This window comes from Gobio gobio (genome assembly GCF_949357685.1).
Source record: "Gobio gobio genome assembly, chromosome: 4".
Lineage (NCBI taxonomy): Eukaryota > Metazoa > Chordata > Actinopteri > Cypriniformes > Gobionidae > Gobio > Gobio gobio.
In genome coordinates, this window is record NC_137100.1 from 57506711 (window position 1) to 57609576 (window position 102866).

At 37.6% G+C, this 102866-nt stretch overlaps 5 protein-coding genes across 5 annotated transcripts; 3 read left to right on the forward strand and 2 right to left on the reverse strand.

Moving 5' to 3' along the window:
• Window positions 1–2774: 2774 nt before the first annotated feature.
• aifm3 (AIF family member 3) lies at window positions 2775–43172 on the forward strand (the record flags this gene model as incomplete). The annotated part of the gene is made up of 19 exons (XM_079815169.1): window positions 2775–2805; window positions 7736–7946; window positions 10482–10591; window positions 10779–10888; window positions 12295–12339; window positions 12438–12534; window positions 14404–14516; window positions 14673–14759; window positions 16771–16862; window positions 16945–17075; window positions 28714–28829; window positions 33312–33383; window positions 33818–33881; window positions 35952–36028; window positions 36275–36392; window positions 36496–36594; window positions 36725–36800; window positions 38608–38712; window positions 42358–43172. The coding sequence occupies 19 exons, from the start codon at window positions 2775–2777 to the stop codon at window positions 42398–42400; spliced, it is 1797 nt and encodes a 598-aa protein (XP_079671295.1). The 3' UTR covers window positions 42401–43172.
• A 1563-nt stretch (window positions 43173–44735) lies between these two features.
• Window positions 44736–69728, reverse strand: LOC307125352 (uncharacterized protein). Its single transcript, XM_079815174.1, has 12 exons — window positions 69591–69728; window positions 68808–68919; window positions 68082–68175; window positions 60435–60489; window positions 56970–57110; window positions 55937–56097; window positions 55044–55142; window positions 53819–53964; window positions 53556–53727; window positions 48608–48720; window positions 47960–48047; window positions 44736–46058 (listed from the first exon to the last, which is right to left on the reverse strand). The coding sequence occupies exons 1-12, from the start codon at window positions 69703–69705 to the stop codon at window positions 46005–46007; spliced, it is 1350 nt and encodes a 449-aa protein (XP_079671300.1). The 5' UTR covers window positions 69706–69728; the 3' UTR covers window positions 44736–46004.
• Window positions 69729–70692: 964 nt separating this feature from the next.
• vsig10 (V-set and immunoglobulin domain containing 10) lies at window positions 70693–85828 on the forward strand. Its single transcript, XM_079814010.1, has 9 exons — window positions 70693–70998; window positions 71327–71623; window positions 72523–72828; window positions 73008–73292; window positions 76179–76457; window positions 79316–79429; window positions 79516–79528; window positions 79681–79826; window positions 85184–85828. Exons 1-9 carry the CDS (start codon window positions 70923–70925, stop codon window positions 85273–85275), a joined length of 1608 nt encoding a protein of 535 aa, XP_079670136.1. The 5' UTR covers window positions 70693–70922; the 3' UTR covers window positions 85276–85828.
• Window positions 85829–87451: 1623 nt separating this feature from the next.
• On the forward strand, window positions 87452–93026 carry wsb2 (WD repeat and SOCS box containing 2). Its single transcript, XM_079813933.1, has 9 exons — window positions 87452–87583; window positions 87728–87896; window positions 89167–89351; window positions 89472–89603; window positions 90031–90131; window positions 90901–91091; window positions 92194–92286; window positions 92404–92517; window positions 92638–93026. Exons 1-9 carry the CDS (start codon window positions 87550–87552, stop codon window positions 92837–92839), a joined length of 1221 nt encoding a protein of 406 aa, XP_079670059.1. The 5' UTR covers window positions 87452–87549; the 3' UTR covers window positions 92840–93026.
• Window positions 92925–102530, reverse strand: rfc5 (replication factor C (activator 1) 5). Its single transcript, XM_079813934.1, has 11 exons — window positions 102394–102530; window positions 101820–101884; window positions 101383–101519; window positions 100895–100974; window positions 100612–100685; window positions 98671–98830; window positions 98126–98207; window positions 97890–98019; window positions 96687–96764; window positions 96256–96310; window positions 92925–93238 (listed from the first exon to the last, which is right to left on the reverse strand). The coding sequence occupies exons 1-11, from the start codon at window positions 102438–102440 to the stop codon at window positions 93142–93144; spliced, it is 1005 nt and encodes a 334-aa protein (XP_079670060.1). The 5' UTR covers window positions 102441–102530; the 3' UTR covers window positions 92925–93141.
• Between the last annotated feature and the right edge of the window lie 336 nt (window positions 102531–102866).

Sequence of the window (102866 nt, forward strand, 5' to 3'; positions counted from 1 at the left end):
ATTCACGGCTCCATTGTTGCAGTAAACTTTTATTGAGTGAATAATTTATAGATGCACGCCAGTCTTTTATTGTAGTGACCATAGACTGTAAAAATATATGGACGACGCATCTTCACTACCTTCCACTGAAGAAAAGTGAAGCCACCAACGTCCGAATATGGTGGTGACATCTTGCGCAGATTTGGGACCGAGTCTGTGGAGTAGTAAACGTGGAACCAGAGTCTGCAAACAAGTAGAGAGCAGGAAGTAGAGCCGCGATATAATGTAGAAATTAAAGCTAAAGCTCCAATCTCCCGAAAATCCCGAAAAAAGTCAGTTAGTGTCTCAGTGACAATGGGGGTTATAAGCTATTCTGGAACCAACCACCTGGGGGCGCTTTGGCTTCAGTTTACAACACGAGTGCGGCAGGCTTGGTAGGGACATCGACTTTACATTTTCACGCCACCTAAACATGACGCGGACATGCGGGTCCTTGACCAATGAAAGCTGCGATAGAGTCCAAACCTTCCGCCGCCAGTCTGAAGGTCTGGCTACGTGAGATTTAGCCTCACATAGCCAGATCTATATAGTCTATAGTCTCAAACTTTATAATCAATCTACCATAACAGTGTAATTAATGACCTCATCTGTCAACGCTATGCGGGTGTGGATCCTCAAATGTATCCACATTACTATGATCAGATGCTTTCTTACCTGCTGTTTTCTCACTGCTGTCATTTTTGATGTGTGTTTATTTTGTTATTGAGAGGAAAGCACGTAGCACATATCCATCTAAACGGCGTTCTCAGCAGCGTGGACTGCATTGGGATGTTCGTTAAAAGTATATCACTTCAAAGGTATTACCAACTTCTTTTTACTTCTGAGCGAAGAACGGGAAAAGAACTTTGCTGTGAGTATTTTGGGGCATTGAATCACGTTCAGGCTCTTGTACGTTACGTGAGCACAAGTGTGCGAGCACGAGCAATAAATTGCTAGCTGCAGTTCACTTAATTGCCACCGGTGTCACTAAAACTAAGGCCCTGTTTACACCTGGTATTAAGATGTGTTTTGGTCAATCAGATCACAAGTGGACGCTGCTAAATACATGTGTAAACGTGGTCTAAAACGTTTTGAGCTTGTTCATTTTCGACCACTTCCAGAGGTAGTTTAAAAAACGCATTCGACCAGATTGCTTTCGTTGTTTAAATGCTCATGTGGTCGAATGTGTTGAAACAGCCGCAAAAACCACCTACTCCCTGCCTACTGACCATAAACATTATGGGAAGCACGCTAGCCAGATGGGATACTTTGTCAGCTGGAGACCCAAGTTTGGTTTAAAGATGAAAAATATACCAAGCACAGTTTTCTTTCACCATTCCTGACATTCTTGCGGCTTTCAGAGTAGAAAGCTGATGCTCTCTGTGTTTTTGTCCGTCATCTCTGGGTGCATTCATTATAAATTGCGCAAGCAATTCCAATAGATCGAAATATCTGAACCCCTCACCCTTACGTTTACCTGCCCATAGTCCATCCCCTCAAAGAAGTCAGGACAGAAGTGGTTGAAAGTGGACAAAAGAGACAGATTCAAATACCAGGTTTAAACAGGTATTTCTCCCTCGTCCACTTGTGATCTGATCGACCAAAACGCAGGTGTAAACAGGGCCTAAGGGTTTCGGAATTCTACATATAGCCATTTTAACTACATTTGGGTCTTATGACCTTCAGGCCATGCTGCACAAAAATAACCAAATGGGTTTTTGCTATTCAAAACTTTGTAACATGCCAGTAGAAAATGAAAGGTAAAGACAGCAAACAGATGTGGAATTTTAACTTGTGCAAAGTGGTCCAGGCCTGAATTTTTTAAAAATGTACCCAAACTTACGAAACTCTAAACTCATTGTTCTGATGTCTGAATGGAGTCATGCTTGGTGCAGTGCTCCTGAATTTGTGTCTGTCAGCTGTATTCATTGATATTGACGCTGCTGGGGTAGAAAATGGTCAGTTTGAGTGTTGATCCAGGCTGGAGGCAGGTTAATGTTAGTCTGGTAGGGTGGATTTGTAGACTGGGTAAACCCAGCCTGATCTGCCGGCGATTTGATTTCGCCCTGCAACTCAGTCTGGAAACCTATACATTCACTTCTACTGCTTCTGTTACACTTTTGCGGGAGCCAATCACAGACTGGCTTATCCACCTGGCACGCTATTGGCGGGTTTAACACAATGACGGATAGAGAAGGGATGGGTCGTTGCCCGTTGATCTCGCTTCTTGTGGTCTGATTTGTTGAAGGACTATCCAATTGCGTACAGAGTCATTTAATTTATGCTCGTTTATCACGCCTCTTGTGCAGTAGAAAATACTGAGCAGACTCCCCAGACCAATGTTCAATCTTAAATTTAGCTTGGCTGGTGATAGCCAGACAAGTGGATTTGCTGTTCACCAACAAAACTAACCTGATGAAGCTGTTTGGCCGAGAGCATATCAGCCTCCAAAGCACAATAAATACTGGTCGTGCTGATTTAATAGCAAAGCAATGGTGTATAAGAGGAAACTGTAAATTAGATGCTCACAACCAAACAATTATATGTTGTCTTTTCCCAGGCTGTGTATCATGTACAATCGCTGATCTCTGAGATGGCCGTGTGGGCCCGACGGGCCAGAATTTTCCCCCTGCAGTGCTGCCTACACCTCCTCCAGGGCCAGCGGTCCACCCTGTGTGTCTGATCCGCCCAGCCCTGATAACACCCATCCTGGGCTTCCCTCTCATCGGGCCACCTGGCTTCACTCCGGGCCCATCATGGGAGGATGCCTCTCCAAACCCAAACCAGGTGATGAGCATATAGAAAACCCTTAGTCTTTGTAGAGTTCCCCGTTGATTAAATCCTGTAATAATTGAGACTTGTGTCTCCAGTCTCTCCACCTATATATAGGTCAGTTAATGTGGCCCCTGACTGCTGTTGTGATGTGGCTTTCCTTTAGTGCAGGAGGAATTTTAATGCTCTTAATTGCTGTGTTCAAGAGGATTAGACAGTGGAATATGAGTTGTGTTTCGAATGTTTCACAATGTATCGCTGTTTCTGTTCTATGGCAGCTGGGGGAGGGGGTACTACCAAGGGGCAGCAAAACGACTTTCATCTGTCCAAAGACTCCAATTGTGAAAGTGTGATTGTGGGTGTTGGATTTCAGAGGGCGCAGAGAGAGGCAGAACAGTCCAAGCCAGTCAGTCACTTTGCTTTGAAAATTACCTAAGAAATGACTATGACTTTCTATTCTGTTTTTAGCATACAGTATGTCAGAGCACTGGGATCCCTAGGGAGTTGTTTCACTCATTGATTTGATCACAAACTTGCAAAATGTTAATCTGTTAAGGTTCCTGTCATCTCAAGAACAGTGAGTGTGGGCCATTCTCAATAAATGGTGCCATTTGGGCCTGAAAAGTTCAGGATTTTATCCAGCAAGCATTGTTCATTTTGACAGCAAATTTTGATTTCGTTTTTAGTCATGTTTTAGTAGGGATGCACCGAATGTTCGGCAGCCAAAATTATTCACCTGAAAATAGTAAAAAATTCACTTTCGGTGTTCGGCCGAATAAGTGAAAAGACTGAATACATTTTACCGAACAATGAGGTTTTTGATGACGCGATCAAATATAGCAACCAGCGTGTGTGAGAGAGGCGCGCACGCTTCTAAATGCAGCAATGCAGCACATGTCGGAAGTGTGGAAGCATTAAGCCTTGTTTATACTTTCATCTGGCTCCGCAGCGTTAGCCTCCGCTGACTGCGCATGTGCCTCGTCCGCTTGGCACTCTGCGATGGCGTAATTTTTGCTGCGTGCACCCTCGTGCTCGTGCGGACGTGTCGAGGGAGAAATACCTGTTTAAACCTGGTCTCTTTTGTCCACTTTCAACCACTTCTGTCGTGATTTCTACGAGGGGAGGGTCTATGGGCAGGTAAATGTATGGGGGGGGGGGGGATATTTCAGATATTTCGTAACAAGGGGTGCATCTCAATCAGCTCCCTGGTTCAGTAGTCAGGGCACTGATCAGGACATAAGTCAATGTGCTGACTCCCTGATCAGTGCCCTGACTACTGAACTAGGGAGCTGATTGAGATGCACCCCTTGTTTCGAAATATCTGAAATATCCCCCCCAAACCCCTGGGGGCTGTTTGCAGACACTGTTCTGCTGAATTGTCTAAGCACCCTCAAATGCAAGTTTTTATTCAGTGCTGAGTTATACAGGCTTGCAAAACCTCTCATGAACAAACAAACAAAATTTGATTATGATTTGATTATGATACCTGTAGGCATAATAGGCCAAATATAAGATAAGATGGCCAAATATAAATATTTAAATAAAAATATATATATATATATTTTAAGTTATATTGTACTTTGTTTGTATAATGTCTGCTGGAATTCTAAAAATGTTCAGTGTTAAATAAATATTTTTAAATTGTAGTTTTGTTAAATTTTTTTTATTTTATTTTAAAAGCAAGACAAAATAGTAAAAAAGCAAATTTATGCAATGGTGAAAAAATTGGCAAAATACATAGAAAAACCGCGTTCGGTATTTGGCTTCGGCCTTCGGCCAAGTGTTTTATTATTATTCGGCTTTGGCCAAGAATTTTAATTTCAGTGCATCCCTATATTTTAGTCATTTGAAGTTATATTAAAGTTTGAACATTCAATACAGACATAGATTTAACTGCTTTGACATATACCATGTCTTGATTTATCTTAAAATTATTATTATTAGGCTGCTGTATTTGTGTAAATGTAACCCCTCCTGTTCGAACCGCCCCGCTCTAAGCGGGACTCGAACCCTGGTCCGCCGGCATGAGAGTCAGACGCTCTAATAAGGAGGCTAAAGGCTGCAACCTCTAGTGTCAGTCGCTAGAGCATCTCTTGAGATCAGAGGAGTGAGGTTTACTCGTACAGCAACTACTAGCTGGCCTCCGTTACACTCACCTCCCTTAAACCTCACTCCCATCTGGGTCACTGTACCAATGTAACCCCTCCTGATTGAACCGCCCCGCTCTAAGCAGGACTCGAACCCGGGTCCGCCGGCATGAGAGTCGGACTCTCAAACAAGGAGGCTAAAGGCTGCAACCTCTAGCGTCAGTCGCTAGAGCATCTCTTGAGATCAGAGGAGTGAGGTTTACTCCCACAGCAACTACTAGCTGGCCTCTGTTACATAAATACTCTCCAAAACGGACATTTTGACATAATGTTTTGTATATTTGTCCATTCAGACACGAAAGAGAGCTCAATTCAGTACTCGCACGCTGTAAGAGGTAGCTTTCTGTGTACGGCTGCGTGCTTCAGAGTGTATGCGCACAGAAAACTGCACTGAATACAGTTCTCTTCTGTGACGTCAGGCTTATTCAGATCTGTCCAAGTGTCTACTCTTCTTTTTCTCCCAGACGTTTACATTTTTGAACGTTTTATGAGACACGCATCAAGCGCATGCCAACTCATGTCCCACGGGTAGATCAGCACATTACAATTCAAATGTGCGCATCTACCACACACGCAGGACATCAGTTCTGAACGGATCTCATTCTCTTCCCAAATCATCCCACCCTAACATTTTCGTCCAGTTTTTATTCATTGTCGAAAATGTCAACATTGAGTTTCTGTCTTTTAGAAACTAGTTTTTATTTAGTTATCGTCTCAGTGTTTCCCCTAGAATTTTTTCCAGCAGCGGTGCTGTTACGTGCCGGAGGTTGTTACCAAGCCGCGCGTCGGGGGGCCCGGGGGCATGCACCTCCGAAAAAAAAAAAAAAAAAAAAAACCTTAAACCATGACTTCTGGCAAGTTTTGTGGATAGAAATAGACATTTTGAACATTAAAATCCAAATTTAGCTTTTCATTAGTTTAAAAGGTGACTAGCTTATAGCCTATTTTACTTCAATAACCTGCAGGGACGTTCAAAAAGTTCCTAAGGGGCAAGGGCTTGAATGTAAGAAAGGGGCAAAAATATATGTAAATGTGAATAAATGTAAAAATTTAAATTAAAAAAAGTGTTTGGATACTATTTTATGTTTTTGCAAAAAGTCTCATGCTTATCAAGCCTGCATTTATTTAATCAAAAATACCGAAAAAAAAAACAGTAGCCTAATATTGTGAAATATTATTACATGATGTTTTTTTTACCTTTTTATTAATCAAATATATATATATATATATATATATATATATATATATATATATATATATATATATATATATATATATATACATACATACATACATACATACATACATACATACATACATATATATATATATATATATATATATATATATATATATATATATATATATATATATATATATATATATATATATATATATATATATATATATGAGCATCTCTTTTTCTTTTTTTTAGAGCATCACATATCATACAAGAGCTGCAAGTAATTGCCTTTTGTTGTTTGATTCACATTAATGGCTCAATCGTCACCAGGTTTATTAGATGCTGCCCCTTTAAGACGCAGATCTAATATCATTCTCCCTTTAATTTCTCCCAACTATTTACGCCCATTTAAGCTAAACTGTGTTTAAGTGAATACTCTCCAAGCCTGTCATTTTGAGATATAGGCGCTGCGCCGCTGTGAATACATTGTAGGGGAAACACTGCCGTCTCGTTTTCATCTGTGACAAAATGTTGTTGACGAAAATAATGACGATTTGGATTTGGAAACACACATTTTATGATTGTTGTAATTTTAGATATATAGATCATTATAGATAATTATATCTGAGATTTTGAGTGTGGTTTCTTCCACTAAATGAGCCCTTAGATGAGTATGTTCACTGAATGATCTGTCAGATGTTATTTTCTCTGTTCTGACACTGAAAACAAAGCGTCTGGAGCCAGCTCTGTGATGGCGAGTTTTCTTTTCTTTCCTTTCCTCCGCCGGCTCAGTCATCTTGCATGATTTTCCATTGATTTTAATTAAGCTTCACTCAGCAGGTGTGAATTCCTGTGTGATTAAAGCATAAGAAGCAGGCCCTCAGCACATTTTTCCGGCCAGAGAGAAAGCCAGCAAGATTGGACTGTAATGGAAGCACATTGCACAATCACCTTATATAAAGACTATACATTAAATAGTGCTTCACTTTCCAGTGTTCTTCTCCCAGCTGCGTCCAAACGTATGATGCTATTTCTACAGACTACAGAGAAATAAGCACTGTACTTGTACACTCTTAAATAAATAAAGGTTCTTTATTGGCATTTATGGTTCCATAAAGAACCTTTAACATCCATGGAACCTTTCCACTGCACAAGTTTCTTTAGATTATTAAAATGTTCTTCTCACTAAGACAAAATGTTTTTTTAAGAGCTGCTCACTAAAAAGTTCTTTGGGGAACCAGAAAGGGTTCTTCTATGGCCCTGCTGTGAAACCCCCCTTTATTATACCTTTATTTTGAAGAGTGTATATTAGGTTAAATTTCACTTGACTTTGCTATGAAACATCAAACATGACAAGTCTGTCTGAAGCCAGTTTCTTAATGAGGTACCTACATATTAAAAATGCTATCTATTTTGTCATTGCACATCATTTGCCATGGAGTTCAATATAGAGCTTACATTTGAAATAAATCCTAATGCATTGTATAGTTAATTGCTCCAATTAAAGGTGACGGGATTACATTTGAATTTAGCAAACAAATCGATTAGCTATCTGAAGAACAGAATCTTGTCTTATTCTCTTTTGTACTTATATCATGCAATTTTTTTGCAGTAGAGGTCAAAGTTGAGCTCAATCTTTTGGCCAAAGAGAAGGAGGTGGACCTGATGTCTCCTAACGGAAAGGCCAGTCCATTTTCAGAATGCAGACCCAACGGATCTCTGGGACACTGTTCCGACGAGGACAGCATGACGCTGCGACCGCAGCGGAAACACAGAGATTTCATAGAGGCGTCTGTCTGCCACGTAAAAGACCTCGAGAATGGACAGTAAGTTTTTCCATTTATTACTCCTATAGGGATTTTTAAAGCATTATAAGCCATGATCCAAGCCAACCAGCTACAACATTACAAACTTTGATTTGAAGCAAAAAAGTATTTGAAATAATGTTTACAAAAGGGGGTTTTCTCAGCGATGTCATAGAACAGTGGTTCCCAAATTTTTTAAAGTGGCTTTTAAAAAAGGCAAAGCTTTTCTGACCCTATTAAATGTATGTGTCATGTTCTGAAAATTCCATTAATTTCATTCAAAAATGAAATCAGTATCAACAAAAGCCATCAGCTGCATCTATATGTATTTATACACTGTTTATTAATGCTGCTTAGAGGTGGCAAGAATGTAATTACAATGGCATATAAATGTTGAGAGATCCGAAAATCTTAAAAATGGTGCATTTGGAAAACACATTTCAAGGTAGGAAGGCATCAAGGCACGTCCGAATCTAATGTTAGCTTCACTTCCTGTCTCCTGAGATACCTTCACCTTCATTTTTGAAGGCAGCATATGTATCCTTCGCTGCCTTTGATATCCCACAATCCTGTGCGTTCCGTTCTGTGACAGTTGAGCTGGAAAAAAAGATGGTGTCCGAAAGTTGCGTTTGCTGGTCCGTTTGTGTGTAAATGTAAATTTTTTACCAACATTTTCCCACTTCTGATGTCATGTCTTGCGAGAAATGACTAATGTTGTAATTAAATAATTTGTTTAGTTCTCACCAAAGCTCTCTCTATTTTGCTGTAGATCATTAAACTGTTACGCTGCCTCAGTAGTCTGTCCGAAACTAGTTTCGTGAGGTGCCTTCATGCGCAAACGCTACCTTATAAGTCATTGTCTGATAAGGCAGCGAGGCAACGAGTCAGCTGCCTAGGTTTTCGGACGGAGCCAATGTTTCGCATAAAAATGTTCAATAGAGAAATATGAAAGAAACAAAGTGTTGCTCTTAAATATTAAACTAAAACCACCAGTAGGTGTCTTAAAGGATTAGTTCACTTTTAAATAAACTTTTGCTGATAATTTACTCACCCCCATGTCATCCAAGATGTCCATGTCTTTCTTTCTGCTGTCGAAAAGAAATTAAGGTTTTGGATGAAAACATTCCAGGGGTTTCCTCCATATAATGGACTTCAATAGGCTCCAAACGCTTCAAGGTCCAAATGACAGTTTCAGTGCAGCTTCAAAGGGCTTTAAATGATACCAGACGATGAATAATGGTCTTATCTAGCGAAACGATCAGTTTCTGCGAGAAACCGAGCAGTATTTATGCTATTATTTTACCTCTTTTCAGATGACCGTGTCATCTCTGAGCTCAGCCATAACTTCCGCCAAGTGAGGTCAAATACGATCATGGTCATAGATGTATACGTAGATGCAGTAGAATGAGGCATCTACGATCGATATATCTTTGACCACGATCGTATTTGACCTCACTTTGCGGAAGTTATGGCTGAGCTCAGAGATGATCACACTCGTCTGAAAAGAGGTAAAATAATAGCATAAATACTGCTCGGTTTCTCGCAGAAACTGATCGTTTTGAAACTGAGGAATTTGAAAAAAGAAAAAAAAAAGTTAATTTAATTCATACAAATTATATGTTTCAACTTGGTGGGTTTGGCAGACGTTCCCTTAGCGCCGTGGCAGCGGGTCAAAGTGTTCTCGAGTATAAATATGCAGCTATTATGCACGTAGGTGATTTTGAATTGATATTTCATGTCGATACACAATTGCACACTTAAAACTGATTTGAACTAGTGTTTAAATATTTGTAAGGCTGGTGAATCTATAGAACAATGCAAGGAAAACGAACTTTACCGCACTCCGAGAGTCCCCTAGTGGTCGGGAGCATTTCCGTTGTGTTGTGGCTATTTCGTTGGTTTGTGGCTTTTTCGTTGTGTTGAGGCTTGATTTCGTTGTGTTGTGGCTTGATTTTGTTGTGTTGTGGCTTTATTTTGTTGTGTTGTGGCTTTATTTCGTTGTGTTGTGGCTTTATTTCTTTGAGTTGCGGCTTTTTCGTTGTGTTGTGGCTTTATTTTGTTGTGTTGTGGCTTTATTTTGATGTGTTGTGGCTTGATTTCGTTATGTTGTGGCTTGATTTCGTTGTGTTGTGGCTTGATTTCGTTGTGTTGTGGCTTAATTTCGTTGTGTTGTGGCTTTATTTCGTTGTGTTGTGGCTTTATTTCGTTGTGTTGTGGCTTAATTCCGTTGTGTTGTGGTTTTATTTCTTTGAGTTGCGGCTTTTTCGTTGTGTTGTGGCTTGATTTCGTTGTGTTGTGGATTTATTCTGTTGTGTTGTGAACTTATGTATGCTTTTTAAATGTCGTTGTATTGTGCACTACTGGGCCACCGTACCTATCCCCAGGGGTACACTAAAAAAATATTTAAGGTTTTTTAATACTGAAGAGTCTGTTTTCCCCCCGGTTGGTGGTGCATAAGTGACATACTTCAGTTGTAACCTTTGATGAATGCATCAGTATTGGGTTGTGTTTTGGACATTCAAGCTGTGATCATATGTGTTCTGTTGTGTTTGGCAGAATGCGGGAGGTGGATTTGGGGGCAGGTCGTGCTCTGCTCATTAAGGAACATGGAGAATTCTTTGCAATGGGACACAAGTGCCCACATTATGGGGCTCCACTGGTCAAAGGTGAGGGGCGTCCTGTGGAGCTCTCCTGGTCCTCTACATTCCATAGCTTGGGATACCAATAGCTCAACTATTTGGACTGAATGTTGTCTATTTACTTAAATATTTGGCTGTATTTTATAACATGCTGCTATTAAACATGTTAAACGTGCTTTTAAACATTACTGTGCATACAATTCTCCTCTACTAGGTGTGCTTTCAAAAGGACATGTGCGATGTCCATGGCATGGGGCATGTTTTAACATCGCTACGGGTGATATTGAGGATTTTCCTGGCCTAGACAGCTTGCCTACCTTTCAGGTAACACACGTTCCTCTTCAACCTTAAACTTCCACTGGGCCATTAAAGGGTTAGTTCATCCAAAAATGGTTGCAAAAATGATCCCATAATTTACTCACCCTCAAGCCATCCTAGGTGTATATGACTTTCTTTTTTCAGCCAAAACACAAAGAAGCAATGCGTTTTTGTAAGAAAAATATCCATATTTATCACTTTGTAAACTATAATCACTGGCTTCCGGTAACGGCCATACGCAAGTCTAGTTCTGGCGGAAGAGTGACCTCTGACCCGATGCATGTCGTAGGAGTAGCGTAAGCTTAGGTGAGAGTAGACGTCTCTCGCGGTTCAAACAAATAGTGCTGGGAAACAAATTTAAGCCCCTCTTCTCTTATATCTGAATCCTCCAATATTTCTCTTTAAAAATTCTCGTTTTAGACTTCTAATTTGTGACCGGTGTTTTGTTTTGCTCTATCCTCTGCTCTGTCAATATGTTCTGCGTCGGGTCAGAGGTCACTAGACTTGCGGACACCCGTTACCGGAAGCCAGTGATTATAGTTTACAATGTTTTCTTACAATATGCATCGCTTCGCTTCAGAAAGCCTTTGGCGTTTGGATTACTTTTATGATGGATGGATTTTCTCGGCTTCAAAATCTGGTATGGTACCATTCATTCCCATTATAAAGCTAGGAAGAGCAAGGATATTTTTTTAATATAACTCTGATTGTGTTTGGCTGAAAGAAGAAAGTCAGCTACACCTAGGATGGCTTGAGGGTGAGTAAATTATGGGATAATTTTCACTTTTGGGTGAACTATGCCTTTAAGGAATCTATGTTGTTCTGTTGTATGATGATCTTAAGGACTCTACATTTTACATTCATGGGAAAACACACACACAGTACATTTTTAATTGTATATTTATTTATTTTTATTTAAATAAATAAATGTATAATATTATTATTAATAATACATCAATACATTTATATAAAAAATCATTATATACATACACATATATATATATACACAGTAAATATATTTTATATATAATTTTCAAAAATATATGAAAAGTACATTTTTATGTAATATTTATTTATTAGTATTAAAATGAATTTGACTTACTCCTCAGAGATGAATGAGTCAAAGCGATTTCTGTAAGGAAGTAATATACAGCTATAAGATAATATAAGAATCATGACTTTAGTGCGAAAATGTTCACAAGTTGAAGCACAAATAGTGAATGAGATCTGTTGATTTGAAAAAAATGCATATTACCAAATCCCAACAAGACATAGAGAGGGAGTACATGCTGCTGATCAGAGCAGAGAAAATGATCCTCAGCATGTGTCATCACTAAACAGTGGGGGTGTTTTCATAATCCCACTGTTATGTAATAATCTGTCGTGTCAACTTTTTCCCCTCACTTTTTCAGGTCAGAGTCGAAAAGGAGAAGGTGATAATAAGAGCAAACAAGCAGGTAAACAGTCTCTCTGCGTCTGCAGTATGTGTGTAAAGAGAGTTAAATTTAACAACAGTTGTAAATGATGATGTGGGGAATCGTTTGTTTCCTGACAGGCCCTTCAGACTCAGCGGCGGTCAAAGGCCATGTCAAAATGTTCTGCTGTCATCAATTCCAGCACTGGATTCAGCCACGTTCTCATTATTGGATCAGGTTGCAGCCATAATGTTATAAAATGCACTAACATAGGGGTGAATTCCCAGGGTTAACTATTTCATGTGTGATAAGCTCTTGTGTCTGGTTAAACTGGATTTCAGGTAATATGACAGCATTTTTTGCACTGAAATACCGTGTGCACTCTTTAGTGGATTCACCCTTTGATGTTTTGAGTAGTAAACCTATATAAAGCTCACGTGTCGCTTAATTCTGTAGCTTTACAACCTTGTCAACTGGGTTATATACATTATTTTTTAAATAGTAAAACTGAAATTGCTTCTTGCTCATATTATATTTGGATGTGGGTGACGTAACTTGATGATGTACCATAAAGGGGACTTTAACATGCCATGACAAAAGAAAAGACTCACACTGAGCCATTTCTTTACATAATTTCCTGTCCCAAACAGATTTTAATTTGATTTCTTATACATGTTTTATGGCAGCCTAGATAAGAAGCTGAATTTCTACATTTGGTACAGACTAGACAGATTCAAATGTTAGATTCTATCTTTAAACATAAGACAATGCAATTACTGATTGTTAAGTTAAAATAAAGATAACATGTAAGAGATAACATCAAAAGCATTGGCTAAAACCATGCATTTATACACTCTCAGAAAAAAAAGGTACAGTGGAGGTACAATTTTGTTCCTTGGGGAACAAAAGGTATAACTGTACATGTAAAGGTACATAATTGGTCCTTAGGGTACAATTATACCATTGTTTTGCTCTACTTAGAGCAGGGGTAGGTAAGTTTGGTTCTAGTGAGTTGTTGTCCTGCAGAGTTTGGCTCCAACCCTGAAAGACATCTATAGAAGCTCTTATTGAGAATGAACAGAGGTTTAGATGTTGATGTTTTATTGAAAATGTTTGGTCATCATTATGGTGATCGGTGTTTCATTTAGTTGGGCAGTTTGATTCTTGGCTTTTTATGTGAGTTTGTGGTTTTTGTTACAGTGTTAACAAAACACATAAATATGTTCAAATCAAAAGAAGCCATAAATGAAAATAGTCTTGAAGAAAAATGTTTGACTAAACTGATCACTTATTAAAATATATTAACAAAGAATATTCACCAACAATACTTTCTTGCCACAGATCAGACATTCTGAATTTTGATTTTTAAATACATTCCAGGGTAAAAAAAAAGTTTAGACACACACATATAACAAGAATCAGCATATGAATCTCAACAATGGTGACATACTTAATGCTGCAATGCATGCTGGGAGCCATGAGTTTTATACTGTGGTGGCTTAGTAGGGTTGGAGCTAAACTCTGCAGGACATCAGCTCTCTAGGAACTTGCCTACTCCTGACTTAGAGGTACAAAAACGTACCCTTAAGGGTACCACCCCAGTGACGGTCACTTGTATCTTAAAAGGCACAATTTTGCACTCTTTTTTGTGTATTCAGAGTGTATTAAGATTACAGTTCAAGATCACAAAAAAACCTGACATTTCAGTCAGCTCAATAAACTACACCTGAATAAAAAGATACATCACAGTTTCCACAAAAAAATGTTAAGCAGCAAAACAGATTTCTGAAGGAGCATGTGACACTGAGAACTGTAGTAATGATGCTGAAAATTATGAACAATAATGAATAAAATATATTAAAATAGTTCATAGTTAAAACATTTTTTTAATACTATTTCACAATATTACTGTTTTAACTGTATTTTTGATCAAATAAATGCAGCCATAAGAGACCTATAAAAACCTTACTGCCCTGAGTGGTAATGTCACATTTTGATATTGAAAGTACTGTCAAACTGATATTAGTAAACCAAATGGTCTCCAAAAGGTTGTGTCAGAGGGAATACCAAGCACCTGCTCTGACCTCTGTTGATGTTCTCACTCAGGTCCTGCTGCTCTGGTGTGCGCTGAGACTCTGAGGCAGGAGGGCTTCACTGACCGTATAGTGATGTGCACCATGGACAAACATCTGCCTTACGACAGGCCTAAACTGAGTAAGGTTTGTACACAGAACAGTCCATAGAACAGTGTGGGATCTCAGGTTTACAAAATAAAATGAACATAAGACTGCTTGTCCAATACAACGTTTTATTTTGACCACATGTGTGCTAAACTGCAGCAGGTGCAATAATATTGATTTGATGCTTTTCTTCAGTCTTTAGACAGCACAGCTGAGCAGCTGCAGTTGCGCTCCTCTGACTTCCTTCAAGTGCACGATATAGAGATACTATTAGAGAAAGAGGTGAGTCCTTTACTTCATTTAATGAGGGAAAACAGACTCATTGGAAAAACGTACCTGTGGCAACATTTCTGCCCAGTAAGTGACGATAAAAGCATGTTTAGGTTTATCTAAAATGGATAAACGTGAATCTGGCAACATTTTATTACATTGGGTGGACATATCGTGGGAGTTCCGAATTTAAATGTCAGGTAAATGCCACTAAAAGTGTTAAAGGGGTCATGAACTGCGTTGTTTTATTGTTTTATGATGTTTCCTGGGCTGCACTTATAATGTTAGAATGCTTTTTACATCAAAAAGGGTCATCATTTATAAATTAAAGGCATTTTTCCTACCCTGATTTTAGCCCTCTGATTTGAAGGGGCGTGTCTGCTGTGAGACTTCAGTGTAAACACCCACTGCTGTGATTGGCTAACGTATTTTCATTTTAAAATCTCTTTTTTTACTCTCGCAGCTCTCACAACTAATCGTGAAAACTGTTGCATTACACGTAGATCTATGGCATTATATTAAGATCGTGGCATGAAAGGTTGCAGTGATGATCATTGTAGCCGATCACACACTTGTGTTGAGCGCATGAAAGCAGTGATCTCATCATTGCAGGTTTTGAATCAATGAATCGTTACATTTCAGATGAGGCATTAGGATTAACACAGTTACTTACATGTTGCTTTACTGTTGAACCCAGTCACTGCACAATATTTTGTAATCCTCAACGGCTTGATCTGGTTTAACACTAGGCCTATGTTACATGTGTGAATTGATGGGCGGGGCTAAACAGGCAGTGATGAAGTAGGCGTTGATTTTCTTCTGCAGAGGCGGTGCTTGCCTCCCTTTGACGTCATAGATCCCCACTTTGAAAAACCTAGGGTGACCATATTTTGATTACCGAAAACCAGGACACTCGGCCCGGCAATGAGATACTCAAATGATACTTGAAGTTTACTCAAAGATTCCTTATTCATTTCAATACATTAAAGTATGCCCCCTCTGTATGGATAGAAAATTGTTATATTAGGGCCAGGACAGGACTTGAAAACAGGACATGTCCTGGGAAAACAGGATGTTTGGTCACCCTAGAAAAACCTGTCGTTTGCTGGGCCTAGTGTCAATAAAAGCTTTTATTGGACTAACAAGGAAGTTTTCAGTTCTGAAACTCACAGGATACTCTTATAGTATGAGGACCTCTTATATGTCAAAAGCTCAAGGAAAATTTTATTTCTCAGTTCATGACCCCCTTTAACAAACGAGAGATAACCATGCGATTTTAACTTGCTTCTGCAATCGTGTAAAAGTGTTTGAGGTCAGAACATAGTATTGTACATAGTAAGGAACTGCACGAAAACCAGTTTAATAATCGATAATCAGCCCCTGTCATTATAGTTTGTTTTAAAAGGAACATATCATTTTTTTTAAAAAGGAATAAAAGTTGTTGGTGTTTTACTGCCTCTAGTGTTCATTTCAGCTGGAAACGGCAGTGATATGTATCGGCATATTTGTTGAGTTTTGCAAAAATGAGGCACGTTTTTTCACTGAGCATATGTTGGGGGAAAACAAATTATAAGTGTGATTCTAATCTCTTTCAGCCCATTACAAAAAAAGTACTGTGGTGGTACAATGGTACAATGATGGTATCAGATGGTAATGCTTTGGTATTTTGAAATAGTACACTCTTAAAAATAAAGGGTCTATGGAATTGATAGTTCCATGAAGAACCTTTAACATCCATGGGACCTTTCCAAATCTTCTTTATAGTGGAAAAAGTTCAACATTTTATTTTAAGAACTGTTTACTGAAAGGTTCTTTGGGGAACCCAACATGGTTCTTCAATGGCATCACTGAGAAAACCCTATAATTACTTTATTTCTAAGAGTACCTCCAAGAATACCATGATACTTTTTGGAACCGTTTTGTTAGTGATATGACACAGTATTTCAATAATTAAGTCTAAATATGCTTAATTTTTAGAAATGTAAATGCAGAATTACATAAACTGCAATATGTTTCTTCATAGGTTATTTCTGTGGATGTAAAGACACGGACTGTGATATTTCGGGATGGTTTTAAAATGGAGTATCGAAAGCTCTTTATTGCCACAGGGAGCAGGTAAAGGCCACACATGACTACCTATATATGTATTAAAAATTGCATTTGTTGAATTAATAAGTTTCATCCTTCATCTTTACAGACCCAAACCTCTGAGCTACAAAGGCAAAGATGTGGGAAACGTGTTTCACCTCAGAACACCAGAGGATGCAAACAGCATCGCTACACTCGCCAGCAGTAAGAATGCTGTCATTGTGGGAACCTCGTTTATTGGTGAGATCTTATGGGAAATTTACATTTTTTAAATCTCTGTTTAGTTGAATATGTTCAGTTACCTGTCATTTGCACTGGCCACATTACTTGAAATGTTGTCATCATTTACTCACCCTCCAAATCTATAAGACTTTCATTCATCTTCAAAACCCAAATGAAGATATTTTTATGTAATCTAAAAGGTTTCTGTCCCTCCATTGACAGTCCACGCAATTACCACGTTGATGTTTAAAAAAGTTCATAAAGAGATCCTAAAATTAATCCATATGATTTGAGCGGTTTCGTCCAGATTTTTTGAAGAGACTGGATTGCTTTATATGGCAGTTTAAATTTAGGCATTTATTCACATATAAACATTGATCAGCGAACATAAACAGAAGCTCAACCGAACCTTATTGGTTCTTGCTAAAGCTCAAACGTGCTGCGTAACACACGAGAATGAACCTCATTGGTTCTTGCAGAAGCTCAAACGTGTTGCGTAACACACGAGAATGAACCTCATTGGTTCTTGCAGAAGCTTAAACGTGCTGCGTAACACACGAGAATGAACCTCATTGGTTCTTACAGAAGCTCAAATGTGCTGCGTAACACGAGAATGAACCTCATTGGTTCTTGCTGAAGCTCAAACGTGTTGCGTAACACACGAGAATGAACCTCATTGGTTCTTGCAGAAGCTCAAACGTGTTGCGTAACACACGAGAATGAACCTCATTGGTTCTCGCTGAAGCTCAAACGTGCTGCGTAACACGAGAATTAACCTCATTGGTTCTTGCAGAAGCTCAAACGTGCTGCGTAACACGAAAAAGAACCTCATTGGTTCTTGCAGAAGCTTAAACGTGATGCGTAACACGAGAATGAACCTCATTGGTTCTTGCAGAAGCTCAAACGTGCTGCGTAACATGAGAATGAACCTCATTGGTTCTTGCAGAAGCTCAAACGTGTTGCGTAACACACGAGAATGAACCTCATTGGTTCTTGCTGAAGCTCAAACGTGCTGCGTAACACGAGAATTAACCTCATTGGTTCTTGCAGAAGCTCAAACGTGCTGCGTAACACGAGAAAGAACCTCATTGGTTCTTGCAGAAGCTTAAACGTGATGCGTAACACGAGAATGAACCTCATTGGTTCTTGCAGAAGCTCAAACGTGCTGCGTAACACGAGAAAGAACCTCATTGGTTCTTGCAGAAGCTCAAACGTGCTGCGTAACACGAGAAAGAACCTCATTGGTTCTTGCAGAAGCTTAAACGTGATGCGTAACACGAGAATTAACCTCATTGGTTCTTGCAGAAGCTCAAACGTGCTGCGTAACACGAGAATGAACCTCATTGGTTCTTGCAGAAGCTTAAACGTGATGCGTAACACGAGAATGAACCTCATTGGTTCTTGCAGAAGCTTAAACGTGATGCGTAACACGAGAATGAACCTCATTGGTTCTTGCAGAAGCTCAAACGTGCTGCGTAACATGAGAATGAACCTCATTGGTTCTTGCAGAAGCTCAAACGTGTTGCGTAACACACGAGAATGAACCTCATTGGTTCTTGCTGAAGCTCAAACGTGCTGCGTAACACGAGAATTAACCTCATTGGTTCTTGCAGAAGCTCAAACGTGCTGCGTAACACGAGAAAGAACCTCATTGGTTCTTGCAGAAGCTTAAACGTGATGCGTAACACGAGAATGAACCTCATTGGTTCTTGCAGAAGCTCAAACGTGCTGCGTAACACGAGAAAGAACCTCATTGGTTCTTGCAGAAGCTTAAACGTGATGCGTAACACGAGAATGAACCTCATTGGTTCTTGCAGAAGCTCAAACGTGCTGCGTAACACGAGAATGAACCTCATTGGTTCTTGCAGAAGCTTAAACGTGATGCGTAACACGAGAATGAACCTCATTGGTTCTTGCAGAAGCTTAAACGTGATGCGTAACATGAGAATGAACCTCATTGGTTCTTGCTGAAGCTCAAACGTGTTGCGTAACACACGAGAATGAACCTCATTGGTTCTTGCAGAAGCTCAAACGTGTTGCGTAACACACGAGAATGAACCTCATTGGTTCTTGCTGAAGCTCAAACGTGCTGCGTAACACGAGAATTAACCTCATTGGTTCTTGCAGAAGCTCAAACGTGCTGCGTAACACGAAAAGAACCTCATTGGTTCTTGCAGAAGCTTAAACGTGATGCGTAACACGAGAATGAACCTCATTGGTTCTTGCAGAAGCTTAAACGTGATGCGTAACATGAGAATGAACCTCATTGGTTCTTGCTGAAGCTCAAACGTGTTGCGTAACACACGAGAATGAACCTCATTGGTTCTTGCAGAAGCTCAAACGTGTTGCGTAACACACGAGAATGAACCTCATTGGTTCTTGCTGAAGCTCAAACGTGCTGCGTAACACGAGAATTAACCTCATTGGTTCTTGCAGAAGCTCAAACGTGCTGCGTAACACGAAAAAGAACCTCATTGGTTCTTGCAGAAGCTCAAACGTGTTGCGTAACACACGAGAATGAACCTCATTGGTTCTTGCTGAAGCTCAAACGTGCTGCGTAACACGAGAATTAACCTCATTGGTTCTTGCAGAAGCTCAAACGTGCTGCGTAACACGAGAAAGAACCTCATTGGTTCTTGCAGAAGCTTAAACGTGATGCGTAACACGAGAATGAACCTCATTGGTTCTTGCAGAAGCTCAAACGTGCTGCGTAACACGAGAAAGAACCTCATTGGTTCTTGCAGAAGCTTAAACGTGATGCGTAACACGAGAATGAACCTCATTGGTTCTTGCAGAAGCTTAAACGTGATGCGTAACACGAGAATGAACCTCATTGGTTCTTGCAGAAGCTCAAACGTGCTGCGTAACATGAGAATGAACCTCATTGGTTCTTGCAGAAGCTCAAACGTGTTGCGTAACACACGAGAATGAACCTCATTGGTTCTTGCTGAAGCTCAAACGTGCTGCGTAACACGAGAATTAACCTCATTGGTTCTTGCAGAAGCTCAAACGTGCTGCGTAACACGAGAAAGAACCTCATTGGTTCTTGCAGAAGCTTAAACGTGATGCGTAACACGAGAATGAACCTCATTGGTTCTTGCAGAAGCTCAAACGTGCTGCGTAACACGAGAAAGAACCTCATTGGTTCTTGCAGAAGCTTAAACGTGATGCGTAACACGAGAATGAACCTCATTGGTTCTTGCAGAAGCTCAAACGTGCTGCGTAACACGAGAATGAACCTCATTGGTTCTTGCAGAAGCTTAAACGTGATGCGTAACACGAGAATGAACCTCATTGGTTCTTGCAGAAGCTTAAACGTGATGCGTAACATGAGAATGAACCTCATTGGTTCTTGCTGAAGCTCAAACGTGTTGCGTAACACACGAGAATGAACCTCATTGGTTCTTGCAGAAGCTCAAACGTGTTGCGTAACACACGAGAATGAACCTCATTGGTTCTTGCTGAAGCTCAAACGTGCTGCGTAACACGAGAATTAACCTCATTGGTTCTTGCAGAAGCTCAAACGTGCTGCGTAACACGAAAAAGAACCTCATTGGTTCTTGCAGAAGCTTAAACGTGATGCGTAACACGAGAATGAACCTCATTGGTTCTTGCAGAAGCTTAAACGTGATGCGTAACATGAGAATGAACCTCATTGGTTCTTGCTGAAGCTCAAACGTGTTGCGTAACACACGAGAATGAACCTCATTGGTTCTTGCAGAAGCTCAAACGTGTTGCGTAACACACGAGAATGAACCTCATTGGTTCTTGCTGAAGCTCAAACGTGCTGCGTAACACGAGAATTAACCTCATTGGTTCTTGCAGAAGCTCAAACGTGCTGCGTAACACGAAAAAGAACCTCATTGGTTCTTGCAGAAGCTTAAACGTGATGCGTAACACGAGAATGAACCTCATTGGTTCTTGCAGAAGCTCAAACGTGCTGCGTAACATGAGAATGAACCTCATTGGTTCTTGCAGAAGCTCAAACGTGTTGCGTAACACACGAGAATGAACCTCATTGGTTCTTGCTGAAGCTCAAACGTGCTGCGTAACACGAGAATTAACCTCATTGGTTCTTGCAGAAGCTCAAACGTGCTGCGTAACACGAGAAAGAACCTCATTGGTTCTTGCAGAAGCTTAAACGTGATGCGTAACACGAGAATGAACCTCATTGGTTCTTGCAGAAGCTCAAACGTGCTGCGTAACACGAGAAAGAACCTCATTGGTTCTTGCAGAAGCTTAAACGTGTTGCGTAACACACGAGAATGAACCTCATTGGTTCTTGCAGAAGCTCAAACGTGCTGCGTAACACGAGAATGAACCTCATTGGTTCTTGCAGAAGCTTAAACGTGATGCGTAACACGAGAATGAACCTCATTGGTTCTTGCAGAAGCTTAAACGTGATGCGTAACATGAGAATGAACCTCATTGGTTCTTGCTGAAGCTCAAACTTGTTGCGTAACACACGAGAATGAACCTCATTGGTTCTTGCAGAAGCTCAAACGTGTTGCGTAACACACGAGAATGAACCTCATTGGTTCTTGCAGAAGCTCAAACGTGTTGCGTAACACACGAGAATGAACCTCATTGGTTCTTGCAGAAGCTCAAACGTGCTGCGTAACACGAGAAAGAACCTCATTGGTTCTTGCAGAAGCTTAAACGTGATGCGTAACACGAGAATGAACCTCATTGGTTCTTGCAGAAGCTTAAACGTGATGCGTAACACGAGAATGAACCTCATTGGTTCTTGCAGAAGCTTAAACGTGATGCGTAACATGAGAATGAACCTCATTGGTTCTTGCTGAAGCTCAAACTTGTTGCGTAACACACGAGAATGAACCTCATTGGTTCTTGCAGAAGCTCAAACGTGTTGCGTAACACACGAGAATGAACCTCATTGGTTCTTGCAGAAGCTCAAACGTGTTGCGTAACACACGAGAATGAACCTCATTGGTTCTTGCTGAAGCTCAAACGTGCTGCGTAACACGAGAATTAACCTCATTGGTTCTTGCAGAAGCTCAAACGTGCTGCGTAACACGAAAAAGAACCTCATTGGTTCTTGCAGAAGCTTAAACGTGATGCGTAACACGAGAATGAACCTCATTGGTTCTTGCAGAAGCTCAAACGTGCTGCGTAACATGAGAATGAACCTCATTGGTTCTTGCAGAAGCTCAAACGTGTTGCGTAACACACGAGAATGAACCTCATTGGTTCTTGCTGAAGCTCAAACGTGCTGCGTAACACGAGAATTAACCTCATTGGTTCTTGCAGAAGCTCAAACGTGCTGCGTAACACGAGAAAGAACCTCATTGGTTCTTGCAGAAGCTTAAACGTGATGCGTAACACGAGAATGAACCTCATTGGTTCTTGCAGAAGCTCAAACGTGATGCGTAACACGAGAAAGAACCTCATTGGTTCTTGCAGAAGCTTAAACGTGTTGCGTAACACACGAGAATGAACCTCATTGGTTCTTGCAGAAGCTCAAACGTGCTGCGTAACACGAGAATGAACCTCATTGGTTCTTGCAGAAGCTTAAACGTGATGCGTAACACGAGAATGAACCTCATTGGTTCTTGCAGAAGCTTAAACGTGATGCGTAACATGAGAATGAACCTCATTGGTTCTTGCTGAAGCTCAAACTTGTTGCGTAACACACGAGAATGAACCTCATTGGTTCTTGCAGAAGCTCAAACGTGTTGCGTAACACACGAGAATGAACCTCATTGGTTCTTGCAGAAGCTCAAACGTGTTGCGTAACACACGAGAATGAACCTCATTGGTTCTTGCAGAAGCTCAAACGTGCTGCGTAACACGAGAAAGAACCTCATTGGTTCTTGCAGAAGCTTAAACGTGATGCGTAACACGAGAATGAACCTCATTGGTTCTTGCAGAAGCTTAAACGTGATGCGTAACACGAGAATGAACCTCATTGGTTCTTGCAGAAGCTTAAACGTGATGCGTAACATGAGAATGAACCTCATTGGTTCTTGCTGAAGCTCAAACTTGTTGCGTAACACACGAGAATGAACCTCATTGGTTCTTGCAGAAGCTCAAACGTGTTGCGTAACACACGAGAATGAACCTCATTGGTTCTTGCTGAAGCTCAAACGTGCTGCGTAACACGAGAATTAACCTCATTGGTTCTTGCAGAAGCTCAAACGTGCTGCGTAACACGAGAAAGAACCTCATTGGTTCTTGCAGAAGCTTAAACGTGATGCGTAACACGAGAATGAACCTCATTGGTTCTTGCAGAAGCTCAAACGTGCTGCGTAACACGAGAAAGAACCTCATTGGTTCTTGCAGAAGCTTAAACGTGATGCGTAACACGAGAATGAACCTCATTGGTTCTTGCAGAAGCTCAAACGTGCTGCGTAACATGAGAATGAACCTCATTGGTTCTTGCAGAAGCTCAAACGTGCTGCGTAACACGAGAATGAACCTCATTGGTTCTTGCAGAAGCTTAAACGTGCTGCGTAACACGAGAATGAACCTCATTGGTTCTTGCAGAAGCTTAAACGTGATGCGTAACACGAGAATGAACCTCATTGGTTCTTGCAGAAGCTTAAACGTGATGCGTAACATGAGAATGAACCTCATTGGTTCTTGCTGAAGCTCAAACTTGTTGCGTAACACACGAGAATGAACCTCATTGGTTCTTGCAGAAGCTCAAACGTGTTGCGTAACACACGAGAATGAACCTCATTGGTTCTTGCTGAAGCTCAAACGCGCTGCGTAACACGAGAATTAACCTCATTGGTTCTTGCAGAAGCTCAAACGTGCTGCGTAACACGAGAAAGAACCTCATTGGTTCTTGCTGAAGCTCAAACGTGCTGCGTAACACGAGAATGAACCTCATTGGTTCTTGCAGAAGCTCAAACGTGCTGCGTAACACGAGAATGAACCTCATTGGTTCTTGCAGAAGCTCAAACGTGCTGCGTAACACGAGAAAGAACCTCATTGGTTCTTGCAGAAGCTCAAACGTGATGCGTAACACGAGAATGAACCTCATTGGTTCTTGCAGAAGCTTAAACGTGATGCGTAACATGAGAATGAACCTCATTGGTTCTTGCTGAAGCTCAAACGTGCTGCGTAACACGAGAATTAACCTCATTGGTTCTTGCAGAAGCTTAAACGTGATGCGTAACATGAGAATGAACCTCATTGGTTCTTGCTGAAGCTCAAACGTGTTGCGTAACACACGAGAATGAACCTCATTGGTTCTTGCAGAAGCTCAAACGTGTTGCGTAACACACGAGAATGAACCTCATTGGTTCTTGCTGAAGCTCAAACGTGCTGCGTAACACGAGAATTAACCTCATTGGTTCTTGCAGAAGCTCAAACGTGCTGCGTAACACGAAAAAGAACCTCATTGGTTCTTGCAGAAGCTTAAACGTGATGCGTAACACGAGAATAAACCTCATTGGTTCTTGCAGAAGCTCAAACGTGCTGCGTAACATGAGAATGAACCTCATTGGTTCTTGCAGAAGCTCAAACGTGTTGCGTAACACACGAGAATGAACCTCATTGGTTCTTGCTGAAGCTCAAACGTGCTGCGTAACACGAGAATTAACCTCATTGGTTCTTGCAGAAGCTCAAACGTGCTGCGTAACATGAGAAAGAACCTCATTGGTTCTTGTAGAAGCTTAAACGTGATGCGTAACACGAGAATGAACCTCATTGGTTCTTGCAGAAGCTCAAACGTGCTGCGTAACACGAGAAAGAACCTCATTGGTTCTTGCAGAAGCTTAAACGTGATGCGTAACACGAGAATGAACCTCATTGGTTCTTGCAGAAGCTCAAACGTGCTGCGTAACACGAGAATGAACCTCATTGGTTCTTGCAGAAGCTTAAACGTGAAGCGTAACACGAGAATGAACCTCATTGGTTCTTGCAGAAGCTTAAACGTGATGCGTAACATGAGAATGAACCTCATTGGTTCTTGCTGAAGCTCAAACTTGTTGCGTAACACACGAGAATGAACCTCATTGGTTCTTGCAGAAGCTCAAACGTGTTGCGTAACACACGAGAATGAACCTCATTGGTTCTTGCAGAAGCTCAAACGTGTTGCGTAACACACGAGAATGAACCTCATTGGTTCTTGCAGAAGCTCAAACGTGTTGCGTAACACACGAGAATGAACCTCATTGGTTCTTGCAGAAGCTCAAACGTGTTGCGTAACACACGAGAATGAACCTCATTGGTTCTTGCAGAAGCTCAAACGTGCTGCGTAACACGAGAAAGAACCTCATTGGTTCTTGCAGAAGCTTAAACGTGATGCGTAACACGAGAATGAACCTCATTGGTTCTTGCAGAAGCTTAAACGTGATGCGTAACACGAGAATGAACCTCATTGGTTCTTGCAGAAGCTTAAACGTGATGCGTAACATGAGAATGAACCAAGATTCAAGATTCAAGAGTTTTATTTGTCACATACACAGTTATATACACAATATACAACTGGCAGTGAAATGTAAACAGGTCCGCTCCATGGACAGTGCAAATAACAGTTACAAGAAATTAAAATAGAAATAGAATAAAATTAGAATAAAAAGTATTAACATAAGTAGAATTATAAATAAATCAAGTAAAAGATAAAAATAGGAAATAAGATAAATAAAAATATAAAAAATATGTGGATATGATAAGTGAGATAAACTGTAGACTTAAAAATAAGTGGTTAACATAAAATATATATATATGTATATATAAAGAAGTATAATGTGCAAGGTTTATTACAGGTTGTTACGCAGTAACAATAGGAAAGTAAAGTGCAGTGCAATTGCAGTATGTGGATGTTAATGTTAAAAAACCGTATGTTTATGCGTGTGCGGGGTGAAGTGAAGTCACGTGACTGAGTTCAGGAGTCTGATGGCCTGGGGGAAGAAACTCCTCCTGAGTCTTTCAGTCTTTGCCATCAGGCTACGGAAGCGCTTACCAGATGGCAGCAGGGTGAAGTGAGAGTTTGCAGGGTGATTAATGTCTCTGATGATTTTGGTAGCTCTACCTCTGCAGCGTTTGGTGTAGATGTCCTGCAGAGACGGGAGAGCTGAGCCTGAGATGCGCTCGGATAAGCGCACCACTCTTTGCAGGGCTTTGCAGTCGTGACTGGTGCTGTTCCCGTACCACGCTGTGATGCACTGAGTCAGGACACTTTCTATCGCCCCTCGATAGAAAGTTTTCAGGATGGCTGGTGAAACCCTGAATTTCCTCAGCTGGCGCAGGTGGTACAGTCTTTGCCTGGCTTTTTTCACCTGTGTCTGGATGTGTGTAGTCCAGGTCAGATCCTCGGAGATGTTCACTCCCAGGTATTTGAAGCTGCTCACTCTCTCTACCGGTGTCCCGCTGATCATGAGAGGGGAGTATGACCGATGCTGTCTCTTCCTGAAGTCCACAATCAGTTCTTTGGTCTTGTTAACATTCAGAGAGAGACAGTTGTCCTGGCACCATGATGTCAGTTGCTCCACTTCGTCCAAGTATGCCGTCTCATTGTTGTTGGAGATGAGACCCAGGACAACAGTATCATCAGCAAACTTGATGATCGAGGTGGAGCTGTGTGTGGACAAACAGTCATGGGTGTAGAGAGAGTAGAGTAAGTAGTAAGTAACCTCATTGGTTCTTGCTGAAGCTCAAACTTGTTGCGTAACACACGAGAATGAACCTCATTGGTTCTTGCAGAAGCTCAAACGTGTTGCGTAACACACGAGAATGAACCTCATTGGTTCTTGCTGAAGCTCAAACGTGCTGCGTAACACGAGAATTAACCTCATTGGTTCTTGCAGAAGCTCAAACGTGCTGCGTAACACGAGAAAGAACCTCATTGGTTCTTGCAGAAGCTTAAACGTGATGCGTAACACGAGAATGAACCTCATTGGTTCTTGCAGAAGCTCAAACGTGCTGCGTAACACGAGAAAGAACCTCATTGGTTCTTGCAGAAGCTTAAACGTGATGCGTAACACGAGAATGAACCTCATTGGTTCTTGCAGAAGCTCAAACGTGCTGCGTAACATGAGAATGAACCTCATTGGTTCTTGCAGAAGCTCAAACGTGCTGCGTAACACGAGAATGAACCTCATTGGTTCTTGCAGAAGCTTAAACGTGCTGCGTAACACGAGAATGAACCTCATTGGTTCTTGCAGAAGCTTAAACGTGATGCGTAACACGAGAATGAACCTCATTGGTTCTTGCAGAAGCTTAAACGTGATGCGTAACATGAGAATGAACCTCATTGGTTCTTGCTGAAGCTCAAACTTGTTGCGTAACACACGAGAATGAACCTCATTGGTTCTTGCAGAAGCTCAAACGTGTTGCGTAACACACGAGAATGAACCTCATTGGTTCTTGCTGAAGCTCAAACGCGCTGCGTAACACGAGAATTAACCTCATTGGTTCTTGCAGAAGCTCAAACGTGCTGCGTAACACGAGAAAGAACCTCATTGGTTCTTGCTGAAGCTCAAACGTGCTGCGTAACACGAGAATGAACCTCATTGGTTCTTGCAGAAGCTCAAACGTGCTGCGTAACACGAGAATGAACCTCATTGGTTCTTGCAGAAGCTCAAACGTGCTGCGTAACACGAGAAAGAACCTCATTGGTTCTTGCAGAAGCTCAAACGTGATGCGTAACACGAGAATGAACCTCATTGGTTCTTGCAGAAGCTTAAACGTGATGCGTAACATGAGAATGAACCTCATTGGTTCTTGCTGAAGCTCAAACGTGCTGCGTAACACGAGAATTAACCTCATTGGTTCTTGCAGAAGCTTAAACGTGATGCGTAACATGAGAATGAACCTCATTGGTTCTTGCAGAAGCTTAAACGTGCTGCGTAACACACAAGAATGAACCTCATTGGTTCTTGCAGAAGCTTAAACGTGATGCGTAACACGAGAATTAACCTCATTGGTTCTTGCTGAAGCTCAAACGTGCTGCGTAACACCAGAATTAACCTCATTGGTTCTTGCAGAAGCTTAAACGTGCTGCGTAACACGAGAATGAACCTCATTGGTTCTTGCTGAAGCTCAAACGTGCTGCGTAACACGAGAATGAACCTCATTGGTTCTTGCTGAAGCTCAAACGCGCTGCGTAACACACGAGAATAAACCTCATTGGTTCTTGCTGAAGCTCAAACGTGCTGCGTAACACACGAGAATGAACCTCATTGGTTCTTGCTGAAGCTCAAACGTGCTGCGTAACACACGAGAATGAACCTCATTGGTTCTCACACATCAAGCGAACATGCTTGAGCTTCTGTTTACCACAACTGATGTGCATTGATGAATGTTTATATGTGAATAAAAGCCTAAATTCAATCTGTTCAGTATATAAAGCAATCGAGTCTCTTTGGACTAAACTGCTCAATTCATATGGATGAACAAAAGTCTTACGGGTTTGGAATGACATGAGGGTGAGTAAATGATAATGATAAACTAACTAATGATAAAATAAATGATAAACTACCGCTTTAAAGCCACACTTTAAGATGTGAACTTGAGGAAAACTGACTTCATGCATCCACTAAAATCACCTTGACGTCAGTTGAGGTTACAAAATCATTGCCAAAAACAGAATTTGTTTGCAGATGTCATTTATTTAAACAAAAGTATCCTCATACTTTCTGGGCTGCTTTATGAAGAATGGTTGTATGTGATGTCTGGTGTACAGGTATGGAGGTGGCGGCAGCTCTCACAGATAAGGCTCACTCAGTGTCAGTGATCGGCATAGACGCCGTGCCATTCCGTAAAGCTCTAGGAGAGAAAGTGGGGAAAGCTTTGATGAAGGTGAGAGAATGTATCTATTTAATCATCCATCCATCCATCCATCCATCCATCCATCCATCCATCCATCCATCCATCCATCAAAATATAAACCATGTGTGTATATATATATATATATATATATATATATATATATATATATATATATGTGTATGTGTGTATGTGTGTGTGTGTGTGTGTGTGTGTGTGTGTGTGTGTGTGTGTGTGTTTGTAACGGAGGCCAGCTAGTAGTTGCTGTGCGAGTAAACCTCACTCCTCTGATCTCAAGAGAAGCTAGGGTTCGAGTCCAGGGCAGGTTCGAACAGGCGGGGTTACATATGAGAGAGAGAGAAAAAGACTGAAATATATATATATATATATATATATTATTATTATTATTATTATTATATATTTTTTTTTGATCGGTAAGATTTTAAGATGTTTTTAGAAGAAGTCTCTTATGCTCACCAAGACAGTATTTATTTTATTAAAAAATACAAAATTTAATATTGTTGAATATTAAATTGTAAAATAACTGTTTTCTATTTGAATATATTTTTAAATGTAATTTATTCCTGTGATGCAGAGCTGAATTTTCAGCATCATTACTCCAGTCTTTAGTGTCACATGATCCTTCAGAAATCATTCTAATATGCTGATTTGCTGCTCAAGAAACATTTATGATTATTATCAATGTTGAAAACAGTTGTGTAAAACATTATTTTACATTTTCATAATATTTCACAATATTACAGTTTTTTTTTAATTTTTATAAAATACATGCAGCCTTGTGAGCATAAGAGACTTTGCCGATCAAAAACTTTTGAACGGCAGTGTGTGTGTATATATCAGAATCAGAATCAGAATCAGAATGAGCTTTATTGCCAGGTGTGCTTACACACACGAGGAATTTGTTTTGGTTACAGAAGCTTCCAGTACACAATGTAAATTGACAAGACAAGAGACAAGTAACATAAAAATAAATTTGTAAGTTAAACACACAATGGTGGAAATGCAATGTGACAGAAGCGCTTCGGATGGAATAGAATATGTACAGATGTTTTGTAAATATAGGTACTATATATAAGTTATAAGGTGCTATATGTGAAATGTCTGAGGTAAAGTATTGCACACATTTATTGCACAGTAGGGTGTATAATATGTATATACGGGTGCTATAGGATCTACAGGTGTTTTAAATATATATATATTTTAAATATTTATATATATACAGGCATAACATTATGACCACTGACAGGTGAAGTGAAGGAACAGTGGTGAACCGGCGACAGGGTCATGGCCGGCCAAGGCTCATTGATGCATGTGGGGAGCGAAGGCTGGCCCGTGTGGTCCGATCAAACAGACGAACTACTGTAGCTCAAATTGCTCAAGAAGTTAATGCTGGTTCTGATAGAAAGGTGTCAGAATACACAGGGCATCGCAGTTTGTTGCGTATGGAAATGCATAGCTGTAGACCAGTCAGGGTGACCATGCTGACCCCTGCACGTGAGCATCAGAACTGGACCACGGATCAATGGAAAAAGGTGGCCTGGTCGAATTAATCACGTTTTCTTTTACATCACGTGGATGACCGGGTGTGTGTGCGTCGCTTACCTGGGGAACACATGGCACCAGGATGCACTATGGGAAGAAGGCAAGCCGGCGGAGAAAGTGTGATGCTTTGGGCAATTTTCTGCTGGGAAACCTTGGGTCCTGCTATCCATGTGGATGTTACTTTGACACGTACAACCTACCTAAGCATTGTTGCAGACCATGTACACCCTTTCATGGAAATGGTATTCCCTGGTGGCTGTGGCTCTTTCAGCAGATAATGCACCCTGCCACAAAGCAAAAATGGTTCAGGAATGGTTTGAGGAGCACAACAACAGTTTGAGGTGTTGACTTGGCCTCCAAATTCCCCAGATCTCAATCCAATCGAGCATCTGTGGGATGTGCTGAGCAAACAAGTCCAATCCATGGAGGCCCCACCTTGCAACTTACAGGACTTAAAGGATCTGCTGCTAACATCTTGGTGCCAGATACCACCAGATAGTGGAGTCCATGCCTGGATGGGTCAGGGCTGATAATGGAAAACCGATAATGTTATGCCTGATCGATGTGTGTGTATATATATATATATATATACAGCGAGGAAAATAAGTATTTGAACTCCCTGCTATTTTGCAAGTTCTCCCACTTAGAAATCATGGAGGGGTCTGAAATTGTCATCCTAGGTGCATGTCCACTGTGAGAGACATAATCTAAAAAAAAAATCCAGAAATCACAATGTATGATTTTTTAACTATTTATTTGTATGATACACCTGCAAATAAGTATTTGAACACCTGTCTATCAGCTAGAATTCTGACCCTCAAAGACCTGTTAGTCTGCCTTTAAAATGTCCACCTCCACTCCATTTATTATCCTAAATTAGATGCACCTGTTTGAGGTTGTTAGCTGCATAAAGACTGTCCACCCCATTCAATCAGTAAGAATCCAACTACTAACATGGCCAAGACCAAAGAGCTGTCCAAAGACACTAGAGACAAAATTGTACACCTCCACAAGGCTGGAAAGGGCTACGGGGAAATTGCCAAGCAGCTTGGTGAAAAAAGGTCCACAGTTGGAGCAATCATTAGAAAATGGAAGAAGCTAAACTCTCAATCTCCCTCAGACTGGGGCTCCAGGCAAGATCTCACCTCATGGGGTCTCAATGATCCTAAGAAAGGTGAGAAATCAGCCCAGAACTACATGGGAGGAGCTGGTCAATGACCTGAAAAGAGCTGGGACCACCGTTTCCAAGGTTACTGTTGGTAATACACTAAGACGTCATGGTTTGAAATCATGCATGGCACGGAAGGTTCCCCTGCTTAAACCAGCACATGTCCAGGCCCGTCTTAAGTTTGCCAATGACCATTTGGATGATCCAGAGGAGTCATGGGAGAAAGTCATGTGGTCAGACGAGACCAAAATAGAACTTTTTGGTTATAATTCCACTAAACGTGTTTGGAGGAAGAAGAAGAATGATGAGTACCATCCCAAGAACACCATCCCTACTGTGAAGCATGGGGGTGGTAGCATCATGATTTGGGGGTGTTTTTCTGCACATGGGACAGGGCGACTGCACTGTATTAAGGAGAGGATGACCGGGGCCATGTATTGCGAGATTTTGGGGAACAACCTCCTTCCCTCAGTTAGAGCATTGAAGATGGGTCGAGGCTGGGTCTTCCAACATGACAATGACCCGAAGCACACAGCCAGGATAACCAAGGAGTGGCTCTGTAAGAAGCATATCAAGGTTCTGGCGTGACCTAGCCAGTCTCCAGACCTAAACCCAATAGAGAATCTTTGGAGGGAGCTCAAACTCTGTGTTTCTCAGCGACAGGCCAGAAACCTGACTGATCTAGAGAAGATCTGTGTGGAGGAGTGGGCCAAAATCTCTCCTGCAGTGTGTGCAAAGCAGGAAACGTTTGACCTCTGTAATTGCAAACAAAGGCTACTGTACCAAATATTAACATTGATTTTCTCAGGTGTTCAAATACTTAATTGCAGCTGTATCATACAAATAAATAGTTAGAAAATCATACATTGTGATTTCTTCCTAGGTGGACATGCACCTAGGATGATTTCCATGATTTCTAAGTAGGAGAACTTGCAAAATAGCAGGGTGTTCAAATACTTATTTTCCTCACTGTAAATATATACTGTGTATATATATATATATATTATATATATATATATATATATATATATATATATATATATAGAGAGAGAGAGAGAGAGAGAGAGAGAGAGAGAGAGAGAGAGAGAGAGAGAGAGAGAGAGAGAGAGAGAGAGAGAGAGAGAGAGAGAGAGAGAGAGAGAGAGAGAGAGAGAGAGAGAGAGAGAGAGAGAGAGAGAGAGAGAGAGAGAGAGAGAGAGAGAGAGAGAGAGAGAGAGAGAGAGAGAGATTACTTAGATGCTTAAAATTTAATAGTATTATGTATTTGAATATATAATAATATTAACATTTAAGCATTTAAAGTAATCTTCAAATGGTCAAATGCCCAAAATAATTTTGATTAATTAAATTTTAATTAATTTTAATTTAAAAAAATGTTTTAATGTGAAGTATGAACCTTTAAAGCTTAGAAAGCAAAATTATTGTTTAAGTGTTAAACAATGCAGTTTAGTTCATAGAAAAGCAATTGCATTTTCTTTGGCAATAATTGTATAATAGCAAAGTTAAGCATGTTTAAATGAAAACATTTTAAATAATTGCGTTTTCCAGTGTTTTCAGTTTGTATAATAACATTCAACTATTATAAAACTGATTGTTGTCCCACACCACCAATTTCCTACATTATAGTTTCATGCATCTCTTATCACTCAGTTGTCTTTCTCTTCTTACGTAATAAACTCTGACTCACTGACTGTATATTATTATCCCTTGCTGTTATCACATTAAACCTATTCAAGGAGTATTTCTCTCATTGCCATTTGTTTCCTTTTTGTTTCTCTACTCAGCTGTTCGAGTTGAACAGGGTGAAGTTCTACATGTTGAACGAGGTGTGGGAGATGCGAGGGCATAATGGACAGGTATCATGAAAGTGAGAGAAACAGGAGTTCAGTGAAGTGTAGGTCTCTCTCTGTCTCTCTCTGTCTGTCTCTCTCTCTCTGTCTCTCTCTGTCTCTGTCTCTCTCTCTCTCTCTCGTTCCTGTAGATTGATTAATTACGCTTGCTCTCACAGTGGCACTGCTTAGCTTTGAATATTTTCTAACGCAGCTTTTGCAATAATGGATTGGCCCTGGGATATTATACAAGAACTTATAACACGAGTAAGCACCAGTCAGTGAAGTAAATGTATAATTGAGAATAAGCTGAATTGTGATCTATTATGAAATTACACTTTTGATAAATTTGTCTTTCAAAAAAAATAACATAATGAGATTAAGTCACAGTGGTCAGAAAGTGCCAACTATAAAAACATAAATGTGAAACTGAAATATTTTTGTTTCTTTTGTTTCAATAGTTAAAAGAAGTGGTTCTAAAAAGTGGCAAAGTCTTAAGAGCTGACGTCTGTGTTATTGGCATAGGTGAGTCGATGAAATTACAGAAATTCAACCTCTCATTTTTTTCTGAGTCGATGAAATTACAGAAATTCAACCTCTCATTTTTTTCTCTTCTTTCATTTCCTGTAGCAAATCCCACTGTAGTCTTTACTATAAAAACAAATAAATAATACAAATGTTTACATTTTTCAAAAGAAGTCTCTTATGCTTACTAAAGCTTCACTTGTTTGATAAAACTGCAGTAAATACAACAGTAATATTGTGAAATATTTTTAGATTCTATTTGAATATATATTAAAATGTATTTTATTCCTGTGATCGAAGCTGGATTTTCAGCATCATTACTCCAGTCTTCAGTGTCACATGATCCTTAAGAAATCATTCTAATATGCTGATTTGCTGCTCAAGAAACATTTGTGCTGCTTAATATAATTTTTTTTCAGGATTTTTAGAACGTTCAAAAAGTCTTTTGTAACATTATATATGTCTTTACTGTATTTTTTGATAAATTGAATGCATCTTTGCTCAATAAAAGTATTAATTTATTTCGAATACATCTTTCTGACCTCAAACATTTGAGCAGTAGTAGTGTGTGTATATATATATATATATATATATATATATATATATATATATATATATATATATATATATATATTAGTGGTGTCAAATTGATGAATCGCGATTATTCGCATCTAACATGAAAGTTTTTGTTTACATACACGATCAGCCATAACATTATGACCACTGTCCAGCCCCATACGCATCAAACTGCGAAGCACTGTGTTTTCTGAACCAGCATTAAAGGTGAACTATGTAGGATTTTTGCAGTAAAATATCCAGAAACCACTAGGCCAGTGTTATATATTTTGTTCAGTTGAGTACTTAGAATATCCCAAATGTTTCCAACTATTTGTAAATCGTGAGAAATTGCTATTTTAACCAAGGAACCGGGACGTGTGAGCTATGCGTGTGAGGGAGTCGCCTGTCGATTGCGTCATATCTGCGTCACCCTCGGTTTTATTCAGTGAAACACTTTACTCTCACTGCAGTGTGAACAAGTGTCATAGCAGCCGCTGAGCGAACGTCATAACTTCCTTTTCAACACACTCAGATATATCTAATACGATAAACAGAGTTGCGTTACCTCATACTCATGACTGGAAAAGAGGAAGTGGCGCCGGCAACCGTGTCATAATAAAAGTCCCGCCGGCGACTATGCCATAATAACAGTCCCGCTCTTCAATCACTCCTGCAGCCTTGCTCAGCTCCACAACACTCGGTCCTGCTTCTGCTTCAGACTACAGTAATGTTAATAATCGCATCCATGAACATGATTTCTGCCCGAGTCCTATCCTGACTGTTTCCCACCGGCTGTGAGGTGAAGACCACATGTCCCAAGATTCTGCGCTCAAACGTGGCGTCATCAAACTACGCCTTTGTTTTGAACAGGCGACCTCTAGTGGACGGAAAAGTTACATAGTGTAGCTTTAACTTCTTGAGCAATTTGAGCTACAGTAGCTCGTCTGTTTGATCAGACCACACGGGCCAGCCTTCGCTCCCAATCATTGAGACTTGGCCGCCCATGTCCCTGTCGCCAGTTCACCACTGTTCCTTCCTTGGACCACTTTTGATAGATAGACCACTTTTGACCACTGCAGACCGGGAACACCCCACAAAGGCTGCAGTTTTGGAGATGCTCTAACCTCGTCTAGCCATCACAATCTGGCCCATATCAAACTCGCTCAAATCCTTACGCTTGCCCATTTTTTTCCTGCTTCTAACACATCAACTTTAAGGACAAAATGTTCACTTGCTGCCTAATAGATCCCACCTACTAACAGGTGCCGTGATGAAGAGATAATCATGAAGAGATAATAAATAAATATATATATGTGTGTGTGTCTATATTCTATGTCCAGGAAAACAAATACATAACACATTATATTGGGACATGTTGTCAAACTATATGGGTTACAGTAAATTGTCACAATGAATACTTGCAGTTAACCAGCTTTAAACAGATTTAAACCGTAAAACAATTATGAAATACATATTTGTGTCAGGGTCCTGATTATAAGTGTGTGTGTTTAGGCTCAGGTCCAGCCACGGCATTCCTGAAGCAGAGCGGAGTGCACATGGACTCCAAAGGATTCATCCCAGTCAATAAGGTTCAGTCACTCTGCAATACTGTTCCGTCTGTTACTGCGTGCTACTGTATGTACTGTAAATCTCTTACTGCATGTTATCACACGTTACCAAACTGTCTGTTTCTGCAAGCTCTGCTTATCTGCCCATACCTATTTCTACTGTATCAGTGATAAATTGTTGTTTTAGTGCGATGACCTAGAGTATTACATGATAATGAGTCTAAAGGACAATGTCATAATACTGTGTAAACCCTTTAACCCTTTCAGACCATGCAGACGAACATCGATGGGGTCTTCGCCGGGGGTGACGTGGTAACGTTTCCTCTAGCTCTACGCAGCAATAAGAAGGTGAACATACCCCACTGGCAGATGGCTCATGTACACGGTAAGACCCGTAGCCCTTTGGGGTGTTTTCATGTGCTTATGCCAAATAATGTTTCATTCGTTTATTCAACTAGATTTTTCCATTTTTCCATCTTCCACTGCAGGTAGAGTGGCTGCCCTTAGCATGATGGGAAAGGCCTCAGACCTTAAAACGGTGCCTTATTTCTGGACAGCCATGTTTGGGAAAAGCATACGATATGCAGGTAAGGACAAACTTCTAGCACTGAAAAATGCACTTCATGAAGAAAACGCAAGACTCAGTGAATGTTTGACGAAGTTTCACCGTCAACGCTGCTTTGAAGCATCTCAAGTGCTTTAAATCTTGTTGTCAAGGTTATGGAGATGGCTTTGATGATGTCGTCATCCAGGGAGATTTGGATGAGCTGAAATTTGTGGCATTCTACACAAAGTGAGTTTATTTGATTATTATTATTATTATTATCATTATTATTATGTACTCAAATATTATTTAATTTTTTAAGTACAATGCTATTATTTCATTAATAATACATTTCTTTATTGGTTTGTTCAATTGTATTATTTAATACAATTATTATTATTGATAATATTTGTATTTGATTAAATGATAAACAAATGATTATTTGATTAAACAAATAAAGAAGTTTTATATTTGTATATTTCTGATAAATTATTATTATTCATAATGATAATAATAATAATAATTTGTAGCATTCTACACAAAGTGAGTCTTTTTGATTTTAATTAAATCATTATATTTATTATTATCTACTTGATTTTTTATTTTATTTTAAAGTACAATGCTATTATTGCATTAATAATAATTGTTTGTTCAATTGTATTATTTAATAAAAGTATTATTATTAATATTTTATTTGATTCAATTATAAAATTAAACAAATTAATAAAGAAGTTTTATATTTGTATAGTTTTGATAAATCATTATTATTCATAATGATAATAATAATAATAATAATTTGTGAGTCTATTTGATTTTCATTAAATGTATTATTATGTACTCATTTTTTTATTTAAAGTACAATACTGTCATTGCATTGATAATACATTTCTTTATTGTTTTGTTCAATTTTATAATCTATTCTATTCTATTATTTTATTAAATTATAAAATTAAACAAAACAAATAAAGACATTTTATATTTTTGTATTTTAATGATAAATTATTATTATAATTTAAAATAAAAACGATAATAATAACATTCTACACAAAGTGAGTGTATTTGATCACATTTATCATTATTAATGACATTCATCTGGATATTCATAGATGCAACTGATCAGAAAACACTTTAATAGCTTAAACACTAGTTTTGCACAGAAAGCGTTATTGATTCGTTGATACTTGACTTATGTTTTTGCAAGTCAAGCTAAACTTTTAAAAATTTATTTAGTCTGTGATTACAGTAAAATGGGTTTCAGGGACTAAATTACAATAATATGTCATTTCCGTTATAATTTTTTGGAATGTTGCTCATTATGTTAATCAGCACAAAGTTTGAGTTTATGATTTTTCTAGACATAATCTGTACAATTTACATAATGTACAATATTAACTGCATTATTCTTATTTCCTGAAATCTGTCATAAAGGCCTGCCATGGTAATAAATCTCCAGCTCATCCACTGCTGGAGCTGCTAAAAAGAAATAAAAATCAAATAAATCAAATCGAAAGTAAAAATAAATATGTATATAATTATCTCACAGATGAAAGAAACAGATCAAAATAATTACTAGATTTATTATTTTTCTAAGGAAAATAACACTATTATACTTGCTTAACAGTATTGTACTTGCAAACACTAAGCAGCACAACTGTTTTCAACATTAATAATAATAATTCATGTTTATTGAGCAGCAGATCATTATATTAGATGATTTCTGAAGGATCATGTGACACTGAAGACTGGAGTAATGATGCTGAAAATTCAGCTTTGATCACAGGAATAAATTACATCATAAAATATATTCAATTAGAATAGTTTGTAATAATATTTCACAATATTACTGTATTTTTGATTAAATAAATGCAGCCTTAGTAAGCATAAGAGACTTCTTTCAAAAATACACATTTTTGAATGTTTCCAAACTTTTGCCATGCACTGTATTCATTTATAATCTTATACTATGCTATTGTTGTCGTAGCGATATGTGTTTTGTTATATTCAGTGTTCAGCTGATGAAGCTCAGTGTTCTGTGTTTAATCCACCGTGATTACAGGAGTGAGGAGGTGGTAGCCGTGGCCAGTATGAACTACGACCCCATTGTGTCACGGGTTGCAGAAGTCTTTCGCTCTGGAAAGACGATTAGGAAACGTGACGTGGAGTAAGTACATTTTCTAGTTTCACAGAAAACAGTGACTGTAGTAAGATGTATTAAGGTTTAAACATGTCATTGCAAAGTATAGACATGAAATCTTCCAAGTTCAAGTTTTTCATCTAATATTTAATGTTATTTTACATTTATTTAATTTACCCAAAATGTTTTTTAGTAGTATTAAAATATGATTACCCCATGATTTACTCACCCTCAAGCCATCCTAGGTGTATGACATTCTTCTTTCAGACGAATACAATCAGAGTTATATTAAAACATGTCCCGGCTCTTCCAAGCTTTATAATGGCAGCCCAAAATTTGAAGCCCAAAAAAGCAAGTAGTGCTCGCTGCAGAGCATCTGGAGCTCATTTTTCTCCGCATCACAGCCAAGGAATAGGGTCAAACCATTGGTCATTTTCAAGAAAAAAAATTGCTCATCTTGCGCTGCTCAGCGACACACCACGGATTGCGCAATCACGCCGGAAAGGTGAGTAGTGAGTAGCCTCTCCATTATAAAAGTAATCCATACGGTGTAAATAAAGACCTTCTGAAGCTAAATGATGGCTTTTTGTAAAAAAAATATCCATATTTAACACGTTATAAGGTCAGTCCTTCCAGAAAAATGCGGCTTTTTTTGTGATTGTTGCGGGCAAAAATCCTTGATTATGCGGCACGTTTCTTAAAAAATGCGATGGAAAATGCGGGATATTTATGCAATTTTATGCGATAAAATTGCGGGAACTTGCAAAAACTGCGGTTTGATGAAAAAGAGAAAAAAAAGCACTACATCACAGAAAGTGCTGGGAATATTTAAGTTCTCATCTTGTTTTATTGAAGACCTTAATAAACACATGGCTCAAATTTACAAAACATTGAGTCAAACAAGTTCTGTAGCTTTATAAAAGGAATATGCTACAACTTCTGAAAAAATGAATAAATAACTTCCTGTTTTACAGAGGTAGCTATACAAAACAGACATTTGAGTGCTTCCAATGCACAAAGTGCAATCTCTTAAAGGGTTAGTTCACCCAAAAATGAAAATTCTGTCATTAATGACTGACCCTCATGTCGTTCGACACCCGTAAGACCTCCGTTCATCTTCGGAACACAAATGAAGATATTTTAGTTGAAATCCGATGGCTCAGAAAAGCCTCTATTGGCACAATGCACTTTACACTCTCAAGACCCATAAAAGGTACTAAAGACGTCGTTACAAAGTCCATCTCACTACAGTGGTTCTACAATAACTTTATGGAGCGACGAGAATAGTTTTTGTGCGCAAAAAAACCCTAAATAACGACTTATATAGTGATGACCGATTCAAAAAACAGCATCATGAAGCTTCGAAGCGTTATGAATCAGCCAGTCGATTCAGCGGTTCGGACCGTTATGAATCAGCGAGTCGATTCATGATTCGGATCGCGTGTCAGACTGCTGAAATACGGGACTTTGGCGATCCAAACCGCTGAATCGACTCACTGATTTATAACGCTTCGAAGCTTCATGATGCTGTTTTTTGAAATCGGTCAACACACCGGGAAACTGCTTTGCGCGGTCTTTTGCTGTTATTTTTGTTGGCAAATGGGAATTTGCGTGCTTCATCATGGTTTCACCATGGGGTTTGCAGATTTTTGATGACGTTCACGTCGGGTACTTCACTTCAAAAATTTCCCATGGAAATAGGGGGAAATGGTGGCTCTACTTTTTTGCAATGAAAATGCGGGGATTATGAAATCATGCTAGCCCTGCATATTTTGCAGACTTTGGCTGATTATGCATTAAATCATGCAATCGCATAATCGTGTTTTTCTGGAGGGACTGTAAGGTACAATATCTAGCTTTCGGTGGACCGCCGTCCATATTCAACTTCTGAAGAAAGTGTAACGCCTCTCGCAGTTCAAAACGCTAACGCTACGCCCGACATCATCGTCGTGCCAGTTATGCTTTTTTCGTAAGTTGAATAGGGAAGGGTGTCCGCTGGAAGCTAGATATTTTACTTTATAATGTGTTAAAGGCCCACTGAAGTGCCTTGGAACGAACGAGCAGCATTGTTCAATGTGTTGACGTAATTTCCCCTGAAACGGCTGCAGCTGTTAGCAGCCAACAGCGTTTCGTTATTACCACAGTTTGACTAGAGCCTTTCTGTTTATCAATCTAACCGTTTATCATCATAATCTCCTCCATAACTCTTTGAAATACAGCATTCTGTGCAGCATTTAAATGAGTCCGACATGTTTGCGCCGACTCGCGCATATGATCCGCGCTGCGCTCTCGTGTCTCTAGTCAACGGCTCTGGTCTATGTGTGTGCGTTGCTGCGGTGCGCGTAAAACTATCGTGAACCCAGACTTAATTCACCTCAATTGAAAACACACTTAAACCGTCTGAATCGTTTCCTATCGCATGTAGAGTTCGCTATGCGCCGTTCACCATGTAGAAAATAGTTAATGCGTGAACAACTGACCGTTTACAGACGCAGTTCAGGGTCTATTTATAATGCAGGGGGCGGGACTTCAGATTCTAGAGCGCATTTGATTGGACAGAAGATTTGATGAGAAGGTGAAGTCTGCGATGATGTCATCAAAATCTGTGATTCGTTTTAACGGAAGTGAGAGACTGTAAATTTTGAATACTTATATCTCCTAAATGCACATTTTGTCATTGTTTTGGAACACACCAGCTTATTCATAACCTTAAGGCTAAGATAATCATACTAAAAGCTAAAATTTTTTATTTTGATTTCAGTGGGCCTTTAACATATGGATATTTTCCTTACATAAACCCATCGATTCGCTTCAGAAGGCCTTTAATAACCCCCCGGAGTCGTATGGATTACCTTTTACATGGATGGACGCACTTTTTAAATTCTTAAAGGGGTGGTTCCGTGTTTTTTTTCTAGGCTTGGTTGTGTTTATGGGGCGCAGTATAACATGTCTTAATACTTCTTTTTTTGAAAAACGCTGTATTTTTCTTATATTTTTCCACACCGCTGTCTCCACTGTCCTTTGAACGGCTCGTTTGCTTCCTGCTTCTTTGAAGCCCATCCCTCCGAAAAACGCAATGGTCTTAGATTGGTTAGATGGCCAAATGTAGTTTGTAGTTCTGCAACAGCTCTTTCTCTTTTGTAATGACTCCGACGTGGCCTCGCCCACTTTGTTGCGTATTCGCGGGGCAGTGTTTATGTTAATAGCAAGAGTTTATGATGTCACCAACCCGGGAAGAAGCTTGTTGTAGTCCAAACCGGACGTTTTTTTGTAGGCAATAAACTGCCATAACTTTAAAAGACAATATCTCCGTTTGCATTGAACTATCAGCGCTGTAACTTTGCAGATACTGTTTATGCTCAAGCTGCAACATTACACACTAACTAAAGTTAAAAAAGTGAAATCGCATGCAACCACCCCTTTAATATTTTGGGCTGCCATTATAAAGCTTGGATTAGCCAGGATATTTATTAATATAACTCCGATTGTATTCGTCTGAAAGAAGAATGTCATATACACATAGGATGGCTTGAGGGTGAGTAAAAAAATTACCCTATCCCTTTAAGCTTCGGTAACGATAGTAACCTTGACACACACCCCTTGAATTTTAACATCCTTAGCTAGAAAAGACAGTAACTTGTGTTTAAAATTCCAAATTTTTTCCCCCTGCAGGACAGGAGACATGTCATGGCTGATAGACAAAGGCTCACAGTGAGGACGTGCACATCATGCTCCATGAGTTTTCCTTGCCAAACTCGGACGCTCTCCTGTAACAGACATAGTCTTAGTGCTGCAGCTGCAGTTGGTGACGTGGGACACTAGATGGGAGACGTATGCTGTCCTAAACCGAGCACCTGGGCCGTGCCGAGGAGGACGCCGTCCCCGTGAGGTGGAACCTCTCCAGGCCTGGATTCATTCACAGCGCTAACAAATGAGCCATACCTGGTTTTTACCCTCTGTACTAGACAGGACAGCGCTCTCTCTCTCTCTCTCTCTCTCTTTCGCGGGGTTGGTCGACTCGGACCTCTCTGCTTTTGCATGAAGCATCTGCCTGTACAGTGTTCACAGGAGAGCCGTTAAGGGGAATTGTCATATTTTATTTTGTACATGCGTCTTTGTATATATATATACAGCTGTTACCTGAAGAAACGTTCAAAAAATAAGACTGCACTTTTTCTACCGAACCTCTGCTACTGATTAGCCTGGCTACGGGAACGAGAACAGATCTGATGTCTGGCTCTCATCGAAATATGCAGCTTCGCTTGCGGCAGTTTGTAGATGTAGAGAGAGCAGATGCATGATAATTCATATGCATAGGGCATTCGTTTTCATTAAGAATTTCCCAAAGGATTTTAACGTGCGATTATTATTCAGGGAAGATAACACGGTCCATATGTCAATGTCTATGAATATAAATCAAATATATGATACATTATCATACATCACAATTTACATGGTCAATGGGTGAATATCACAAAACCATAATCAAAAGAAATATATAGCTTAAAAGAAAAGGAAGTCAAATTTTAGGACCTTTATTTATTTTTTTGCATTGTGACGTTATTTTCATAATGGCATTAATATATATATATATATATATATTAGAGCTGTCAAATCGATTAAATAAAGAAATATTTGCATGTATAAACTGTATATATATTTGTATAATTTATATTATATATACAAATTTTCTTAAATATATACACGTGTGTGTGTGTATTTATGTATACATAATTATACACATAAACATATATTATGTAAACATGAACTTATTTTGAATGCGGTTAATCACGATTAATCGATTTGACAGCACTAATTATATATATGAATGCAATATTTTTATCATTAATATATAAAACATACTGTTTTACATATATTTCAGTAATGAGAATTTGGAGGGATATGTTTATGTATATACACACTTACCGTAAATTCATCATTTTGTATTATAAATTTGTGTGTGTACATATATATATATAGAGTTTTTGCCATTCAGCACATTTCCCCCCACATTCTCATTACTGCAATGTATAATTTATTACTATAATAACATTTTTTTTTTTTTTTTCAGACATTTTCTTTATATAAAATGTTATAATATGTGACCCTGGACCACAAACCCAGTCATAAGTCGCAGGGGTATATTTGTGGCAATAGCCAACAATACATTGTACGGGTCAAAATTATACATTTTTCTTTTATGCCAAAAATCATTAGGATATTAAGTAAAGATCATATTCCATGAAGATTTTTTTGTAAATTTCCTACCGTAAATATATCAAAAATGTATTATTATTAGTAATATGCATTGCTAAGGACTTCATTTGGACAAATTCAAAGGCGATTTTCTCAATATTTCGATTTTTTTTGCACCAGATTCCAATTTTCAAATAGTTACATCTCGGCCAAATATTCCTATTCTAACAAACCATACAGCAATGGAAAGCTTATTTATTCAGCTTTCATATGTGTAAATCTCAATTTTGACCCTTATGACTGGTTTTGTGGTCCAGGGTCACATATGATTTTACAGTGAACTATGATCTGGACATGTTATCGACAGTCTTCATGAATTGCTAAATCTATCTTTCATTCAATGCTCCCAGCCTTTAAGCGTTTCAAGTTCAAATTTATAGGACTATCTCCAGCGATGCTGTCATTTTGAATGTTCTCACCCCAAACGGAAGCATGAGCCTGTGCACCAGGACTGGCCTGAAACACTCGCTGACCTTTAACAATGACAATATACCTCTCGCTCATGGGAACTGTGGTTGCCCTGCTAGTTAATTGCACAAGACGACAAATATTTAAAGCTATAACTTTATCTATAGAAATGCTCGTATTATAAAAGTCGAGGCCTGTATTTTTTGACTAATCGTAAAATGATTTCTTGATGACAGACTGATTGATTGTTGATTGTATTTTTAGACTGTGCACAATAATAATGAATGCTTTTCTTGTAGCTCTGACCTCCTATAGCTTTTCTTTGGTACTAACTCAGGGATTGGAGGTTTCAGTCATATGGGACAGGTTCCGGTGGAATACAAAATGATGAATAAATTTGTTGCTATAACATTTTATTGTGCTTTTTGTTCTTTCAAATGTACTAACACAAGCAAGCTATTTATTATAGCACAAGAAGACTTTTTCTGTAAGACGGCTAAAAATCAGCATAGCTAAAAAAAACATTTTAAATGTTAAAATCATCCATTTGGAAAAGCACTGTATACACTGTGAAAACATTCTGAAAAATGACAATTATTGCAGTCCTAACAAAGGCATTTTTGCAATACTGAGGTAAAGGCATTTTCATTTAAAAGCCATGGAAGTGCTACGGTTTCTTAAAGGGATAGTTCACCCAAAATGTACTCACCCTCATGTTGTTCCAAACCTGTATGAGTTTCTGGTCCCCATAGACTTTCATAGTATTATTTTCCATACTATGGAAGTTAATGGTCAAAATATCTTCTATGTGCATGAGATGAAAGAAACTCGTACAGGTTTAGAACAACTTGAGGACATTTTTGGGTGAACCATCCGTTTAAATTGAAATCTTTCTCAATTTACATTTAAAAAGCTGAAAAATCAAACAAAATAAAGTTAAAAAATATAGCAGTGTGTGATTCCACCCAGTACATGTAACTGCTTTATATATGGACGGTTAAAAATTGGATCTCAGTCATTATCCATAATCAAAACCAGTTATTTGACTGATGCAAGTTCATAATATTCATAAAACAATGCCCTAAAAAATGGCTACAGTTTTAACATTTGTAGGCAGCATCACTTCAAATCACTACAGATCATCATTTTAAAATCCTATATAAACCACATAAAACATGCAACAGTACATTCACATATACATATGAGTGACAGGAAGACCTAAAGTCAGTTGAGTGCTTCTTCTGTGGCTGCTGGGAGAAATTCTTCTGTTACCATGTAAAAAATAGAAATGTCTCTCTCTTTATAAACACTGAGTAGAGAGAATAAGAGGTTGAATTCGGTGGGCAAGCGTACCATTGGTTTCTCCCAGAGTGCACCTGGAGATCAAAACAAGGCTGCAGAAACCAGGCTAATGTCTCCGGATAATCAGCGTTATATGGTGATAATAAACAGTTCAAGGTCTGATTATAAAAAAATGCTTCACATAGAAAAACTAGCTGGTGTAGGCGAATATTGAGGTCATGTTTGTATATCACATTTTGTTCAACACTTGACTTTTAACAAAAAGGCACCGGTTTGCAATTATCACTCATGTCACTATGAAACTACACCAGTATTTTCACACACGGATGCGACTCCCGTCACGCCGGCTTCCTTCAGAAATCATATTCTGCCGCACACTGGCGAAGATACTCCTCGTACAGTTTCCGCTAAGATAAAGATGACAAATATTACAAGATTAGAGGAAGACAAACGTCATCTGCAATCCTTCTAAAGGGTTACATTTCAAATTCAGGCTCTTTCAATTTCATCCTAAGGGGGTTAGCTGGTCTTACAGCCAAGCCAAGCTGGTTAAGCTGGTCTGGTGGTTTCAGAGGCACTTGTCAGCTGGTTATTGTAACGCAATATTTTATGGCAGCGGCTATTGTGTTAATAGCAACTAGATTCCATTTACACTAAGTGAAAATAACACATTTTCTTAGCGATAGATGATATTTACACTAAGTGCAAATAGCTGTAGATGCTATTTACTAAGGGATATGGCATACTAAGCTGATATTTTCTATCTGCACCATGTAAAAGTAGCCGTTCTTTGCATTATGTGTAAATAGTAATTAGACAGATACATACTATTTGCACCTCAGTATTGTTGTACATTAACAGGATGCAATAATAACAGAGTGTAAATTATTATATTTATTAAAATTATTAAATGGATGCCACCTTAATGGGACAATACAATCCCTCCTTACACCTACCCCTAACCCAACCCTTACCCAATAAATGCTTTTATTGTAATTAAACATTTCGTTAGGCACTTTATTTCCACATTTAGAACATTTTCTTAATTTTTATTGAAAGTAAACGCCTTTTCTGATGTGATTTGTGATAGCAAAAGAGATAAGAGCGAGCTCTGCAAAAAGGCGGATTCGAACTCGGGTCGATCGCGTCAAAACCAAGATCCATTAGCCACACGCTTTACTGATTGTGCCACTGAAGACGTTGAAATATGAGCACTTTTTAAAATCGTGTTTGGCCCAAACAGGCATTGTTAGGCGGAGCTAGTGTGAATAGCATTTGCCAACAAGGCACGCTATTTGCACTTGGTGTGAATAGACACCGATATTTTATATCCTTTTTATGTTATTTAATGTATATTTTTAGATGGTTTAAAAGAGTGATTTCTTTTTCATAGGAAAATATTTTAATGTAAAAATTAAAATACAATAAAAATCAAGTTAAAAGGCCTGTTTTGCACATGGTTTTCTCTAAATTTCAGTATAGTATAGTATAAGAAAAACCTATATAATTTTTTATACAATATTTGAATACATGAAACTGAAAAAGAGTTAATTAATAATTTTAAAAAAGAATCGCTTTCATGCCAGTTTTGCTACTGAAGTTAAAATCAGAAACACACTAATGCTGAAAAGTTTGAGCTCAGTAAGATTTCATGATGTCTTTTAAAGAAGTCTCTAAAGCTGCATTTATTTGATCAAAAATACAGTGAAAACAACATTATGAAATATTATTACAATTTAAATAACCGTTTTTGAATTTTATTTAAAAATGTCCTTTATTCCTGTGATCAAAGTTGAATGTTCGGCATCATTACTCCAGTCTTCAGTGTCACATGATCCTTCAGAAATCATTCTAATATGCTGATTTGCTGCTCAAGGAACATTTCTTATTGTTATCAATGTTAAAAACAGTCGTGCTGATTAATATTTTTGTGTAAAAAGTGATGCATTTTTTCTCAAGATTATTTGAGGAGTAAAAATATTTGAAATAGAAATTTGTAACATTATACATGCCTTTACCGTCACTTTTGATCAATTTAATGCGTCCTTGCTGAATAAAAATATTTATTTCAAAAAATAAATAAATCCTACTGATCCCAAACTTTTGACAGTAAGTAATTGTCAACACAAGGAATGATTATTACTACTAATACTACTACTGTATATCTTGTATGGCTAAATAAATAGTGTGATTATGTTATTCACAGTGGTGAATACTGAATAAATCACCTAGCCCTACTGGAAACCACATTAGGTTGGATTAAGCTGATTTGTTCAAACATCGATAGCAATGCTAATGTATGTCGTACCTTCTTGGATTTGACAACATCCTGGATGTAATCACTGCACTCCGCCAGTTTCTTCTTCTCTCTCTTAGTAAGCGTTTTGTTGCCCTGACTGAAGGAGATCAGAGCATTAATTCAACTCATGAAGTCACCATTAAAATAACTCCTGCATACGTCATCAGAGAGAAGTCGGTGTCGTTTTCACCAAAAGATCCAGTTATGACATTTTGACTAAACATTATGAGGCCAAAAAAGTTTTTAAAAATGAAACTGGCATAGATGAATTGTTCACAATAAGACCTATAATATGCATGTAGCTGACTTTAATTTTGCAAGTGTTGTCAAGTTGAAAACAAATGCATTTTTGCATTATGAAAGTGAAAAAAAAGGATGTTAAACATGTATTTTGTTGTGAAGTTGCATGCATTGTATTGTGGGATAAGTTATTTCCATGCCATATGCTCTGTTGTATAATAAAGTATCTGGCTATTCTATATCTACAGAACAATTGCATATGGTTGCATTGTGCAAGTTGAATAAACAGTTATGTTAGTATGCTATCCCAAACATAGCCAGAGGATAAAGTACTAAATAAATCCATATAAATGATATCAGAGTTACGCTGCCCCCTTGTGACAACAAAAGGAAACGATTAGAGACGGGTTTGCTCACCGTGCAAAATACTTGGCCAGAAAGAGCATAAAGTAGGACAGAGCACCGAAGGTGATCACAAACAATATCTGCCAGTCTTCAGGAATACAGTCCCACAGATACACCACTATTCCCTATTAAAACACAAACACATAAACAGAAGAAAAATAAAACACTGATTCACATGCGATGGAAACAAACCCTAAAGGGATAGTTCACCCGAAAAGGAAAATTCTCTCATCATTTACTCACCCTCATGCCATCCCTCATGCATATGACTTTCTTCAGATACACAAAAAAGATTTTTATGAAAATAATCAATCTCTAGGTGAATGGGCGGCGCTCGGTTCACGTTTGATGAATCAATGTCTTCTGAAGCGAAACGATAGGTGTATGCAAAAAAAACGACTAATATTTAACTATAAATCAGTGTTTTCAGTCTACTGTCATATGAGCGTGCATGAGACGGATGTTGTGACTCGTGATGCAAGTACATTGTGAAGCTCGCATGAAGTGGCGGTCCTCTGCGCTTCCGCATTACTTCTTGCGTAAACTTCACAGTTAACTCTTTCCTAGCCTCGTGTAGCCAGACCGGCAGAAGGTCTGGACTCTATCGCAGCTTTCATTGGCCAAAGACCGCCCAAGAACACGTTTGACTGACATGTAACACAACCAATCACAGTTTGTTTTGTTCCGCGTCATGTTTATGGGTGTGACAATGTCGATGTCCCTGCAATAACAGACTTCTGAAAGAGTACTCAATCGCCTGATCAAAACACAGACGAAGAAGAAGCAGAGACAAGCAATATCATACGTAATCATATGCATATGTAAAATAACATGATCATCAAACATTAAACGCCATATAAATCAAAACTGCCCAATGTTACTGAATGAAATGTCGACCCAGAACGAGCTACAAGACTGTGAAGCTTCGGGGGTGTTGATCAGTGTTGCTAAGTCCACGGCTTTCCGCAGAATTGGGCTACTTTAACACTGTTGCCAGACTTGCTACTGGCTGTTTTTCATGTCCGCGGGTTGAAGCAACCCCAAGTATGTCATATTTAGCCACATGAATGCGATTTTTACCAGGGAACTCCACCTGAAACACGACTGGGCTTGTTTTCAGTAGCAATTGGACGGGTTTTGTTGTGAAAACCTTGTTTTGATGGACTCGATCTACTCCATCTCTGTTTTGATCATCGTTATGAATCCGATCCGGATGTAAACTTTGATAAAAACAATTTGTTTTGTTTAAAAGCAGATGCTCTGTTCTTTATTTTGATATATTGCATATTTATATATTTACAGTGAGGAAAATAAGTATTTGAACACCCTGCTATTTTGCAAGTTCTCCCACTTAGAAATCATAGAGGGGTCTGAAATTGTCATCGTAGGTGCATGTCCACTGTGAGAGACATAATCTAAAAAAAAAAAAATCCAGAAATTACAATGTATGATTTTTTAACTATTTATTTGTATGATACAGCTGCAAATAAGTATTTGAACACCTGTCTATCAGCTAGAATTCTGACCCTCAAAGACCTGTTAGCCTGCCTTTAAAATGTCCACCTCCACTCCATTTATTATCCTAAATTAGATGCACCTGTTTGAGGTCGTTAGCTGCATAAAGACTGTCCACCCCATTCAATCAGTAAGAATCCAACTACTAACATGGCCAAGACCAAAGAGCTGTCCAAAGACACTACAGGGTATCTGCAGGTTTCACCAAGTCAAATTTAAGACTTTTTAAGACCTTTTTAAGACTAAATTAAAAAATTAAAATTTAATTTAATTAATTTAAAGGTCCTGTTCTTCGTGATCCCATTTTTCAAACTTTAGTTAGTGTGTAATGTTGCTGTTAAAGCATAAATAATGCCTGTAAAATTATAAAGCTCAAAGTTCAATGCCAAGCGAGATATTTTATTTAACAGAAGTTCCCTTTCAAAGCCTACAGCGAACGGCCGGTTTGGACTACATCCCTGTACATCCTGCTTTAATGACGTCAGTAGAACAGTTTGTTGACTAACCTCCGCCCACAAGAATACGCGAGGGGGGCGTGGTCTTGTTGCTCTCCCTCGTGGAGAAGAGGTAGTGTTGCGTTCGGTTGCGTTTGTCGAAGGATAATCTGAAGGATTATGTGACTCTAAAGTCTGGAGTAATGATGCGGAAAATTCAGCTTTAAATTACAGAAATAAATTGCATTTTAAAATATATTCAAATATAAAAAAAGTTATTTTAAATTGTAAAATGGATCAAAATAAATGCAGACTTGGTGAGCAGAAGAGACTTCTTTAAAAACATTTGAAAAATCTTACCGTTCTCAAACTTTTGACCGGTTGAGTGTGTGTGTGTGTGTGTGTGTGTTCATATATATATATATGATTTTGTGGTGGTGGTCATTTTCAGAAATGTGCATGTTTTTTGTTCTTTCATAATTAGGATGCCTAATTTACCATATCATTATGTTAGATGCAGAATACAGGTCACACGGCAATAAAACAAACAAATTGCATGAATCTTGTCTGACAATAGGACAAATAAATACAACTTAAATATACAGATACAAACAGTGCTTTAAGTTTAGGTCGGCTACTGTTTGTTTTTCCCCGTTGTTGTTGTTTGATTAATATTAATGACACAGACAGGAGTGGGAATAGGCTAGGCTATATTGGGTTGCTTTCACTTTAAGACCTACAGTAATGTGCCTAGAAATGGTGTCTAGAAATAGAACACATTCGGTACACTCGCGCGAGTGGCGACAGGCGGCAAACGTGTGCACAGAATCCGCAGCCAGTCTGACATCTGTCCGTGTGTCAGTAGCGAATGAGTTTGGGGTTTACATCACTTTTTTTAGTGCTATCAGGCACATCATACTTTTATTTGGTCATTATGTGAGATGGCAGGTAAGAAAGATTCGCCTTCGCTTTGCTTTCACAATCGCGTGAACTGGAAAAACTGAAGCTGAAGAATAAAATCTGTTTGATGTGTCTGTGGTACAATTTGAAAGAGCCTCGCGCCAATTACACGAAAGCTGATTGGCTGCAATATAAGATGCATGTTGGTCTCATTCGTAGTTGTAATACAGCAAACAATAGTTGGACTAGCGAAAGAACGAACTAGAACACACACACTAAAGGCGCTGCGGGAGCATTTCAATGAGCAAGAGGTAGCGTTACATGGACATAGGAAAATGAAAATCCGTTTGAAAATATTTAAGACCTAGAACTGAATACTTCAGCGAATTTAAGACTTTTTAAGGCCTAAAATTCATTTTATTTTGAAATTGAAAGACATTTAAAACTTTTTAAGATCCCGCTGGTACCCTGCACTAGAGACAAAATTGTACACCTCCACAAGGCTGGAAAGGGCTATGGGGAAATTGCCAAGCAGCTTGGTGAAAAAAGGTCCACTGTTGGAGCAATCATTAGAAAATGGAAGAAGCTAAACATGATTGTCAATCTCCCTCGGACTGGGGCTCCAGGCAAGATCTCACCTCGTGGGGTCTCAATGATCCTAAAAAAGATGAGAAATCAGCCCAGAACTACACGGGAGGAGCTGGTCAATGACCTGAAAAGAGCTGGGACCACCGTTTCCAAGGTTACTGTTGGTAATACACTAAGACGTCATGGTTTGAAATCATGCATGGCACGGAAGGTTCCCCTGCTTAAACCAGCACATGTCCAGGCCTGTCTTAAGTTTGCCAATGACCATTTGGATAATCCAGAGGAATCATGGGAGAAAGTCATGTGGTCAGATGAGACCAAAATAGAACTTTTTGGTCATAATTCCACTAAACGTGTTTGGAGGAAGAAGAATGATGAGTACCATCCCAAGAACACCATCCCTACTGTGAAGCATGGGGGTGGTAGCATCATGCTTTGGGGGTGTTTTTCTGCACATGGGACAGGGCGACTGCACTGTATTAAGGAGAGGATGACCGGGGCCATGTATTGCGAGATTTTGGGGAACAACCTCCTTCCCTTAGTTAGAGCATTGAAGATGGGTCGAGGCTGGGTCTTCCAACATGACAATGACCCGAAGCACACAGCCAGGATAACCAAGGAGTGGCTCTGTAAGAAGCATATCAAGGTTCTGGCGTGGCCTAGCCAGTCTCCAGACCTAAACCCAATAGAGAATCTTTGGAGGGAGCTCAAACTCTGTGTTTCTCAGCGACAGGCCAGAAACCTGACTGATCTAGAGAAGATCTGTGTGGAGGAGTGAAAATGGGATACTGAAAATGGGCAGAGGCGGGATGTGGGTGGAGTTGAGGTGCCTGGTTGCTGAAACCACGCCCACCTAGCTCAACCATAGTGGCAATCCACCTGTCACTCAAGTGGCCACGCCCTTAATTATGCAGAACGTTAAGGCTTAATATAATTTAAACGGATGAGTTATAAAAAAAATTCACCCCCTCACAGTTGTCATGAAGGATCTGCTATAAAGTTGGGCATTTTAACATGGGGGAGATACAGATTAGACTCCATTTTGGAGCCTGTCTCTAGTGGCCAGTCGATGAATTGTAGTTTAAGTCACTTCCATTTTGACTTCGAGAGACCGCGGGAGATTGCAGCTTGGTTTTGATCAGGAGATTCTGTACTCTTTCAGAAGATGTGTCATAGCGCCCCCTAACATATAACAGCGAAAGAGTTAATAATATTAGTGTTTTTCTTACACACATCAATCGTTTTGCTTCAAAAGACATTGATTCGTCCAGTGGGGTTGGATTATCGTCACGATCGCTGTGTGTGGTTTTTTAAGTGTCAAACTAGTGGCATTTATTCAATGGCATTATATGGACTCCAACAGATGGATTCTTTTCTTTAAAATCTTCGTTTGAGTTTATCTTAAGAAAGAAACTCATATCCATCAGGGAAAGTGTGAAGGTGAGTAAATGATGAGAATTTTAATTTTTGGGTGTACTATCGCTTTAAACAAAATTTCAGAAAACATGAAAATGAGTACATACTGTGGAAAAGTAGAGCATTTTAGCCAACCCCTCTCCTACAAGAGTGTCCAGTTCCTCTGGAGCGAAAGTGCTGATGATGAAGCTAAGGATGAAGAGCGATGGAAGGAAGATTCCCAGAACTCCGCACAGGAATGAATTAAAACGGTTGCTTCTATTACAGCCCACGTTCATCCTGAGGGAAAGACAAATACATGCGAAACTGATAAATATTACATTATATGGGTCATGATATAGAACAGATGAGATGATGGATGGATGTGTACCGGTCCTGCTCCAGTGTATGGTTGATGGTAGAGATGACCAGGTTGCAGTCTTTCTCCAGCTGGTCGAGTGTTTTCTGCACTGCCTGGTTTATGCTCTTCTCAATGGTTTCACACACCTCATCAATCTGGTTGATGCATCTGCTGGGCTGCACACACACACACCAAAATCAATTTCAATAATTTTATATTCACTTTATATCAACAATCTATACTAGTAGTGTGTCATGTGCAATTACATAGTAAAGCAATAAGCCAAAAGAGGCTGTGCAATATCACCACATCTGAGCTGAGAGGCGTTATAAAAATCCAAAACAAACTATTGATATAGAAATATAGCTCTTTAGCATAACTACAGGCTGTTTACAGTTGCCAAGCAACGTAACAATCAACATTTTGCAAGAGCTGAATTAATGGAGTGATGACCAACAAAGCTGCATATGGATGAATTTTTCGTTATGAGTATTGACATTTTGAGGATATGAACAGCTCAATATCAGTTATTTTGTCATTTCAGTAATTCCATCAATTTTGTCATTTTTATATATCTTAGTAATGTTGGGGGTCATTTGGGGAATTTTTTTTTAATGTCTCTTCTGCTCACCAAGGCTGCATTTATCCAATCAAAATTACAGTGATAACAGTAATGCTGTGAAATATTACTGTTTTCTATTTTAAAAAGGTGAATTTTCAGCATTACTCCAGTCTTCAGTGTCACATGATCAATCAGAAATCATTCTATTATAATGATGATTTGCTGCTCAAGAAACATTTATTATTATTATCAAGGTTGAAAACAGTTGTGCTGCTTAATATGTTTTGTAGAAAACTGCTAATTCTTTTTCATGAAAGTTCAAAAGAACTGAATATATTTAATATTGAAATCTTTTGTAACATAAATGTCTTTACTGTCAATTTAATGCATTCTTGCTGAATATAAATATACATTTCTACCTGAAATTTTAGCTAGATCTCTTAGTAAGGAATCTTAATAGAATCAGCACATTTTTTCTTTGTAGCTTTAAGTCGGGCCTTTAAGAAAAGTGTCTCATTCTCTGCTGACTGACAGAACTCATTAATGTAAATGCTGCAGAGAGACATAAATCCATTTCCTCTGACAGAGCAGTGCAGCATGAGCAGGCTTCCATTACTCATGTCTGATTCCAGTCCTAGGAGGGAAACCATAGACATTTAACCAACAAGCCAGTCTGTTACCATCATTTCTTACTTTTTGAGGGTTGGGGATGTATATCGTGGGCATTTCGAAGCCACATTTGTTGAGTCCAGGTCTCCTGCACAGCTCTTGGACAATCTGCATCATCACTCGCTGTGGGAATAAAAAGAACACCATGTACAGTATAAGACTGACGTAGACATTTGACCTTAAGATGAGCTAATGCTGAATAGAAACTCGCAGAAGATTACATTTTTTATTATACTACGGGGCTGTTGAATGCTTGAATCTGATTGGTTGATGAACATTCTAAGGTGTGCAATTAATTTCAGGGAAACGCACGGCTAAAGTAGCTCCAGGCAAGTCTTGACCGCATTACGTGTCCATATTACTTCGCCAAATGATTAATGGAACACTCCACTTTTTTTGAAAATAGGCTCATTTTCCAACTCCCCTAGAATTAAACTCCCCACAAAGTTCCTTTATGCAGGTTATTGATTATTATGCAGGAATGAGAGTATAGTTCCGAGCCATATTGGCCTAGAAAATAGCAACTTTTAATTTTCTGTCGGTCTAAGTACATGATGTAACTGTACACATCACAACATGTAAATAGGAAAATGTTGGCGTTATTTTGTCACTTATTGAGCAGTAGGCTAGCTGGAGCCATTTACCTCCAGTCTTTGTGCTAAGCTTGGCTAGCGGTGGGTGCGTCAGACAGAGTTATGAGATGCACGGAGATGAGAATGGTATGTATGGACTTATCTAACTCTGTGGGATACGATGAATAAGCTAAAGTCCCAAAAAGTCGGCGTGTTCCTTTAATACATCTTTCTGTAATAGACACATACACTCACACATGTCCACGCATGCACGCACACACACACACACACACACACACACACACACACACACACACACACACACACACACACACACACACACACCTGTCTGTCCGTTTCTCGTCCAGCCTCGTCAGCTTTGCTCAGGTAAAAGCGCAGTTTGTCTCCACACTTCTCACTCAGCTTCTCAACGATGTTCAATGTACGCTTGCACAACGCCTGTCCCATCGGGTCAAAAAACACGAAGACGAGGTCTGCCTGCTCACCTGAATACACACACAGATGTCAAATCCTTTTTTAACGAAATAACAGTTGTGCGATTTAATTTAGGACATAAAACAACACTCAAATGCATGAGGAAACAAAATGGCATTGACATTTTGTCTCATCAGCTTAAAAAGATAATCAATCTTAAAAAGGTTTGACAAATTTTCCTTCTTATGTTGACATTTCCTTCTGAAAAAGGATGTTGGTTCGGGACATATCGAAGGGCTTGTTCTTTTTTAAAAAAGCCAATAGTCTTTCATTTAAGTCACAAGCCGTGAACCAGGATCTGCTACTGGCTATAATATAATTGCTACAATGCAATTTGCTACATCAATATTGTCTTGTATGAGAAAGACTATGCACGTTAAATGCTCCTGACTATGTTAAATCATCTTGACGACACTCTTGTATACTTGATTCTGATTGGTCAATCGTCAAATGTCAAACACTACAGTTAATTTAGACTATAATAATTTCTATCCTATTATTAGGTTATATTAACTTAATCTAATTTTTAGTTTGAATATTTGTATTACTTCAACTTAATTTATTTCAGTTTGAATTTGCATTTAAACATTTTAAGTTTTTACATCTAATTTTAATTCAGCATTATTTCAATTAACACAAATTATTTTTTAATAGTTTTAGTTAATAATATCAACTCAACAGTGCATTGACTAAAAGCCAAAAAAATATTAAAAGAAGTCCCCCTAAACATAAAAAATAGCTTGGCTCATTAAAAGAGTAAATCGCTCCTTTTAAAATCAGTCTCAGAAGATTTATACAAAATACAAATAATGTAATGCATAAAATCTCAGAGAAGTAGCCTATAGAAGATAAAACGGTCCACAATGATGAAACACAGCCTTACCAAAAGAGGTGATGGCATTGTTGACATCAAAGGGGTACACCATGTCTCCATCAACCAACCCTGGAGTGTCCACAAACGTCACCAGGCTGAATTTCTTCTGTTTGGAGGTGGAAATCTCAGCACTCAGGTAATCCGTGACACCTACAATATACAACTGCAGGCATTTATAAAACTGCGCTGGCATTAGAAACATGTACAGATTCATCATGTGGATTCAAAACTAAATTCTAGGGGGGAAAATCCATTTGATAAATAAAACATGGTGATCAATTCTGATTGACTCTTTGCTCTTCGAATCTGATTCATCCCACTTTCCTGACCTTTCGGGCCCTCTGGTGGTCTGTTGTAATGATTACCCACAACAGCTCTTCAACTGGCAGCTTTAAGGTAGAGCCACATAAAGCTAGCCAGTGAAGAACGACTGTGAAGTAACGCCAGCCGGCCAATACTGATCCGCTAAGAGTTTTAAAAACATAAATATAAGATGAAACAACATTTTCACATTTTCTAAAGATTGCAACTGGTGCTTCACTGACTTTATGGTTGCTTACATGATCTGAATGACTTTAACACGTTCTTGGAGGTTTTTGGAGTGTTTTTTAGTGTCATTCGGCAGGTGAAAAGCATACAGTAGGTTAGATTGTTTAATAGACATTGTTTTAGATATTAGGTGTGAAAGCATCGCACCTAATATCCTTGAATCTGCTACCTTGACAACACATCTGCGGTTTACACTGAAGCTCTTTATAGTGGCTGCAGGTGTGCAAGATCTCCCACAAACCCGATTTGTTCCGTCTCATCTACATTCACTAAAGTTGCACAAACACACCCTCAAATCAGCCTGTCCATCTCTCTCTGTCTCTCAACTGCTCTCTCTGTCTTACTGCACACGTTTAAAATCAATCTGCTGTAATAAGATCTAGAGGAATTCTCTGGTAAAACATTATTGCTTAACGGTAGATCACAGAGACTTAATGTTTCTTCTAAACTTCCTAGAACACAGAAATGTTGACGGACAGTAATGATGCAGAGATATAAAATGGATGTGGACTCTTTCCCCACCATATACACTACCATTCAAAAGTTTGAGGTCGGTAAGATTTGTTCAAATGTTTTTAAAAGAAGTCTCTTCTGCTAACCAAAGCGGCATTCATTAAAAAAATTACAGTAACAGTAAATACAGTAAAATTGTGAATTATTATTACAATTTAAAATAAATAAATAGAAAAGTTATTTTAAAAGTATTTTATAGTATAATTAATTCCAGTAATTGCTAAGTTGAATTTTCAGTCTAAAGAGAAATATAAATAGACACAAATGAGACCATTACAAGCATACACAAAGAGAATAAACTCATTTGACTTTTAATGAGAACTTAATAGTAAATAATTGAATTCATAATGAAATGCTCACCAAGGCTACATGTATTTGTTTAAAAAAATCAGTAAAAATAGAAATATTATTACACTTTAGATTTTTAAATTATATATATATATATATATATATATATATACACACACAGTATGTATGTTAATATCAATATGTATATATTAGATATAATATATTAATATTATATAATATATTAATCTTTTATATATTTTAAAATGCAATTTATTCCTGTGCATTTTCAGCATCATTACTCCAGTCCTCAGTGTCACATGATTTGCTGCTCAAGAAACATTGTTATTATTATCAATGTTGAAAACAGTTGTGCTGCTTAATATTTTTGTCAAAACCATTATACACTTTTCTTTTCCAGGATTCTGTCCATACTGTCACTTTTGAGCAATTTAATGCATCTTTGCTAAATAAAACCAATCATTTCTTGAAAAAAAAAAAAATAATCTAATTTTGCTGAGCTCAAACTTTCATTCCACAGATTAAAATCCTATTAGTCATGTGCATTTGATAGGCTCAGTAATCACTTAGACTCACTTTGAATCTTTTTAAACGAGAAAGGGTAACTGGAGAGATGCATCTCGCATTGCTGGCATTGCTGCTGAAAGGTGGAAGGAGATACTGAGGGATCTAGTCCACTGGGGAAAAGTCAAAGGTCAAGAAAGTGCCCCGTCATCTCCAAACTGCAAAGCAGCACCACTGCGGAGAGACCCGAGTCATAATGATGGGCTCAAACTTATTGAGATAAGACAAACCGGCCAAAACCACACCCAAACAATGCACCAATCGCAAATCTCATTATTCTTTCCTACACACACCCACATCCGAACAACCAACACAGGCGTTTTAAACGCTTGAAGCCAAGCGAAATCTCCAATGCGACACCATATAGAGGTTTTCAAGCACATAAAAACCTAAATTTTTACATAAATAAAAATGTTCGTTCTCATAAACTTAGCTAAAAACTTCAAACAAAGTAGGATGAGATTCAATAGACAAAAATAACCAGAAAATTGTTTATTTTACTTAAAATAAAGTGCAATAAAAAGAAGGATGCATGCGTGTTTTACTGTTCAAGTAGACTGCTTTAAGAGCGCATCTCATAATTATGTCAGGCTCGTGATACAGTATGTGATGGCTATACAATACTCTGCTTTCATTTCATATTTGTACAGTCGATCGTGGGAAGACATTTCTCCCTCTGTAACCCACCAATGCTGCACTGTTGTCAATGTGAATGACTCATTCTGGTTCTCTGCACCAGGTGAGCCCACACTGCCCACTGAAGGAAAACTGCACGGTCAGTGTGTGGCGATGATGCCCTCTGACACACCCAAAGATCACTCACCTACACCAACGAAGCCCCATCACTCCCCAACGTAAGATGCAGCCAATCTGTGACATCAGCTGGACTCTTACATAAATACACAGTGAAAAGCGTTAAGTCAGCAGAGCCGGAGGGAGTTTATCCAGGAGCATGTGAATGAGATGTGTTGCTATGTTTCGCGATCTCAGGCGGACCCTGCATTCGCTCTCATGACTCAGTGTGCGGTGTTAGTCATAGCTGTAGACTCGCCTGCCTCGACTACACATTTTTCTCAGCCTCTAAGCAATAAATGAGGAAAATAGCTTAAGAGGTACAACAAACTGCACATATTTGAGGAGTTCATAAAATTCTCTTTTTTTATTGTGCTACCATGCACAATAGCCAACAACACCTATGTTGTCATTTACTCACATTCAATATGCATGCAACAGAAGAAATATTCATATTTGTTTGGTAAATATGAGTATTTACTACGAAAGACTACGAAAATCAAAATGATAAACATAGCAACATACGGAGCTACACACATCCCTAAAAGTCACATTTAAAGGTGCTGAAATATCGAAATCAAGAGATAACTTTGGATTTGAGACATTGGTAAATGATGGAGATATGTTTCTTATGAATCATAACATCTCTATAATACTGATTAAACCTAAACCTGTTTAATATATACTGCACATACAGCTTTTGACAGAAGAGTTCAAGTTAAATATCAATCTGAGATTATAATTTCCTACCTTTGAACTCCAGTAGAGGTCTGAAATGTGGGTAGAGGTGTAACGTTGCATTTCCCTGTAAGGAAAAGAAGCAAACATGTTGAGAAAGGAAAGATAAGGCACATTTAAAGAGGAGTATGTGGTGTGAAGTCAGAAGCCAGGCCCACTGTAGGGAGGCTCCCTGCTCTCCCTTTCCCTCTCTCTCTTTCTCTCTGCAGGCTGGGTGATGGTGTGATACTCTCGGACACTGCAGCTCTCTTCCTGTTCTCCTGGTAGGCTCTTCCTGTAAAGAGCTGATAATCCTTTCATATCACTCCTTCACCGCAATTACATTACTCCGTTGAAGTCTTCTTCACAGAGACAGAGAATGAAAGAGAGAGAGGGAGAGCCATATATGCTAGGGAAAAAAGACGCTGTGTCTTTAAGAGAACCCTTCTGCTTCCAGAAGGAGCGATTTACTAAGCTGTGATATTGTGTACTCTTTCACCACATGTACGGATGTAGTTTTCCCTCTGGCTCTTGCCTAAGCATTTCCTTTTTAATACAGGATTCATAATCTGAATCCATCAGAAGAACATTGCATTGCGCATGGGTTGCTCTTTTATGGCTCAGGAGATTTAAAGGGATAGTTCATCCAAAAATGGAAATGTCTCACCCTCATGTCGTTCCAAACCCGTAAGACTTTCGTTCATCTTCAGAACACAAATGAAGATCTTTTTGATGAAATCGGAGCGATTTCTGTGCCTCCATTGATAGCTACGCAACTACCAGTTTGAAGCTTCAAAAAGTTCATAAATAGATCCTAAAATGGAGCGGCTTAGTCCAAATTTTCTGAATAGACTCGATTGCTTTATATGATGAACAGATTGAATTTATGTTTTTATACACATTTAAAGTTTCATCAACTGACAAATCAATTGTGGCAAATGGAAGCTCAAGCATGTTCGCTTGACGTGTAAGAACCAATGAGGTTCATTCTCGTGTTACGCATCACATTTGAGCTTCCTCAAGAACCAATGAGGTTCATTCTCATGTGTTACGCAGCACGTTTGAACTTCCTCAAGAACCAATGAGGTTCATTCTCATGAGTTACGCAGCACGTTTGAGCTTCCTCAAGAACCAATGAGGTTCATTCTCATGAGTTACGCAGCACGTTTGAGCTTCCTCAAGAACCAATGAGGTTCATTCTCATGAGTTACGCAGCACGTTTGAGCTTCCTCAAGAACCAATGAGGTTCATTCTCATGAGTTACGCAGCACGTTTGAGCTTTCGCGAGAACCAATGAGGTTCATTCTCATGAGTTACGCAGCACGTTTGAGCTTCCGCGAGAACCAATGAGGTTCATTCTCATGTTAAGCAGCACAAGCACGTTTGAGCTTCCGTAAGAACCAATGAGGTTCATTCTCATGTTACGCATCACGTTTGAGCTTCAGTTTATGTCCGCTAATCAGTGTTTATATGGGAATAAAAGCCTAAATTCAATCTGTTCATCATATAAAGCAATCGAGTCTCTTCAGAAAATTTGGACTAAACCACTCAATTCATATGGATTAGTTTTACGATCTCTTTATGCACTCTTTAGCTGTCAATGGAGGGACAGAAAGCTCTCAGATTTCATCAAAAATATCTTTATTCATGAGGGTAATTAATTTTCATCTTTGGGTGAACTATCCCTTTAATGGAGAACTAAGTTATATTTTAAGTATCTTAGATGTTTATCCTACAGTTCCCAAAGTCAAATAAATAGACACAAATGAGACCATTATTGACATACAGAAAGAGTATAAACTAAAGCTATAAAATTAAAGGTATAGTTCACCAAAAATGAAAATTCTCTCACCATTTACTCTCACTTAAAGGTCCCATAGCGTGGAAAATCATGGATTTTTAAAATCATTTTTTAATGTTTCCTGAGGTGTATTTATATTGGTAGTATGATTTTTACATCACAAAATGTCTTAATTTAGAAATAAAAGGCATTTTTCTATCCTGATATTAGCCCTCTGGCTTGAATGCTTTGTTTGAAGGGGTGTGTCTGCTGTGAGACTGAAAACGCCCACTGTTGTGATTGGCTGAAATCTTTGCATTTGAAATGAGTATTAGATTATGTGGCGTAGGGGGCGTGGTTTAGCGAGGTCTGCAAGCATTGCCAGAGAGAGAGGGACTGGGCACCCGTGGACCAGAGACGGAGAGCTGGAGGAAGATAGCTGAGAAAGTTATATTGTAGTAGAGCTGCAACTAACGATTATTTTTTCTGTCGACTAATCTAACGATTATTTTTTCGATTAGTCGACTAATCTAACGATTATTTTCCCAGATTAATCTTATGATTCTTTTTTACTGATTATTGTATTTCAAAGAGGGTAGTGAATTTGTATATTATTTTAACATGAAATCAATGAATGATGACAATATTAATTGTATTTCAGGAAAGGTAGTGTACATAGTATGCCATTTTATAATGAAATATATGAACACAAGAAGCTTTTTAAACATAATATATAATGATACTATTCATAATAAAATGTATACAGAGTAGGCCTAATTAGGAAAAGTTGTTTACTATAGGCTAGTAGTTGAGTATGATTTACTTATTGATTTGTGTCAATTGTAAACGAAAATGCACTTGTATTTATCTGCAAAAGGTTCACATACAGGAGCTTTCAGCATAGTTTTAATATAGTATAACTAGTCGTCTATTTTGAAGATACATGTGCATAAACAACGACTAAAGCTGCCAGAAGTTTTTGCCCAAACTTCAAAGACACATTTAAATGATTAAAGCTAGAGGCATATCTTAACTTTAATGTTTCTTTAATCATGTAAACTACCTATATACAGCATGTTTTATGCATATGTGTTTGGGACAGAGGGGAACCAGGTCGCATTAACAGGAGATATATGCAGCCCATAATAAATAAAAGCACGAGACGTACTGGGGTCGGAGAAGAACCCCGGAAAATGTGACCGTCTGTTGCAATACACGCGTGGCGCGTTCAGCTGCGCGAGAGAACACTGGCAGGGTTGCCAGGTTTACACAACAAAACCCACCCATTCGTTACTCAAAACAAGCCCAATCGCGTTTCGGGGAGGTTCTCTGGTAAACATCGCGTTCGGGTGGTTAAATATGTGTGTTTTTTTGCTTCAACCCGCGGACATGAGACACAGCCCGCGGCAACAGTGTAGAAGTAGCCCAATTCCGCGGAAAAAAGCGGACTTGGCAACACTGATTGGCAGTGTGAAAGCTCCCGCTCTCCACGCGCACAGCTTCTGCTCTGCCTGCGCGCGCAGTGTGAAACCGGCGTTACAGAGCGAACAAAGCACAGTTTTACTCGGCTTCTGTTTAAAGTACTCCCACATTTTTGAATGTCGCGGTCTGGCTTTATATGATAAATGATAATTTTCACTATGCCCGGGAGCAGAAGCTGCCATTATTCTAGATCTTCTGTTCCATTCTAGAACGTAAATAATGTGCCGCCGACGCGTCGACGCATTTCACGCACGTCGACGTATTTTCGTAGTCGACGTCATCGACGACGTCGACGCGTCGTTGCAGCCCTATATTGTACCGAGTTGTTGAGAGCGCTGTGAGCGCGAGTTTATTTGGTTGTATCTGAGAGTTCTGAATAAACACGAGTCCCAGTCACGCCGACCCGGTCTTCTTCCAACTTATTCTACGAACTTTGTAACATGTGGGACCCCTCTCGAATACTTTTACAATTTTTTTTTTACCAGTACAGCTGTCGAGATGAACGAATCGTGAAAGTGTTGATTATAGCATTATTTTTATATTTTTTCCCATCACATGAAAGGCTGCAGTGACGAGCATTGAGTACACAGACAGTCTGTTTATCGTGTGAATGCAGTGATCTCGTCATTGCAACACTATTTCTCTCAGAAAATACTTTTTGCAACTGACAGCAAACATGACATCGATATGAATACAGTAAGAGCTTCGTTGTGCAGCATAACATTCATTATAACGGGAGTTTGGGCAAGTGTGCAGATACACTCGCGACGTGTGATTCACAGCTCCGAACATAATAAAGAGAGTGTTCTTTGATCGATCTCTGTAGTTTAATCATTTAAATACCAGATTTGTTTCATGCTACTAAGAGAAACAATGAATGTGAAGTTGATCGTTTAGTCACTGGCTTGATTCACTGATGCATAAACAGTATTAAACGATTTAGAAAGAAAGTCTGTGTGAACTTGAATAATTAGCTACACATCAGAAATCACTGATCACAGATCAGGCATTAATGAACACTGTTGCTCACTGTTTGTGGCGGTGCTGTCGATTCCATATCGTAAAGTCTGTTTGTAAAGCCTGTGCTGACATTGCGACTAAAATAAACTGAATCCATTTTCTCCAAATTCTCTGGGCGGGCAAAGCAGAGGAAGGGGAGGTAACCTTTCCCTATATGACGGCATAAAGGGAAGATTCCAGATCGGCTCGTCTGAGCTCTCATTTTCTCAAAGGCAGAGCAGGACACCCAGATCTCGGTTTACACCTATCGAAATTTCTAGCCACTTGGGGACCATATACAGGCTAGGGGAACTCATATTAATGTTAAAAAACCTTTAAGTTGTTCTAAACCTGTATGATTTTCTTTTCTTTCCAAAAGAAGATATTTTGAAGAATGTGGATAACCAAACAGTTGCTGATCCCCATTGACTTCCATAGTATGAACTAGGGATGCAACAATACAGTTAGTCCACGGTTCAATACATACCTCGGTTTTTGGTTCGGTTCGGTTCTGATGGCTTGCCACATCAGTTTTTTGCTATTCTATGCTTAAGCGACAGGAACAGCAAGAGGTTAAGGAGAAAAAAATACTATTTTATTATTTCTTTATTTTACTTAAAAGAATTGAAAAACCTTAAACTTAAAACTTTACTTTAAAAAAACCCTTGTACACATTCTTAGTGTATTGTATAATATAAAATAAATATATATAAGGATTTACTGGCAGCTCAGAGCTGTACAGCAGCATTTAAGTATGAAATTGAATGAATAAATGTAAAAATAAAACACTACATAGACTTCACTATAAAATATACACTGATTCTTATTAAAGCTACAGTATTAAAGTTTTTCAGTCAAGAGCAGTGAGTGATTTTCTCTTTGTCTTTTGTTGTTGTATTAACATTAAAGGGAAAGTTCACTCAAAGATGAAAATTCTGTCATCTAGAAATGAATACAGGTTTGGAACAATATTAGAGTGAGTAAATAATGACATCATTTTAGAGGGTAACTGTCCCTTTAAGGAGAGCGTGTTCACTATAGGCTGCGCTGCTGTCAATTTAAGACCTGTGCATCTAATATACAGACACACGCTGATTTTACTTTCACTTTAGACATAACCGACTGTGTTTATGTTAACCTTGTGTGTATGTGACAGTATTAGCGCAGTAAGACGACTAAGTTACTTAGTCCAGTAATCACGAGTTTGACAGGTGTTTGCGCACGCTCGGAAAAGCGCATGTTAAAACCATAGGTTAAAACGAATGAAACCAGTCAATGGGGACCATCAACTGTTTGGTTACCCACATTCTTCAAAATATCTTCTTTTGGAAAGAAAAGAAAATCATACAGGTTTAGAACAACTGAATAAAGTATTAAGTAAACTTAATTAAGTTAGTAAAGTGAACTGAACTGCAGATATCATTGCACTCAAACGAAGCATTCACAGACGCCATCACACAACAGAAGAATGTCAGTTATTAGTAAGCTCATATGGAATTTACACCGGCAGAATTCCGGAGAAAGTTTCACAGATTTTCAACTCACTCCTATGCCGGGCTCATATTTTAGCTGTTTTGATAATAATTAAAAAGTGAAGTACTCTCAGTTCTGTTTGGCACTTTTTACCATATTTCAATTAATTCTGGAGAAATTCCTTCTCAAACAGCAGAAAAAAATTAGATGGAGTCTGTATCTACTCACAAGGACGTTTTTTGGATTTGTGCCATTAGAGAGGAAAGTAGAGTGAGAACAGGAAATAATAGAGAAACAGGATTGGGCAGGATTTTTTGCTCTGATTTCTGTGGAATGGATTTAAACATGTCAAAATGTATCAAATGAATCTGAGCCTATGACACTATTATCGGTGGCTGAAAGCAAACAAACATTTCTTTAAGAATAATGTCTCTATAAGCACTAAAGCACGTGTTTTTTTTTAAAGGGCTGCTTTGAAAAATTCATTCAAACAGGTTCAGCTAATGTGTTTTCGTTTGATTGATCTCTTTGCAGCTTGGTTTTGGCAGCTGGTCTTTATGACAACAGTGTCGACATTTGACCCATGAGTCATTATTAATCGCCTTATCGGCTGCGCCTGAAAACGTGGGCATCTGACTTGTAGCCTCGCTGCCCTGTCAGGCAATGACTTTGCAGGCAGCGTTTGCGCATGAAGGTATCTTACAAAACTGATTTCTCAGACTTCTGAGGCAGCGTAACGGTTTAATGATCTAAAGCTAAATAAAGCGAGCTTTGGTGATAACGATAAGCAATTATTGAATTAGTACTATAGTAATTTCTCATTAAGATTGACATCAAAAGTTTAAAATATTAGTGAAAAATTTACATTTACACACAAACTGACCAGCTACCGCAACTTTCAGACACCATCCTTAACTGTCATTGAATGGAACGCACAGGATTGTGGGATATCAAAGACAGCGACAGGTACATCTATGCTGTCTTCACAAATCGATGAGATGACGATATCTCAGGAGACAGGAAGTGAACATTGGATTTGGACGTGCCTTGAAGCCTTCTTATCTTGCCTCAGAAGGCAGCATTTTTAAGATTTCGGACGCAGCCACCACTAACTAAATGCACTTTCACTACTCATCTGTTTCAGTCACGTGACTTTCCCCATCCGCCATATTTATTACCATCAAGAGGGCAAAGTAATGGCAGTGAATACAAAAACACACAAGAAGATGTACAGTTAATATGTATATCCTCTGTAATACATGCATTATCTGCGCTCCTCCGCTGGTATATGGAGATGGATTGTTTAGTAAGTACATATAAATGTCTGTGAATGTTACATTTGGTCAGGTCTATGACAGGGTTATTATCTTTAACTAAAACTAATTAAAACGAATAATAATAAAAAAAAATTGTTAATTAAAATAAAGCTGAAATAAAATAAAATATTAGTTGAGAAACTTCAACTAAATTAAAATAATAAATGCTGCCTTGGCAATAAACTGAAATAAATAAATAATAACTAAAACTGAAATAAAAAATAAATTAAACCTAAATATCAATATAAAAAAAGAATGACAATATAACAAAAAGCACATGATGAAATGACTAAAAACAGAACTAAAATGAACACAAAAATATAAAAATAAAAGCTAATATTAAATAAGAAATAAAATTTAAAAAATAGTCTGTGCTAACTTGAATTCTGTAAAATTGATCAGCTTTTTTCTTGGCATCTCTGTTCATGTGTTTTATATTCACTGCCATTACTCTGCCCCACTGCTGGTCTTAAATATGAGCGCCAGCAGAATAAATAAGTCACATGACTACTATACTTTACTAAACAGATAAATATGTGCGCTAATAATCAAACGCAAACAACATTTTCCTTGCTACGTATACGGGGGTTAAGAGCGTAAACAGTGTGGTGTGCAAGTAAATGTACTTACTGTTAGTGACTCTCGTTTTCTTCCACTGGTTATAAATGTGAAGCCTTGAGTCTCTATGGCCACACCTGTCTTCTGTATGTGCTCCTCCACATACCTGAAAGATTTTTATCCCCTTTTACATATATATTATTTATCCTCTTTTGGCATTTTTTTTTTATATTTTTAAAGAAATATATGGTCTAATGCAGTGGTTCTCAGCAAAGTGGCCTCTAACTTAAAATTTAAATTTAAATTCATTTGAAAAGTGTTATTTCTAGACCTGGATATGTCATGTAAAGTAACACAATCTATATAATAATAATCAATATAATGAATGTACATTTTTCTAGTTTCTATGCCAAGCTCTAAAATATTTTATCAGGTAGAAATATATCAGGTAAAAAAAATTATTATTTTTTTAAATCCTTATCCTTATTCATAATCCTTTTTTATATTTATGTGGACAGTGGAGTCAAAAAGGTAGAGAACCACTGTCTTAATGTTGGGATATAACAAAAAAAATGGGGACAAGAAAATTAATACATTATTTTTTTATTATTATCATTGAGAATTTTCTTGTCCCCATTTTTGTATATATATATATTATTTGTATGTATGTATGTATGTATATATATATATATATATATATATATATATATATATATATATATATATATATATATATATATATAAAATCTTTAGATTTCCAGATCATTTTGGGACATAAGGTGTTTTTGATGTGATTACCAGTTAATGAAGGAGCTTTTTCCGGCAGAATGGTTTCCCATGATCATAACTATAATTTTTTTCCGAGGAGGTAACAGCCTCACTCCCAAACTCTCTGCCATTTTCACCAATCCTGTCAAATAGATAAAAGGGCTTTGTTATCAAAACATGATTGCTTCTCAACAACAATTTTAAGATGCTATCTATCTATCTATCTATCTATCTATCTATCTATCTATCTATCTATCTATCTATCTACTGTATTTATCTATCTATCGTCTGTATCTATCTATCAACTGTATTTATCTATCTATCTATCTTCTGTATCTATCTATCTTTCTATCTATCTACCTACATGTGGGTGTGTTTAGAGATGTGCATACAAACATGCACCTGTATACTGTAAATACTGTAAAAGACCTTTTCAGTTTAGATGAACTTGAGGATCTATTATAATCACCAATTTGTGTATATACTATTACTGTATATACACTGTGACATGCAGAGACAACTGGCCAACATGACTGTCTCAAAACCCTGTGAGCTTTGCGCCTACATATTCATGCAGCCATTTATCATGTGAAGTCCTAAACTGTCTAGGTTGGTAGTTGACTTTGTTTTTAGACATATCCAATAACACACCTTCTGAATGAGTGACACAGTATAAATATAACTAACAGCATTACCTATGTCGGACGTTGAACTTTCAAGCTGATTTGCACCTTACAGTGTTTCATAATGCTAGATCACATCAAAGACACAACAGCAACATGTGTTTAACGTACATACGAATGTGTTATTTACCGTTCTCGTTGTCGATATATAAAGTGTGACATTCTTTCAGTATTCTTTCACTCGGTGTTGTAATGGTCGACTCCAGAGGATTTGCTACAGCTCGTGGCTTCTTACAGCCTGACATATTGAAAATGGGTAGGACGGATTTTCACCGGCACCAAACGCGGGGGAACCAAAATAGTGTCGCACACATGTAGAGACGTCAGAAATGTAAAGCTTTGGCGCCCTCTATCGGAGGTGAAAGTTGCAACATTGGAACTAGACATATTTTGCACAAATCAGTTAATACTAAAATGATAAGTAATACATGTATGGACAAATATGTAATAGGTTTTTAAAGTAATACTTAAACATTAATATGTATGAACATTAGATAGAGAACCAATATATATATATATATATATATATATATATATATACCAAAAATACCAAATACCAAAAATGTCCCCAAAAGGACAAGGATATGGGATATTGCCATCTTTGTGGGGACATTTTGTGTCCCCACAACACACACACACACACACACACACACACACACACACACACACACACACACACACACACACACACACACACACACACACACTCTCTCTCTCTCTGTTTATACTGTATGTTTAAATGTATGGCGAAAATTACATTTTGCACATATAATATTGCAAAGCATAAAGCTACTTCATTTATTTAAGAAAAAAATATTCAAGAATTTAAACGCAAATGAAAACAGTAACAAAAATACCATACTAGGCCTACATTAAATTAATTCATACAGGTTTGGAACAACTTGAGGGTGGGTAAATGATGACAGAATTTTCATATTTGGGTGAACTATCCCTTTAAAACCCTTCAGGTTAATTTTATCGACAACATTAACTTCACAAAAGCATATCATTACATTTACCATATTTGGTAGTTGGATATGAGTGATACGTTGAGGTATAATAGGCACAATGTAGAGTAAAGAGGAGCTTCTGGATAACATGGTCTAACATTGTGAACCTGATCAACCTGCAAGACTCGACTATTTGGGGAACCTTGCATGTGAAATGTGTGTGTGTCTCTTTAAGAGCGCAGGTAAAGGGTGTGGTCAAACAGCGATTTCAAAGTTTCCGGGAAAGAACCGCAAGTAAACAGCCGGACAGGTTGAACATAGGCATGAATCAAACGTAAAACATAATACACCGGATTCAAACCCCTAAAGCGAATTTAGAACGGACACGATTTTATCCTAATAATATTTTTGGTTATTTATGTAATTCATACAGAAGGTTTTGATGCGTTTTGCGCGAAACAAAAGGAAACTCATTCGAATTTGCAAAGGAAGATATTTTATCCCATAATCTGATGGGGCATCCTGACAATCCTACAATGACAATATCTGCAATAGTTCTATATCTGCTTCTTCTCTCACATCAAACAGGTGAGTTGGCAAGTACATTTATTCTGGTTTTATTTAAATAGACATTGAGATATTATTATTATTTACATTGCACTCTTGGGGATTATAGTTAGTAGGATACTAGTAGGGTAGTACCCTACTACGTTTTGGTAATATTTTGTAAGTGAAACCATGGCACTTAATGATATTTACATGGTACCTCAGATCAAGTGTTTATATATTGTTTATAATTGTACCATATAAAAAAAACAAAGAAAAAAACCAAAAACATGGTATTACCATAGTACTTTTGCTGCATATTTGTAAGCGATCACACTAAACCACATTGTATGTGTCATTCTTCCTGTAGTGTCAGAGGAGCAGGTGCGGCAGTATGTTATCGGAGAGAAAGGCATGAATACTACACTACAGTGTCTTGACCAGCCAGTTAATGCGTCTTCAGTTCTTTATCATTGGAAGAAAGATGGAGCTGTTGTTGCCACCCAAAACCCTTCGAATCCATCCAAGCATCTTTCCATTTTGAGCAATGGTTCTCTGAGGATCAGTGGCCTTCAGTTTATTGATAATGGCCTGTATACATGTGAATCCCAAACAAAGGGTGGCAGCTCATGGCAAACTCACTCAAACATCCAGCTTCAAATTGCCGGTATGGTGTTATAGATATCTAAAATCATACTAATGTGACAATGCAAAGCTTTGATATGCAATAGATGTCTCTAGTTTCTGTCCGACTTCAAACAGGTTTTTCTGGTTTAACTGCTATGCATGAACCAAGAAAACCACCATCATGTGACTGAGATGTGTAGGATAGCCACCAAACATAACGACTAACTGTAATCACAAGTAATCAGTCTAGTTCTTTTGAACATTTTAAAGAGTACAGCAACAACAGGAAATACATAAACCATACATTACCTCTCAACAGTTTAGTAAAGAGATGAATACTTGTATTCAGCAAGGAGGCATTAAATTGATCAAAAGTAGCCATAAAGACATTTATAGTGTTGGGAAAAATCTATTTAAAATAAATGTTAATCCTAAAAAAAGCATAATCATTTCCGCAAAAATATTAAGCAGCACATCTGTTTTCAGCCTTGATACTAACAATAATAAATGTCTCTTGAGCAGCAAATCAGCATATTAGAATGATTTCTGAAGGATCATGTGACACTGAAGACTGTATATGAGTAATGATGCTCAAAATTCAGCGTTTGCAGCATAGGAATAAATTACATTTTACAATACATTAAAATATTAAACAATTTTTTTAAATGTAATAATATTTTACTAATATTTTTGATGAAATAAATATAGCCTTGGTGCGCATATGAGACTTCTTTCAAAAACGTAAAAAAATCCTACCAGCCCCAAACTTTTGAATGGAAAAGTGGAAAGTTAAACTAGGTTCATTTGTTATGTAATATTTTAAGAGCTTCTGTTAATCCTGAAGTCCTAAAGAACAGTTTCTGATGATTGAAATGAGACGTGGTTTGTGAGAGTCAAATTCATTTTTATTAACATTTGTGCTTTTGATTTATATTTCAGATGGTCCCACTAGCATATCACTGGACATAAGACCAGCAACTCCTCTAAAGAATGGAACAGTATTTGTCATTAAAAGTTCAGATGTGTATTTTAATTGCTCCAGTGAGTCTTATCCCTCACAAAACCTGACATGGACAGTTGAAAATTTGGCGCAGGATAATCCTGACAAGGCGTCTGGGAGCGAATCTGCCCTTGAGTTCTCCATAAGCAAAATCCAGCCACAAGATCAAGGGATGTACACCTGTACATCCCAGAATACACTCTCCATGACAACTGTGAACAAGAGCCAGGAAATCCTAGTTTACTGTATGTTTTGGAAAAGTACTTTTATAAATGGTTCTTTGCAGCAACTCTATTTGCCTCTTTCAGTTTACCTTGAGAATGTTAAAATCATGCCAGAATATTTTCAGGAGTCATTTCCTGATTTACTTTCTTTGTTAGATTTGTGATATATAGGCTTTAATTGTCTCTAATGCCTTTTTCAGATGCTTCAGAGAGGCATCCGGAGTGCAGTTGGGAGCTGGCAAATGAGCCATCAGATGTCTTGTTCATATGCACCTGGCATGGAGGTTATCCTGTCCCCACTCTGCACTGGGATGAGGTCTTCGAAAAATCTGTAATAGCCAAGGGTCCCATGATTAACTCCACATACCAGGAGACAGAAAGTTTGGAGATTAATGTGAATAGGTATATATTGCATGATAAAGAGGAAGTGAAGTGTACTGGGCATCACGTGACTGGAGTGGAGAAATCCTGCTCTTTTAAACTTGGTAAGACCATTTTTCTATTTCTAAAATGAAAAATATGAACCAGATATGTTTTCATGAGATTTACCTACTATACTTAAAGGGATTACTCACCCTCTCATGTCGTTCCAAACCCAAAAAATATTTTAAATGTAAGCTTTCTGTACCTCCATTGACAGCTACGCAACTAGCAGCAGAAGCTCAAATGTGCTGCATAACACAAGAATGAACCTCATTGGTTCTTGAGGAAGCTCAAACGGGCTGTGTAACGCGAGAATGAATCTCATTGGTTCTTGCAGAAGCTCAAACGTGCTGTGTAACACACAAGAATGAACCTCATTGGTTCTTGCGGAAGCTCAAACGGGCTGTGTAACACAAGAATGGACCTCATTGGTTCTTGCGGAAGCTCAAACATGCTGTGTATCACAAGAATGAACCTCATTGGTTCTTGCGGAAGCTCAAACGGGCTGTGTAACACAAGAATGGACCTCATTGGTTCTTGAGGAAGCTCAAACGGGCTGTGTAACACAAGAATGAACCTCATTGGTTCTTGCGGAAGCTCAAACGGGCTGTGTAACACAAGAATGGACCTCATTGGTTCTTGAGGAAGCTCAAACGGGCTGTGTAACACAAGAATGAACCTCATTGGTTCTTGAGGAAGCTCAAACGGGCTGTGTAACACAAGAATGAACCTCATTGGTTCTTGCGGAAGCTCAAACGGGCTGTGTAACACAAGAATGGACCTCATTGGTTCTTGAGGAAGCTCAAACGGGCTGTGTAACACAAGAATGGACCTCATTGGTTCTTGCAGAAGCTCAAACATGCTGTGTATCACAAGAATGGACCTCATTGGTTCTTGCGGAAGCTCAAACATGCTGTGTAACACAAGAATGAACCTCATTGGTTCTTGAGGAAGCTCCAATGGGCTGTGTAACACAAGAATGAACCTCATTGGTTCTTGAGGAAGCTCCAATGGGCTGTGTAACACAAGAATGAACCTCATTGGTTCTTGAGGAAGCTCCAATGGGCTGTGTAACACAAGAATGAACCTCATTGGTTCTTGAGGAAGCTCCAATGGGCTGTGTAACACAAGAATGAACCTCATTGGTTCTTGAGGAAGCTCCAATGGGCTGTGTAACACGAGAATTAACCTCATTGGTTCTTGCAGAAGCTCAAACATGCTGTGTAACACAAGAATGAACCTCATTGGTTCTTGAGGAAGCTCCAATGGGCTGTGTAACACGAGAATTAACCTCATTGGTTCTTGCAGAAGCTCAAACATGCTGCGTAACACACAAGAATGAACCTCATTGGTTCTTGAGGAAGCTCAAACGGGCTGCGTAACACGAGAATTAACCTCATTGGTTCTTGCAGAAGCTCAAACATGTTGTGTAACACAAGAATGAACCTCATTGGTTCTTGAGGAAGCTCAAACGGGCTGTGTAACGCGAGAATGAATCTCATTGGTTCTTGAGGAAGCTCCAATGGGCTGTGTAACACAAGAATGAACCTCATTGGTTCTTGAGGAAGCTCAAACGTGTTGTGTAACACGAGAATGAACCTCATTGGTTCTCGCACATCAAATGAACATGCTTGAGCTTCCGTTTACCACTGATGTGTGCATTTATGAATGTTTATTTGTGAATAAAAGCCTAAATTCAATCTGTTCATCATATTAGTGATTGAGTCTCTTCAGAAAATGTGTACTAAACCGCTCAATTCATATGGACTAGTTTTATGATCTCTTTATGAACTTTGTTCAAAGTGTCAAAGTGATAGTTACATAGATTGCTAATGGAGGGACATAAATTGAAATAATCAAATCAAAAATATCTTCATTTGTGTTTTGAAGATGAATGAAAGTCTTATGAGTTTGGAACGACATGAGCGTGAGTAATTAATGAAAGAATACATTTTTTTGGGTGAACTAACCCTTTAATGAAAGCCTTCCCTGTTTTATTTGACCTTTCTCCATGTAATGACTTTAAAGTGGCCTTAATGTCAGCAGAGTACAAGTTAGCTGGTGCTGCTGCCATCATTGTTAAATTCTTTGACTAAGCAAAAAAATATTGGCTGAAAGCTGAAATATTGAAGATGGTGCCTTTTAGTTTTTTAATTTGCATTTCCTTTTACGCACAATACCATTAAAATGTTGGGACATCTTAATGGTTGTGTGCGTAAAAGGAAATGCAAATTAAAAAACTAAAAGGCACCATTTTCAGCTTTCTACCAATATTTCAATATTTCAGCTTTCAACCAATATTTTTTTGTCAGTCATATTTAGTTAAAAAAAAAAAAAAATAATAATACTTTTATTCATTAAGGATATACATTCTCAATGTATGTCCTAAATGTTCAAATAAATGCTGTTCTTATGAACTTTTATTTATCAAAGAGTCCTGAAAAAGGTATAATAAAAAATAAATGACATTTTATAATATATTAAAATAGATTTTTTTTTAAATTTTTAATAACATTTCACAATATTACTGTTTTTAATATGTAAAATAATTGGCTATCAAGTTTTTTTATCAAATAATTTCAGCCTTATTTAGCATTAAATACTTCAATTTCAAAAAATATTTAAAAATGTTCCACCTCAAAATTAAAACCTAGTGTATTTCCCCTGAGATTTTTTTTTTCTAATATGCAGTCCGGTTTTTACCTAAAAGTCAAATTGCAATTTTGTTTGACTGGGCCGACATAACCAATGGCGTGATGGACTGCATGTATGTCCAAAGAATCTTTAAAACAGTATGTGCTATCCCATTTAGTGCCACAAATGTTTCTTGATCTTTATACATTCCCAGAATATTATAGTTTGTGTTTTTGCTTATCATCCTCTTTTTTTTCTTCTTCCAACTGCATCTGCAGCTGAATTGAAACCATTATTTTTGATGTGTCTTCCAGCGATTCCGTATCCTGAAGGAGACCCCCTGGTATTCGCTCTGGAGGGCAGTAATATCACCCTCATCTGTACTGAGACCCAATCTCTCCCACCAGCTAAGACTGTCTGGAAGAAAATGGACGATGTCATCAACAACACCTTGAAATACATTGTGTCTGATGATAAACCCACATACCATCTCACTATAATCAATGTAACAAAGGACGATGAAGGGATCTACTACTGCTACAGTGAAAACCCTCTTGCTGCAAGAGAGCTGGAAGTGGTTCTAAATGTGAGGAGTAAGTTACAACCTTGAATGTTTCGCCATACTTTTATATATTTCATATATTTAATTAATAATTATCCTAGTATCCTTAACTATCCTTTTATCCTAGTTAAAACATGTCCAGATCACATTTGAAATCAACTTCAACAGAAATTGATAAAGGATAATGAAATTTAACTTATTTTTATACTATTCATATTTTTGCATTGTAGCACTATTTTCATGGAAAGAACATATTTCCCCTCAAATTTATATATAAATATATATATATATATATATATATAATACATTTACGCCCCATATGCAACAAACTGCGATGTACTGTGTATTCTGACACCATTCTATCAGAACCAGCATTAACTTGCTGACCACACGGACCAGCCTTCGCTCCCCACGTGCATCAATGAGCCTTGGCCGCCCATGACCCTGTCGCCGGTTCACCAGTGTTCCTTCCTTGGACCACTTTTGATAGATACTGACCACTGCAGACTGGGAACACCCCACAAGAGCTGCAGTTTTGGTGATTCTCTGACCCAGTCTTCACAATTTGGCCCTTGTCAAACGTGCTCAAATCCTTACGCTTGCCCATTTTTCCCGCTTCTAACACATCGACTTTGAGGACAAAATGTTAATTTGCTGCCTAATATATCCCACCCACTAACAGGTGCCATGATGAAGGGACGATCAGTGTTATTCACTTCACCTGTCAGTAGTCATAATATTATGCCTTAACAGTGTGTGTATATATACAGTTGGGAGAACCATTATTTGATACACTACTGATTTTGCAGGTTTTCCTACTTACAAGGCATGTAGAGGTCTGTAATTTTTTATCATAGGTACACTTGAACTGTGAGAGACGGAATCTAAAAATCCAGAAAATCACATTGTATGATTTTTAAATAATTAATTTGCATTTTATTGCATGACATAAGTATTTGATCACCTACCAACCAGTAAGAATTCCGGCTCTCACAGACCTGTTAGTTTTTCTTTAAGAAGCCCTCCTGTTCTCCACTCATTACCTGTATTAACTGCACTTGTTTGAACTTGTTACCTATATAAAAGACACCTGTCCACACACTCAATCAAACAGACTCCAACCTCTCCACAATGGCCAAGACCAGAGAGCTGTGTAAGGACATCAGGGATAAAATTGTTGACCTGCACAAGGCTGGGATGGGCTACAGGACAATAGGCAAGCAGCTTGGTGAAAAGGCAACAACTGTTGCCGCAATTATTAGAAAATGGAAGGAGTTCAAGATGGCGGTCAATCTCCCTCAGTCTGGGGCACCATGCAAGATCTCACCTCGTGGGGCATCAATGATAATTAGGAAGGTGAGGGATCAGCCCAGAACTTCACGGCAGGACCTGGTCAATGACCTGAAGAGAGCTGGGACCACAGTCTCAAAGAAAACCATTAGTAACACACTACGCCGTCATGGATTAAAATCCTGCAGCGCACACAAGGTCCCCCTGCTCAAGCCAGCGCATGTCCAGGCCCATCTGAAGTTTGCCAATGACCATCTGGATGATCCAGAGGAGGAATGGGAGAAGGTTATGTGGTCTGCTGAGACAAAAATAGAGCTTTTTGGTCTAAACTCCACTCGTCGTGTTTGGAGGAAGAAGAAGGATGAGGTCAACCCCAAGAACACCATCCCAACCGTGAAGCATGGTGGTGGAAACATCATTCTTTGGGGATGCTTTTCTGCAAAGGGTCAGGACGACTGCACCGTATTGAGGGGAGGATGACCGGGGCCATGTATCGCGAGATCTTGGCCAACAACCTCTTTCCCTCAGTAAGAGCATTGAAGATGGGTCATGGCTTGGTCTTCCAGCATGACAACGACCCGAAACACACAGCCAGGGCAACTAAGGAGTGGCTCCGTAAGAAGCATCTCAAGTTCCTGGAGGGGCCTAGCCAGTCTTCAGAGCTGAACCCAATAGAAAATCTTTGGAGGGAGCTGAAAGTCCGTATTGCCCAGCGACAGCCCCGAAACCTGAAGGATCTGGAGAAGGTCTGTATGGAGGAGTGGGCCAAAATCTCTGCTTCAGTGTGTGCAAACCTGGTCAAGAACTAAAGGAAACGTAACAGGTTTCTGTACCAAATATTAAGTTCTGCTTTTCTGATGTATCAAATACGTATGTCATGCAATAAAATGCAAATTAATAACTTAAAAATCATACAATGTGATTTTCTGTGATTCCATCACTCACAGTTGAAGAGTACCTATGATAAAAATTACAGACTTCTACATGGTTTGTAAGTGGGCAAACCTGCAAAATCGGCAGTGTATAAAATTCTTGTTCTCCCCACTGTATGTGTATATATATATATATATGTATATGTGTATATATATATATATATATATATGTGTGTATGTACATGGGCAACAAACTTCCATGTTAAATGCGATTAATTGCAAATTAATCAATTTGACAACACTAATATTATTGCATTAATTGAACATTACCTTCTTTGCATTATGGTAGAATTTGGGGGGAAATTACATGAAAATATCTTAATAGCCCTAACAACAGGCTTAATTTTCCATAAGAAAAATGACCCAGACATGTTCTTGCCAGGATTTGTGAGGTTAATGCAGATGTAGGATGATTTCAGTTGTTTAAGAATGAGACGCATGCTTAAAATAATACATCAGAGCTCAGATCCGGAGATACTTCAAATACTAAAGCTATGACACCTGTGCATGAATGTGACCAGACAAGATGTTTCTGACATTGCTCTGTAATACCTCTCCTTTTCCCCTAAAAGTATCACACAACTTCCCCCACATAAATGTCTTTCCTTTCTAAGAAAATAAGTTTTAGGCTATGTACATTTTAACAGCATTTAATCTTTATTCTCAGCCTCTGCAGGTAATGGAGGGGCCATAGTTGGCATCTTTGTCTCCATTTTGGTAATGATGATAGGAATCGTTGTCGGCGTGACCGTATATACGAAGCGTGATAGAATTTGCATTGGTAAGGATTTTTGCATACTGATACCTATATAAAGATGCTTTAATGAAGATTCTTCATATAGATGTTTTTCTTTTATTATTTTTCAGGTTTAGGATTTAGGTAAGTAAAACCACAGAAAATGACTGCAAAACATTGATTAATAATCATAGTAATGACAGCAGTAAATCTAAGTTTAGTGTTTTCCCACATACTGTACGTCTTGTGCCAGTAAGGATGTGTAAAGCTGAGGCATTATAATATTTTTTTTCTAGTCCTTTAGATGATGACAGAGGGGATATACTGAGTTTAGTGGACTCCGATGAAGAAGAGGAGATTTTCCACGATTCTGTTCCACAACTCCCTCCGCTGACAAACGGACATGCGACCACACTCGTAGAGATTCACATAATACCATCCAGTAAGTCAATGGCTTCCTGAATATTTTTCAGACTCTTTTGTGTTTTAAAAAAAAGGAATTGACACTGTTAAGGTGATGATATAAGGGCAACTTTTTTGGGCAACGTTGCCGAACGATGTTGCTTGGGCACTTTCCTATTGAGAAAGGGCAACAAATTTCTATCAGGATACTTTAGATCGGTTGTCGGCCCTATATCTCACCTGGTTGCCTGTTGACTGCAACATTGCCCAGAAACATTGCTCAAAAAGTTGCTCTGTGTATCATCACCTTTAAGCCGAAACATTATGGCCACAGGTGAAACGAATATCGTTGATCATCATCTAATGAGGCCACATATTAAGGTCTGGGTAGATCAAAGGTGCGTTCCATTTGATCGTAAATGGACTGCGAAGGGGACTTCACAGGGTATTTCGCCATCTTAAGTGAGATTCCAATCCAAAGGGAGCGAAAATGTTCAGTTTGGGGTACTCCGAACGGCGTAGGGAAGAAGGGAACATCGACACATCACTTCACAGGAAGTGGAGAGTGAAAATCACCCAACTGTCATTGCGCGTCGCATCACCTGTCTGAACTAACGATGAAGCAGAGCCGTTGGAAGAGTTTTTAAACAGCTCTGCGATGGAGGAGTTTACTTATGCATTTGAATATTCATAGTTATTATACAAACTAAAGTATTTATGAATGGTTATGGCAATAACGGTTACATTCGCATATTATATTTTATGAGTATGTAAACAAATTAAAAGTTGAGGGCTGTCATTGTTTATATTTTACTTTATTTATCTCAGGAATGTTTACTATGCTGCTGCGTGTGGGAAAGAAAGCTCTGAGACCGCTACAAAGACCATTGATTAAGAATACATTTATACATAGTGTTGGGGTAACGGCTTTGGACCCAGGACCAGTAGTGAAAAATGAAGACCAAGAGTGAGGAGTTAAATTAATTAAAGAAAAATTTACTGAAGAATAGTTTGCAGTTTCATCAGCAGAAGCCAGCTTCAAGTCTCACAAGGAGTTCGTAGGCCGCGCTCCCTCTACCAGCCTACCCGCCTCCGCCTATCGTACATACAATTTCTGAACAGTTATACTGTTTTCAAGGTCTAATCACGTCATTACTGCAAGTTGAATGATTCTGATTGGCTCAGAGAAAATGTACAGTCACTGTAAATTTCCACACAAGGATAGATAGCAGAGCATATCACTAAACTAGGTAAACTAGTTGTCGCCCCTTCACTTTGGTCATTGTTGCAGTGGCGGCTGGTCAATAGAGGGCGCTGGGGCGCCGCCCCCATCAAAATTCCAGAAATATACATGTATACAAAAATTAATAAATTATATAAAAGTGAAATAAAAATAAAATAAAATAGTTTACTCATACGATGTGCTGGCTGTTAGTAAGAGCCTCAGCATTGAATAAAAACTGTCTTTGATGGGTTAACTATTTTATATGTTCTTCAATATGTTTCATGCGGTTTCATGCGTGAGGGACGCCGGACAAATGGATGTCTATCTGAGTACAAAAATATACGGGCAGCATGTGACCTGAAGCTGGTCTCTAATTGGTTCTTAAAGATCCTCCTCCGGACGCAGGTCGTTGCGTCCCTGGCGAATCAGAATTGGATGCGTGTTATTTTATCCAATCTGATTGGTTCTCGTCACCTGTCATTCAACTTTACACTCTTGGCCACTAAAGCGAAAGTGCACGGGCGACACCGTCACTCCGACTCTGCCAAAACCTTATTAGGATGATCACTTTTGTAGAGATGGCAGCAGTTAAACCAAATTCTTTCACAAGGCGTTCGTTGGAAGAAAACAAAATGATAAAGGATCCCGAACCGGACCAACGCGATTTACAAATCCAGCAGCAGGCCAGTGACAGAGGACGCAGCTGCACTCGGAGTTTCACGCGCTAGTTATGAGAAACGTAGGTGGCTGGCTGGATGTGTTGTTAGCAATGCCCTTGATTGCTTTCCCTGTCTTTTATTTCGAAGTGTCGGTTCTGAAGTTTTGTGGACAACAACGGGGGTAAGAGACCTCAAATATCTAACTGAACAATGCAAACGTCATGACACTACTGAGATGACTGACTTTGATCAGAGAGTCATTGAGAAATTTGCTGGCCAGAAAGAAAGGAGAGCAAAATTTATGTTCAAGTAGTCAACATGCTAGTCTGTTGTTGCTGTTCTCTTTTGTTTTTCCTTTCCTCATTCAATTATATGTGGGAAATGAATGTGTAAAAAGATAAAAGTGAAGACACTGTTTTGCATCTTGATAGAGTTGGAGGTGTGTGAAATCAAGTGTGTTCTGAAATCAAGTGTTTTTGTTTTTGTGTTTTATATATATATAAATAAAACTAATAGACAATATTTCGATTACATTTGTAGATGCATACTGTGTGTTTTGTAAATGTATATTATATGGTTTTAAATTTGAAAGTAAATTATGTTATATCATAATCTGCGCGACCCTGTCGTTGCGTTCCAAATAAGCGATTATTGTCAGCGAAGTCCACTTCAACTGATATACCGCGCTCAGGGAGTAGGGAGAAGTGAACATTGCATACGGACCCTGTCGAATGGAACGCACCTCAAATGAAAACAATCAGCTCTGGTAATCAATGTGTTGGGCCCTGTTTACACCTGGTATTAAGATGCCTTTGGTGGCAGACACATTCCCGTTTACACCTGGTGTTTTAATCCGTCTCTTTTAGAGATGCTCCGATCAGCATTTTTGGGGCCGATCACCGATTACCGATCACCAAGATCATGATCTGCCGATTGTCGATCACTGCCGATCACAGAATGGCAGGGGAATGGGAATCTTTTATCTATAATCTTGCAGAGTTTGCACCATTTGTAGAAATGAAACTAACTCTAAATTAACTGTATTGAGAAAAAAAACTGTAGAAATAGGCTAGAGTCAAGATCTTGAAGAACCACCAAGTGTTTATTTTAGAAAATGAGATAACTTAAGGCTACTGTAGGCCATCTTTCCCAAATAAATGTATATAATTATCTCACCTAAATATTTGATCATGCAGTGCATTTTTGTTTTTAAAGACAAATTTTCAGGTAGGTCTAACACTAGTATTGAGATAAGAAATACTAAAGACTTTTAATAAGAAATCAAATGTAAATTTATATTGGTCTTCCCTGAATAAATTAAATTAGATTAATCCTTACACTTAAGGTTGCAAAAGTTAGTCATTCAAGAGCAGTGAGTGTCATAAAGGTTCATCAAACAACACAAGACAGAGAAACTCAGAGACAGCAGCAGTTTATTCGACAGCTGTCACTTTAAGAGCGAACACGGATACGGTTACATGCAGTTGCACAAACGTTCACTCGCGAGTCACGACGGGGTTTACGTGCATACTCGTCAAGACGTTAATTTAGTACAATCATTTGTGTGTATCTGACCATTTCACCGCAATTTGTTCTCGCAAGCTTTTTGTGAGATGGCCTGTGTGTGTGTGTGTGTGTGTGTGTGTGTGTGTGTGTGTGTGTGTGTGTGTGGGCGCGCGCTCACGGTCTGGAGAGCGCGCGAGTCCTGAGCGGTTTGAACCATAGACCGTAAGTTTGAACACTGGCAAGACTAAAATAAATGCAAATGATAAACTTTAGTGACGATGCGACACTGCCTCGATTGTGCAAGTGGCAAATCCTGTCAGCAGTGGCAAATCCTGTCAACTGTGCAGCTTGATTTAAGTGCAGATGCGATGATATGAAGCCATTTGAGCATTTTGAAAGGGAGAGAGAGCGCGAAGTTTGTGAACTTACGCAGTCATTTGAAAACTTTCTGTGAGACGTAAGTTATTTAATAGAAATATGAATTGTACCTCACCTTCAGCATTATAATTATTTTACCCGCGCTGGAAAGAGAATGAGACGGTGTCGCTGCATATCATGCCCTAGCTCTCACGGCAGGTGCTGGTTTTATGTGTCAGCATGAGATCGGCCTTTTTAGAGACCGCCGATCAATCATCCCAAAGCGATTATCGACCGATCGAGATCGGATGCCGATCAATCGGAGCACCCCTAGTCTCTTTTGTCCTCCTTCAACCACTTCTGTCCTGATTTCTTTGAGGAGAGGGTCTATGGGCATGTAAATGCATGGGATTTTTCAGATCTAATGGACTAAATAAGCTTGTGCAATTTACATATGAATGTGACCAGAGTCATTTGAAAAACACATGTAAAGCAGTAGCTTTCGTTTCTGTCGACAGCCGCAAGACAGACCACGCCAAACACTTTGAGTGTGTGTTAGAAATCAGGAATGGTGTGAGAACATTGTGCTTGGTACGTTTTCAAAACAAACTTGGGTCTCCAGCCAACAGTTTATATCCTGTCTGGCTAGTGCGCTTCCCATAATGTTTACACATTAGGTCAGTATGCGGAGAGTAGACAGTCCGGTCAAATGTGTTTTCGACTACCTCTGAAAGTGGACAAGCTCAAAAGCTTAAAACCTTTTTTACACATGTATTTATTGTCATTCACTTGTAATCCAATCGACCAAAACGCATCTTAATACCAGGTGTAAAGATGGCCTTGGATGCAGGAGAAATGGGTAGGAATAAAGATCTGAGCGACTTTTGACAAGGGCAAAATTGTAATGGAATGGCGACTGGGTCAGAGTATCTCTGAAACGTCAAGACTTGTGTGTTGCTCCCAGTTATTAGTGGTGAGAAATTACCAGTAATGGTCAGAGGAGAGACAAACCACTAACTGTCTATTTAGTCTTTTTAGTACTTTGACCCATCCTCAAACACCGTAGTTGTAGCTGAGGCCTGGAAGAGTTTGTTTTGTGATGTTGACATGTTGAAAAGGTGCTGTTTTCTGAGCTGCGAAAGCAAACCCACATTGCATGCACTTCCGAAGGACTCCAACGCCATTGTTCGTATCACTGTATCACTCCGGAGCTGAAATTCAGATATGGTAATGGGTGTTTCGTTTCATTTTGACACAAAATGTAAGCCATAGACCAATCACAACAGACTGAACCATCTGACCAATCAGAGCAGAGTAGGCTCTCTGAAAGGCCGATTAGAGACAGATTTCTTTATCAGATTTACTTTATTTTTCAGACAATGTGCGATAGGTGATGTGCGATGTATATTATGAGAAAATTAAAATGGTTTTTGATATTGGATTGCATGAGACCTTCAAAACAAAATTAGGAACATTTAAAAAAAAAATTTAATTGCTTATCAGAGTCAAGCATCAAAATCAGCATAACATTCTCAGAGAATATATAGTTATTCTCGGCTCGAAAATATACCATGTTTACTATTGATGATGAATTTTATATCCTTTGTACTTTCTGATTTGCTGAAACAAATCTTTATGTTTACTTTATAGCTGATCATGACGATAATGCAGACAATACGGAACACACCGATCAAGCTCATCCAGATCAAACCGAAGCAGTACATCAGTCAGCAGACTGGTAATGACCAGAATATACAGAAAATCAATCCTTCAAATTTATGAACTGTATTAAATTATTATTATTTTTATTTTTTTGTGTGTGATATTATACTTGTATAATATTCTAGTGATCTGTGTAAAGAACTTTTTAAATTTTTAAAGAGGCCCTGTCTTTATTTTCAGTATTAGTTTTTAATATACTGGCTTCAAATAGTGAAATTAAAACTTTTACTACTTCATACTAAAGTATGTCCGTGAACTGTTACAGAATGCTGTTGTTAAGGAATTGGTTTTGAATGATTGCTTTCCATAAAAATGTATAGGTGAATACTGTATGTCTGGGTCATATTTCATGGCATAATAATAAAAAAAACTTAATTATTGGAAGCCTATTTTGTACCATTTCAAGTTTTACATTGTGAAATTTTACATTGGTCTTTTGAATTTAGCTTTTTTTTTTTTTTTTCATGTCATTACATTGTTTAGAGCACAAGAAACAAATGGATTTTTTTATTTTATTACATTTTATTCATATGTTATGCTATGTCCTTGTAAGAGGCCACCGGGACTTGGTGTAAAAAAAATAAAATTACATGAAATTACATTTATTGGCAAGAACAATGTGATTTTTTTTCATTCACCAATCAAATTTTCAGGTTTCAGAATTTTTTTTGAACCAAACTTTTTTTTTATTTTTAAAGATGCTTCTCAACTATGTTGTGAAAGATATAATGGAATGAATTGATATACCATTTTACTTAATGCAATATGTGGGTAAAATGGTCATACATGGGTTTTCCCATTCAATGCAATGTATCTACACACTGTATCTAATTTGCATATTAATGTATTCTTGGAGCAACATGTAATGAAAAAAGAAGTGTAATAATGGGAGTAATAGTTGGCAACATTTTCACAATAATATCTAATATTTTATAGGAACATTGATGTCATTTCTTTCCATATTCACTTGTTGTGTCTCCCAACAAGGACATCCAGACTTAAAACTGAAAAAACACACACACACACACACGAAAAAGTATGTGAACTGCTTGCCGAATCTGTGAAAATGGGAATAATTTGAACTAAATAAGAGGGATCATACAAAATGCATGTTATTTGAAACTGTGAAAACTTCTGAACAGGATGAAGATGTCCACATTTGTCATATTTTGTTTAAATATAATTTTTTTTTCATTTAGTACTGCCCTTCAGAAGCAACAGAAGATACTTGCATGTTTCCTGGAAGACAAATTAAGTACAATTTACCTTGATTTTCAAATTCAATAGGTTTTCACCCCCGGCTTTTAATGCGTTGTGTTTCCTTCTGAAGCATCAGTGAATGTTTGAACCTTTTTTAATAGTTGTGTTTGAGTCCCTCAATTGTCCTCAGTGTGAAAAGATGGATCTTAAAATCATTCAGTCATTGCTGGAGAGGGTTCAAAAATGAAAAAGAGGCTGGAAAACTGAAGAATGTGCAGGACCTGGAGGATTTTTCTGAAGAACATTGGGCAGTTTAACTGCTCAGGACAAACAAGGGACTCGTGAACAACCATCACAAAACAAAAAAACAGCCGTGGATCATCCAGGGAACGACACACAGCACTGAGAATCAATGGTTCAGAAACTTTGTATCAGGGTTATTTTAATAAATTCAGCTATTTTTTTGTCTTGTGGACAATATGTAAACATTTTTTATGTAAAATATCTTATTCAGGACAGTACTAGATAAAAAAATAACATGCATTTTGTATGATCCCTCTCATTTAGTTAAAATTATTCCCATTTTCACAGATTCTGCAAGCGGTTCACATACTTTTTCATGCCACTGTATATATATATACATATTATACACACACACACACACACACACACACACACACACACACACACACACACACACACACACACACACACACACACACACACACATTTATATATATATATATGTATGTGTGTGTGTGTGTATGTGTGTGTGCTTAACTGGTTCATCCATATATCATTTCAGGAATGTATAAAAGAATGCTTACAGTAAACTAGCTTTTACGTAACACTGTATACAAAAATAACATTTAAACAAAGCACACGATACATGCACAATGATTCCAGTGTTATATTTGAGAGCTGTGAGCATAAAACACGCCTTAACCCTGTAAATATGCAGTAGACACACCTATTGTGCTCAGAAGTATGCTCCTCCTTTGACAACGGGGTCACGTGATTTACACAGAATCAAATGAATCCCTGTGTAGAGGTGAGGCGACGACGGGTAACCAAGATGATGTGATGATAAGAAGATGTGCACTTTGTTTCGAGGTTGTACTGTCAAAGGTAAGACGATTAACATCATTTTAGATGATATACAATGTACAATTTGGTATATGAGGAAAATACCTTTTATATAAGTAGTAAAGAAGTAGTTCCGGATATGCGCAGCTTGTCTTTGTGTGTGACAGGTCTGTTTATTTGTGACAGAACCGCATGATCTGATCGCGGAGCTGAAACCCGCTCATCACCCGCGTCTGTACGGCACCTCTGGCTGCGAGACATGGAGCGTCCGCTTCTCCCCGGACGGATCTTATTTCGCTTGGTCGATGGGCTACGGCATCGTCAAACTCCTACCCTGGCCCCTGACATCCAAAGAGTGCGTATTAATTCATTATATAACACAATGAGCTTGATATATGTAACATCATTACTCCTATGGGAGTACCTTCAAGCTGTCACGAACAAAAAGTAATATGATAGGCTACTTCCGGTTTTTTTAGACTGGTACAATGCTTGGCTAAAAAAACATTTTCGTTACTTTAAATCAAAATATTTAAAAATATATATTTTGCTAGTTGACAATTTTTCATTTTCATTTAGTTTAACTGAAACAAAAATGAATGAAAACTATAGAATGACAAAAATACTAAAACGTTAACTAAAATTAAAATGAAAACTACTTTACAATATTAATACAAAACTACTATAGTAACGTTATATCAATGATAAAATAACATGGATCATACATTAGTGCCATGTTATCAAAGTATTTTATATATTTGTATTAATTCCAATCACTGACGACATTCAAAAGACAGCTGAAAACTCCTCTCTTCCTGAGCACTTAATATCATTATAAAAAAACAAAAACTATGCTTTCACTTTCCTTTAATCCATCCCTATTCTAGCTTATGCTACTATAAGCAATGTCTGAAACGTTGTATTTTGAGCACTTTTTGTGATTATTCGCCTCTTCATGGCAAATCACTTCCTGCATTCCTCATTTGTAAGTCACTTGGATAAAAGCGTCTACAAAATGAATACATGTAAATGTAATTGACAATTCTATTTTATGCATCAGTGTTTTATTTATTTATTTATTTATTTATTTATTGACAATACTATTTTACTACAGTCCTTATAAAAATGACCACATTATTAATTCCATGTTATCAAACTTACCTTGATATGATCATGTGATGTTAATATACCATGGCATTCTTTGCAAATGGTACATGACTGTACTAATATAGTACCATGATACAGTATATCACAGCTCTATCGGTTGCATTTTATTTTAAAGTACGTGCACTTTTGATGTACTTAGAGTGTACTACTTGCCCACAAAAGTACTGAGAAATGTAAGGTAACTACTTGGGTTACGGTTTAGGGATATGTTCAGGGTTAGTACATAGTCAGTGTCATTACTACAATAAGTATATAGTATGTTAATAGGAAACAAGATTGTAAAATAAAGTGCTACCGCGCTCTATCTTTTGATGCTGTACCACAATGCCATCACAGTACTTTTTGAACATAAAGTGACGATAATGTGGAAGACTGTTCCAAGGAACAACGATGGATGCTGATTCAGAACATCTACTTAGATGTAGAGCACAGCTGAATCCTCTTGTCTGTATTAACAGTAATGCTGAAGCTGGATGCAGTGAAGAGAAGACGCTTAACTGCGGTCAGATGGTGTGGGCATTGGCGTTTGGACCCTGCCGGTCTATCCGCATGGATGTTTTACATCAGAACGGACGTGACCATGAACTACTGCTGGCCACTGGTCTGAACAACGGCGCGATCCAAGTGTGGGTCGTCTCAACTGGTAAGATTGAACCAACAAGAACTTACATTGGTCTAAATATTAACAAGATGGTGGCACACAACCTGAAGTGTATGTACTATAAGATTTTATTATGTTAGTAAATCCCTGCTCTGTCTCCAGGAAATCTGAGGTTTACTCTAACTGGACATGAGGCTCCTGTCAGGGATTTGGTCTTCACTCCAAATGGAAGTCTCACGCTTGTATCGGCCTCCCGAGACAAAACTTTAAGGATATGGAACTTGGCAAAGAAAGGTTAGAGCATCTGATGTGGAAGAAACTTCTTAGCAATGAGATGATAAAAGCTTTCATGGTCTTTAATTCTGCACTTATGAACATTGTATTCAGCCATGTGCACAGATAGACCCCAAGTGGTACTCAAGCATCTGGTTTCGGATTAGATAAGTGCCCTTTTTGCAAGGAATTTTTTATAGTTCCAAACAAAGCAGAAATATTGTGTCTCCCAGCAACATGTTGTACACAGCAGTTTTTTGTTCTTGAATGATTCACCGTTTTTGAATGAATCGGGTAAGTCAATGATTCAGTGACTCATTCATAAGGTCAATGGACACTTGCTTCTTTCATGAATGAATAAAACGGTTTAAATGAATCTGTTAAATGAATGATTCTGTGATTTACTTTTTACTAATCACGGCCCTGATTGTATTGTTAATATTTGCAGGCACCAGTCCCCATGTGCTGCGGGGTCCAAACTACTGGGTGTTCAGATGTTCCATATCACCTGACAGCAGTATGATCGCCTCGGTTGGCAACCTCGACTCTGTGAGTTTATTAGTGTTATTTTAGTTGTATTTAAAAACTATTGTTGTATTTATTTTGAGTATTTACTGTATATATTTTGAGTCGGTTTTTATTTTTATATTTTCGGTTTAGTCAGTTTTCTATTATTTCTATTTAGCTTTTTTTTAGTTAGTTGCCAACATTTCTATTTTTTTTGTTTTTAAGCTTAACTCTTTCTCCGCCAAACTGAATTTTCCGGTTTCCGTGTTATACGGTAGAGGGCGCTATTACGCATCTTCTGAAAGAGTGCTGAATCTCCTGATCAAAACAAATGCGAAGAAGTTGCAGAAACAAGCGATATCATATGTAATCATATGCTTATACAAAATAACAGGATCTCCAACATTAAACAGCATATAAATCAAAACTGTCTTGTGTTACTGAATTAAACGTCAACCCAGGATGAGCTATAGGACTGAGAAGCTTTGGGGTGTTGATGGACTTGATCTAATCCATCTATGTTTTGATCATTGTTCAGAATCCGATCCTGATGTAGTCTTTGACAAAAACGTGATTTTCTCAGCTTTTTGCTCAAAATTTTGCTTTTTTATGAAAAAGTAGAGGATCTGTTCTTTCATTTGATATATTGCATGTTCAGATATTCATACTTAATACTTAATATTCTGTGGTCCGTGAACATTTTGTGAAAATTATCACAAAACGCTGGCAGGGAAAGAGTCAAGTTTTTATGTGTGTGTGTATATATATAAAATATACATTCTACATTGTCTGAATTTCTTGTTCCCAACAGAAGGTGTATTTGTGGAGCTTGCGGTCCTACACCTTCATGAGACACCTTAAATACGACCACGAGCGCACCATGGCATCATGTGACTTTTCCCAGGACGGAGCGCTGCTCGCAGTAGCGTCGTACCATTCCACAACAGGCTGGTGGCTGGACCTGTGGGACCCGTACACAGCAGATCTCCTGACTAGAGTAGAGTATGTTGGCAAACCAAAATGTTCCTTTCTCACGTCTTTATTTATTTAATTTTTTTTAAACAAACATTCCAGAAAATGTCAGCACGGACATCTGGTTTTCTGCTGCACAGAAAGAAAATAATACTGTTTTAAAATGAGATTTTTGGGCTATTTTCTGTAAACATAATATGGGAGCTTGTTTCCATCATGGAATTAAATTAATGAAAAGGTTATTGCAACTCTTTATGTGACAATTTGGAGACTTTTCCTCACAATTGTGAGTTTATTTCACACAATTTTGACTTTTTTTCTTAGAATTGTGAGTTTATATCACACAATTTGGAGTTTGTAACTGACATTTGCAAGTTTATATAAATGTATAGCATTTTTTGGAACCAAAAAGTTCCATAAAGTGTCAGCACAAACATCTGCTTTCATGCTGCACAGAAGAGAGAAAATAAAACCGTGTTAGAGTCAGAAATTATATTTTTGGCTATTTTTTTTGTAACCATATGGAAGCTTGTTTCCAGCATGGAATAAAAAAAATTAAAAAGGTAATTGCAACTTTTGAATCTGACATTTCTGACTTTTTTTCCTCACAATTGCGAATATCACACAATTAGGACTTTTATTTCTCAGAACCGTGAGTTTCTGAATGCATTATAACTTGCACTTTTGGAGTTCATACACATTTCTGAGAAAAGAAAAATCAGAAATAATTGCAACTGTTTAATCTGACATTTCTGACTTGTTTCCTCACAATTGCGAATATAACACAATTTGGACTTTTTTTATTTCTCAGAACCGTTTGTTTCTGAATGCATTATAACTTGCACTGTTGGAGTTTATACACATTTCTGAGAAAAGACTCTGAATTTAAAGGTATAAACTCGCTTTTTTCACAATTGCGCATTTATATTGAGCAATTCTGACTTTATTACTTTACTTTATAACTGAGTTTTTTTTCTTCGAATCGTGAGATATAAGCTTACAATTGCGAGTTATAGAGTACATTTTGAGACAAACCTTCGAATGTAACATTTAAAGCTGAATGATTTTGAAAGTGTATTGTTTCTCATACTTCTCATAATGTAATGTAAGCAATACTTTCTTCCCTTTCCAGAGACTGTGAGGTGTGTGCTTACAGAAGTGACAATTTACTGACATCTATGAGTTTCTCTCCGGTTGGCCTGCTGCTGGCTTTCAAAGACTACAGGTGAGCAGTAAACTATCTATTTGAGATCGTACATTTTCAGAACTACATTACAGGATGACCTCACACCTGATCGTCCACTTTCACTATTGTTACTGGTGACACTGTATTGTCCTGCAGGGCGTTACAGATCTGGGATTTGGAACAAGATAAACTAGTCGCCGACACCGATCACAGCCGCACTGGTGGCGTGTGCTGTGCTTTCCATCCACACGGGGGCGTCATTGCTACAGGGTATTGCAGTTCACATCAATGTGTTGGAACATTACGTTTTGGCTCTTGTTTACTCTAGAAATGTTAGGGTTTGAAATTTGTCTACTGGAATAAATATTAAGAACTATTTATTATTTGTAGGTGCAGAGATGGAAAAGTGAAATTCTGGAGAGTTCCTCGTCTTGTTCCAAGCCTTAGGCATCTGAGCAGGGTTGCCCTGAGATTCTCTGTTTCAACCTATCAGGTGGAGGCTCTTCCTTTGCCAAAAAGAATCCTGGAATACCTTACATATAGGGACGTTCCAAAGCAAAAGATCATATATTGTAAAGAACACTGCAGGTGACTGAAAACAAGTAATGTTTGTGGGTCAAACTTTGCTATAGCTGTTGCCTAATTTCCCCAGACTCAAAACAAAGAGACATTAAATTATGATGCTATACTTGAATATTTATTTAAAAACTTGTATTTTTTTACACAATTACTTCGAAAATGTAGCATTTGTTTTACAAAGAACTGAAAATAAACATTTCAAAAAATATTACAGGTTTCTGAGCAGTTTTGTTTTTGTCAAAAAAATATGAAGTAGTAAAGAACTTCCTCACATGACATCACAACCCTTTCATGTGTCAGGTGTGAACCAATGGTCTATCCGTCGCTGACTACTATGTCTCTAACAGCCTGGAAAGCAGCAACCATTGAGCTCAGCTGGATCTTCTCATTGGTTCCCGAGGCCAGACGATACCTTATGGTTGAAAAGGAAAAAACCGAAGTTGAGCTCAAGTACATAATGTACAAAAATACAGTGTCACATGCAGTGGAAAAGCGCCGTGTGAGTAGAGTTAATGTAGGTTATGTATCCATGAGGTATATGCAGTGTTGGGGGTAACGCATTACAAGTAACTTGAGTTACGTAATCAGATTACTTTTTCCAAGTAACTAGTAAAGTAACGCATTACTTTTCAAATTTACAACAAAATATCGGAGTTACTTTTTCACATTTATTTGACTGACAGCTCTCCTGTCTCCATGTTGAGAAAAATCAAGAGTAAGTGCAGAGGCGTTGTGTGTAAACATGATGGTTATTGAAGTTCTAGATTAAATGTAAGCATGTATTTCTCACTTGCACAATATAGATTCAGTACTCCTCAAAATGAATAAAATCAGTCAAACCTCCAATAATTAAATGTTAAATAAAACAAATATTTTTATGCATTTAATCTACCTTTATTGACCAATGTCTTGCTGCTGACCTTTGATGATCCAGTTAAACCATGAGCAAAAATACTAGATTTTTTGTTTTTATTGGTAAAACCAATTCTTCCATTATCCAGAATGGCAGCACAGCAGAGCTGCGCCCTCTACTGTTCATGCGTGAATTTGCATTTTTACCTCAGCCTGAGGCTTATTTAAATTTTGGTATGAAGAGGTCTTTACATTTGCACAAAAATAGAACTTTTTGTTATAAAAAAAAAACCAAGCCCAGCCCAGGTGAGAAAAAGTAACGCAAAAGTAACGTAACGCATTACTTTTCTTAAAAAGTAACTAAGTAACTCAATTAGTTACTTTTTTAAGGGAGTAACGCAATATTGTAATTAGGGCTGGGCAAATTAACGCGTTAACGCTGGCGATTAATTTTTTCAGCTTAACGCATTAAAAATATTTAACGCAAATAACGCAGCGTCCGTTTTTATATCCATTTTTGCTTAGCGTTACATAATCATCACGCTCCTATTCATGTAAATGCTTCCAAGCGTGACAAAACACTGGAGAACGCGCTGTTTGCCAATGTCCTGTGTGTGTGTGTGTGTGTGTGGATGCGTCTCATGTCAGCTAATCAAGGGACACACACACACACACACACACACACTCGACGCATAGATAGACTCGCGTCAGTTTCCTGCTCACATCCAGTTCTCTTTTGCCCTTGAACAAACAATAAAACAGAGGATTTTTGAGTATTCTCATATTAGGAGTCTTAAATGAACTTAAAGAGTTGTGAGGAAATGAGATGCGCGGGACAGCGCGTGAGATCCGCGGCCGTTCTTAAAGTGACAGGAGCACTGATGATGCCTGTCATTAATGTTCATCAAAGATCAACGGGAAGAGAGAAAATTGTAGCTTTAATGATGATTAATCTATATTTCATTTATTATTTATGCAGGTAAGAAAGCTGTTTGATAACTATTACATTTCTGTATATGTATATGTATATGGGTAAATATAACATTTATTATTTTGGGTTTATGTAAAGATTGTTTTAAGTTCACTTAAATTAAAAGTTGTTTTTTTAAAGCCTAATAAATGTTGAAATTGGGAGCTTTCAGTTATACTGTAATGTAACGTCATTAATGTTTCATAGAGACATCAGTGATACTGGCCTTCAGGTGCATAAAAAGATGCAATTACAACACATATTTAAAATATGCTGTCTTTAAATTGTTTATACATTAATTTGGAGAGTAACTGAAATTACAATATCAAAATATTAAAAACTTGCAATTAATCGCGATTAATTACAGAAAAAAATGCGATTAATTAGTTAATTTTTTTAATCGATGCCCAGCACTAATTGTAATGCATTACTTTTCAAACTTTCCCCAACACTGGGTATATGGAAGTGGTGCTGTTCATATTTAACAGTAATCAAACCAGTGATAAATACAGTAGGGGTGTAACAGTACACAAAACTGACGGTTCGGTACGTACCTCGTTTTTGAAGTCACGGTTCGGTACAGCAGCTTTACAAAATAGATTTTTATTTATTTTTATTAAACAGTGGTTTTCTGAAAAAAATTAGTCTGTCCTTAAATTAATTCAATTATAACTAAAAGTTTCTTAAAGATAATGCTGTAAACTAAATAGGGAGCAATTACTTACACATTGCTATTAAAGATTAACAACAGAGCCCAAACTATTAGCCTAAATTCAGTTGCTATTTATTTTTAGCTCAAGTTTCACATAAGGCAGTTTTTGTGTTAACTTCTAAATCTAATTATATATATTTTTCTCCAATTCGTTGAAATGTAATCATTTATATACACTGGCTGTCATTTTCATGACAGATTTATTTAAACATACAATAAATAAACAAGACATCACTAACAGGTTAAGTAGAATACAATGAATATATAGGCTAATACAGAGCATATATTTAGCAAAATAATCTCTCTAGTGAAGTAACAGCTGTGGAAATGACTGCCTGAGGTAAATGTGATGCTACGTGACATTGTTTACAAGCTGTTTTATTGTCTTTCCACCGTTGAAACACCGATTGAGCGATTACACGACATATGATACATTTCAGTAAGTTGTAATGTATCCACAACATACCTTAAGAGATGTTCTTTTCTTTTAATACCTTAAGAGATGTTCATAGATCTTTTATGTTTATTCTTTAGGAAGAGATGATCGCGTTCACTCTGCGTGTCATCGCTTGAAGTTGAACTGACGCCACGTCTATACAGTCACGTCACATTAAAGAGCGTCAAAACGGCATTTATCGTTTGAAATTCATGATAAAATGGACTGAATACTTAATGTGTTTGTGTGGGAACTCGGATTGAAGTGTGTTCCGCGCTTACAACAAGTCAACTGTTAACTGTTAAAGATTGCACTCGGAAACCGTACACACGCGCACCGAACCGAAAGCCCTGTACCGAAACGGTTCGATACGAATACGTGTACCGTTACACCCATAAAATACAGCTTATCTCTTGCTCTACTGATTTACTAACAACTTGACAAAATGAATGTACTCACTCAATATCTGCAAGTTTTATAAGCAAACCCATGCGGATAGAGGATGGGAAATCCACTAAAATGGAGACAAAAACATTAGAGCAAAATAACATTTAATTTCCCTACAGAAACCCAGACACACATGCTGTGTGATACATATTTTTTACCATGCAACAGTTAGAATATACTCATTTTTGCAGTCTAGATGCAGGCTTAATATTTAGTACATTAGCTACACTCTGCTACTTCTAACAGGCGTCCTTTAAAAACAAGAACCGGTTTCCGTGACAACCACAAAAGGATCTCCATGGCAGCGAGGGCAGGGGAAACATCGAGCTCATCACTAGAGTTCCGACGGTGTTCTAGACTCTCTGCTGCTTTAGTTCTTTGAAACAGGAACCGATTATAGAGCTATGCATTGCTGAATAACTCTGTTAACAGTGTGGTCTTACCGCGGTGAATGAGAAGATGGACTTCAGTCAAAATGTCATGAAGTGCCAGACCTTTCAGAGTTTTGAGCTGCAGAATTTCTGTTGAACCTGGTTAAGGACTTTTGAAACGGCATTTTCACCACAATGATATTCTCATAAATGATTAAATATCCTAAAATAATAATTTTATTAGAAATATCAATATTAAAAACATTTGATTCTATAGTAAATATTTATAAAAGAAATGTGATGTTTGATCAGTGATAATATTACATGTACAGAACACAAACGTAACAGAGTTTAGGATATATGGAGCATAATCTATTTTTGGTGTAATTTTCCTGATATGGATTTTATGTTACTTTTTAAATGTACATATTTTTAAATGTACCTTTTTACTTATTTTAATTATTAATTTATGTTTATGGTTACTTTGGTCGAATGTTGAATCTACATTATTATCATTAATAATAATATTTTGTGGTGATAATTTTAGAAAATGTAATTAATATTTATTAAAATTTTATTTACACTGATTAGATTGGTGACCTTTTTACCCAATCGCAAGTCTGCACAAAATAAATCTCCAACGGGACTGTATAAAATAATAAGAAACATAAAATAAAATAAAACATTTATTATTTAAAATAATACAAATATTTGAAATTAAGAATATAAAATAAGTAAAAATAATAAATTATATATATATATATATATATATATATATATATATATATATATATATATATATATATATATATATATATATATATATATATATATATATATATATATATATATATATAATAAAATAAAAAATAGATCTTTATCAAGAACAGACATTCTTGCATTTTAAAACCTAGAATAAAACATCCAGTTATTAACAAAAGCAGATGCAGTCAAAATTCGAAAATCACACTGCTCTTATTCATGTCTCAAAATAAAATAACATTTATATTTTTTAATGATAAAAATGTTGGAAATTAATAATAATAAAATACATTAAACTAAAATAAAATTATATTAAATAGATCTTATTCTAGTAGAAAGAAGGGAAAAAATGTGATTGGGTAAGAAAAGTCAACACATGCTAGTTTAGATCATCAATAGAAAGTGTCAAAAATATATTTTTTTATTCACATTTAAAAAAAGAAAGGTTAATATGCAACAGAAAAGCTTGAGGAACTAATTACCGTTAACCAACCACTGGAGTAAAAAGGATACGGTTATACGCAGTGGTGAAGTCTTTATTGAGGGCCCAGTCCAGTATGTTGGCGATGTCTGATCTGAGAGGATGTCCAGTGCATGTGTACACCATCTCCTCTGTCACCTTCCCATAGGCCATATGGGTACTCTACACATCAAAACATAACACATTTTCCTCAAGAATATTCGTCACGCCAGCAGCAATGTAATGATCGGAAAACCCTAAAAACATCACTTTTTCGCATGATACACACCTGTAAAATGTTTAGTGATCGTCTCATGTCTCCTGTCGAGAGGGTCACAATGGCCTTCATGCCATCTGGAGTGATGTCAATGCTATCAGTGAAAACAAAGCAGATTTTTAATTATTTATGAATCTATGCTAGGGAAACACAATGTATGGTTTTATTTGCTCAAAGTTATCAGTGCTGTCCTGCGCCAGAGGGCAGAGCCGATATAAAACGTGCGTTTGTGTGTGAAGAGTTTTTTAATCAAATGGGCCATAGGGCTGGGTCACTCCAGCCGGGATCTTTTGTGTTCAGGGTCTTTTGAGTGGATCCATCTGATGATGACTCACTTCAGATATGATCCAAAAATTATGATAAAAACACTAGACGGTCTTAATATTGTCTTTCAATGTTGCTCTATTTAAAAAGGGCTCGCTTATTATTAAACAAAAATATAAACATAACTAGTTTTTTTTGCATTTTCTGAAGAAATGTTAGTGGTGAAGATTTCTGTCAGAATGCAATTAATTCAACATTAAATTTCATTGATAAATAACATCCACTTGTCTCACCTCTCCTGCTGTATCACATGCTCTAGTCTGGGGATCATCTGGCTCTGGGACAGGGGCCCGAAACGAAACCGCGTGCATCGAGACTGCAGCGCAGGTATGATCTTTGAGAGGTAGTTACAGATCAGACAGAAACGTGTGTTCTCTGTGAACTTCTCAATGACTGAGAGAGGGATAGAGGGTGAGAGGAGAATCAGACGTGGTTCAATGAAGTCTGCACAAATAAATCTCCAAAGGGATGGCAAAAATAAAATAAAATGGCCTGCTTTCACAGACAGGGCTAAGTTAAATGCGAGCATTTAAGTTGTTTTTATACACGTGCATTAGAAAAGGAATTAATGGTGTGCATCTTGAGACAAAACAATGGCACTGACATATTTTTAGATCAAACATGCATTTTAGTCTGGGACTAGACCTAAGCCTTGTCTGTGAAACCAGGCAAAAAAGTTTTATTTCAAATAAGACATTCTTGCATTTTAAAACATTTATTTAATAAAAGCAGATGCGTTGTCAAAATTACTCTTAACAATATTTAACACTGTTGCCTCAAAATAAAATAAAAATGATTTATTTAAATAATAAAAAATATTTGAAAAGAAGAATAATATCAAATATGTTAAATTAAATTAAGAATAAAAAATTTAAAAATAATCAAAAATCTTTATATATCAAGATGTTCACAACACAATTATTTAATAAAATCAGATGCATTGTAAAAATTGATTAAACTCTCTTTTTCCCCAATCAAACTTCTCTCATTCAGGTCTCAAAATTAAACATATACATACATATATATACATATATACATATATATATATATATATATATATATACATATATATATATATATATATATATATATATATATATATATATATATATATATACATGTATATACATGTATATACATGTATATACATGTATATATATGTATATATATGTATATATATATATATATATACACATATATATATATACACACATATATATATATATATATATATATATATATATATATATATACACACATATATATATATATATATATATATATACACATATATATATATACATATATATATATATATATATATACACATATATATATATATATATATATATATATATATATATATATATATATATATATATATATTTTTTTTTTTTATAATAAAGTTAAGCCTTAAAAAGTTCAAACTTAAGTTAATAATAATATAAAAAAATAGTAATATAAAAATGTAATCACATCTAACATAAAAAGTTGCTTACATAATATGTGTGTGTGTGTATGTATGTATGTATGTATATGTATATGTATATGTATATGTATATGTATATATATATATATATATATATATATATATATATATATATATATATATATATATATATATATATATATATATATATATATATATATATATATATATATATATATATTAAAACATGTATATATATTATATGTACTATATACATGTACTATGTTAAAATTATGTATAATATATATTATATATATATATATATATATTTTTTTTTTTTTTTTTTTTTTTTTCAGAGCTGTATAAATAATATATAATAATATATACACACACAAATATTATGTAAACAAAAACTTTTGTAAGACATGATTAATCGCAATTAAGCGATTTGAAAACAAATTATGTAGAATAATAATAATAATAAATAGATCTTTATCCACTTAGATATCCACAACATCATTTTATACATTTTAAAAACTGGATATAAAGCATGCAGTTATTTAATAAAATCAGATGCTTTGTCCAAATTAACCTTAAACTCTTTCATTTCCCCCCCCAATCATAATCCCACTGCTCTCATTCATGTCTCACTGTGGACAGTGAATTGGCAGATCCCTATTCTTCTGCCATCGGGCCATTTGGGGGCTCAGCAGGTGAACTGATGGAGGGGCAGATGGTACGCTACCTCTCCTCAAAGCATTCTGTGCATCCTGGGTCATAGCATCCGCCTCGTCCAGGATCACCAACTTAAAGCCTTTCCTACAAGGAGCGAACACAACTAATTATCAGTTATTTTACAATAACAGTAAATATTGCAATAAAAGCCTAAAACCAGATGTCATGCAATATGGAAACAAATAGTAAAGAAGTTGCTACATGAAAATGAATTTTTTATATTTTGTGTGATAACATTATTATATTATACAAATTGTTCATGAATGCGCTGTAAGGGTGGGTACAGTTCTTACTTGAAGATGGTTCGCGTACTGGCAAAGCTGAGGATCGGCCCCCTCACCACATCTATACCACGGTCATCTGATGCATTGAGCTGATCAAGTAAAATGTTTTATAGTTCCCATCAAAAATTTTACAAAAGATTTGCAACAAGCATATTTAGCCTTAAAGGGATAGTTCACCCAAAAATGAAATTGTCATCACTTACTCAACCACCTGTATGAGCTGTTGAACACTAAAGATATTTTAAATAATGTTGGTAACCAGACAGTTGACGGTAGCCATTAACTTCCATAGGATTTTATCCTACTATGGAAGTCAATGGCTACCATCAAATGTTTGATTACCAATATTATTCAAAATATTCAAGAGTAGAAAAAAAACTCATATAGGTTTGGAACTAACTACATAAAATGGATGACAATACGTTTTTTTTGTCATGGGGAAGATTTCGCCAAACATCTGCATTTGGAAAACTTCTGCAAAAAAATATCTGCAGTACCTCCAGAACCATGGAGTTGAATTCTTTATCTTTGTACAGCTGTTTGGCACATGCGAGTATAGTAGAGGTCTTTCCTGTTCCTGGAGGTCCATAGAAGAGCAGATGAGGCAATCGGTCTTCACTGATGAACTTCTGGACTGTGGAAAAAAGTGAACGTGGACATTTATTAAAAGTACATTTAGATCAAATTTACAAGAATGTACTGGTCTTAAAAAAACAAATAAAAAAAAAACAATTATAAAGAATGGAGCTTTAAAACTGCAAAAGTATGCAAAAGTTGTGTGTAAGAAACAAACTGAAGTTTTCATTTTGGGTGAACAATTTCTTTAATAACTCAGAGATGTACAGTATAGTAGTATTGCAGTGCAAATCTTTATTTGTTAATAATAATACTAATGGCAGAAACCAATTTATAATCCATACATATCACTGCTTACTTGTGCTCAGGATATCTTGGTGAGAGATGAGATCATCTAATGTCTGTGGCCTGTACTTCTCAACCCTGTAAAAAAAAAAAAAAAAAAATACTTTTGTTACATCATGTTGTTTAAGTGACATCAACACCAATGAAATTCTCTTACCTTTTTTAAATTGACCCTAGATCTCTATGACATTACGATATTATATTACAATGTTAATAGCTATCATTATAAGTAGATATTATTAATAAAGAGCTTATCTTTTCAGATATTCAGTAGTCATAGCATTTCTCCATCAGTATGTCAGCTGTCATAACAACAATGCAGGTCTGATATATTCTCGTTTATCTATTTTCATACATTTTGCATGACGAGCTCAACTACAGACAGTGGTTGTTTATTATTATTCATAAATCCATCATGGTCATACGTGCAGAATAAGTGCAATCCAAATGTAAACAAAGCAAAACTGTGCAAAGATGCACGTGATGTCGGCTAAACATTGTCTCAAGGAGCATTAACACATTTTACTTATAATATCTGCTGACAACAAAAGAGAAAATTGTTCACTACCAAATGCAAATTAAATTACCATGGTAAATTTCTCGTCTGAGTTTGTGCTTTATTTGTTGATGCCATTCTCTTCTCTTATATTTTGTTCAATCAATCCTTCGATGTGTGTCTTGGCGCGTTTTTCTGACTACACAGAGATTTCCATCCGCGAACGTCACTTACTGACAGTTTCTCGACCAATCAGAAGCGCGCTTTAACTGAAGGCGGGATTTAACGAGGAACTGGTTTACTGTTATTTCATAATAAGAGTTTAAGAGATAATAAAGTCATTAGTTACTAACTGTGTCAACGATGTGCATGGTGCACTGACTCCAAACGTATCATGTTTAAAAAGGATGGGTTTATATATACATTGCATTTCCTAGTACGATATTGCAGCAGTTATCGTGAGTATTTACGGTTTCTCACAAAATTATAAAGCACATAAAGCTTTTGCAGGTTTGATTTTTATTCGGTGCTTGTAATTCGAGTCAAGTTTGGTTTGCTGTCAGA

Coding starts and splice junctions, on each gene's coding strand:
- wsb2 (XM_079813933.1), top strand. CDS start 87,550: ATGTGCACTTTGTTTCGAGGTTGTACTGTCAAAG. Junction 90,132..90,900: donor CGGTTGGCAACCTCGACTCT/GTGAGTTTATTA, acceptor TGTTCCCAACAG/AAGGTGTATTTGTGGAGCTT. Junction 92,287..92,403: donor CTGGCTTTCAAAGACTACAG/GTGAGCAGTAAA, acceptor ATTGTCCTGCAG/GGCGTTACAGATCTGGGATT.
- vsig10 (XM_079814010.1), top strand. CDS start 70,923: ATGGGGCATCCTGACAATCCTACAATGACAATATCTGCAATAGTTCTA. Junction 76,458..79,315: donor AGTGGTTCTAAATGTGAGGA/GTAAGTTACAAC, acceptor CTTTATTCTCAG/CCTCTGCAGGTAATGGAGGG. Junction 79,827..85,183: donor GATTCACATAATACCATCCA/GTAAGTCAATGG, acceptor TTTACTTTATAG/CTGATCATGACGATAATGCA.
- LOC307125352 (XM_079815174.1), bottom strand. CDS start 69,705: ATGTCAGGCTGTAAGAAGCCACGAGCTGTAGCAAATCCTCTGGAGTCG. Junction 68,920..69,590: donor ATATATCGACAACGAGAACG/GTAAATAACACA, acceptor TCTATTTGACAG/GATTGGTGAAAATGGCAGAG. Junction 57,111..60,434: donor ACCTCTACTGGAGTTCAAAG/GTAGGAAATTAT, acceptor TGTATATTGTAG/GTGTCACGGATTACCTGAGT.
- rfc5 (XM_079813934.1), bottom strand. CDS start 102,440: ATGGCATCAACAAATAAAGCACAAACTCAGACGAGAAATTTACCATG. Junction 98,208..98,670: donor CATGTGATACAGCAGGAGAG/GTGAGACAAGTG, acceptor TTTCACTGATAG/CATTGACATCACTCCAGATG. Junction 98,020..98,125: donor GATCACTAAACATTTTACAG/GTGTGTATCATG, acceptor TTTGATGTGTAG/AGTACCCATATGGCCTATGG.